This window comes from Sciurus carolinensis, chromosome 7 (assembly GCF_902686445.1).
Source record: "Sciurus carolinensis chromosome 7, mSciCar1.2, whole genome shotgun sequence".
Classification (NCBI taxonomy): domain Eukaryota; kingdom Metazoa; phylum Chordata; class Mammalia; order Rodentia; family Sciuridae; genus Sciurus; species Sciurus carolinensis.
In genome coordinates, this window is record NC_062219.1 from 79,394,552 (window position 1) to 79,538,730 (window position 144,179).

Consider the following 144,179-nt stretch of genomic DNA (forward strand, 5'->3'; position numbering starts at 1 on the left):
CCATCCAAGGTGCTGCATTTATTGGCCTCTCACAGTATGTCAGCAATCATTTCCTGGCACCAGTGGAAAGGAATATAAACGCTGTGTTCTGTCTGGGTCCGAATTTCTGATCTTTCCTTTTTGTTCCTCCTTCTCTTACACTCCCCTTCCACCCTCTACTGAGTGTTTTTTGAACCAAGTGATCTTTTCTATCTGAAGAGTATAAAGCAAGGATAGAAACGGGTAGAGCAAAATATAGGAGTAAAATTCACATTTCTGAAAGTCTCCTGTTCTGTTTGACCTTGTAATATCCCTCATTTAAAATAATGCACATTTGTCATTGATATTTAGTGTTGAGAAATGAGACTCTTTTCCCCTTCCTCTCCTCTCAGGTACATTTTTCATCATGGTTTTATCATGGTTGCTGCAAAATTTTTCCTACACTGATTACTTTTTAAGCTGTTCTAGAGCACATAGGCCCAAAGAAAGCAAACATCCCCACTCTTACTTCCATTGGGCGTTCATGAACATGGTCTTAGGTTTCTGGAAACCAAAAATGGAGTAAGAAGAAAGGGGAATGCTGAGCAAAGTGTCTGAAGGAAATACTGTGGCTGCCAGTCATGTGGAGCAGCTGTCAAGGACAAGTGAAACAAAGGCATAAAACACACTGAGAGCTGCTCTGGAACGAAGGACTCCTTAACAAGTGTGAACATCAGGGAATTAAGGTTGTGGAGAGACAGGAAAAGCCAGAACTGGGATTCCTGTACCAAAGACTTTAAAAGCTGGCTGTTTGAGCAGATCTAGAAAGAATAACAGACAATGACATAAGAAAAGAGATCCTTACTGGCACAACAGGGAGAACTGAACCTTAAAAAAACAAAGAATTATAAGGGTGATCTGGAGTGGCTCAGGAAGGCTGACAAACTCTGGTAAGTTAAAAACATAGGTTATTATCTGAACTGACTCAGAATGGTTAGGTTTTTGAACAGGGAACAAAGGAGTCAAGGAGAATATATGTGTTTCCTTAATTTTTTTTTATGGTTTGCTGATTCATTGACTGAGCTTTAGGGTCAGAGAAGACCTTAGATGTCATCTAGAAAAACTGCTTTCTTGTCATTCTCTGTTTAAGAAAGTTGAAAGCCTTGTTCCACAAACCTTTCCCTCAATCCTTGAATAGACTGGCAACACTCCAAATCTTACTGTATGGGATATTGACTGTTTCTCTGCCATCACACCCTGAAGAAGGCAGAATTATACACTCTTTGGAAGAAACCAGTTTATTTCCCAAGTCTGTACAAACCCATCACCTCGGCTTTAGAGCTTTCATTTCACATTTGAATCAGAGGATGGCCTAAACATGGAACACAGCCCTTCCCTTCTTTTTTTTTCCCCCTGTCAAAGTGAAAAATGTCTGGGTGGGAGCTCTAATTATGTGGAACATACTAGGCACTGTTTTCATGTCCAAGAAAGTTGTTGTAACTGCTGCCCTTGAAGCAAATGATGTGATGCTATGGTGACCAGAGAAATGGACTGGTTGGCTCAGTGATGGCAGCACAACATAGTATTTGCAACATAGTATTTGTTTTATAATTTTAAAAATACTTAAATCTGTCATCTCTTTGGAATCTTGTTTCAATTCAGTACACTTGACTCAATTATTATAGATTCCCATTTTTTTCTGATTAATAAACTGAGGCTTAGAGAGGTTGAGTAAATTGACTTAAGATAGTAATCAAGATCTTGAGCCTAGATTTGTTTCTCAACTCTCCATTCAGTGTTGTTTTTACTACAATGGGAAAATTTTTTCTGAATAGTTTACTTTATGACTTTTGTTGGGTAACTTGCTTTCTGTAAAAAATCCCCATGCCAAATAAATCAATGTCATTGGTCTTTGCCTTTTTTTTTTTTTAAGGAAACTGGACAGACTCCAAAGATTTGTACCATAAAGTCAGCTATAATTTTGCCTTTGTGAGTACTATAAGGACCTTTCTATCCACTATGATCCATTTAGGAATTTTAAGATGTACAAAATAGATCTAGGAGAGGGAAAAATAACATTTTAATATTTTAAAATTTAAGCAATTTTTCTTCCTTTCTACTCTAAAAATATGGTCTATTACTTGTTAATGCTGACAACATCCCAGTAAGGTAAGGAGGCCAGGAACACTATTATCTCTCTGTTTTTAAAATTGGGTACATAGAGAGGAAATAACTTGCCCAAGGACATGGTGACTCAGTCAGTGGAGGAGCCAGGATGAAAACAGCCTTCATATTTTGACTTTCAATACACACCAGGACCATGATCCAGATGGGTTACGGGATTATGGCCCTTCACAAACAAGCGCATATTAGTCAGACATGGAAATAATTATGTCCCTTTCACATTTTGAACAGAAAGTGAACTCTCAAAGATATTGGCAAAAGGGACAGATTCCCTAAGATTATTTTTTTTTTAACTTTTTATTTTTAAGTCATAGATGACTAGTCTGAAAATGGGAAAAAAGTCTTTCTTGTCTTTTCTCTCAAGCCTGGCCTCAATAACACCCCCTACCACACCCCTGTGGGAAGAAGGATTACACTTTCCACTATTCCCTAGAGTAGATTTTGTTCTTTTAAAATAAACAAACACTTGAAAACCTTTTTTCTTCTAATATTAGCTTTGGTCTTGAACCAGAATTGATTTGGCATTGAGTAACAAAAAATGGACAAACAGTATTCTTGATGACCAGTAGAGAGATTCTCTTTTGACAGAGCATTTTAGAATTATTATTAAATATAGTGAAGCCAAAGTGGGATATTTTTGACCAAGAGAAATAATAACATGAGAAAACTACTCATTGCCCCACTAGGCCAGAGTTACCTAATGATGCTAAAGGAGTCAGATGCCTAAATTCCTATTTTCTCCAAACTGGATTGACCATGTGCCTGGGTTTGGTTATGCAATCATAAATTAACATTTAAATTTTTTTGAACTTGAGGAAGAGTTGCCTTTTTTGATTCATACAAGATTCTGTACAGTGCCCAGGGTAAGCCCTGATCCAATCCTTCTTACTACTATTCAACTGTCTGCTTTTTAAAGTTTCACTATTTTAGGTTTTTCTGCTCCCCAATTAAATCTGCCTTCTCCTATATTGCTGGAAAAGTTGGATTCCATGGCAGGTGTCTGTTGATGAAATGACTCTTTATTATTTGATCTTTTTTGTAGCATGTATACTTTTTCTTACTGATAATATTTTATCAAAATACACTTATATACAAAAATACATTTATTGACCCAGGAAGTATAATTATTATGAGATATTATGAAGAGAGAAATTGTGAATAGTCTTGTCTTAGTTGACTGCTTGAAACACAATATAGTGTAAAAATTGAATATCATGTCCTGGAGAATATTCACATGAATATGAATACAAATTATTTTACCTGCATATTTTAAAGGGAGCAAGTTTGCATAATTTTGAGCATTAAATCTCCTCTTATAAGGCATTATTAAAAACCCATATTTTTGAATTATTTTCACAGTGCATCCTATTTACTTAAAGGGCTTGGTCCCCTCCCTTCTAAAAAGCAACATGTCAGGCACTCAGTGGTAGAGTGCTTGCCTAGCATGTGTGAGGCTCTGGGTTCAATTTTTAGCACCACATATAAATTAATAACATAAAGGTCCATCAACAACTAATATATATATATATATATATATATATATAAATGATTTTTTAAAAAACCAACAACATATCAATACTTTCATTACATAGAGGCTGCATGTTTTCTGGTTAATTTCTTTTTATTGCTGTATAATTGACATTTTGATTACTCTCCATATTTGATGTATACATCCTGATGAGTTTGGGGATAAGTATACATCCAAGAAACCATAATCTCTATCAAGGTCATTAACATATCCATCACCTCCCAAAATTTCCTCCTGTTTTAATTGGTATTGTTACATTTTAGAAAGAAACAACATCTGACCTACTGTCTTAGGAATTTTTAAGGATGCAATACAATACTTAGCGATGGACAATATGATGTATATTAAATCTCCATAACTGATTTACCTTGCATTGAAACTTTGCACCCTTTAACTGTCACTTCCATATTTCCTTCTCCGTTATCCCCTGACAACTACCATTCTACTCTCTGCTTCTGTAAGTTTGGCAATTTTAGTTTCTGCATCAAAATGAAATCATGCAGTATTTTCTTTCTGTGTCTACCATATTTCATTTAAGATAATGACCTCCTATTTGTTTATTTGTTATTACAAATGGCAGGATTTCTTTCTTCTAAAAAGCTGAATCATATTGTGTTGCATTTATATATCCTGATTTGTCTATTCATTCACTGATGAACATTAAAGTGGTGGCCATGTGTTGGCTATTGTAAATAATGCTGATGGATGTCTGTTCAAGATCCTAATTGTGCTTCCTTTGGACACATAACCAGCAGTGGAATTGTTGGAACATGTGTTAGTTCTATTTTAAATCTTTGTAGAACCTCTGTATGTTTTCCATAGTAGCTGCATTAATTTATATTCCCATCAACGGTATACAAGGGTTCCCTTTTCTACACATCCTCGCTATTTTTTCTTTTATAAATTAATAACTATTCTAAGACATATGGGATGACATCACATTGTGGTTTCGATTTGTGTTTTCCTGATAATTGGTTATATTGAGATCCTTTTCATATACCTGTTGACTTTGCATGTCTTCTTTTCAAAATGTCTTCTCAGGCCCTTTATGTAGTTTTTAATCAGGTTATTTATTATTATTTATTTATTTTCTATTCAGGGATATGGAATGTTCTGTATATGTCTATGAGGTCCAGTTGTTCTACAGTATTGTTTAAGTTTACTATTTCCTTACTAATTTTCTATCTGGATCTAACCAATGTTGAAAGTGGGGTATTGCAGTTTCTTACTAATTTTCCTACATTTCCTATTATTTTAAATACTAACTTCTTATTAGATATTGATTTGAAAAGATTTCTCCCATTCCATAGGTTTCTTTTTCATTTTTTTGATTATTTCCTTGATGTACAGAATATTCTTAGTTTGATGTAATCCCAATTTTTAAATTTTTGCTTTTATTGCCTGTGCTTTTGATGTTATATAAAAAGAATCATAGCAAGATCAATATCAAGGAGTTTTTGTATATTCTCCAGGAGTTTTGCATTAAAATCTTTAATCCATTTTGAGTTGATTTTGTGTACAAGAATCTAATTTCTTAATTTTGCATGTTTATATCCAGTTTTCCATCACCATTTATTTAAAAAAATATTCTTTCCTCATTGTGCATTCTCAATGTCCTTGTCAAAACTTAGTTGAATGTGAAAGAATGGGATAATTTCTGGGATTTCTATTCTACATTGTTCTATGTTTCTGTTCTATGCCTGTATCATACTGTCTTGGTTACTGTAGCTTTGTTTATAATTTGAAATCAGAAATTATGATGCCTTTAGTTTTGCTCTTGATCAAGATTCCTATAACTCTTCAGGATTTATTTTTGTGGATCTATACCAACTTTAGAATTTTTATTTTCAATTTTTGTGAAAGGACTTTGGGATTTTTGATAGGTATTGCATTAAATTTGTACTTCACATGGGTGGATGGACAGTTAAACAATGTTTTTTTTTTTTTTTATCCCTAAGCATGGGATATCATTCATTTATTTGTGTTTAATTTCTTTCACCGAAGTTCTATAGTTTTCAACATATAGATCTTTCTGTTAAGTTTTTGTTTTTTTGTTTCTGATGACATTACAGATAGGATTTTTTCCTTAATTTCTTTTTTGGAGAGTTTGTTGTTAGTGTATAGAAACACAATTGATTTTTGTGTCTTGATTTTGTACCCTGTAACATTACTGATTTCATTTATTTCAACAGGTTTTATTTTTATTTTTTATTTTTTTGGTGAAGTCTTCAGGTGTCTTCATATATAAGATAATGTCAGGAGCAGAGACAATCTTATTTCTTCCTTTCCAATTAGGATGCTTTTTGTTTCTTTTTCTTGGGCAATTGCTCTGGCTAGGACTTTCAGGCGTCTGTTTAATGAAAGTATGAGAGTGAGTACTATTTTCTTGTTTCTTAGTAGTGTCTTATGGTCTATGTATTTCTGTGGCATCAGTTGTAACGTCTTCCCTTTCACTTACATTTTTATTTGTATTTATTTTTAAGGTTAGCTAAATTTTTTGTCAATTTTGTTTACCTTTTGTTTTAAATTTATTTTTTATTTTTGGGCACTGGGGATTGAACTCAGGGCCACTCGACCACTCAGCCACATCCCAAGCCCTATTTTGTATTTTATTTTATTTAGAGACGGGGTCTCACTGAGTTGCTTAGCACCTCTCTTTTGCTGAGGCTAGCTTTGAACTCATGGTTCTCCTGCCTCTGCCTCCCGAGATACTGGGATTGCAGGCATGGGCCATTGAGTCCAGCTTGTTTACTTTTTTAAAGTGAAAACTTTCAGCTTTTCTCCATTGAGTGTGATGTTAACTTTGGACTTGTCATATAGATGATCTTTATTACATCAATGTACATTCCTTCTATACCTAATTTTTGATAGTTTTTTAAACATGATAGAATATTGAATTTTGACAAATGCTTTTTCTAAATCTATCCCAACGTATGATTTTTATCCTTTATTCTGTTATGGTTGTGTTTGTGTTTGTTGGTTTGTGTATGTTGAACTATCCTTGCATCCCAGGGACAAATCCCATTGATCATTCCATATGATCCTTTTAATGTGCTGTTGAATTTGATGTATTTAAATAATCTTTGTAAAGAATTTTCATATCTATATTCATCAAGAATATGGGTCTGCCATTTTCTTTTTCTTTAGTGTCTTTGTCTGGCTTTTGTAGGTAGCATATTGATGAATTTTGTGTCTTCATCCATTTAGTTGTGCTGTGTTCTTTTGATTGGAGAATGTAATTCACTTATATTTAAAGTACTTATTAACAGGGAAAGATTTATTATTGCCATTTTATTCATTGTTTTCTATAGTTCCTTTCTCCCTTTCTTGCTGTCTTCCTTTGTTAATTGATTTTTTTATAAGTATGCTTTGATTCTCTTTTCTTTATCTTTTGTGCATCTACTACAGGTTTCTGCTTTTTGATTATCATAAAACTTGCATAAAACATGGTTATAAAAATACAAACTGCTCTCTCTCCCTTGCTTTCACTCTCTCTATATCTTTCATTTTCTCTCTCTCTCTCTTTCTCTCACTCTGCAGGGAGACATTGTGCCTGCTCACTTAATAAAATCTCTTGCATGAAAAAAAAATACAAACTGATAATTTTGATTTCACACAAAATGTCACACTTTTACTCCTATCCCATTTTGTTATTGATATCATAACTTACATCTTTTTATATTGTGTATCCATTAGAAAATTACTAGCTATAGTTATTTTTAATACTTTTGTCCTTGTAATGGTTAATTTGAATTGTCAACTTGATTGAATTAAGAGATACAGATGATTAAGAGGCTTCTGGGTGTGTCAATGAGGGCATGTCTAGGAATGCTTAGAATGTGGGATAGTGATCTGAAGTGGGGAGCCTCCCTAAGCATGGGCAGCACTGCCAAATAGGATGATGGCTTGGATGGAATAAAAGTTGAAATAACCAGGAAACAGATGTAGATGCAAGCTCAACACTTCTTGAATAGGTTCTTGATTGCTGCTTCAATCATCTGAGGATATTGAACTCTTGTTCACTCCTCCAAAGTGGACTCTGCCAGTGATTCTCCAGGTAGTTTTCAGAAGCCTTGGTCTCAGACTAGGGTAGCACTGTTGATTCTCCTTGTTCTGGGTTTCTGCCTCTTGGATGGTGCAGCTGATGGTTCTTTTAGTTCTCCAACTGCAGATGGCCATTGTGGACTATCCAGCATCTTGTTGTGTAAGTCAATCTAATAATCACACTTTTTATAATTGTACTCCCTATTGATTCTGTTCCTCTAGAGAACCCTGACTAATAGTTTTTAACATATATTCTTGAGTTAAAAGTGATTTGACCACCTGTATCACATCATTAAAGTATTCTCAATTTGTCTGTATACTTCTCTTTACCAGTGAGTTTTATACATTCATATGTTTTCATGTTTCAGGTGTGTGTCCTTTTATTTTAATTTGAAGAACTTCCCTTAGCACTTTTTTGTAAAGTAGATCTATTGGTATAAATTCCTTTAACTTTTGTTTATCTGAAGAAGTCTTTAACACTTCTTCATTTCTGACAAACAATTTTACTGTGTGCAGTATTCTTAGCAGTTTTTTCATTGCACTTTTAATATGTTATCCCATTCTCTCCTCTCTGTCAGGTCTCTATTGGGAAATTTACTGATGGTCTTATGAGTCTTCTCTTGTATGTGATGAGTTGTTTTTCTCTTGTTTCTTTCACATTTTTTTTTTTTTCAGTTCTGAGTACTAAACCTAGGGATGTTCTACATGTTGATCTACATCCCCAACTCTTTTTACTTTTTATTTGAGACAGGGTCTTGCTAAATTGCCAAGGCTGTCCTCAAACGTGCAATCCTTCTGACTTTGCCTCTCAAATTGCTGGGATTACAGGTGTGCACCACCATACCCAGACTTTCTTTGTCTTTGACTTTTAATGATTTGATTAAAATGTGTCTTGACAAAGACCTAATCTTAACCTATTTATAGTTGTTTAATTTTTATGCATTTGGATGTTCATTTCCCACTCCAGATTTGGAAAATTTTCTCATTTCTTCAAATAATCTTTTTTGCCTCTTTTCTTCTTTGCTCCTTCTTGGAATCCCATAATGTGTATACTGATTTGAGTGACAATGTCCCATAAGTCCTTTAGACTTTCTTAACCTTTTTCATTCTTTTTGTTTGTCTGACTGGATAATTTCAAATATCTGTCTTCAAGTTTGATAATTCTTTCTTCTTGATTAATCTTATATAGAAGCTTCTTATTGAGTTTGTCAGTTCAGACATTGTCTTCTTCAGATTCAGAATTTTTATTTGTTTTCTTTTTTGGTATGGTTTCTCTTCGTCAAACTTTTGATTCTGTGCATATATTGTTTTTCTGATTTTCTTTAGTTTTATGTGTTCTCATGTAGCTCACTGGGCTTTGACATGTAGTTCTTAGATCTACATTTCTTTAGGATTAGTTATGAGAACTTTATTAGTTACTTTGATGGTTTCATGTTTTATGGGTTCTTCATATTCCTTGAAGTCTTGTGTTGCTGTCTTTGAATCTGAAGATGTCAGTCTTTATTTTACTGACTGACTTTTTAAAAGATTGATCTTCACCAGTGAGACTTCCTAGAGATTCTGGGATTCTCTTTGACTCTTTCTACGGATGTACCAACTCTATTCTTCTTTTACCCTCTGAGGGGGAAATCTTAGGGATTTTGTGTTCCTTCTCTTTATCACACAAAGCCAAGGTGCTGTGAGCCTTCCATTCATTTTCCCCAAGACAGTGCCCTGAGATGTTCAAGTTTGTTAACCTTCTCCCAAACCAGAAGAGTTAAGGTGGCCACTGAGATCAAAACCTTCTGTTTAAATCTATATTCTGTCTATGAGAGCTCATGTGAGCTGTGTACAAGAATGCACAGATTACAATCCATGGAGGGAATGTGGAGTGCTCTAGTTATTCATCAGCTGATTGTGGGGGTCTTCAGGTGAGTAATCTTCTGGGTTCATGGGCAAGACTCTTGGATGGATGAGAATGGGTTAGTATTAATGTATGGCCAAACTCTTTTATATGTCCATGCTTGGATTTTGTGTTCTATTGGGGTACTTAAACCTCAACTAGATTCTGAGGCTCTAACAAAGATATTCTTGTCTGTGGGATATTGCTAAAATCAGTGTTTCTGTGGGTTATGAGAACTAGAAACTCCTATTCTACCATCTTGCTGATGGTTCTCCTCATTTTAATTTACAAGATGTCCTATAGATATAACCTTAATGCATAGTTGGTAATGCCAAAGTCAACAGTTAGTCTGTTTGGTTATTTAAGATTCATCAGTTATCCATTCTGGATAGTTTTGCTTATATGTTAGGAGAAAAATCAATATGACTTAATCTGAATGTAAATTCAAAATAGCAGAAGATGTTGCCATATTGTGGCTCCAAATACTAATGTTTTCTTGTTGCTTTTTTTTTTGGCTGAAGTTGATTTTTGTTGCTCTTCTTTATAGGATTTCTACAGTGAGTGTATGCAACATTTTATGACTTGAATTATGTCTTCCTAAAATGTATTGAACCGTTTAGTCCCAATACATTTGAATGTAACTGTATTTGAAAATAGTCATTGTAAATGATCTAGTTCAGATGAAGCTTGTGTCATTATAAAAAGGTGGAGGTTTGACTACAGATACACATTTGTATAAGGATAATTCCTTATACAGATTGGAGTTATGCTACCACAATCCAAGGAACTACCAGAAGACAGGAGACAGGCCTGAGACTCATCTTTCTCTAGTTTGAGGGAGCATGACCAGCTGACACCTTGATCTTAAACTTCTGTTCTCCAGAACTCTGGCACAAAAACGTTTTGCTATTTAAATCACTCAGTTTGAGGTATTTAATTACAGTAGCTCCAGAAAACTAATACAAGGCCATTAGTAACATATTGATACTTTTCATAGTTGTCCCTGCATTGGTTTGAATATCTCCCCCCAGAATTCATATGTTGGATAATGAAGCTCCAAAACAGCACTATTGAAATTATGTCACAGAGGCATCCATCTCCCAAAATAGATTAGTGCCTTTCTAGTGGGAGTGTGTTCTCACAAGAGAGGATTGCTAGACAGCTAAGCGGCCCCTGATGCCTCCGCTCTTGGTCACACACCTGCTCACACTTCCACTTGTTCCATCATGTCATGACACAGCACAATGCGCTCCTCTAATGCGGCAATCCAATCTCAGACTTCTAGCCTCCAGAACTGTGAGCTAAATATACTTTTTGTAAATTTCTTAGTCTCAGCAATTCCATTATCTGCAGAAAACAGACTAAAACATCTCCCTTGAACACTCTGTATTGAAGGTTCTATATTAGAAGATTTTAAAAGGAAACTTGAAGAGAGCGTGAACTGTCTAAGCCATACACCTGGAAGAGTTTATTCCAGAAAGAGAAATTAAAGAGATTTGGGATGGGAAAAGTTTGTGTGTCTGGCCTGTGGCAATTACATGTAATTTAAGAGATTAAAACTCCGTTGGACTCAGATATGGCCAGAAGGTACCCATTATTCATTCATTTCTTTTAATTAAGTCTTAGTGTATTAAATGTGCCAGTATTCAGAGTAATAAGGATGGAGGTATGACTAAAAGTCTACTGGGAAATTGATAATGAATATACTCTTGTGGGTGATAAAACAGTTTTACTTCTTCACATCTGACTGAAGAGTCCTTCGAGACCAGATAACCCAAAGGCCGTGCTGTTTGACACGTACATGTTTCCCTTTCCATCATAATTGCCCTGCTGGCCAGTGTGTGGGTACTATTTTTTTTTTTTTTTTTTTTGCTTTGGTTTTCCCTCTGGGAGTAAGTTTTCCAAAGAAAGAAAGAGGAAGGACAGCAAAGTTGTTATTTTCTGGAGTGTAGAAATGTTGTCATGAAGAAAGAAAAAAAAAAAAAGTCCTCCTATTTCTGGTGTGCAGCATAGTTGCAATTCCACAGCACAGCTTAGTCTAACATAGCTAGAAGCAGCCTGATTAAATTATATATTAGAGTGAAAATGCCCCTGGCCATTGAGATACAGTTGGAAAGGCATTTTATGGCAGAATTGAAGTTAATCTGAAAAGTGAGGAAAACTGACTAAACCCTCTTTCATCATGCCATTAAAATCAGTTTGGCGTTTCTAAACCAGTAAGATATGAGTCATGATTAAAAAAAAAAAAAGCCTCAAGGATATATGCTTGCCAAATTGTGTACACCAATTCCATTTTTTTTTCTTTGGTCCTAGGGATTGAATCTAGGTATGCTTTACCACTGAGCTACCTCCCCAGCCCTTGCTGTCTTTTTTATTTTGAGACAGGGTCTCACTAAGTTGCTGAGGGTCTTGCTAAGTTGCTGAGCCTGGCCTCAAACAATCCTTCTACCTCAGTCTCCCAAGTGTCTGGGACTACAGTTGTGTGCTACTGCATCTGGCACCAGTTCCCTTTAATGGAAAAAATTAATTGGTATGGGCTGGGGTTATGGCTCAGTGGTAGAGCACTTGCCTAGCACACGTGAGGCACTGGGTTTGATCCTCAGCACTGCATATAAATAAATAAATAAATAAATAAATAAATAAATAAATAAATAAAATAAAGGTCTGTCCAGAGCTAAGAAAAAATTTTAAAAAATTAATTGGCATGCATTTCAGACTTATAAATAGTGTGCAAGGTCAAACATTAGTGCATACCTGCTATTTAAAAAGACTTTGTGAGAAAAATAAGGAAGGATAAGTTAGGTTTCTGCTCCTGAGAAACTAAATATTTAAGAAACCAGGATGCATGTACTAAAAAATGCTAACAAAAGACTGGGTAACATATAATTGGAGCAAAATAAATTACACAGTAGATGATAAATTCTATAAGAATTCAAAACAAGTAAAAGTTGCATTAGTCAAACACTTGTCACTTCATTCTTTCAATCAGTCAACAAAGATTTACTACTACATGCTGCAACCAGTGCGATCACACTCTTGATTCTGGTGAGGAGTGAATGGGGAATTGGAAAAATAAAGATTCACAAACACAGATTTTGAAAATTAGGCTGAGATGAGATGGTGCTCTGCCTTCTGATTGAGATGCAGATCTAAAGAGATACACCAGCAATCTTTATATATGTCTCATTATCAGGTTAAAGACTATGCAACCATTGTTCTTTGTATTCAGGAAAATTACAGAAACTAAGACATCTATGTAGCTTTTCTGTGGTTGTAACACACAGTTGTAAAGTGCAATGTTAGGAGCTTTGTGTAGCTCTCAAGAAAGTCCACTGTTGAAAGTTACTGTAAAGTGGGCAGAAACAGGAGAAGCAGAGCTGGTGAAACATCATGGTTGCCTAGCATAAGAATACCTTCCTTCCCAGAAGCTATGTGCTTGAGATTAAGGTCAGAGCTCATAGGGATCTTGTACAGCACCTCCTCATGCAGATCACTGCCACAGCAGTTAAGCATCCAGTGCCGTTGCACAGAAACATTTCCAGGCACCAGGCATGCCACAGTCACAAGGTCATCAGAGACTCCCAATCTCAGTCATTGCTCTCCCATCCTCTGTCACGGCTGTCTACAATTATATGACAGGCACTGGCCTGCACAGGAGAAGCAAATTAATATGAATATGGCACCTGATACGCACATAGCATTCTAAGTGTACAGGTTATATTCACATCCATGATCTCAATTTCATTTGTGCTTTGCTTGCACCACATTTTACATGTGAAGAATTCAACACTCAACATTCAAATAAACAAGCTACCAAATTCAAAAGAGGATTGGAGCTAGATCTGAAGGTTTTAGAGATGACTCAAAGGCATGAGATCTGGGTGCTCAAAAGGTCTAATGTGCCAAAATACAATCAGGTGAATGAGTACATGTTTAGGGAAGGTAAAGGATGTTATTTTCAGTTGAGTTAGAATCAGTGGTGGGATGTCCATATGCACCATCCACTAAAAGCCTTTGGAGATATGGGCTTACATCTTTGATAGCCAAAGACTTGGGGATTGTCCTTTTAGGAATGATGGCTGAAGTATTAAGAGAAGTGGATGAGTTCTTCAAAAGTAGAAGTGTAAATGTTCTAGAGCAAGGGCAAACCTTGTGAAAAACCTAGTTTGTTGGTGGGGGAGGGGGAGAAAGATTGACAAGAGCGGTCACGAAAGGAGGGGAAGAGCATAAAATAATATTGCTTCAATCCAGAGGTTCACAGAATATTGTAAGAAAAAACATACTAAAAAGCCACAAGGAGAAAGGGACCCAAACCTGGGTCTTTGAGGATGGCAATGAGGAGCTGCCTTGTGGTTGTAGAGAATACAGGTTCATGAGGGAGGAGGACCAGGGGGGCAGAAGAGAGTTATGGTAAGAGATGGAGGTACAGTGAAGAATTGAAGACCCTGGAGGTCTTCAATTGAGGACATTTAAAAAGCTTGAGTGCAGAATTTTTAAAGTGAAAAAAAAAAATACAATGTTGATTTTGCATATTGTCCAAGGAATCTACTAGGATTAATACTACTCTGATAATGGAATGAAATCAGCATTCTACTTCCCTGACTCCTATAATTGCTCTCACTGCAAGGTTGGCAGACTGCTTTGGGGAATTATCTGAAATCTGATTCCCTTTTGATTCAGAATTTAGTCATTATTAAGGTTCAGAGAGCAAGGCATGGAAGAACAAGATCAAATAAACATCACCCTGGTGCCAATCCGGGAGGAGACAAGAGCTCCACAGAACCCTTCAACCTCCAGGCGGTGCCCTTGTTAGTCTCCTCAGTCCCACTGCCTAGCAAGTCTTAGTGCAGATGCTTAATGGCAGTCACTGACTGGAACATGGATGTGTTCATGTGGAGCTACTGTTGCATTGTACATGTTTTTATTTTTGAACTTGCTAAACAAGCCTTACCTGTTGACATCCAGCATTGAAGGCATGAATGTGATGCTTTCAGCAAGAAGGCCAACATTAGGACATTAAGCTGACTACAAAAATAACAACTTTATGAATATAATGACTTTTTGCCAGTATCCATTTTGTCCCCCATTTTGAGGACTTTGAGAGCTTAGATGCAGAAATATTTCAGGTGGACAGAGTTCAGATGATTCTGTGATGCATCAACATGACTCAAAGCAGATGAGACGTTTTCTGTTATTCTTCCTAATTACATTTTATTTATTTATGACTTATACTTCACCTCTTTCTAAAGGGATTTGATGTGTCATACAAAGTTACGTTAATATAAAAGTTTTGATTAGAATTCAAAGACAGAATAGAGCAGCAGTCATTTAAAAGGGACAGGAGAATGTGCTTCCTGATGGCCAAAGGGAACCCTTTTCTGTAACAGGACCTTGATTTTGCTTCTACTTTGTATTTCCCATGTCAAGGCAGAGCTGAAACCATTTGGATATAATTTTTATTTTTGGTTAAAAAAAAACACTCACATTTATCTGGAGTCAAAACTATCCCAGGAATCAACATCTAGGAGGAATTTGTCATAGACATTCTTACATAAGTGGTTTGGAGAACCAGAGCAGATGATGATTGAAGGTCCATGTCACACAATGCTCAACCAAGCCCCTTTCTGTTGCTTTCCGTAAGATTGAAGACATTGAACTGAACCAGGGAAGGTATTTTCACTTGGTATAGGAGAGGGCAATTGCCAGATAGCTGTTTTCTTTAAAAATGTTTATACCTTTCTTTTAAAATATAAAGGAATTCATTAGGATAAATTTAAAATAAATTATAATAAAATAAAATCCATTTGAATATTTTGATATTTTGCCCACAATGAATAAATACTTGAGTCTAAACATATGAATTTAAACTGTTATGTGACACACATAAATAATGCATGAATATAATAAGCATATAAAGTATATATAAACTTTTAGAATTGAGATATACTTTAATTTATATAGTTATTGACTTTCTATTAGGCTTCCATTTGGTAGTAAATCATGACCATTTTCCCATGAAAATTACCTTATTGGCTAATAATTCTTCATGTGAATAAGTCATAATTCAACTCTTTTTCTTGGTTGTTGGGAAATTTATATAGTAGTTTATTTATTGTAAATATTTTCATTTTTTATGATTTACTCTATAATTTTAATCTCTTGGTATTGGAAGTTTTAGTGTGTACTTAATCAGTTTTTTCCATTGTGATTTTGCCCCTTGATTTTTGCTTATAATATTTTTCTCCTCAGATTCAGTTAGTTTTGCAGGTTTGAAAAGTTGGAATTTGCTAGAATGTTCATTGTTCCTTCTAAAGCCAAGATTTAAGCAGTAAATATACTTAGAAAAAATATAATAGTCCAGTTAGAAGGATATGACTTAAAATAGTGAGGAGAAAAAATAAGCAAAAGGATAAAGTACCATGTACTAGTGATACCTTCTAATCATGACACATTTGTCAATAAGGATTCATAGAGCACAGAAGCATCTTCTTCTTGGCATTTGAAGGATCTCACTTATAAATGTCAGTTTCAGAGGCTGCCTGGATGGCCACCCCTCAAGATTAAAAAGTAATGTCCATAGCTATGTACCTATTAAGATATTCCACTTCTATTGAGTCTATCTTGATTTAAATGGCTTGTTATTTATTTTCTAATAAATAATATTATATTTTATATTTATATTTTAATAGAAAGGTATAAACATTTTTAAAAAGCATCATTATAGATGACATTTATAATTTTATTATTTTATAATAATTATTTAAAATTTTATGTGGGATCTTTGTATCAAGTGTTCTCTTATAAAGTTAAGTGTTTCTGTTTATAGTTACATATGAATTGTCATTAATAATTATGTTTGTGTTTTTTTCTCTTCTGCTAAATTTATCAAATGGTATTAAAAAAAGAACTAACTTCTGAAATTTTAAAATCAATTCCTAATATTTTAAAATTTGTTCAAATATTTTAATGATTCTATTTTCTTTCTTCTGATTTTTCCTTAAGTTATGTCTGGACTTTTAAATTTAAATAAGACTTTGAAAACTCCAGTATGAATAAGTTTGGCCATATAGCTGAAGTTTCTATTTTTGTTTTGACCCTAATTATTTATAAAAAAAAATCAGTGTTTCTCAAGTGGTATGTCTTGACACATTGAAAAACATTGACATTTAACTGTGGCACATGAACTGTGTTAATTTCAGAAATTTATTTAAAGTCCTTTCATCTTTTATTCAGTAGAGTAATAGTTATAAAATGGGATTTAGCTGATCTTTATAACTTGGATATATCTTTTTTAAAAGGTAATTTTTTGTACTTTTGTTTTCATTTATGTTAGTTTTGTAAGAAGTTTCTAATTGCATTTGAAATACTTTAAATCTTTGTCTTTAAAATAGAGGCTTAAACTTTATTTTCATAGGTGTTAGGTGATATATGTCATGTTTCCTGTTTCAAGTAGAGGTTTTTGTTTCATGTTGTTTTATTGTTCCCTAGTTTGCTTTTTCATACCAAATTCTTCTTTCCTGATTTTCTATTTATTTATTTATTTATTTATTTTTTATTAAAATCTTTTTTATTTTTACAGACTTCATTTGATTCATTGTACACAAACGGGGTACATCTTTTCATTTCTGTGGTTGTACACAATGTAGATTCACGCCATTCATGTAATCATACACATACCTAGGGTAATACTGTTTCATTCTACTATTTTTCTGTTCCCCACCCCCTCCCACCCCATTTTCCTCTATACTATTCAAAGTTCCTTCATTCTTCTTTTCTCCCTGCCACCCCACCTCATTATATATTGTCATGCACTTATCATTAGAAAACGTTCAACCTTTGGTTTTTTGGGCTTGACCTGTTTCACTTAGCATATTTTCCAACTTCATCCATTTACCAGCAAATGCCATGATTTTATTCTTTATGGATGAGTAATATTCCATTGTGTATATATATCACAGTTTCTTTATCCATTCCTCAATTGAAGGACATCTAGGTTGGTTCCACAATCTAGTTATTGCGAATTGAGCAGCTATGAACATTGATGTGGCTGCATCATTGTGGAATGTTGATTTTGTTAAGTCGTTTGGGTATAAACCGAGGAGTGGGATAGCTGGGTCAAATGAACCCAAATTTTCTGAGGAATCTCCTTACTGCTTTCCAGAGTGGCTGCGCTAATTTGCAACTCCACCAGCAATGTATGAGTGTGCCTTTTTCCCCGCATACACGCCAACGTCTGTCATTGCTTGTGTTCTTGATAATAGCCATTCTAATTGGAGTTAGATGAAATCTTAGGGTGGTTTTAATTTGTATTTCTCTAATAACTAGGGATGATGAGTACTTTTTCATAAATTCGTTCATCATCTGTATATCTTCTTCTGTGAAATGTCTGCCCATTTCCTTAGCTCATTTATTGATTGGATTCTTTGTATTTTGGGTGTAAAGTTTTAAGTTCTTTATAAACTTTGGAGATAGTGCTCTGTCTGAAGTGTGTGTGGAAAAGATTTTCTCCCACTCTGTAGGCTCTCTTCACATTATTGATTGTTTCCTGTGCTGAGAAAACACTTTTTAGTTTGAATCTATCCCACTTATTGATTCTTGCTTTTATTTCTTGCACTGTGGGGGTCTTGTTAAGGAAGTCTAGTCCTAAGCCAACATGATGGAGATTCGGGCCTACTTTTTCTTCTATTTGGTGAAGGGTCTCAGGCCTAATTCCTAGATCCTTGATCCATTTTGAGTTGAGTTTTGTACAGGGTGAGAGATAGGGATTTAATTTCATCTTACTACATATGGATTTCCAGTTTTGACAGCACCATTTGTTGAAGAGGCTATCTTTTCTCCATTGTAAGTCGTTGGCACCTTTGTCTAGGATGAGATAACTATACTTATGTGGGTATGTCTCTCTGTCTTCTAGCCTGTACTATTGGTCTACCTGTCTATTTTCTATTTAAACTATTTTTGATATTGTTCCAAATTTTAAAATACAGCAATATTTGAAAATTGAAAATGTAGTTTATATTTTCAGCTAGTTATATTTATTTAAGTATATTCCTCAATTATTTTTTCCCACTCTAATCATCACTATCTAGTTGAATCAGTTTTTGTTTGTGAGATGAGGTCTCACTGTGTTTCCCAGAAAGGCCCTGAACTCCTGGACTCGGGATCCTTGTGTCTTAGCTGGAACTGTAGGTGTGTGCCATCATGCTCAGTTAGATGCTTAGAATCATTCTTTCTCTGTGTTAGAAGAGAAATCTAACTGACCTTTAAATATAATATGCATTCTCTGAGCATTGTGATTTCATTATTTTTAATATATATATTCTTTCAGGAAATGTTTTTCTTACTTTGTGTCAAGTTTTATCTTATTTTTAATATTCATTTAAATGTAAATCTGTTTTTGATTGCTTTCAGGATCAACTATTAATCTTTTTTTAATCATAATCTTCCCATTCTTGATTTTTAAATTAGAATTTATTCCATGGTAAAAGCAAGTAATTTCCTTTTCAATATTATGGATGTTATATTTTTCTCAGTATGTCCGCATTTACAATAACATTTTACTTCCTTGTGTCTTAAGCTTACAAGTACTTTCTTTAAAATTCTGTGACTGCTTTTTAAAAATTATCTCTTGGTACTTTGCACTGCAAAAGAGAGAGGAGAAAGAGAGAGAGAGAGAGAGAGAGAGAGAGAGAGAGAGGAGAGAGAGAGAGAGAACGATCTGAGACCAGCATCATCTTGATTTTCCTGTTAGTGATGTGTTTTCTGGAGATCACTTGTTAGGTGGTTTTATTCTTATTTTTTAAAAATTTATTTGTTCTAATTAGTTGTACATGAAAATAGAATATATTTATCCTTTTGATAGATCATACTAAATAGGTAATCTTTCATTTTTCTGATTATACATATTGCAGGATCACATTGGTCATGCAGTCATACATGTACATGAGGTAATAATGTCTGTTTCTCTCTACTATCATTCCTTCCCCCATACCTCTTGTCCTCCCTTCACTCCCCTCTACCTAATCTGAAGTAACTCTATTCTTCCCTATCCTGCCCTACCTTATTGTGAATTAGTATCCACATATCAGAGAAAACATTTGAACTTTGGGTGTTTTGGGTTTGGCTTATTCATTTAGCATGATATTCTCTAACTTCATTGTTAGATGGTTTTGCTAATTCTTAGAAGCCTGGTATTTTAATCTCTCAGGGTTCTTTTCAATAATTTATGTTAGGCCCTTTTCAACTGAAAGTCATCTTTGACATTTGTGTTCCTATTTACCTTATAAAAAAATTCTGCTGTTTTTACCTGTGATCTCTGCAATCTATCTACTTCTTGCTCTCTTCTGCTACTATCCAAGGTCCAGCCATTGTTAGCTTTTATCTAAATTCTTACTATAAAAACCTCTTACTTGTTTATTTATAGATTTATACATCATAGACACGGAGATTATTTCCTCTACAAATTCAATTTGTTCATCTCATGTATCTATTTAAGTTTCTCAATAGACTTTAGATAAAGAGCAAAATTGTAACATGAATTTGCCACTGATTTTTGCCATGATTTTTCAAACTGCAGGTAGGGATCCATTGATGAGTCATAAAATCAACTTGCTAAGTCATAAGAGTATTAAAGAAACACACACATAATATAAATAAACCTACACAAAATAATTGATGAACTGCTGCCTAGTCTATGAGAAAAAATACTCTGACATTTTTTCTTAATTCTGCTCATTCACACTTTGAGTTTCTTTACTGATACATAGAAAGAAAAAATTGTATATATTAATAAGGGGCACCATACATCACATGATGTTTAAGTATATTTATCTCATCAAACATTTATCATTTCTTTTTATAATTTCTTTCAAAATCCTTTCTTCTACTTTTTGTGATGTACACACATTAATTACTGTTATATATAGTTACTGTACTGTGCAATAATAGCACACACTTCTTGTTGCAATGTAACTGTGACTTGGTACCCAATGTCCAACCTTTCTCCATCCCTCTCCCAACCCTCCTCTCCTTGGTCTATGGTTAACCACCACTCTACTTTCAACCTCTAGGAGATCTGCTTTTTTAGATTCCACCTGTGAGTGAGACATGTGGTATTTGTCTTTCTGTGCCTGCTTTATTCCTTTAATGATCTCCAGTTCCATTTCACATTGTTGCCAATGTCAGGATTTCATTCCTTTTATGGCTGAATAATATTCCATCATGTGTATGTACCACATTTTATTTATCCATTTATCAATTGTTTGGGATTCAAGTTGTTTCTGTTACTTGGCGATTGTAAATGGTGCTACAGTTAACATGGGAATGCAGCTGTCTCTTTGATATACTGATTTCATTTCCTTTGGAAATATACTCAGGAGTGGAATTGCTGAATCCTGCGTTGCCTTTATATTTAATTATTTGGAGAACCCTCCATGTAAGTTGTTCCATAGTGGCTGTACTAATTTACATTCCACCAGCATATGCAAGTGTCCCACATTTCCACCAATGCTTGTTACCTTTAGTTTTTTTATAAATGGCCTTTTCAATGAGATGAGGTGATACCTCATTGTGGTTTCAATTTGAAATTCTCTGATGATGAGCATTTTTAATAATGTTGAACATTTTTTAATATACTTGTTAGTTATTTGTATGTCTTATTTTGAGAAATGTCTATTTAGATGTATTGTTCATTTTTTTATTTGGGGTTTTTTTTTTGCTATTGAGTTTTGGTATTTCCTTATATATCATGCTTTTTATTAATACTCTCATGATCTACCAAATTTATTTCTGTATACATACATATGAGCATGAGGGCTATGAAGTAGAAAGCATTTCTTACTGTAGATCATTGTGTGTGAGTATGTATATATGTTTTTGTAAATGGTTATGTCTCTGATCAACAGTGCCTGGTAAGGTCTGTCTCCTTCTTGCTTACCTCTACATTATCATGTCATGGATGTTCCTCTTGGATCCAGTTCACTTGTTCCCCAGTCTTAGTTCCTCTTGGATCCAGCCCTCTTGTTCTCCAGTCTTGCTGGCATTCTGTTCTTCAACCTTGTTCCTCAATCTACTGTTCCTTAACTATGCTATGCTCACTTTTGCTGAAGGTTTTTGCACATGCTGTTTTCTCTCTACTTGAACTCTGGGTTCTAGTTGAACCCCACTGTCCCCCAAACCTTATATGAAACATAACCTTCTTGGAGAAACCTCTGACCTCCAACAAGGGTCAAATTCCCCAGCACATTTTCTCTAAACATCACATACTCTATTGTCCTGATTGTAGGTACACATTAGTGGGGTGATTATCTATCTTCCCTCATCACCCAGAAGGGCAAACAATAACAGGTGTTGCTCCTTGTTTCATTTATCCGTTTTGTAAAATGGGACCCCAATAATTACTTGTACATGTATGTAATAAGTGAGGCATATTCACACACTATTTTGTCTTAGTTTGGGGAAATTGTTTCTCATTGTATTTTTGGTTTCTGCTTTGTTTCTTCCTGAATCTTCCTACTCCTGTATCTGAACATTGAGATTTTTCATGATAGATGCCATTTTTCCTTTCTTATTGATTCAATATTTCAATATTCCCACTTTTCCTCTACATCCTGAAATAGCTTACCAAATCTATTATTCTCGCAATTATTGTGTTTAAAAACTGTATAAATTCTGGTTTTTTTGATGCTTCTACTTTTTATTTACTGCATATTAAATTTTCTTGCTTGAGAATCTTATATTTTAGTTTTAGCATGTTATCTTTATTTTGTTAATTAATTGGGGATTGAACCCAGGACCTTGCACATGAAAGGCAAGCACTCTACCAACTGAGCTATATCCACAGTCCAGGATGTTATCTTTAAATCTCAATCTATTTCATACTTATTGTTTTCTGTTCCTTTATCATATAAACCATGTCTCTTTCTAAGGACTACAAGTGGTTTTCTCAGACTTTCTTCTGGTTTCATCATAATTAGTTTTCAAAGTTTATTTATTGTTTTAAGGTCCAGGAGGATAACATTGCCTTCATTTAAGTTTTGAGGTCCTCTATTTTTGTTTTAACTTTTCCCTCCAGCAGGCTTTCTATTCAGTTGGTAGCCATAGGTTTTCAGATCTTTAGCTATAGGATAACATGTGCTTACCCCAATGCAATTATCCAATGAGGCTCTTTGGCACAACATGGAAACTTCTCCTTCACCATTTATTTATTTGATGGTCATTATAATTGATCAGTATTTTAATAGACCTTTATTGAATGAGAATCTGATGATGGATAAGAATTCATATTTTGGTGATTTAGAAATTTGGTGGAACATTAATAGAGAAATATGGCTTATTTCTCTGGCTAACGGAGAATATGCCTTTCTGAATTGGAACAGGCAGTGGCGAGACAGCAGTGAGTGTGTCAGAATCCCTTTCTGCCTTCTTTCTACTTGGCAGGCTCATCCTGTCCAGTAAAACATGGATAGGTGAACATTTGTTCTGAAACCAGTATCACTGTGTTTGTAGTTGGTCAAAATCCCTCATGTATGAAGGCAATAGATTAACCAATGATCTTAGGTTTATTAGACATGTGTGTTTCCTGCTTTCTATATATTTATATATATTGTGATGAAATTAAAATTGTCACATTGAATTTCAAAGTAAAATTCACAGGTGACTATTCTTACGTTTGAGAAGATAAAGGAGTTCATGTTTTGATGTCAGGTAGAAATTATACTTAGAATCTCTTTAAGAACTGTTTAAGCTAAGTTAGGAATGCTTCATTTGCCCATCTTGGGAAGTTGCCAAATAGTCTATTGCAAAGGATCTTATCTTGGTGGAAATTTTATTTTATGGAATTGATCATATTTTGTATTTGTAGATACCACTTTAGCTGGATGGATTCCTGGAATCTGCAAAATATAAAGAATTTATCTTCTTCTATGAAGCAATAGAAATGCTGGCAAGTCCCTTGATAACTTATTTACCTGAATTCGCCAATGTAATTACATTTTTGATATATAATTTCCAGATTGGCATATTTCTACTAGTATTCTTTGGGATATCTAAAATAATGAGAGTTTTGTTGTTTGACATTTATTTTTACATAAGCTCACAGGTTCATCACCTAGCCAATAACTACTGGGTATGTGACAGTTTTTTCTGTTTGGGTTTCCTTGTTGGTTGTCATGTTGTCATCCTGATGCTCAGGCTGTGACATCTCTGGTTAGCTAGTTTTCAGTGAATATTTATGCTTTTATGATTTAGAAAAAAAATCATACCACAGGCTAACACTTCCCAAAATATCTTACTTACTGTTGTCACTTGTAATGGAGTCTTCCATTCAGAGCTATCTTTTAGAACAGATATGAGTTTTATGAGTCATGAGTGATTTAAGTCAAATGGAATTGATTAGCTTCTGGGGTGACTATTCAATGGGAAAGCAGAAACTGTTTTTCCTCACAGGTTTTATAAGTCAGGACATAGGGTACCTAACCAATAGCTATGGTCAAGATTGGTTTCAGCCTATCTCCTATCTGTACATGTATTTCCTCCATAAACAATTTTGAATAAAGAGTGTCAATTCTTTTCTTGTTATTAATCTATAGTGGTAGTGGTAGAAATTGGCTATTTCACCCTAAATAGCTTAGGCCTGTTATATTTTTTACTCTATAAATAGGTGGTACTGTAGTTTCAGTGGTATCAGTGAAGTTCATATTTGAATGTGGGATATCTAAAGAAATTACTGTACATGTCAGCATTCACAGGTGAAAATATATATGGGACTGAGTTTGAATGTTTAATAATATTCATTCCTAAAAAACATATATGAAACAAATTGATCATAGGGTTTAAATTTAATATTGTGAAGTTATGAGAGTAAATGATTTTAAAAAATATGTTTCTTTTTTATCTACTTGCAGAGAAATCCTGGAAAGAATACATACAGAATGATCTAATAGATTTAGATTTCCTATAGATGAAAACTTGAATGGAGCTCTGATATACCCATTACCTGCTGACATTATGCTTTTATTAAATTAATATTGGGAGGATATAATGTTCTATTGCCTATTACATTGGTTTCTCATTGAAAGGCATTATATCTTGCCAACTAACAGATACACATTCAGCCCTATTGCACTAAAGTCCTAGAAACTGGACCAGTGCTGAGAAGAGTACGGCCTTATTGTTGAATTCAGCAGATGGTGAATTCAGCAGCAAGTTAGGTGAAACTTGCTGAGCATTAATTAGTTATCCTGGGTCTTAAAGGGACCTGAGAATTTGGATATGGAAAAATTGTTTTCACGGATGCTTCAGAGATTAAAAATATTTTCTTTTGCTTTCCATGTTGTCACGTCCTGAAGAACAATAGTTAGTCACTGACAAAGTGATCAAGAACATAGTCAGCAAAATTTTATTTATTCCTTGGATTATAAAGTTCTATGGTTTATTGGTCATTGATCATAGCGCTAGTAATTCCTGGAATTTGAGAGGCCCACTTGATGTAGACTAATGGGCTTCATATTTCATTGCATTTGAGAAAGAGGAGGATTGAAAAGAAATGAACTGAGACATCAATTGATTATCATCTATACTGGGAGAGCAGGTTTGATGAAAGTCTACATGAAATAGAGAAGACCAACCTGGAAAAAACTCAATGAAAAAAAATACAGGAACAGATTACCTTTGAAATGTTGTTGCATCAGAGTTCACAAATGGAACAAAATTCTCAGTCCAGTGTTATCTCAAAGTAAAAATGGACAGAATCTTATAGTGATTAGAAAATTTAGGGAAGCAATAAAAACATAACTCACATTACTGACTTAGGGCCTACATATTGGTCAGTTTTTTAAAGATTTTAACAATTTTATTCATTTATTTAAAGATTTACTTATGTATTTATATGTTAGTATTCTAGAAAGATGCAAAAGAGATTCAGAATATACTTCTGTTTGATGTCCTTCTTAGATATGGCCTAGAATGAGGATTTGCATTTATGGAGACCTCAAAAAGTTATTGAATGTATAACTCCATGTTAGTTGTCATAGGGTATGTCAGACTCCTCCAGATGGGGATTGGGATAATTCCACAGATTTAGAGCAGGCTTCATCCCAAGAACCCCAGGACCATGCTGAGGTTCTAGCCAATTCTTTTTTTTTTTTTTTTCTAGCCAATTCTAAGCAACATCTTTTTATTTACAGGAGAATGCATAGAAGAAAAGTGAGGGGAAAAGTCAGTAAGAGATTTCTTTAGAAGAACTACCCAGTTGAAAACAAGATAAAATTTCCTCCATACATTTTGAAATTGGACAATTTTCTTTCCGGTTTATCCCCAAAGTTGACAACTATAAAAAGGATTCTAATCAGATAATTAAAGCTCCTGTATAGTCCCTCATTTCCAGATCTCACAGTTTCAGAATGACCTTTCTGTTTTTCTCTTTTAAGATCAAACTTGAGGGTTGTCCTTAGCCATCGCTTCTTATCCACTTCTTTTGGATTGAATGAGAAGGTTTACAGATGGAAAAAAAAAATAAGGAAAAAGATTTAGCACACTGAGAGGCAAATGAAACTTGATACTTGGCCAAAAGGAGACAAAATGCCAAGGAGATTATGAGGCAGATACCCTCAGGCAACTTCAGAAATTAATATGAAATTTCCAGGAAGTCTCAAAGGGCAGAATTTCTAAACAAACAAGTGGGATATCAGTAACTAGAATAAACTAGAAAACCTACTGGTAGGAGGAGGTAGTTAGAACTTTGGCCTTTATTTCTTTATCCAAAATGTAAGTGATCATTGATCCAGAGTCTAGAGCTTTCTTATTTCAGAACTGCAGGAAGCCAGAACCTTGAACACCAACAGCTCTGGCAACTTTCTATTTCCTTTCTCAGTAGTGTTGAACTCAGAACTCCAAATGATACAGATTTATGTGTTAAGTTTTTCAATCCATCAAAGTCATGGCAACTGAGGATCAAATGCTCCTGAACAGTGGTACAATTGGGCTTTGTTTTTTCCTACTTGAAATAAAAAGTTAAGTCTCCTCTCAATTCACCTTCATTCTTCAACTAGTCTTTCTTGAAAAATGCATTTCACCAATGTGGGACGTACTGGACATCCAAATGAAAATTTTAGGGCCTCTCTTGCCACAGTCCCACTGGCCTATGGCTTAGGGTGTGGGGCTGGTTTAGAGGTGGTAATCTTCCCCAATAGATACAGAAAACAACTACCCTGGCATTTTCATTTGAGTTGTACAATGATTTGCTTTGCTTTCTCTGAAAGTATGTCAGTACCCCAGGTTTTCAGCTCATGGCATGGGGGCAGTACCCGCAGGGACAACACCGACATTTTCACCCCGTTGAAGAGTGCAGACATTGCTTCAAGACCACAAGCATCATGCCAGTTTTACAAAAGCTCAGCAGGGTTTCAGGGCACTGAAATGCCATGGAATTGGAGCGGATTCTCAGGGCATGGTGCCCATTCATTTCCGTAGTGGATTCAGCAATGTACATTTCTTTGGCCCTATGGGTCTTATTATGGAGCACTGCTTACTGCAGAGACTCACAGTGCTTATTTAGTCAATTTTACCTTTGGAGGTTTATTGGGTGCCAAGTTGGAATTCTTGCTTTTTTCCAACTAATATTGTAAAAACTCACATATAGGCATAGACTGATGGGGAATTTCAGTGTTTCCCAAAGGTTTTCAAAACAGTCTAGCTAAAACAGGAAAAGAAACTGACAAATCTTTTTAGAGGTACCCATCTTAATTACCATTGTTTCCTCATATCTTGAGGCATAATCAATGTTACTTATGAATTCATGTTAAAAGTTATATTTAAAAAAGTAAACAAATTCAGCAAAGTAGCAGGATATAAACTTAACACTCATAAATCAATTGCATTTCTATACACCAATGATAAATCAGCCAAAAGAAAAATTAGGAAAACTTTCCTATCCACAATAGTGTCAATAAAACAAAAACAAAAACAAACAATGATGACAATAACAACCTGGGAATCAGTCTAACCAAAGAGGTAAAAGACCTCTTCAATGAAAACTACATCATCCACTTATCAGGGAAAACATTTGGCCTTTGCTTTTTGGGGATTGACTTATTTCACTTAGCATGATATTCTCCAATTCCATCCATTTCTCTGCAAATGCCATAATATTATTCTTCTTTATGGCTGAATAATATCCCATTGTGTATATATACCACAGTTTCTTTATCTATTCATCTGTTGAAGGGCATTTAGGTTGGTTCCACAATCTAGCTATTTTCCCTGATAAGTGGATGATGATATATAATGGGGGTGGTGGGGAGAGGGTGAGAGAAGAATGGAGGAACTTAGATTATGTAGAAGGAAAGGAAATGAGGTGGGGATGAAAAATGTTGGAATGAGACAGGACATCATTACCCTATGTACATGTATGATTATATGAATGGTATGAATACATTGTGTACAACCATAGAAAAGAAATGATGTACCCCATTTGTGTACAATGCAATCAAAATGCAGTCTGTACAAAATAAAAATAAATAAATTTAAACAAGAAGAATATAACCAAGATATGAAAAGCAATAAATTAGGTTGTCCTAAAAAACAAACAAACAAACAAACAAATAAAAAAAAACCCTACAGAACACTAAAAAAAATTGAAGAAGACCCCTAGAAGAGATGGAAAGATATCCCATGTTTCTTAGATAGGCAGAATTAATATTATCAAATGGTCATTTTACCCAATAATCACTATGCAGATTAATATTAATTCCTATTAAAATTCTAATGACAATTTTTCTTAGAAAGAGGAAAAAGTAATCATGAAATTCATTGGAAAAATAAGAGGTCCAGAGTAGCCAAAGCAATCCTTAGTGAGAATAGTAAAGCTATACACACACAATACCAGACCTTAAATTATATTACAGAGCAATAGTAACAAAAAACAGCATAGTATTGGAACCATAACAGACATGAAGACCAAAGGAACAGAATAGAAGACACAAGACACAACCCACATAAATACAGTTATCTCATCTAGACCCAAGGTGCTATAAACATACTTTGGAGAAAAGATAGCCTCTTCAACAAAAGGAGGTGGGAAAACTGGAAATCCATATGTAGTGGAATGAAATTGAAACCCTATCTCTCACCTTCACAAAACCACTCAAAATGGATCAAGAGACATAGTCCTTAGATCAGAAACCCTACATCTACTAGAAGAAAATGCAGGCCCAATTGGTCTCTCATGTTGGCTTAGAAACCTGACTTCTTAAACATGACTACTAAAGCACAAGAAGTAAATCAAGAACCAATAAATGGGATAGTATCAAGCCAAAAGTTTCTTCATAGCAAAGGGATCAATCAAGAGTGTAGCCAAGACTTAGGATTCTCCCAACACAAGAGTGTGAAGAGAGAGCCTACAGAATGGGAGAAAAATCTTTGCCACCTGCACCTCAGATAAAGCATTAATCTCCAGGGTATATAAAGAACTCAAAAAACTTAACATGGAAAAAACCTAATAATCTGATTAATAAATGGTCAAATGTACTTTACAAAAGAAGAAATATGAATGGTCAACAATATATGAAAAATGTTCACATCTCTAGCAATTAGAGAAATGCAAATTAAAGTTATGGTGAGATTCCATCTCACTCCAGTCAGAATGGCAGTTATCAAGAATACAAACAATAATAGATGTTGGTGAGGATGAAGGGGAAAAGGTACACTCATACATTGCTGATGAAACTGCAAATTGGTGCAACCACTCTGGAAAGCAATATGGAGATTCCTAAGAAAACTTGGAATGGAACCATATTTGACCCATTTATCTCACTCTTTGATATATACCCAAAGGACTTACAAACAGAACACTACAGTGACACAGTCACATCAACGTTCGTAACAGCTTAATTTACAGTAGCTGAACTATGGACTCAATCTAGGTGCCCTTCAACAGATGAATGGATAAAGAAAATAAAGTATATTACACAATGGAATGTTAGCCATAAAAAAGAATGACTTTGTGACATTTGCCAGAAAGTGGATGGATCTGGAGACTATTATGCTAAGCAAAATAAGCCAATGCCCAAAACCAAAAGTTGAATATTCTCTGTGATATGTGGATGCTAACACACAACAAGGGTGGAGAGGGGAAACATAGAAGTTCAGTAGAGTAGACAAAGGGGAATGAAGGGAAGGGAGGGAGGACAGGAAATAGGAAAGACAGTGAAATGAATCTGACTTTACTTTCCTATGTACTTATGTAAATACACCACAGTGAATCTCCACATCATGTATAAGACTGGGATCCTAATTATTAGAATAAGATGTACTCCATGATTGTATAAATATGTTAAAATATACTATGCTGTCATGTATAACTAAAAAGAACAAATTAAAAAATAGTCATTGGCGAAGTACCCTTTATCAAGTAAATAGACCAAAGAATGCACTTTGGTCCTGTTACTAATTGGTTCAAATACAGGTTGGTGTCAAAAAGTTCAGGCTGCATGAATTATGGGGAAAACTATTTTCCTTAGCTTCACCACCACTACCATCAACAACAATGACAACAATAAAAAAAAATGAAAAGTTTTAGTAGGAAACAAATTTATTTTAGAGTACCAATAACATTGCTGGTGCTTGTTTTTACAACTGCAGTGAAAGGAGAACAAGAAGAACAGGATGGCTCCTAATATCAGGAATGTGGCCCAGTGATTTTCCAACCGTTTTTCACCTTTGATACAGCATTTACATATAATGAAACACATCAATCTTAAGTGGAATTTATGTGTTTCAATACACATATATACTTGTGTGACGCATGCTACTTTATCATTACCACCAGAAGTTCTGGAATGCTCCATCCCAGATAATCCCCTGATCACCCTTAGAAGCAACAGTATCTGATTTTTTTTCCACATAGAATAGTTTTTCCTATTGCAGAATTTCATACAACTGGAATCATCTGGTACATATTCTTTTGTGTAAGACTAGTGAAATATCACAGATCAAGTGACTAAAGCAACAAATTTATTTTCTCATAGTTCTGGAGGCTGGAAGTCACAGATCAAGATGCTGGCAGAGTTGGTTTCTTCTGAGCCCCTCTCTCTTGGTTCTTTGTGGCCTTAGCAGTTGTCCCTTGATCTCCATGTTATATATGTGCTAATCTCTTTTTCAAAGGATACCAGGATTGAGTTAGGTCCCAATATTTTACCTAACAAAATCTTTCAGGCCCTATTTTCAAATATGGTCACATTCTGAGGTATGAAGAGTTAGAAATTTATGAATTTGAGAGTGAACATGATTCAGCCTCTAATACTTTGTTTCAACAATCAAAATGTTTCTGAGATTCATCTGTTATTTTTATGAACAATTTGTTCTTTTTATTGCTGAGTGGTGTGTCATATAAATATACCATACTATATTTGTTATATTAACAGCTTACCAGGGCTATTTCTGTTTTGTTGTTGTTATGTATGAAGTAACTAGGGCATTATCATATCAATCTTTCTGCTATTTTATGTTTTCATTTATTTTGGCTAAATATCTAGGAGTGGAATTGCTGGTCATAGGAGATACATGATTTCATTCTAAATGTCCCCCAAATTTCCATTGTGGTTGTACCATTTACATTCCTATCATCAACTTATGAGAATTTCAGTTGCTCCAAATTCTCACCAACATTTAGTGTTGTAGGTCTTTGCAGTTTTACCTAATCTGGTGGGTGTGTAGAAGTAGATAATTTTGGTTTTTATTTTCATTTTCCTGCAATGAGTAATAATACAGATTATCTTTTCATATGCTTTTTGCTATTTGCTACAGGAAATATTTATGTGAAGCCAATGTTCTTGGTGGATTCATCACCTAAGTCTTCTGAACACAAACAATCAATCACCTGATATTTTTGATCTGTTTGATTTTCCCAAGTGAAACTTGAATAAATACAGGTATAAATTATATAAGGGTGTAACATAAACTTTGAAAAGAAAGAAGGATTGAGTATTTGTTTGACTTCACATTTCTGGTTTTTTTTTTTTTTTTTTTTTTTGGTTCTTCTTCAAATTATAATTATGTGAGAAGACAAGAACTTTAATTAAAATTGGCCTAGATAACAACTGGACAGGCAGTTGGAAAACTGTGATGTTAGATCTCTATCTCACCCTACTCACCAATATAAATTCCAGATGGATAAAAAAATCTATTTTAATTACTTTTAATCTAACACATATTCCTTTTATAAAGTCAAATGTTTCTGAAAAGTTTGTAATGGAAAGATTAGTTCTTTATTCCATTTCTCTTACACCCTTCTCCAAGTTTTGTTGCCTACAGGCGTTTATCTTCAAGAATTTCAACTATGCCTGGTTTTTAGCTTTAGATAATATGGCTGGCTATAAAGTTATTTCTTTGTTTATCCATTTTAGGTATTATCATTCCAAAACACCTTTCATTCCTTTCAGCCCCATCTCTCCTCAGCATAGTAAAGTCATAATTTTGGTTAGTGCAAGTTAGTGTTTAAATTTTTTTAAATGCTTTTTTTAAACGTGTTTTTTTTAGTTTTAGATGGACACAATACCTTTATTTTTATGTGGTGGGGAGGATCAAACCCAGTGCCTCACACGTGCTAGGTGAGTGCTCTACCAGTGAGCCACAGCCACAGCCACAGTGTTTAAATATTTATATCATGCAAATACTGCTCAGCCCAAAGGTGTACTCAAATACTGTAATATTTTCACATACATTTCCTTATTCAGTAGGTTTATTTGCTCGGATCTCTTCTTGAATTTCAGTGAGGCTATTATCTAAAAATAAGAAGTAAAAGAAGAGATAATATAAGGGGTGTCTATCAAAGGATTAAATTGGAAAAGGATGAGTAGAGCATCAAGGGGAACTGGCATTGGTTCAGAAGACAGAAAGACTTGGAATGGAATCCTAGCTTGCCTTTTGCTAGCCATGTTAACTAGGGGAAATTATTTAACTTGCTAACATATTTTCAGTTTCTTCGTTTAAAAAGTAAGAATGATAGTAAATATAATTTTCCAGGTATCTATCATGTACTAGGCATAATATGTACATACTTTCATTAATTTTCATATCAGAATTATTTTATCTTTGTTTGCAGAGGAAGAATCTGAAACTCAGAGAGGTAAACTGACTTACTACTTTCACAGATGGAAAGTTGAATGAGGCTGGTATTTAAACAACATGACAAAAAATGTATTTATAACCCTGTCTCTTACAAGCTTGCATTGGCATTTAATTTGAGATAGTACATATAAAGTACTTTGCATATGAATTCACTTGTAGTAGGAGTTCAATTGATGATACTAGTTATTACTAATTTGCTTTGCATAGGAATTGACATGTAGTAGATGTTCCATTGTTGACACTAGTTATTATTCATTTTATGCAATAGTTATCCTCTTGGTATTGAGAAAAGCATGATTTGAATTTTTAAGTTGAATTACTCATTCAATTTTTTTCATTCACTTTTCCAATGATATAATAATGTTTCAGTTTCATAAGTCATATAGAATTAAAAGGAATAAATACAAGCACACTGTCAATTACAATTAATATTCGAGACAAAAACAGGTGCTATGAAGGCTTATGAATGTAACCAAGGCAATTTTGAGAGAATTAGGAAAGTCTTCAAAAGCAATTTCTTTACTGAATTTGGAAGGAAAAGAAAGAAGTATATAACCAAAGAGATAAGGGATGGGAGAGAAAGTGGGAAAGTTCCAGGCACAGGGTACAAAAAGAAAGACCAAGAAAATCTAGAAATTAAAAGGTATTTTATTCAGCTAAATTTTATATGAGTGCTTATTCTAGTTCTTTGTTGCTAAGTAACAAGTTATCCTGCAACCTCATGGCTTAAGTTTTAAGACTTACAGACTATTTATTTTGCCCATGAATCTGCAGTATAGTTAGGGCTTGGTGAGAATGTTTGTATATGTTCTAATTAGATTATATCATCAAGGCAAAGCCACATTTTGAAGAGAAATAGCATAATTAAATTAAAGGTTTATCACAAGTATGTGAACTGTGGAGTGGAAGAGGCAAAAGAGGAAGCAGGACCTACTGTTGTGTTAATATAGTCAAGAAATGACACTGCCATAAACTACATAATCTGGACAAGGGTGGAAGGCAGTTCTGAGATATTTTGGAGGTAGAATCATTAGTATTTGGAGATTGAGACCAGAGTGATAGGAAACTTCTGTCTTAGGTCACCATGACAAGACATGTTGGGGAAGGTGAGGTGGCACCATTTACTAAGAAATGGGTACACAGGAGGAGGGAAGGTATGAGATAAGATAGAAAATGAGATAATTTAGTTTCATATATGCTAAGTGGGGGGTAATGGTGTATGTCCTGTTGGGATATCTTATTGGTTATTACTAAAGGACAGGTAACAAAATAAAATAAAATTTAATAGGCATTAGTTTATACAGTTGAATTAAAAGTACAGAATTAGTTGAGGTCACTTGAAGACATTTTTGGAAAAGTAAAAAGAGGAGAGTTCTAGAATAGGACAATGAATGCTATAGTTTGGATTCTGAATGTACTCCAAAGACCCATGTTTTAAAGCCTTATTCCCCAGTACATGGCGCTATTAGAAGGAGGTGAAACCTTTGGAGGGTGGAGCCTTGTAGGAGTTCTTTAGATCATTTGGGGTGTTCCCTTGAGGAGATGTGGAACCATGGCCACTTCTTCCTTTATTCCTTGGCTTTTGTTGCAAATGGTTTTGCTATACAAACCCAAAGCAATAGGACCAACTGATTGTTGATTGGAAGCTCCAGAATTGTAAGACAAAATACAGTTTTTATCTTTATAAGTTGATTATTTTGGGAAAAGAAATAAAAATATGATAGTCATCAGCCTGTAACATTTAAGTGAAGGAACACTAAACTAAAACTTACAAAAAGCAAAATGAGTTCCAGAATAGGACCCTGAGGAACATTACAAATAAAGAAAATGACAGGTACCCAAATTCCAAACTCTACATACATCTTCCACAAACTATACAGATAAGGAGATCCAGGAAAAACTCAAAGACCAATGCCCACAACATAGAAGATGAAGAATATCATAAATTTCATTTACATAGAAGAATGGAAATACATGTTTAAAAGAGCAAAGTCAATTCTGAAGCACATAACAAAATAGAAAATCAAGTGGAAACTTCATGGAAAAGAGAAGACAATGGGCCTAGTGGTGATGGAAAATAGATGTTTAAAAACAGATTACCTTGTATACCAGAATGCTGGTTCCTGGAAGTCAAAAGGAAGTGACTTGAATGTGCAGAGAACTGAAGATGGAAATCTTGGGAGTGACCCACTTGTAGGAATTGAAAGGTAAAAGGGAAAACCAGCAAAAACTAAAGATCAAAATAAACAACAGAGAATCACTAAATAAAAATACAAAGCAACTGCTCTCTTCATAAATCATGTCTTTTAATTAAAAATTTTACTTCATTTCAACAAAAAAGGTACTCTTAATCTAAAAAAATGAACAGATCACCGAATATTGCATATCAGTCAATATAGAATTATTTCATTTTGACAATTCAGTAAAATATAAGACATTTAGAATACTTCAATGTTAGAAATAACTGAAACAAAGTTACTGCATGAAGAATATAGAAAATATGAAATAAAACGTTTATTGATGAAAAATCTTCTAAAGACTTCATGAAGAATAAGAAAACTAAATATTATTAAATAAATGCTTGTGCATATTTAAAATAATCAATTCCAATCAGGTACTCGTACTCAGAAATTCAGAAGAAAGGCTAAAAGAATATAAGAACTAAGCAAACTCCAGAGAGAAACAGCAGAGAAAAACAAAATTAGGAATAAAGACTAAACTACAAGGTGAACAAAAGAGAACAGAATCAATGGAGATTATAATGAAGGACGCTGAGGAAGGAAATTAAAAAAAAAAAAAACAAGGGAATGAAAATAAAGAGAAAGGAAAACAATCAGGGAGAAAGTGATAGCTATGAACGATACGCAAAGGTTATCTCACATACATACAGTTGGGGTCCTTGAATAAGAAAAAGAATGGAACATAAATTTTATTAAAAGTTATAATTCAGGGAAACTTTTCAGAAATAAAAGAACATGAATCTATATTTGGGAATTGACCTAGTAAAAGTGACCAAGAATGGTCACTCAGAAATATATCCTAGTAAAACTTTTAGACTTTAATCATAAAGAAAACAATCTCTGGGTTTCCCAGGCCAATAGGTCAAATAACTTACACGGGAAAAAACTCAAGCTGAAGTCAGAAAGATTCAAAGCAAGACAACTTTTAAATGAAAATTTTTAAAACGTAAGAACAGAAAGTGTAATTCAACAATTTCATATCTAAAAAAGTTATGCCTTGATTACCAAGGCTGTATAAAAACAATTTTGAAAATATGAGAACTCAAGGAATGCTGTAGTTATATATATATAACTCTGATGAAAGGACAGAATACATTGAATCTACTTCAATATTCTTAAAATTAAAACAAAGTGTGGGGGAAGAATATATAAATTTTATATATTTGCCAAGTAGAAATAAACCAGACCCCCAGAATGATAGGGGAAGGTAGAGAGAAGGCTCAGCCAGAGTAGCATAAACTCATTGGTTTATAGGTAATATATGTAGACAAAGTATATCACTTAGAGTTGACAAATCAATTAGTCAAAGCCTCAGAAAGGGAAAAGTAGATTAAGGACATAACAAAAGGAAAAAAATAAACCCTAGAAGAAAAGCAAAAACCTTCCTAAATACCATATGTAGGACAATATGCAAAGAAATATCACATAGAGAAACAGAGTAAATATAACTAATATACAATATATCACAAAACTATAGACTTTAACTAAGATGGTGAAAAGCAAGGAATAAAAAGCATATGGTATTGTTGTGAAAGTATATGGGTCAAAAATATAAATATACAATTTTTACAGAAAAGAAATGCAGGAAAGATATACCAGAACAGATTCTACATTGGGAGGAGGTGGGAGTGAGACATTTTTGTATCCACATTTATATGCATATATTTAAATCATGTTAAAGTTTGTACTTAAACATAAAATAAATATGTAAATATGAAGCAAACAAACTCTAAAATTGAATACAAGTAGAAATTAATGATTCTTTCTGGCAAAGTGATAAAACAAACTATGCACATACAAAAAGTGATTCAAGTAACTGACTATACACTTAACTCAGCACTTTGTAGAGATTAAATTAGATATACTATAAAACAAAGAGTAACAAAGAAATATTGAGTTTTACATGGTAGATTTGCTTTTGTTAATGAGATTGTAGTAATCTAAAATACTTTATTATTGTAAAATAATGCAAATGATTAAGTATATTGCAGTTCTGTTTTTGGGAATCAGATTTGGCCTCACAAGTACAGAATGGGAAAAGAAGACTCCTATGGTATTGGATAAAATTGGAGGGATGAAGAAAAAATTCTCAGTCATGAAAGACTTAGGCTTGCTGATAGGAAGAAACCAAGTGATGAGGAAGATTAAAATAAAAGAGAAAGGAAAAAATGGATAGATTAAATTTCTAAGGGTATAAGAAGGATGGGATCCTGCACTCAGGTAGTGATATAAGCCTTAAACGGAATATGGAAACCTCCTCTCTTGAGGCAGAAGGGGAGGTGAAAAGGACAAGAACAAACACAAAGGAATCTATGACTTTTGAGCAAGAAGCTCAAGGACTTCTTGAACAAAGGCTTTTGTTTTCTCTGTGAAGTGGGAGATGAGACAGTCTTCTAAGAGCAATGGGGGTGATGTAGAGACTTCAGGAGAACCAAGAAGGTTAGAAATTCACTATGGAAAGTAGGAGACTTGATTGGAGTAGTGTGGAAGGACTGACTGTCAAGCAGCCCTGTGGATCAGGTTGTGGTTTAAGTCAATTAACTTGCAGTAGACCAATGGATGTGTTTTCATGATGATGATTATTATGTTTGGCTATGTTTTGCAGCCTTAAAATATAGATAAGGATAGACACATGGGTTGTCCAGGATTGGGTTTTTCTGGTCCAGAGCAATTGGGAGAATAGTAGGTTAAGGTTATTGAGAGTACTGCCCAGAAAATGTTTATTAATGAACTATGAATTCCTACATGGGTAGCAAAGGGAGATAGGTGGCACAGATAAGAAGAAAGTCAAGTCATCAAGTGGTTGGAGAACTCAGTGATATGAAGTGAGTGATATTAAGGAATACATGCTAAGGTGTGGTGAATGTGGGGCAATTGTCCATGGAATCCACACCTACCCTGGGTATTAGGTAGGGTAGACTATGATATGACTGATAAACATGAGCCTCCAAAGAAAGAGGAGATTTCACATGAGGACCGATGGTAATGAGGATTGTTTTGAAGCACTACTGGGTGTAATGACCTGGGCTCTGCTTTCTTATTCTGAGATACCAATGACATTTAAGAGCCACATTCTCCAGTGAGATTTCTAGGGAAGTAGTATCCAGAGAGAATGAGGTTTAATTAAGGCAAGAAGATGGAATGAATTTAGAGGTTTGGCCATGGAGTGAGAGCTCCAGAAAACATAATGAAAGTATTGGGAATAGTCAGACAGTTGGAAGTTAAGGTCAGGAGAAGAAAGTCATGGAACACTGTTATAATGCACACTTCTAATTTGGTTCCTTTGAAGGGAAATCATGACAGGCTAGTTCATGTTCTGCAACCACACATATCTACATAAAAACTGTTATAGAATCAAAGGCAAACTAAAGCCTCAAAATTTATAGTACCATGTTCAGTCACTTCATATCAACATGCACCCTTTATAAGTTTATGGCAAAACAAAATTTCATTTTCACACTAAAAGCACTTTTAAAGAAGCAAATATGCTAAACCCCACAATTAAAATAAAAATCAATGTAAAACCCAATTCAATAATGGTTTTAAAGTACCATCTATGGGCATATATGAATTTATTCAAAATTCAGTGAAATTAAATGGTACTGACTTTAGAAAACTGATTTCCAGAAAGTGAGTCATAAAGTTGAAACCCAATTTTATAGTAACAAAATGCCACAGAACTCCCAATAATCTATAATAGAACAACTGGGAAACTTAGAAGTAAAAAAGTCCCTTAAGAAATGTGTCTATATAGAGTTTTAAAATATAGAAAAGGTAATGAAGTCATTGAAGTAAATATTGAGGCAAAATAAGCATTCAAATGATCTATTGTACTGCATAGGTCAGATTGGAAAAACAAACTATTTCCTATTAAATACATACTTGGTGAAAGATATATACATACATACATGTCCAGGTATATTCATATGTGCATATATGCTTTATGTAAAATAATTATACACATATATATGTAGTGTACAATTTTGTTAGAAGCACATGAATCCTCTCAGAGATTAGAAAAGAAACAGTGTCTCTGACAAAAAGATTATTTAAAAGGCCTTTACAAATATTTACCTTAAGTAAAAACTCTGCATCATAAAAATATCAGAGAACTGGTGTTTGTAAATCGAAAGTTTTTTTAAAAAATGCTATAGTATCATATAGAAACTTTCTGTTTAAAGAAAACAGTTTCTTGAAAGGATAAGCCTCATTCTACCCTATGAACCCTACGAAATATTTATGACTTTCATATGCACATATAAAGATAAAAAAGGTTCTTCAACTCTGAACTGGTTTGTAGTTTAGCATTGATAGGTTCTTTTATCAATCATATTATCATTAAATGCCCTCTTTTTTTTTTTCCCACCTTCATTCATCCAACATAATTTTGTCAAATCCAGTCTGCATCAAACATTGTTCTCTGAACTGGGTGGGAGAGCCTCTTGAACACTTTAGGAAGGCAATACATGGCTTTTGTGGAAGACTTCTCTGCCTAATTACAGACCTACATACATTGTCCTCATCACCATGGCCTTCTGGAGAATCTCCAGTTCCTCATTCTCAACCTGTTTAAAATGAACTGTGTCCATTCTACCTGGGAAGCCTGATTGTCTTCTCACATTCTTCTCTTACCTGTGAAAAAGCTTTCCAAAATGTAAACTGGACCACAATGCACCTTTGCTGAAGCACTCTGGCTCTCAGGCCTAAACCAGTATTCCAAAAGAATACCTTTGCATGCATTAAACAATGTGATGAATAAGCCTGGAGAAAAAGAACACAGTGAAATGTTGACCAAAATCTTGTCATTTTTTCAAAATCTCCAGATTTATCTTTATAATTTATTAAAATATTACATATTAATCTATAGTGTATCTTTCTTTCTCCTATGAGATCTTTAATTTTTTTTCACCTACTTGAGTAGAATTTCCCCTCATAGGTCTGAATATAATTGACTTGCTAGGCAAATGGCCACATACACCTTCTAACTTCATGTGTCCCTAATACACATGCTGCAGGGGAGGAGAACTGACTAGAGGATAAAGCTCAGACCTTGCTGTGCAGCATTCCTGGGGAGGTCATATAGCTCAGTGCTTAGAAACCAGGGCTCTGAAACTTAATTGCTTATTTAAATCTCAACCTGTTGCTTGTTAGTTGTGTGATCTTGGGCAAATTATTTAATCACTCTGAGTTTCCAGAATAAGGACTGTAATAGCATCTAATTTGGGATTGTTATTAGGACTATGAAATGTTACAAGTAAAGGACTTGGCCTGAAGGGGACCCATACTAAGTGCTGCATGTATTTGTTCATTTATCTTTATTCATTTGTTCATCTCTTATTGGAGCTCCAAGAAACAATTTGCAGTTTCTTATAGATGCCAGGATAATGCATGTAGGTTTGCTTTTAGTCTAGAATAGTCTATTCTCATAATATTGCCAACGGAGGAATGGAAACAAAATCATGTACCCCTAACTTTCCCAAAGGGGAAAAGAAAATTCAACAGTCCCATATGCAGTGAAAACATGACAGATAGAACATACATAAAATTTACTCTGAGTATAGTAAAATGTATATCATCTATTTTTTAAGGTAATAGTGAAAAAGTCATCAACTTTTTTTAATCAGAAAAGAATAATAAAAACATCCATGAGCAGAAATTTTTGGGAATGATAGTATTTGATGACAGAATGGAGGAGGATGACAGCTACAAGCTCTTCGATCCACCCAACTTGTGTTCTTCCCTACCTCCTCCAATCTTATTTAGTTGTTGAAAGTCTGTTCTGCTCTTTCCTTTCCGTTTCTTTTAAATCTTTTTTATCTGTTGAGTACATACCTTGCACTTACACACACACACACACACACACAGATAAATGATTCATGAATCACATCCTTATCCTTGGAGCCTTCAATGACATTACAAGATACTATTAAATTGATGTAGTGAATTAGAACCTCTCAGCCTGAGGAAAGGTGTGTGTTTTAGTCAGCTTTTTTGTTGCAGTGACTAAAGGACCTGACCAGAACAATTGTAGAGGAAGAAAGGTTTATTTAAGTACTCTCTGTTTCAGAGGTCTTAGTCCATGAAGGCCAGTTCCATTCCTTGGGGCTTGAGGTGAGGCAGAACATCATGGTGGAAGAGTGTGGCAGAGGGAAGCAACTCACGTGATGATCAGGAAGCAGAGAGAGAGAGAGAGAGAGAGAGAGAGAGAGAGGTCTCCACTTGTTAGCTACAAATGTATACCACAAAGCCATGCCCCTAATTCCTACCTCCTCCGGTCACACCCTACCACTTCAGTTACCACTCAGTTAATCCCTAATAAGGGCTTAATTCACTGATTGGGTTAAGACTCTCACAACCCAATCATTTGTCTTTTGAACCTTCTGGCAATGTTTCACACATGAGCTTTTGAGGGACACCTCACATCCAAAACATCATAACATTGTGCTAACTAAATGTAGGTATTTCTGTACTTGAACCTCAGTATACTGTATACAATGCAGTAATAGAGCCTGCCATCCAAATGTGTACTGTAGATTTTGGGGCATGATGTGGCCCAATATCTAGAATCATAGGCAAAGTAGCATGGCATGGCAGTGCCAAACATGAATCCAAAATACATTCTAATTTTACTTTCATCTCCCAAAAAAGCAGAAGGGATTCAACTTCTCTTCAGGACAATTCTTATCACGATTGTTTTCTATTCTTTTGCTCTTGTGCACTGCCTTTTAAACATATTTCAGAGTTGCTTATATACCAGCTTCCAAAATGTTCTCTTCAGTTTTAGTCATGTGATTTTTCTTTTTATCTTACAACTTCATTCTCTCTCTGTAAGTAGTTTGAGTTAGCCTCTTCATTCTTTCATCTCCCTGGTATCTTTTCCAGCCCTCTATTTCTCCCAGTTTTCCAATTTTGTATCTCAAAGTTTAAGCAATCTAGTAAGAAAATGCCCTCTTCTAGTTCTAGGGAAGATTGCTGTGATTAATCAATTATAAGTTGATTAGGGATTAAAAAGTTGACCCTACCAGCACATTTATTTAATTGTTTGCGCCTTCACTTGACTGGGTACTTCCTTGAGAGCATGTCATATTTACCTTTGAGTATGTAATACCCAGTATAAGTCCTGGCACAGAATGACACTCATTAATCATTGACTAAATGATGAAAAATTTTATTTTCTATTCAGAACTACTTAAACAGAAATGCATGAAAAAGTGAGCTTTGTTTATCTATAATACAACTAAGAGTACAAATAAACTTTAAGTAACCTGTATCTATAATACAACCAAGAGTACAAATAAACTTTAAAAACAAATAAACTTTAATGGAGACTTTTAGTCTCCATTTCCATAGATTATCTGTTGTAACAGTAATTGGCCAGAGTAGTCTTACCACTTAGAGAGTTTCTTTCTTCTCTCTGTCTAGAAACCACCTTTGTCTCTGGGATGTTCATTCACAGGTCACCATATGAAGACCCCAAGGAACCATTTTAGTTGAAAATTTGCACAAACTTTGTGAAAAGTTTGTATGATGAATTCAACTCTCACCACTTTTGGATTACGAGTTTGGTCAAGGTCATAAAAGTCAAAAAACTTATTATGAAGTGGGGCCATCCAAGATTAACAAGACTACCCCACCCCAGATGTTGACATCAAAGGTCATGGTCAACTCATGGCTGGCTTCTCTGACCCTTTCTTCGCCTCCAGTATAGCTTGGATGGAGCTTTCCCCTCCCCTTCCTCTCTAGTCTTTGTAGCCACCATTCCTGCAATGTTTGCTCTTGGACACTCAGAAGAAACATTAATATGAGGTTTGAAGGTTAGGATATCATTGAAGCACTTGATTACTTAACTAGGCCAGAGTCTCTCAGCATCTTTAATCATTATCTAGCAATTTATTTTAATTCAGTAAATGTATAAACAATGTATGTAATGGGGAATAGAAATAAAAGTGGCTTCCTTAAGGAGATGGACACTACTTATCTCTCTATCTCCAACCGATAGTGTAGTGCTTGGCTCATAGCTGCCAGTCAGTAACTGTTTCTTGAATGAAATAGCAAACTAAATTTATTCTTACCCAAATGGAGCATTGGTATATACAAGGAGAGAGGTGGAGTTACAGTGTGATGGGAGGGAGCAAGACAGGGGAGATTAATGGATGGTATGAAAAATGTTTCTGAAATTTCCCATATTATATGCCAAATTTCAACAGCAGCACTCATAAAATGAAAAATCCTATAATATATTTACATGCCAAAATTTTGATTGAAGGTTACTGGTCAGAGAGGGAAACTAAAATTAGAAAGAAACTGCATGGGTTTTGATATGAAGGAAGAATATAGTTCTTAACAACATACTTACGGGAAAAACCAAACCCAAAAGACAGAAGCCACCTCCATTCTCCTACGGCACTGGGTGGAGGATGTTTAACTAAATGAGGTTCTCAGGCAGATTATAATGGAGTACAGAAAAAAAAAACAACATCAGGGCAGAGCAAGATGACATATGAAAGGAAGAAAAATGATCAATCCTAACAACTCTTTTATCTAGAAGAAATGCCTTTACTTTTCATTCCCAGGTCCACAAATGACCTTCGCAGAAGGTATTCAACCATATTTAGTGCAGTGAAATAAAGGAGGCATTACTGTTTCAAATTCTTTTTGTTTAAAAACCATTTCTTTGATGATTACTCATGTCTTCCTTTATTCAGAACCTCCGACATATGGGACTGTGTCCTAGTAAGTTCATATATGGCAGGACCTTTGGACCTTAGGACAGGTCTCTGAGAGATGTGGAACCCATACCAGTCCAATTGGGTGAATTGAAGCAGATTTCCTGTGTCCTGCTAATCAATACATTTTAGTGTTAGAAACATTGTTTCACACTTTTATGATTTTGATATGGCCCATGCTGAATTGTAGTGACAGATATAGTGTTGACTTCTCTTTACTGTGGGTAACTCTTTATGTTCAGTAATAGGCAACAGTGGTTGAGGTTTCTTTGTCTACTTTTTAATAGCCCATACAATTAATCAAGCAATTTAAAAAATTAACTTAAGCTTAAAAACAGCATTTAATTTTTAAAATATATCACATAACAGAGAAGAAATGGAGGTTTTAATAATTTGTGAAAGCATCTTGAGCCAAGAATTAAGACTCCTCCCCAGGTTAGGCTAGATGTGCTGGCTCAGGGATATTCTGGCACCAGTTCTTCTTGCTTTAACCTTTTCATGTTGAAATCTGCTTTCAGACTTGATAGAAGGAGGTTGCATGGTTATTGCTTACTGTCTTTAAGACATGATTCTCTAGTTCTTGGGCAAAATTCTTACCTTTAAATTCATTATTAAATTGAATAAACCATGTGAAATCAGGTGGGAATGGGAAAATGAATATTTTGGGTAATTACAGTCTACAGAATAACCAAGTCTGAAATATGTGGGCTGTCAAGTTCCAAGGAAGTAGAAAATAATATTTCTTTGGGATCTTTTGATGATCACAGCTCAGGTTTACCTCTATCAAGTCCTCACCAAACTGCCATCCCTTGCACATACCCTGTGGTCTCATGCCTCTTTCCTTGGTATATGACTTTTTGTTTGTCCAGAAATATTTTCCCCTTCTTCCTGTTTAGGTGTCGCCTCTTCTGTGATTTCCTTAGTTCCCTCCCTAGAATCTCTCCAAACTCATCTGCTTTCTCCTTCTCTCTTATTACATTAATTTGAAGTTATTTTCATTGTAGTACAATATACAAAACATGAAATTTACCATTATAATTAAGTGTGCAATTGAGTAGCATCAAATATAGTTACACTTGTATATTTTGCAAAAGCCTCCAATATCCATCTCCAATACATTTTCCATCTAGCATATGCCAGCAGCTGGCATATGCTAAATATTTAAGTTTCACTTCCTAAATTTTTATTTGACAAATATTTTTGAGTGCCCTCTATGCTTCAGGAAATTGTTCCAGGTTCTGGGTACACAATGATGAAAAAAAAGCATATGTGGTCCCTACCTTCATGCATCTTTTAATCTTAAAAGAGGAGAAATAATACAGGAATAGACCAGAAAATAACTAATAACTACCCATTTTATAACATGACATGTACAATAACCAGATTGCTTGAACAATTCTCTTGGTGAAGAGAAAAACCTGAGGGGGGTTGGGGAGCAAGTGTGAGGCTCCTACAAATGAAGGGAAGAAAAAAATGATTATGCAAAAGGCCAGGGAAGAGCCAGACAAGGGGAGCAATATGTGCAAAGGCCTTGAGGCAAATGACCACAGCCTCTGTGAGGGGCTAAGTGAGGCCCTTGTGGTTGGGATAGAGGAGAGTAGGCCAGTGGGGCAAGATTATACCTGGCCTTGGTGTTACTGTTGGGAGTAAAATGGGAGTTTACTCAAAGTGAAATGAAAAGCCATATGAAGGTTTTAAGAAGAAAGCAAGATTACTTAGATTTTTTAATGGATTTTTTTTCTGGCTGTGTGTATAGAGTAGGTTAGTTGAAAGCAGCTGATAAGTGGGAGTGTAGCATATGTAGATTTTGATGTGCTATAGGTAAGATAGACGTGGGAAGTTCGAGACTGCCTTTTAAAGGTAAAACAGAGATGATTTGATGATGGATTGCATGTCAGGAGTTAGGGGATCAAACTGTCCTTCAGTAAATAACTTTGGGAAAAGAAAGCTATAAAATTCAGGGTTTGTTATTTTTAAGGTGTGTGCCAGCAAGCTTTGAACTTGGCACTTTGATATACAAAATATAGGAGTTGCCATCTTTGTACATAGAAATTCACACTGGAGGGGCACCAAGACTTACACATCATAATAGAGTATACAAGGGTATAAACTAATGCTTTATTTGGGGTTGAGAGGATATATGTAAAAAGATTTCTAAGAGCAAAGATCCTAGTGATATTTTAGGGGCGAAAGTTTCAGATGGGCAGTTGAAGTCTCTGAAAGTAGTGCAAGACACAGATGAACAGGCAGAAAGAACACAAGAACACATATGGGCAGCTGGAAGACAACAGAACCTGGCTGAGTGGTTGCATGAGAGGTAGACAGGAAGGTGGCCTACCCAACTGCAAAGCTGCTGATCTAGATTGGTGGAGAGCCAGCAGGAACTGGCATGGGGATACTAAGAGTTTTCAGTTGCTTTATAATTTGTAAAGTACATTTCCTTGATTTATTTCATTCAGTTCTTATCATGAAATAGGTAAGGCACCAGGGCTATTTCCTTTTTATAGACTGGAAATGGGCTATTGCAATGCTGAGGTGTTATACCTGTTTACCTAGTCAGGGGTTGAGTTAGAATCAGAATCCAAACCTTATTTTCACAGCTATTCTTTCTCACTGTAAAACTTGTTTTGTTGGGGAGAATCAAAATTAGTGATTTGGGAGTGTATTTTTTTGAGCAGGTAGGGCATGGATGATTTAAAAGGAAAAGGACTATATTGCCTTCACTTAAAACAGAAAGCCATGCCAAAGTTGAGCTTGAGGGGATGGTCATGTTTATTTTTAGAGCCATGTGGATATGTCATTTACCCCAGCACTGCTTGGATACCAGTAAATCAGAGACCAGAATTTCTAAGTGAAGAGAGCTTTAATGCTCATCCCCATCTGGACCCAGTGTTCAAATTAGTACAAACCACTACTAAGGAAACAAAACAAACCTTGTCATGATGGTTTCCTTCTGAATTAGCTACATGATTCAGTAAAGCTCAAAGACACTGGCTACTATGTCCATTGTCAATAGACTTAACTAAAATTACCAAATAGCCAAAATATGATTTTTATGATTTATTGATGATTTCAGGTTTTGAAGGTACTTGTGTCTACATGGTGGTTTTCCTGGATTCTGGAAGTATTTTTCAGATATGAGTCTTCTCAAGAAGATACTAGTTAACAACCAAATTTCAGAGGGCTGGAAACTACATTTTATATGATGATCAAGGCTCATTATATTTGAATCTCTGTACCTTCTCAACAGAGATTTAGTGTATTACCAATTTTTTCTGAATCTGAATTTCTTAATTGGAAATGATATTCTATTATACAACAGTTGTTTTATAAAACAGGTATTATAAAACAGTTCATATGTGTGCATATCTATCATTTTAAATTCAACAAACCATTTACTGAAGGCTTACTAGGAGTCAGTCATATGATGATGGATGCAGAGAACTTGATGCAGCATAGACTCTTATGATAGTACTCTAAGCATGAGATATAGAGAGCTATGGAAAATCAGAGAGATGAGGAACCCTGACTGTGAAAAGAATCATGGAACACTTTAGACTCTTAAGGTGTATCTATAAGAATGGGTAGGATTTTGTCAGGTAGAGATTAAGTTTGGGCATACCCAGTAGAGAATAGTGGGGACTAAGGACCAGAAGTGAGAAAATGGTTAAGATATCAGAAAATCAATAACTGTAAAAGTATGCAGATTCCTTGGTTACACGTTAAGTGGTAGAAAGTAATGCTGTGAAAATGTTAAGGATAGAATTAGACCTGAGAGTTTAATTTGGTAGGGAACCATTGAAATATGTACAGCATAGAAGAGTGAGAGAAATCAGTGATTTTGCATAATTGGATTTTGTTTTGGAAAAATCAATTGTTATGAGATTGACTTGGCGAGAACTCTAAAAATCCAACTTAATGATAACCCGGACTCATCAAGCATAGAGCAATTGGAAAGAAGAGGGGATAGGAGATAGATCATTTTTAATGACACTGATACATAACTAATTTATAGTCAACTATGGTTATTTGTGCCCTAAGTACATTAACTCAGGAATTATTTGCCTTTTATCAATGCAATGCATTTCTCCTCAACTGCACTTTTCAAATCTGACTTCCACCCTATATGAGATTAACAATGTGAAAAGCAGAGGCAGAGAAACTTTGGCATTTTTCTCTGCTCACTGATATAATTTTGCTGAACATTTGCTTCCTCTTTGGTGAGGGCCTTCTGAAGCTGAGCAAAAGATTGGCCTTAACCTGTAAAGGGCCATCCCTTAGTTATGAGTGTGTAAATAGGAAGGGCTAATTTATGTAGTAAGCAAAGCCCTGAGGACAGGACAGAAAGGTCTGATAGGTATCACAAGATTGGAGAAAGCTTCAGAAGTCAATTTCGAGTCTCTTTTCTCTCCTTCCTTGGCAAATATTGTATCAACCTACTAGAAGGTTTGGTACACTCTTTTCCAGCATCTTCATGAGCAATTTAGACCAACATTAAGTGACTCATATCTAAACAGTCGCCCAGTACTGACCCAGGTTCAACTTGATAACCTAATCTTACCTTGACGATCGTTATTTTCAAGGCTCTATTCCAGCTACTTTTCTGCTACTCCCATTTCCCCTTGAAATGAAACCATGCCTACTTATCTATTCTTTTGACTCTCTGACTTCTGACTCTGAATGTGAATCCATATCCCTGACACATTCTTTTAATTTTTTTAAAAAAATTTTATTTAGCTTTTAATTTTTTATAGACTGCATTTTGATTCATTGTACACAAATGGGGTACATCATTTCATTTCTATGGTTGTACACAATGTAGATTCATACCATTCATATAATCATACATGTACATATAGGGTAATGATGTCTGTCTCATTCCACCATTTTTTGTACCCCGCTCCCTCTCATTTCCTTCTACATATTCTAAAGTTCCCCCATTCTCTCATTCCCCACCCCAACCCCTATTATATATCATTCTCCACTTATCAGGGAAAACATTCAGTCTTTGGGTTTTTGGGCTTGGCTTATTTCACTTAGCATGATATTCTCCAATTCCATCCATTTATTTGCAAATGCCATAATATTCTTCTTCTTTATGGCTAAATAGTATTCCATTGTGTATGTATAACAGAGTTTCTTTATCCATTCATTTGTTGAACGGCATCTAGGTTGGTTCCACAATCTAGCTATTGTGAACTGAGCTGCTATAAACATTGATGTGGCTGTGTTACTGTAGTTTGCTGATTTTAGGTCCTTTGGGTATAAACAGAGGAGTGGGATAACTGGGTCAAAAGGTGGGTCCATTCCAAGTTTTCTGAGGATTCTCCATACTGCTTCCAGAATGGCTGTACCAATTTTACATTGCTCCACCAGCCTTTTTCCCCACAGCCACACCAACATCTATTATTGTTTGTGTTCTTGATAATAGCCATTCTAATTGGAGTAAGATAAAATCTTAGAGTTGTTTTAAGTTGCATTTCTCTAATTACTAGAGATGTTGAACACTTTTTCATATATTTATTAATTGCCTGTGTGTCTTCTTCTGTAAAATGTCTGTCCAGTTCCTTGGCCCATTTATTGATTGGGTTCTTTGTATTTTTGGTGTAAAGTTTTGTAAGTTCTTTTTAAATTTTGGAGATAATGCTCTATCTGAAGTGTGTGTGGAAAAGATTTTCTCCCACTCTGTAGGCTCTCTCTTCATGTTCTTGATTGTATCCTTTGCTGAAAAAAAGCTTTTTAGTTTGAGTCCATCCCATTTATTGATTCTTGCTTTGATTTCTTGTGCTTTGGGAGTCTTGTTGAGGAAGTCTTATCCTAAGTCAATATGATGAAGATTCAGGCCTACTTTGTCTTCTATTAGGTGTGGGGTCTCTGGTCTAATTCCTGTGTCTCCATTTTGAGTTGAGTTTTGTGCAGGGTGAGAGATAGAGGTTTAATTTCATTTTAGTGCATATGGATTTGTAATTTCCTTATTTTTCTTAACACAGAAAGCTCAACCTTCAGTTACTTCTGGGAGAACCAAACTCCAAGTAATTTTTATTCTTTTCCTTTATTATAGGTGTATTTTCATAATAATATAATTTATAACACAATATTTAATCTGACAAAAGACATTTTCTGGACCTAAGAATGTAAAAGGAGATTCTTTCACTGATGTGAGATGGATGGGGTGGGAAGTGGTGGAGGATATCATTTGTATTACAGTAAAGTGAATACCATGAGTCTATGCAAATGTAACCTGATTCTACTTGATCACATAGATAAGTGTGTTTTCATTATTTATATTGGTTATGCAAATTTACCACATAATATATAGAGGTAATGACTTTGATATATGTAGGTATAGAAAAAAGTTCTATTTGCAGTGGAATAATCAAATACTTTTTCTTTGAAAGCATTTGTACCCTTCAACCCTGGAACTTCTGATCTCCAAAGATTTTAATTGGGGTATAATAATTATATAGTATACTTCCTTCTTACTCACCCTGATCCTTTATCTTTACTCTACTGGTTTTCCTTCTATTTTCATATCCTTTAAAAAAGTTTCTTTCTAGATTTACACATGAGAGAAATCATCTAAGCCTTGACTTCCTGAGTCTGGCTCATTTCACTTAACATGATGCTCTGCAGTTCCATTCATTTTCTTGAAAATGACAAAAATTTTTCTTTATTATGATTGAAAAAACTCTATTGTACATGTATACCACATTTTCTTTATCTGTTGGCTCATTCCATGACTTGGCTATTGTGAGTTGTGCTGCTATAAAGATGAAGAAGCCATCCATTCTGGTCCAGTGCTGAAGCAGATCATCCCTCAAATACCCTTCTAGTTACATGTTTTGATTTCCTCCAAAAGTTGTCTAGGTGAGAATATATGAATGTGTCTTCTCCCTTTTGCTTTCCTCTCTGAGGAAAGTAGAAACAACTGTATTTCTATTGTGTGGGCAGGGATAATTTCTGTGTAGTTGGAGAATGTAGTAGTCAACTTGCTGTTACTATAACAAGTATCTGAGATAATCAACTTACAAAGAGAAAAGGTTTATTTTGGCTCACAGTTTTGGAGGTTTTAGTCAATGGTTTGTTGTTCCCATTGCTGTTAGACCTGTTGCAGCACAATATATCATGACAGGGAGTGCATGGTGGAATAAGCTGCTCACTTCATGGCTGGGATGAAAACAGAGGGTAGAAATGGATAGGGTTCTAATATTCCATTCAAGCGCATGCCCCCAATGACTGGAATATCCCTCCAAGTCCCCATATCTCGAAGTTTCCATCACTTTCCAATCACCAAGCTGGGATTAAGCATTTAACTCATGAGCCTTTAAGGGGCATTATAGATCCAAACTATGGCAAGAAATAATGTATTTCAAGGAGACTAGATATGACTGGAGTTCAAAAATGCTAATCTGACAACATTACTCAATAAACTAAGAAATATTTGTACAATAATTGAAAAGGAAAAATTCTTTTTTAGATTGATTTTTAATTGGTACATTATAATTATATGTAAAAATAGGATATATTGTTGACATATCTGTGCTTGCACATAACATATTTTCCCACCAAAACTCATGTTGAATTTTAATCTTCATTGCAAATATTAAGAGAAGGGACCAAGTGGAATCTTCAAGCAGTGATTAGGTCAAGGGGATTGTACCTTTATGAATGGACTAATCTATGCATGCATTTCTGGATTTATGAGTTAATGGATTATCTCAAGAGTGGGTCCATTATAAAAGCCGGTTTGGCTCTGCCTCTTGTTTGTGTTCTTCTCTCCATGTGATAGCCTGTATTGCCTCTGGACTTTGCAAAGTGTTCCTACCAACCAAAAAGTCTTTCCCAGATGTGGCCCCTCACCTCTGGACCTTCTGACCTTCCAAAGCTGTGAACTGATTAAACCCTTATTATGTTTAAGTTACCCAGTCTTATTATGTTTAAGTTACCCAGTTATAACAACTGAAAATGAACTAAGATGTTCTATTATAGGCAAAGCTATCAATATTACCAGTAATAATTATTCCATACCAAGTAAGGAGGTTTTCCCTTTGAGTTATTGTGATTTTAAAAATGTGAAAATACTTAACATTCTTATTAGAAATTTTAATTTTAACGTTCTCTTAACCACTATGTCAAGGACAGTGTCTTGTACTAAGTTATTTCAAAATTTGTTTTGGTTCAATAAATGTCTTTTGAGCATCTAATGTGCATCATATCTGCTATTAGTGGTGAGTATACAATAGTGAACAGGACAAATTCTCTTCTCTCATGAATTTCCCTGCAATGACTCTAACTGTCCATGTACTTGTGATCATAAATTTTAATGGAACAGTATTATAGGAGCTTAATTTATTCATCCAGTGAGCAAATGATTATTGACAACTGAGATGCAGGCAGTGTACTTAAGGATTCAGTATGAACAAAGTGAACAGAGTCCCTGCCCTTAGCAAACTCACTGCCTATTAGTAGAGAAATAGGGAGTAAGAACTAGAAGTAGGAAAAAGGCTCTAAAAAATACACTCTTTTAAGTGTTAAATGAGGAAAGCACCTGATGTTGTGTAGAAACTCGGAGGAGCATTTAGCTATGACTTTCAGAGTCAGCAAAGGCTTCCCAGAAAGGAAAAGGTCCAAACTGAGTTCCAAAAGATACATATGGATTAACCAGAGCTTTAGGTATAGAACATCTGTGTGAAAGCCTGGAAACAGGAACATGGGGAGACCTACAGTATTAAGTGGTGCAGAGAACATTTCGGGCAGGGGACTGGAAATGAAGCAGGAGGCAGGAAGAGTGGGATCATTAGGGCTTTGCACGTAATAATGAGGCACTGGACTTGAGCCTAGGGTGGTAACAGGGGACAACTGAAGTGTGTTAAACACAGAAGAAACATGATTAGGAATAGGTCTGTGTAAAGAATATGTTCACGTTTCCATGCCATTTTGGAAAGCTTCGCAACCCCAAAGGATGGATTATATGTGTTTTAATTTGGCATGGGATTCAGGCTCAGATGTTTTAACTTATCTGAAGTCAAATGTCAATTTAAAATTACTGTTTACAAAGTAAGCTGCCTTTTTAGTTTGGATGTTTTTCCTTGCTGCTTTGCCCTAGTAAGCACCATAATCTTGGGTCTCTATTTAGACGTCCCATAGTGGATACTCTCCTCATTTAGAATGTGACCGGGTGGGTCCTAGTGATCCCACAGAAGACAAGTGCTTGGAATGTTTGTTCCTGTCATAAATGTCACAAATCTGTTCCAGAAATTTTGGAATGCACAATTCCTGTCCAAAATTATTTTCTAATTTCTTCTATTAACATCTGGGCAAGACCCTCATTGAAATTTAACATTTCTGTAATACCTGCTGTTCTCCCCTTGAACAGAAAAGAATTAGGTACTATATGGCATCTTTTGTCAGGCAGCTGAGCTGAAGGAGGTGAATCTGAGACACATAGGCCCTGGCAGGGTGTAAGTAGCCCAAAACCTGGGAAGTTGTAAATATGAGGAAATTTGATCATTAAGTTGAGTCCACTGCAAAGTTAGATCCCTATGTCTGTCTCTTGCATTTATATGCTAGGGATTCAGCTCTCCTTTGGATTTCCTGGTTAAGGTGATTTATTGCCATGCCTCTGTGGTTAGAGAAAGTTTCTAGTTTTCCTGAAATAGGAGATGAATTTCTATGCTCACATATAATAAAGTCTTACCCTGAGTGTGTTTGATGGATCACTGGACTTGCAGTGTGTGATTTTGGTGTGGAACAATATTTTCATCTTCAGTGATGTCTGCCTTTAGAAGAAATCTTTTCATGGAAGAAAATTAGATAACATGCAAACCAAGATTTTACTAATATGCTTGCCCCTTCTTTCTCCATGTTGACCTACAAGTGCTTCCAAAGGCAGTATACTAAGGCCCAGGCTCACCCTAGGGCCTGAATTGAAGATGCTTAAAAAAAAGGCTAATCAAATTCATGATTTTACAAGATGAATTTAAACTTCTCAAGGATTATACTGCTGATCCAGTACAGAAAATGGAAACTTTTAAAAGCTGAAATCTTTTAATTACTTAATAAATGACAAAAAGAGATATACCTCAAAACCCAATAAAACAAAAATAGCTGCCACAATCCCTGTCTACCATCTTGAAGGTTGAGCTTATACTTATACTTTGGTAATTATTTAAGTTTTGGAATGTATGTTCTGTTTTTTAAAAATTTTCATCTGTCAAAATGGTATATTTTAAAATCAAGTAGTAAATGGATACATTATGATTATTCTGAGCCCAGAACATTCTTTAATATTAACATGTAGCCCTGAATTGATATTTGTCTTTAATCTAGTAAATTCCTCTGAGGAGCTTACAATTAGGAGTGTTATATATGCATTAAATCCCTGTACAATACTAAGACCATAGCTTTACAATACAAATAAATGAATAAATGAATATCTGTCAAATTTCAAAATCATTTGCAAAGAAAATTAATATTTAAATGGTAACTACAGACTCCACTAATAACGGAATATACTTTTGGTGGTGCAGAATGTCCTCTCATTCTGATAGAGAATAGTGAGTTTGCTCAGTGTTTATGATATATTTAATTCTACATCTATCTTTTGGATGATCTAAATCTATCTTTATGGCATACTGGTAAATGAGTAACAACAGAATTTCTAAAAATGTTAAGAACAAAAGGAAGGAAGGAAGAAAGCAGGAAGGAAAACCAACAGAAAAATCCCTGTTTTGTAGTGTTTGCCAATTCCCATGGACTAAATATTCACAAGGATGGCATATTTCAGGTAAATGGTGAGATGTCATTGCATGCAGAATTTGGGAAAGTCACACACACTAGACTCTTTGTGAGACAGTCTGATCTGGCCCCAGTACAACTTTGGCTATTACCTCCTAATCAGGTTGTATGGCTCAATGCTGTAGGCCTGATTTTCCTGAAGTAAATCTATGAGATAATTTTACACTCTCTCTCTCTGCCATAGACTTAGAGTTTAATTGTCGTTATATAGTACCTAAAAGGGGAAAAAATTCTCCTAGGTACTGTGGATAATAGAAAAAAAAATGGAGGATAGTGTTTGATGTCAAAGGATTTACTGTCTGATTTGGGATACTGAACATAAATCCATGACATCATAAACCACAAAATATTGAAGAAATAGTCTAAGATTTTGGGTGGCAAACTTAAAATAGGTAATAGAGAATTGACTATTGAATTATGTGTGTAGTCAATAGTTATCTGATGAGAAGGGAGTTTGAAAAAGTTCTAAAAAGGCTTAATGAGGAGGATTTTTGGGGAGATTGGATGCATGCGTGGCAGGTGAATGTGTGACGTCCTCTGAGAAGGCATGGAAATGAGACAGAAGACATCTGAGAAAACAATGAGTGAACAAGTGGGTGAGAGCAGAGCATTTATGTGAACACGTTTTAATACCAATGGCTGATACTACTGAACAGTTACTCCATGCCAAATACCGTACACATCTTCATATCTGGGATTTTCACTGGCTCCATCAGCCAGGTTGCTGGAAGTTTGAAATGAGACAATATACATTCTTTAACGAGAACCCTAAAGCTTAGAGGCCTTAAGCAGGAGGCTGCAGTCAATTGATTCATAGATCTTGAAGCTGAGGCTTGAGTTCCGGTTTGTCTGGTTCCAAAGCACATGTATGGCCCTAAGCACATTGTTAATTTGGGGAAGCAAGGTCAGAGATTCTATTCTTAGGATAAAGTCTTCAAAACAGAGAAAGGAATTTGAATGTTGTTGTGCAGGGCAATATTACATAGAAAACCAACAATCCTTAAAAACTTGATAAAAAAGTGAACACTCAACCTTCCTTTTCCTTCTGTGATTATCTTTACTCTTTTGATTTGGGAGTTCACTTATGGCTAATGGGGACATGATGTGTGCAAGGGTCAAATAGAACAAAAGTTTGAGATAATGTCCCAAGAGTTAGGCAAGTCTGTAGTTAACTTTTAAAACTTGACCACAGTTAATCAGAATATACATAAAGATAACAATTCAATATCAGGAGTCTATGTCTCCCTTAAAACGTATCTTGAGTTGTGTTTATATAAATAGAATAGGTTGAAAAAACTGTTAATGAACCACACTTTCCTTTCATCTGCATGATATGAGTTGGTATCACTTGAGAACTTATTCCTAATATGTGCTGACCAACTCTGCCTTGTACAGATAACTTTGGATTGTCCGTCAGCATTGTACAAACTTTCTTTTTAGTTCCCCATAGTCAGGAAGTTTTTAGATGAATAGGAGTCTGGAAAAGAAAAATACATTATTTTGGATAAACAAAAAATCCTGGCCTTTGCTCATTTCTCCCAGACAGTAAAGAAGAGAAGCTATTAAAATTTTGATGAGATTCTTCTGGAAATGAAAAATTGCTTATTTATTTAAGTAAAGAATGTCTCTACAGTTTAAAGATAACTATTTAGAATCCAAATCATTAAACATGTTGCCAAACAACTTTATAATGTATTTAAAGTGCCTATGAATACCTTAAAAATGAAGGAGAGTAAAGTTTCCTCTCTCTTTTTGAAAGAGAGTGAACTGAATGAAACTGCTTTGCCATTTATAGTTAGTAAAACATGGCATTATATATGCATTTTGATTTTGATTTTCAAATAAATACACCAAGGGTTTTAATCTACTTTTATTTAAATAGTCTTTATTCTATTAGGTGCTTCTTTATTTTCTGCACAGAAAAGAAATGATAAAAAGGAATTTGCATTTTGCAATGAGTGCATAGACCAAATATTACAAAAGATTGAGATAATGCCTTACTAGTTGAGCAAGCATAACTAACAACTTTAAGTTGGAAAAACCATTTTAAAAAAAGCAAGGCATTATTGGTTACTGGAAAAAAAAAAAAAAAAAACACTTGAATTGAGTAAGACATGTCCTTTGAGTCAGTGGTTTTAAGCTTTCCTTATGTGTGGTGGACCCATTTCAGAATCCAATGGAGGACAGTTTCACACAGACCCACATTTTCCCCGGCTATTTTAGAGCATATGCTAATTGGCTGAAGTTCATCTTCTGGGGTCCAATCAGAATATTTTTACTTGGCACACCAGTGTATATCTAATTGCTAACTAATATCCATCTATATTTAATTTTTAATTTATTTAAAAACAAAACTTCATATTTAGTACATGTTTTTCTTCAAATTTAGGTTTTTAAAATATTTCATTATGGAATATTTTTTTAAAAGTACAGCAGAACCAAATGTTTAAAAAACATGATTTTTTTTCATTGCCTTTTCGCCTGTATCTTTGTTGACCGATTCTAGGATCATTTGAAACTTAATTTTATATTTGTACTACATAAAAGTTTACACTGGTATCTAGTTCATGGAAAAAAAACCTATTTAATTTTAGTGTTTCTGGTCATATAGTTTTATGATCTTTGGAGTTAGCTTTGTACTGGATCCTGGAAGAACTGTGGAGAGGCATTTTACTGTACAGGCAGAAGGGAGGCAGGGCAATTTTTAGAATGATATCTAGGCATTAAGGTTTTAAAAGGCATAACAATTAAAGAATTTTCTCAAAGTTGATGTCTTAATCATCATCATAGCTACAAGCTCTGGGGCTTAAAACAAGCAAACCAAAAGCTGTTTTTAACATAGTGAGGAGCCAGACTGGCTTTCAGTATAACAGTGTTATAACTGTAGCTCATTTTGCATTCACTACTATTTATGTGCTTTCTAGTGGCTAGAGCAAGACAGACCTCCTTTGATAAAGGCTACCCAACTTCTACCGTGGGCCACCAGGGGCCTAGCATGTGGGCTGATCATGTGTTCTGCCACCTCCTGTATGAACTTCAGTCGATAATCTTTGCGATAAGAAACTCATGAGTGTGTGTGTGTGTGTGTGTGTGTGTGTGTGTGTGTGTGTGTAATTGATTCAGTCACACATACCAGGACAAGGAGACTACTCTCTACATAAAATAAAATAATCAAATGGTGTAAGACACCAGTAGCCCACCCTCCTTAAGCTCTTCTACCAAGTCTTTTTCTTTTCCTTCTTCTCATCCCCCTTCCACCTCCCAGCCCTGACATGTACCCATTGTTATATGTGAGCTATTTGGAAAGAAGTTGAAGGTAGTATCTAGCACAGCCTTTTTGTTTTTTATTTTTCATATAAAAAAAATTCATACATGTATATGGGGTAATAATGTCTGTATCATTCTACTGTCCTTCACCTAAACTACATAGCACAGCCTTTATCAGCTAAGTTTCCTGGTGTCTGCCTCTTTGGCCTTTCTCTTTGTTGGTGTCACAACACATCAGTGCTCTTAGTGGTAACAGATAATAGATTACAATCCCACTGGTTTGCCACTTCCTTCATGCTCAAGACAATGAGGCCTGTAAAAAAGCCGACGGTTACTTAGGCAATTAAGTGGTTAGGCATTGCTAACAATCTTTACTTTTTATGCCAGTGACTGTACTGGTGAGCTTATGAAAGGGAATGAGTAACTGTTGGTCTTCCCAGAACTTTAGCACAACAGCTCACTGCCTTTGATATCAGTGCAAGAGTATTGGAGGTTGTCAGTAACTGCCTAGTTTCAAACAGTAGTGCATATTTATTTCTACTTTCATCTTTGACTTGGTTCTTGCTCTATTGACTTCTCATTCTTTTATATGGTCTCATACGTGTGCTCCATATGCTTGTTTTCGCAGGAACAGCAAACACAGATTGTCTTCTGAGATGAGCATCTTCTACTGAAAGGATACAGGTTAATTTGGTTGGTAGAGAATTGCAAACAAAGAAAAAACTTTCTCCTTGGAGATATGATGCCAGTCCCACCTCTATTATTAGTTTGTTGAATGGTAAGCTTCTTAAGCATTCTGCTTCTGTTTCCTTTACTTTAAAATCAGGACGACAACTTGCAGGTGAGAAAAATGTTATAGAATATTCCTAAAACATTCTAGTATAATGAAAGCAGCAACACTGACCACTGATGTGCTAGTTCCAGAGAATCCTTATGGTACATTAATTACCACAATCAACTATGCACAATTTGGATCAAAGAATGTTCAGAATTTTTTGGAAAAATTCAATGATGGTTAAGTAATTAAAATATAGAGGAAAAGTTAAAAATTAAATCAATCTCACAAAGGAGTTTTTAAAAAATCTGTCGACAATTTAAAGCCTGGTATAAATAAAAGGCAGATCTTATAGAAGATGAAATTTAATTTATTCACATCTTTTTACTCATGGGACTATGTGCTTGCCAGTAGAGGATAATGGTTTAAATATATGATCTAATATAAATAAATATGTGGTATGGGATCATAAATAAGAATCTTATTAAAATATACACTAGAATTTATTGTTATGCTTTTTAAAAATTGGATTTTAAATATTTTAGCACTCAGGATATTAAACTGTTGATGCTAAACTCTTGACAGTGGGACCTCCTCCACATTCATAATTTCTACTCTGTAAGGGAAGCCAGGAAGGAAAAAGTCTTAATTTGCAAAGTAGGAGTTTGTCAGGTTAAGGCAGTCCTTGATTCTAGCCACCTTGGCTCTTCATGGAAGGGTGTTATTTCTGGGTGTCTGAAGTGTAAATTTGGGAACTCTTTAGCTATAGTCTTAAAGCTGATTTCTAAGGTAACCAGGATCCAAAACACAGACGGTTTTATAAATCAGAATTAACACCCTGAAATTGTTTCTGGAAGCCAAATGGAAGTCCTGATACTTCTGGAGCCCAGTTGATGTCACCCTGTTACCAGCCTCTGGGACGTAGGCAGCTCCAGCATTCTCACTAGTTCAAGTTTCCTTTTGGTAGCCTCAAGTGGTTACTCAGAGCAGTTGTATGTAGGGCACCTCTCTATATCCAGCTGAGACATTAGACTGCCAGAGATCCCAGTGGCCATGGTGAAACCAATTTATTTTCTCTCAAACCAGACAACGCTACCTTTTTCGGTCATTCACATGTTTCTGGCCTCTTTCTGAAAGAGAGCCAAAATCCAAACTGTCGGCCACACACTTAAGCTCTTACCAAATAACCCCACACCAAGTTGGCTTGATTGACCCTGATCCAGTCATTGATTAGGTTTTAGCATCAAGGTCTGAAGTGGCAGGGCAAGGATGACATTCTTTTTTTTTTTTTCTTTTTAATCTTGATACCTTTCAAGAGAAGGGAAAAGGTCATAAATAGAATGACAGTGGGTAAATTAAGACGGCTTGGGCAAAATAAGTTTAAATATTCAGTGTCATTTGTCCCTGCATAATCAGGTTGTGTGTGTGTGTGTGTGTGTGTGTGTGTGTGTTTGTAAATATGTGGACGTAATTATGCAAGTAGCAAAATGGGTTAACAGTTCTGCTCATTTATCTTTTTCTCTCATACGAGAATATAGTAGGGTAACACAAAAGAAGGAGGTTTCAAGGAAACCAGTTTGGCAGGGTTACATTAATATTTAAGAGTTGATTAGCACAATATCCTGCTTTAAGTTTAGTCTGCAGTAACTTGGAAAACTTTCAAATTGATTAAATAAATACAAAATAAATAGTCAGCTGCAATCTTTTGGCCACAAATTTCAAATTATGTCATGGGATAACCTAAAGAACTTCACCCCTTCTGGATGAGTTTCCCAAGTTTATCATGAATTCCAAATTTAAAGGAATCATCCTTGCTTGTTTTGTGGGCTTACTGTCATTGCTGCCACTTGCCAAGGGTAGTCAAATCAGTGAGTTGATTAGTTGAACCACAAATATGTAGTATGAACCATATTCTCAAAATTTAGAAAGTTAAAGGAGATAAGGGACTTACCGTAAAAACTTGGTCATTTTCCTATGATGTGAGAGCTAAAAAAGCCACTATTCTAAGAGGGAAAAAACAAAAAACAAAAAAACAAAAACCTTGAGACTTTACCCTTGTTGGCAGCATGAATTCTTTTTCTGACTTCCTTTATGAGGGAGGGAACTCTAGCATGGCACATTCTGTAAACTGTCATGGTGTTTTCAGGCCTTTGCACTCATCCTGAGCACTCAGAGAGCTTTGCTCAGTACCCACGTCCTTTGGGATAGCCAGACAGGAAGAGGATCATTATGAACAAAGCCAAGTTCTCAAAATCGCTGAGGTAATTTAACATCTTACATGGCCAAACCCACATAAGATGAAGTCATTTGCATGCATTTTCCATAATTCCTAGCACTGACTCATTGTGTTCCGTTATAAACATTCTTTGGACCTCAATGTCCCCACCTGTGGAAAACGGATAATAGTATCAGTCACATGATCAATGATGAGATGAAACAGGTTTTAAAAGGCTTTGACCTTGCCAGTAAACAAAGTATTTTATTAGCAGTGTTTTATTAAAAAAAACACATGGGCCAGCAACTATCTGAATTGTTTTCAGAGTGTCTCTGGTATTATATGCATAGTAAATATTTTATTTAAATTGGATAAAAAAATGTGACTGGTTTTTTTTTACATGTTGTCATCAAATTCATGTTACAAAATGGTTTCCTTTTACTTTTGTGATTCTTAATGTGTTCTGGTGAATTACTGATATTTAAGTAATCCTCCTGTTACGACTATACCATTTAAACTAAAGCTTCTACTCTGGAACTTACAATCCTCCTTATTCTGATTTTTAATTCTTCTATAGCATTTCTCTTTCTCTTTCAATATACTTTATAATTTAATTAATTAATTACATTGATTTTCATATCTTTCTCCACTGGAAATCATCTCTAAGAGTTCACAGAGTTCTATTTTTCTCAGTGCTATATTCTCAGTGTCTCTTGACATAGAGTATTGGTTAAATGGCTCCATTGAATAAATGAAGTGCCTTTGGATTCCAGCCTCCACTTACCACAGATTAGAGTTGAATCTTGACTCAGGCTCTTAGCTCATCTGACCTAAATCCAACCACTTGATCCCCTCGCTGTCCTTCTGTCCTTCCTCCCTTCCTCCCTCTTGTCTGCTCTCAGTTTCCAGTCTGTCTAGGCATTGTTCTTCTCACTGTCACCTGAAACTTGATTTTGATACATTCTTCTACCTATTACTTGTGATTCTCTAACTAAATGCTTCCATAATCTGGTGAATCATTTACCTGAAGAATTATGGAGGCACAAACAGAGAGTCCAACGTGGCTGCCAACATCTTGCATGAAGCCGTATGTGTGAATGCTGGAGCTGACAGTTCCTGAGACAGTATGTTACGAAGGACCTTTCTGGCGTCTGACCACCTTTCAAGTAAGAATAGCATGCATACTGACTGATGTTACTGTGTAGCCTTTTAATCTCCCAATTCATTTCAGATGTGGCTTAAAGTACTGTGTCATCCAGAGTTCTTTCCCCTGTTGGATGATTCATTCATTGATCTTCCAAACAAACAGATGGTGGGTGAGGAGAAGACAGGGGAAAGGGAGGGAAAGAAGTGAGAGGGGAAACAATTTTGACATTAAGATGTCTGTGTTGTGATTTTATCTCTTATAAAGTTGAAATGAACTTTTTGGTTTCCTATGTGAAAACTCAAACTAGTATTGCCATGAACTTGATGGAAGTTTCATGGTGTAACTGAAGCATCTGTCATTTTGCTTGTTTTTTGGTTGTTGTATCATTTAAATGAGGAGGGTATTTATAAAGGAGAGAGATTAGAGTATGGATAATACATTGGAACTGATAGTTCCTCATTGAACATTTCGGGTAGAAAAGGATCACATCATGAGTGATTCTTTACTTTGTATTCATAAGAGTCAGGCCATAAAATTTATTGCATGCTGTATAGAAAGCCAAAAATAGCGTGACTGTCTTTTTGCCAAGACACTTCTTTGTGATTCATTCAACAAACATGTCTAAATGCCTTCCAAGTGCAAGGCACTGTGCCTAGTGCTACAGCAGGAGAGGGTGACGGATCCACCAGGCTACCGTTTCCATGACAACATTAAGTGTCTGTTTCTTTCAAAAATTACCTTTAAGCTTCATAAGATCCTTCAATGCAGATATTATGCTGTTTGCTTTCCAAGTTAAGAAAAAAATCCTGAGAATTCAGGAAAGTTAAGTAATGATTCCAAAGTCACACACTTTCTTGTGGCAGAACCAGTATTCAAACCAGTGACACCGTACCTATGCTAACTTGACTAAGCCACCATCAAGGTGTTCATAATGCAGAAGGGACAACCTCATGGAATGAGATTGACATCATTTTTCCAGGTACTTGTATGATGTATGAATGGAATGACTCTACAGCACATACAATCCGAGAAATGAATAGTTGTGTGCCATTCATGTACAATGAATCGAAATGCATTCTGCTGTCATTTATAACTAATTAGAACAAATAAAAATAATAAATTTTAAAAAAGGACAATCTCATTTGCTCCACTTCTGTCTGTTCCCCTCTCTCTTTCATCCACACACACACACCCCTAGAATATGAGGAGTAATGTGATGTATAAGTATATAAGAGAGACAAATCCTTATTTAATGACTATGTGCATGTAGATTTGGAGGGCTCCCTTGGGTGCTGGACCCCTATAAATACATCACATTGTAGTAAACACATTCAGTGATACATAGGTATTGACATCTGTCCATATACACCTAAATAGTACAGATACTCACACACCTAAGACCTACTCTTACTCTCAAGCTGTGGTTTTGTGTTGGAAAGTGCTATGTCCAAAACTGCTGTAGTACTGGTCAATACCCAGAACTTTTGAAAATATACAAGGCAATGACATGAACTGCCACTAGCAATAGAATAAAGAGGGTAGTTATTGGCTAAAATGCTATAAATCTGTGCTGAAAGGAAAACAGGGCGTCAGTAGTAAAATGAGGTTTTCTTGAGGAGAAATATATTCCATTCTCTTTTTCCATTCTTCCCTTTCAAAACATTTCTTTGAGGCTCTGTCTCCTTCATAAGGTTCACATTTTGTATCCTCTAGGAAGGAAATGTATTTTCTCCAAGCTTACAGATGGCAATTGAATGAGAAGGTTATGGAAAGCAATTATTTAAAACTGCATGGAGCTCTGTGATCCTTGGAGAGGCATCGCATGCTACACAAATCATGGATGGTGGTTATACTATAGTTGGTTGGCTCCGTATAGCAAACTGTTGCATGCTCTAAATTAAGAAGTGGTTGGGGGGATGTTGAAAACTCTTTCAAATATTAGAAACAAACATTTCATTTGAAACAATGTCAATTTAAATACCTTATGACTTTGGAGAAATGTGAAGAAAAAGTACATGTTAGAGTTGGCATTAGAATGAGTATTAAGCAAGATTCTCCAGGAAAACAACCAACAGGATGCATGTATACAGACAGAAAGATTTATTTTAAGGAATTGATCCGTGCAATCATGGAGGCCAGCAGTGCTAAACTCTGCAGGGGAAGCCAGCAAATCAGAGACCCTGGGAAGAGTTGCAGTTCAAGTCCAACTGTAGTTTTCAGGCAGAATTCCCTCTTCCTCCAAGGATGTCAGTATTTCCACTGAGGCATTGTTCAACTGATTGAATGAGGCCCACCCACATTATGGAGGATAATCTGCTTTACTCAAAGTCTCCTGAATAAAGTGTTAATCTCCTCTAAAACACCCTCCCCACCCCAGGATCATTTAAAATAATGTTTGTCCAAATATCTGGATTCTGAGGTCAGCTGTTGACATCCTGGAGTGACAGTAAGAGGTATGGGGAGATTCTGTGTATTGTCTGAAATGCTAGTACTGGAAACCAACGCTATACAAAGTTCAGAGATGAGCAGGCCAAGTGGCACTTTGCTCTGTCTCCTAGGACTCCCATGAGGGTTGTGTTTCATTGCCTGTGATCCCTTCGGTTCCTGCCTTCAGAGAGAAACATTCCCAATACACCAAACTCACTCCCTAGCACCTATCTATGCTGTCCTGAGGGGAAAGTCCCTGTCCTTTTCCTTGTATGACCAAAAGTTTATATTTTTCTGCTTTTTTTTTTTTCTTAGCTGTATAGAGATCAGACACCCAAGGGTAGGACGGGAGGAAGAGAGAAAAATCACCTATGCTTGAAATTTAGGAAATACCTGCGTAGTATTTTTTTCCCTGAGTTTCAATTTACTTGTTCTTATCTGGAACCTGGGTAGATGGCTGGATGAAGAGTAGAAGAGGAGGGAAGGAAAGCCACTGTGTTGGAGGAGCAGCCCAGTCTCAGTGCTACCTCCTTCCACCCTCTTTATCAGACCGTACTCCACCCTTAACCACAGACCTCCCTTGCCCACCACCAAGCCCCTGTTAAGATCCTCTGGATTCACTGTTCTCACCCTGTCTCTAATGCTCTCAGGGTCTGTCTTTGCAGACAACATTCCCTGTGAATCATTAACCATCTTCAATATCTTTCCCTCCACCCTGTTGCACAATCCTCCAACCACTGACTCACTCTTGCTTTATCCTAAGTGTATATGTACATTTTGGTTAAAATCATGGACTTTGGAGTCATGGAATCTCTGCTTCAGCACTTGTGTGACTCTGGCCTTAGTTCTCTCATCTGTAAAACTGGGGTAAGGACAGTACTTACTAATAGTTTCCTGGGAAAAGTGAGTGAAGTGAGGGAAGCCCTTGGTGTAGGGTCTGGCAGCATAGGAGAACCCTGTGGTTGGGTGTCATTATCCACACTCACCAGCCTGGTCTCCTCTGTGGGATCGTGCTGCCCATTATTTGCAAACAGAAGACAAAGACAAAATAGGTGACCAGCTCTGGGGAAACTGCAGCAACATTGTGATACCATTCTGTTGGTTTTCAGCCAAGCTAACAGTGGGAAAGAGGGTTGATTTCACTCAGCCAGGTGTGAGAGAATGAGAATAACCATCCATGTGGTGGGATCAGACCAAGCGATGATCTTATGGCCTCTTGGTTTAATGTGGCTCATGGACAGTGTTTATTTGGCCACACAGAGTTTGGGGTTTTTTTCTTGTTTTCTTTGAAGTAGCCTTTAGACAGGGCCTGTGAGTTCTTCCTGGCCACATAAAATCACCTGTTTGTCTGCCCCATTGTCCTTGAAGTTGTGACCTCTACTATATTTTATAGGGAAATAGTAAAACTTTCCAAACCGTGAAAACAAGACAGTGAAATGTCCTTCACTATTACCTGATCAACTTCCTAAGAAGCATTCTCAAATGTGCATACATATGCCTAATTTTAAGGGACCATGGACATCCTTAGGCCAAGGAAATCCAGTGTAAAGTGATGGGAGCCTTTGGACAGTGAGAATTTGAGTTTCACCTCACTCTCATTGAGGGTCTCCCTCCAGGTTTTCCTGGAGTGTCTCACATGTACTCCAGCACAGATTCTGGAAGATATACAATAGCATTGCTGTTTTCTCCCATCCTGCTCCAGTCCCCCTAAGTGAAGGACATACAGCAAAGCTGTGTGAAAAACTTCCATTTGGCCTCCCCATGAGTTTTGTTTTCTAGGTGCAGTGCCTCTTTCTGCTGGCATCAGCATCTCTAATGAATGGCAGTACCTGAGCGGAGGACATTGAAACCTAGTCACGCTGGTACCACAGTACTACTCTTCTCCGTCAGGCACACCACCTCCATCTGTACACTTCCTTGCACTGCAGCCTGTGTGCTGGTTCACCAAGGGGCTCAAGTCATCCAGGCACTGAATCTTCACCATATGTCTTACAGAACTGGGGTAATCACCACCCGCCACCACCACTACTTTAATGTTACATGCCGGCACACACACACTCATTGGAACATTTCCTAAGCTTCAGTTGATTACGGAGCTCTTGTTACCTATTGAGGCCTTCAGTTTTTGTCAAAATATCTCTGACCCCCAGTTTTTGTGTGTAATGTCAGATCCAAGAGTTCGACGCCATGCAGCATGAGAACTGCATGACCCTTAGATACCTACAGTTTAGTTTTGGGATCAGGTTCATCTGCCTGGATCCTTTCTCCCCCAGGATGAGTTCTTCCTTTACAGAACTCCTCTTTGAATTAACTAGAGTTCTTGAGGGCCCATTTCGCCAGACCTCAAATCCTTACTGCCTACATACATGTAACAAAGTACCCAAAAGAAATCAGATATAAATTATTTTATAGACTGAAAAAAATAATTTTAATTAAGCTCTACATTTGATACCTTGAAGAGAAGCCATCCATTCTCCTTTGGGTGCACTCTCTTGATCTGGAAACAACCACTTGAATGGTATGTTATTCTTACATATCAATGAATGTAAAACAATCATTCAAGTTCTAGATGAATGTCATGAGGCTTCTTGATTGAGCTGGGCCCTGGCTCCAGTTTTGCAGGCAGATTGAGCACCCATTTCTCTCTGTGCAACTCAGTGCTCTGCAGACTTTGAATATTATAACACACACATTCTAGAAAACTGCTTGCTACTCAGGGGCTCAAGAGATAGAAACAGTTCAGATAAAAGTTCTTTCACTTTGTGACTCACTGTTTTAAAACAGATTAAAGGGACTGGCAGTACTGGTGAGACAGGAAGAAAAACCTAATGAGCTTCTCTGAAACTAAAGTTGCTAAGAGATAGCCCAGGGAAGGTGGAAAGAAGTAGATTCAGATTTACTTCTTAGATTCTACTGAGGGCATGGGTTGTGAGAGGAGAGGCAGGATCCTGGCATGTCCTGAGGAATACTGGGATCCCCTCTAATTCACCCACTGGGTGCATCACAGCCTTTGGGGGATATGGTTATCTCTGAGTGACAGGAAATGGCTAACATGAGGCACTGTATACTTCACAGTTGGGCTAATTTTGAATGTAAACTAACACTGGAGTGGTTATGTCCTCTCCCACTGAGGAATTCTGTGTTTTGCTAAAGTAGCACCACAATGGGGAATAGATTTTGCAGTGGAGTTTCTTGTTTTGAGCAGTGATGCTGTCCTTCAGCAACAATAGAGTCAAATGGGACATTAGACTTCCCCCAACAGCTCCATTATGCATGCACATGGTGACAGCTTCTGCTGAAGGTGTCAAGACTGCTCAGTTTCACAACAAGGTAAAGATAGCTTTCCAAAGCTTTATACCCAGTAACATGAAAGAGTAAGGTTTTACAGCAAAATTTGTCACCATCAGGCAAAGATACAAACAACCTAAATGTTCATCAACCGATGAATGAAAATATAAACATACACAGAGTAGTATTCAGCCTTAAAAAAGAATGAAATTCTGATATGAGTTACAATGTGAATGAACATTGAAAATATGTAAAGTGAAGTGAGCCAGTCACAAAAAGACAAATACTGTACGATTGAGTCTACTTACCTGAGGCATTTAAAGTAGTCAAAGCTATAGAAACAGAAAACCAAGCAGTAGTTATCAGGTACTGTGGGGAGGGGAAAATAGAAAATGACTGTTAAGTGGGTGCAGAGGTTCTGCTGGTGATACTGACAAAAGTCTGGCACAGAGATAGTGATGTTTGGAAACAGTGTGAACTTAATGCCATTGAACTGTTCACTTAAAGATGGTTAAAATTATGTATTTTATGTTACCCAAAATTTACCACAGTAGAATAAAAGAGAGTAAGGTATTAGAAATTGGGCTGATGGATAAACTGTATTTATTATTATTTAGAACATACGAGAGCTAGAAATGTATGCAATTTGAATATTAAAACAAATCTGACCTCAGTTTTACTTGTTAGGAGAATTGTGGATTATATTAATAAGAGTGATATACAAAAATACAAAAATAAATGGGGCATCCTTTGAGAGATTTTGTAAAGACTTTAATTTTTTATTTTAAATGTTCCTTATCCATCTACTTTGTTCAGCTATCCTCACACTCAGATACACATTTGGAAAGTATATAGGTATACATTCCAGGTATACATTCCAAATAAACATTTGGAAAAGACTGTAAATTAGGTTTCCTGAAATAGTTCTGCTAATGCTACCATGTGGAACTTTTTTTTTGGACACAATTTATTCTGCTTTAATGTGTATTTTGAAAACATTTGATACAGAATGATCAGAATGCTATATTAGGGAATGATTTTGAGGATCATATTTTTTTCCACACTCAATTCCCATTTAATGCCAACACCATTGCCCAATTCTTATTCTGTAATGGGCATACCAATCATCTGGGATTTTGTTAAAATGTGGTTTCTCATTCAACAGGACTGGGGATGAACCTCAGATTCTGCAGTTCCAATCTGAGGACTACCGTTTGAGCAGCAGGGCCCCAATCATTCTCACCCTGGACAGTTGTGGGGGTCTTTTCCGCTCATTAGAATGCAAACTCTCTCTGAGGGCTGAAACAGGACTCCTAACTGAGTCTCTTCCAGCCTCAAGCAGAATGCCTTATGCAAAAATTCAAGCACAGCGATATTGGTTATAATGATTAAATTCAAATTATAAAATGTAAACAGCAAATAAAGAAGAAAATGGGAGAGAAAATGTTAATTAGAAAATAAAGATGGAAAAATTACAGTCTTTGATATCCCAGACGAACGGATTTTGTCAACTAAAAGAAATGAATTTTACATTTGAGTACCCAGATAATCTTGAGAAGAGGTTAACACTTAGAAAATACATAGAGAAAGGTACTGATGATGACTCTATTAGGTTGACAAGTTACATCTTTTAGAGGAATTTCATCTTCCAAATTTCATTTCAGTATCTCACTGCATACAGGAAAATGGAACTAATTCTGACCTGACTAAATTCATTTCTAAGGACTCTGTATGTGGCTGCCAAATGATAATTTCTCTTTATTTAGCATAATGCTTTGCCCTTAAGCAACTATAAACAATTCCCCAGTATTGCTGTTCTTTAGAATGAAACTGAAAAATAGGCCTCAGGAAATAAATTCTATCTCAGAATGCAAGAAAATAAGTTAATACGATGAAAACTAATCACGAGTAGAACTGATCCTTGTTGATGTATGAAATGAATTTTATGCCAAATAGTAGCAGGGTGGTCAATGAGAAATAATATATTGGAGTAGGTTGTGAATTTTACATTTGAACAAATTCTCTTTTCAAGTACAGAATGACGTTTCATCCTGTGGTCTTCCTGTGATATTAATTTTTCTGCAGTTACAACTTTTTATTCTATTATTAAGTGGGCAGACTAATTTCAAGGTGAGACTACACTTGAGATACTTGGACTTTTCCTTGCTCTGATCCCTTTCAATTTCTGTAGCACAAAAAGTGAAGGAAGACATTCCTTCTGGGCAGACAGACATGTGGCTTCTGATGCAGCTTCCTCCACAGGCCTTCCTGACAAATGAAAACAAAATGGAAGCCCTCATTCAACTCTGTGGTTACAGTACAGAGAATGTTCAGTCTGTTCCATCTACTGAAAGCAGATCTGATGAGCAGAAAGCCGTCTCTTGACAGTTTATTATGCATTGGTCTTGAACCTATGAATTTGATGGCAGCATTACAGCTTCTGAATTAAATGTATAATTTAATTTATAATCTCATGCTTTCCATTTCAAGAATTGTGACTAACCAAGTGTGTGTTGCTTTTCTAATATGAATTTTTTTTTAGTTAGTTTGAGAATTGATGTGACTTGAGCCTTTAATACATATGAATTCTTAAACACCGGTTTCTTTAATCTTCTAGCTCTCATCTCCCTCTCTCACTATTTTTGTTGAAAGGCTTTGAAGTTTCTTATTCCAAATTACATGAAACATTGATTAACCTCATAGATTTATTTAAGTGCTTTTTGTTATTAGATGTTTTAGAGAGACTCATAGAGGCAGAAGGGCAGAAATTCTGTAATTAATCAGGATTGCCTGGTTCTGTTGTTACAGTGTCAGTGAATTGGTTCCCAGTAGGAGATTTAATAGAAAAACATTCAATTTCAAAATGGCCTGGATGCATCAAAGGGATTAAGCTGTAATGCTTTTAATCCTTGTAACTCAAACAAAGAGAAAATTTTTCTAAGCAATGAACTGCATAATGTGTTTGTGGGCCAGCAAATGATAATTATGGAACATCAGTTAAACGACCAACTCTATAGCTGAACCATTTGGCATGGGATGGCCAGAGAGACAGCCCTGGGGAGTTAGCAGCTTTTAGGCTCTAGGGTTTGAGTAAAACAATTATGGGTGCCATTTTGGAAAGTTCTATCAGAGATAGAACCTTTAGGTTAAAACTCAAAAATGGCAATCATGTGGCATATAGGCCACAGTTTCCCTACCCCAAGGCCCATAGCACACATTACTCTTCCAAATCAGCACTTCTTTCAATCAAGAATGTATCTGAATTTGCTCTATTTGCCATCCCTGTTCTAGGTCTTTTTATTTGAAATAAATTATTTGATATTTATAATAAAATTTCTGAGTTTCCAAATATCTGGTAGAAAACAGTCAAATAACATAGATGGAACTTAGTGTTTATTTATTTTGGTGGTTTCTGGATATTATTTTTTGATTAAGCTCTTTGTTTTGAGAAAATTGTAGGTTCACATGCAATAATAAGAAATAATACAGAGATATTCCATGTATCTGTTTCCCAGTTTCCTCCAATGGTACCATCTTGCAGAATGAGAGTACCAACAAGTTTTTGATGTCAATACAATCAAGATATAGAACATTTCCAACACCACAAAGATCTCTCATGTTGCCTTTACAGCCATAACCATATCTCACCTTTCCCATTCCCATTTAACTCATGGCAACCAATAATCTGTTCTTCATTCCTATATTTTTGTCACTCCAAGAATATTATACATTAGTACCCTCGATTATGATTTTGCTTTCCCTGGTTTCAGTTACCCATGGTCAACCATGGTTCGAAAACATTAAATAAAATTTTTACAATAAACTTTTAATTATATGCCATTAATAATGTGATAAAATATTGTGCCATCCTGTTCCCTACCATACAGGACATAAATCATTCTTTATCCAGTGTATTCATGCTGTATACACTGCTTGCCTATTAGGTGCTTAAATAGCCATCTTGATTATCAGGTCAACTGTAGAGGAATGATAATGCTCCTATTCCAGTAATCCTTAGTTTACTTAATAATGCCCTAAAGAGGAAGAGTGATAGATGTTGGTGATTTCAGATATGCTGAAGAGAAGCCATAAAGGGTTTCCTTTAAGTGAAAAGATAAATTTTTTCTACTTACTAAGGAGAGAAAAAAATCATATTCTATGTACAGTTCCTAAGATTTATTATGAGTGAATCTTGTGTCTTTGAAATCATGCAGAAAAAAAAATTCATGCTTGTTTTGCTGTCACACTTCAAAATGCTAAAGCTATGACCAGAATGTGAGATAAGTGCTTGCTTAAGATGGAAAAGGTATTAAGTTGTACGCCTTGCCATATGCCTACAATCCCAGCAACTTTGGAGGCTGAGGCAGGAGGATTGCAAGTTCAAAGCCTGGCTTGGCAACTTAGTGAGACCCTGTCTTAAAATGAAAATTAAAAGGTTGGGTATTAGTTCAGTGGAAGAGGTCTCCTGGGTTCTATCCTCAGTAACACAAAGAAAAAAAAAATGGAAGAGGCATTAAATTTGTGGGTAGGAGACATGAACAGAAAACATATTCCAACAGATGGCAATGTATTGTGGCGAAAGCATTAAGACTAAATGAAGACTTTAGCAAGGGGTCCCCTGAAACAAATGACTCCAGGCCATTTCCTGCCAGTCAGGGATGGTTACATAGATTCAGGAATAGGTTTGAACCAAAAAGTATAAAGTTTACTAGAGAGGCAGTTGTTTGCCTATGAAGAAGCTGTGCCCAGCATAGCTGGAAAACTTCCTTTTCCAGCAAAACACTTTTTTTTTAAGGATATTTGACCATGGAAATGATAGGGATCAATGATCCACATTCATATAACTTTTATTAATACATACTATTTTAATTGTTCTATTTTATTATTATTATTATTAGCTTCTTACGGTGCCTAATTTATAAATAAAACTTTATTGTAGATATTAATGTATGTACAGGAAAAAATAATATATAGGGGTTGGCATCTGCACTGTCGGGCCTCCACTGGGGGTCTTGGCGAATATCCTCTATGGATGAGGGTAGACTGTGGTATTAATGGATTCCTGCAGTGTATACTCTGATTGGATTTTTTTCAATGGGCATGATTCTCTGGATAGTTCATCTAGATTGTTTTGTATAGTAATGGTTTGTTGGTTTTTATTGCTAAGTAATATTCCATGACATGGATGTACCACAGTTTGTTTAATCCGAGTTGCTTCCAGTTTGGGATTATGATTAATAAAATCTGAATAAAATTTTGTGCATGAGATTTTTTTGTAAGCCTATCATAACTCTGTTTTTCTGGGGGAAAATATACCCAGGAGTACAGTTTCTTGGGCATAGGGTAGGTAATTGCATGTTTAATATTTCAGGAAACTACCAAACTGTTTTGTAGAGTGGTTGTAGCATTTTACAATCTCAGAAACAATATGTAAGTGACCCAATTTTTCTGTATCCTTGCCAGCATTTGATGATGTTGCTATTTTTTAATTTAAGCCATTCTGAGAGATGTGCAGTGATATTTCATTGTGGTTTTAATTCTTATTTCTCTAATGACTAATGATGGTGATTTTTTTCATATACATATTTTCCATCTGTATATATTCCTCAATAGAGTATGTCTTCATGCCTTTTGCTCATTCTAATTGACTTTTTGCTGCTGCTAAGTTTTGAGAGTTATATTCGTCCTTTTTCAGATAAGTGATATGCAGATGTTTCTCCCCAGTCTGTAGCTTGTCTTTTAATTCTCTTACCAGAGTCTTACATGGATCGAAAATTTAAAATTTTGATTAATCCAATTTAGTAATTTCTTTTTACAAATTGTATATGTAATGTCAAGTCTGAGAATTTTCAGTCTAGCCCACATCATGAAGATTTTTTCTTATGTTTATTCCTAAAAGCCTTATACTTCTATCTATGCTTTACATTTAAACCCCTGATCCAATTTCATTTTATTTTTTGCATAAAGTGTGATGCTAAGATCTACTTCTCCTTCCTCCTTCTTCTCTTCTTCTAATTCCTCTTCCTTCTCCCCATCCACCTCCTCCTCCTTATACATCAATGCCCAAATGTTCCAGTATAATTTATTTGAAAAGACTATCTTCTATTAAAATTTTTATACCTTTGTAGAAAATCAGTTGGACATGTTTGTGTGAATCTTTTTCTGGGTTCTGTGCTAATGATCAGTGTGTCTATCCCTACACACCATAGGATTGATGACTGTGGCTATGTAAAAACTGTGGCATGAGGTAAATTCTTTCCTTCCCTTTATTATTATTTTTCAAAATTGTTTTAGCTTTTCTGTTTCCTTTGCCTTTCCATATCAATTTTATCACTTCTGTGATTTTGAAAAGAATGATGTTAGACATATATTAAATTGGGGAAAAACTGACATCTTTACTATTGAATTTTCCAATTGATGAACATATATGTCTCTCCATTTATTTAAATTTCCTTCATTAGTGCTGTGTAGTTTTCAGCATGTTTGCACATAGCGTTATATTTGTACCTGAATATTCTTGAGCAGTTCTAAGCGGTACTGTGCCTTTACCTTAGGTGTCCATGTGTTCTTTGCCAGCATATAGAAACACCATTAATTTTTTAAAATTTTATTCTAATCTTTTTTAAAATTATTTTTTATTTTTACAGACTGCATTTTGATTCATCATACACAAATGGGGTACATCTTTTGTTTCTATTGTTGTGCACGATGTAGATTCATATCATTTGTGTTTCTATGTTTATCTGATTATTAGCTTACTTGTTAGTTCTTATAGTCTCTATAGACTCATTGAGATTTTTTTATGTATACCATCACATCCTCTGTAAGTTAAAATAGTTTTATTTCTTCCTTCATGATATATATAAATTTTATCCCCCCCCCAACTTTTTTGGCTTATGGCATTGACAAGAACAACTTCCAGCACAGTGTTGAAGAGTGGTGAGGGTGGATATCCTTGTGTTGTTCATGCTATTAGGGAGAAAGCAGTCTTTCACCAGTTAGTACAATATTAACTATAGGATTTTCTATAAATGTTCTTGATCAAGCTGAGGTAGTTCCCCTTTGTAAATTTTTTTCTGAGTTCTTTATTTTATCACGAATGGTTATTCAAGTTTGTCTAACAATTTTTCTACATCAATTAGTAAAACTTTGTGATATTTTGGGGTACTGAGAATTGAACCTAGGGGTACTCTACCACTGAGCTATATCCCCATGTTTTTCATTCTTTTAAAAAATATTTTGAGATAGGGTCTCACTAAGTTGCTTAGGATCTAGATAAGTTGCCTCAGCCTTCTGAGTCACTGGGATTTCAGGAGTGTGCCGCCATATCTGGCTTGATTATGTGATTTTTATTCTTAGCCTATTAATATAGTGGATTATACTAATTGGTTTTTAAATATCGAATTAGACTTGCATCTCTGGAATAAATTCCACATGGTCATAGTCTATAATTATTCTTATAAATTGATGTGCTTTATTTCCTGATATTTTGTAAAGTAATTTAAAAACAAATTACATGAATGAGCAATACTGATCTGTTTTCTTTTTTTGTACTATCTTTTTATGGATTTTGGTGTCAGGGTAACATTAACTTTATAAAATGTGTTGGGAAAGTCCCTTTTTTGCTGTTTTCTGGAAGACACTGTAGAACTGGCTTTAATCCATGTACATATTCTTGGAGTTATATTTTTTTGGAAATCTTTAAAGTATAAATTTTCTTTTTTTCTTTAGCTGATATGTTGATAATTAAAAGAATTGTTTTATTTTAGGACCTATGTATGCTATTTTCTTTTGGTTTGCTGTTTGTTATTTCTGTTTTTTTTTTTTTTTAATGTTTTTTTCCCTGCCTTCCTGTGAGTTGCATGTACAGTTTTTAGAATTCCATTTTTTTTTCATCTATAGTGTTTTTGATTGGAACTCTTTGCACAACTTAAAAAAAAAAGTTTTTCTTATGTTTCTAGGTATTCCATTGTATATGCACAATTTATCAGTATCACTGATGTCACCATTTTACCAGCTTGGGTGAAGCACAGAGTATTACCTTTCTTTACATTCTTTTATTCTTTCTATGGCAGCATAATTATTTTAAATATTTCTTCTGCACTCAGTTATAACTTTTGATTCAATCATTGAACTAGTTTAGAAAACTCAAAAGGAGGAAGAAAAGTTATTTTTTAATCTGTATTTTTGCTGATCATGTTCTTTCCTTCTTCCTGATGTTCCAGAACACTCTCTTTTATTGTTTACTTCTTTTTCCCTGACAACTCTTTAAGAGTTCTACATCCAGGGTTGTTCTGCTAGCAAAAAACTCTGTTTTCCTTTATTTGAAAAGATCTTGATTTCCCCTTCATTCCTGAAGGAATTTTCAATGAGTGTACAATTCTGGGTTGACAATTATTTCCTTTCAGCAAATTTTAAGTTGTGCTTCTTTCTGGTCTTTATGGTTTCTGATAAAAAGAATAAATAAATAAAGCCCACTGTCATTTAACTTGTTCTCCCTATAGATTGTTTTACTCGGGATTTTATCTTCATCTTTAGTTGTCAAAAGCTGGTTGTCACATGTCTTGAAGTGGCTTTCTTTGACTTTGCTTATGGTTTTTTAAATTCCTTGAATCTAAGTTTATACCTCTTGTCAGATTTGAGAACTTTTCAGCCATTATTATTTCAAGTACTTTTTCAACAGTACCCTCTTTCTCCTGTCCTTCTGCAATTCCAGTGACACAGGTTAGATATTTTGTTTAGTCCCATAGGCCCATAAAGCCTGTTCTGCTTTCTTTCTTTTAATTTTTCCCTTCTGGTTCCTTGTGCAGGGTGATTTCTATTATTCTGTCTTGCTGTGCACTGGTTCTTTCCTCTGTCCCCTCCTGTGCTTTTTGAGCCCATCTGCTAAGCTCATTTTAGCTACATTTTTCAATCCTTTCACATTTGGTTCTTCTTTATTTCTTTGCTGAGACTTTCTATTTCTTTACTTTGACTTTCTAGTTTTTCATTTGTTTGGAGCTTGTTTTTAGTTTTACAAAGGAGAATTTTATCATAGTTATTTGAAAGTCTTTTTCAGAAAATTCTAACATGTCTGTTTTCTTTGTGGCGGGATCTATTGATTGTCCCCCTTATTTCATTTGAGACCTTCTTGGTTATTGGTATGATGAATGGTTTTTATTGAAACCCAGTTGTTTTCAGAATTATGAGACTATTCTGGATCTTATATAAACCTGCTTTTGCTGTCTTTTTCTGACACTGCTCCAAGAGGGAAATCCCAGTTCATTACTGTCAGGTGGAAATAAACATTCAGGTTTCTCACTCACCTTTCTTGGCACTAGGGCTCCTCATTACTGCCAGATGAGATGGAGCTTGCTGCTCAGGAGTCCTCCACTGACACTGTGTGTTGGTGACCTTGTTAGCACTGGATGATGGTGAAAGACTTGTCTCTGCACCGTAGCTCCTCTGATGAGCCCTAATGGCTAGAGGAGCACTTCATTACTGCTATGGAGGTGGCAGTCCAGAACCCCATGAAGTCTTTATAGATACTACATGGGTTTTTGAGTCCATTACCTGCTGGAAGGGATGAAAGTACCAGTTCCCTATTTAGCCTTCCCTGACACCATGGAGATGTTAGGATGCCTTGTTTTAGCCTCAGGCAGGTAGAAGTCTGGGCTTCCACTTTGCATTTATGGACATGGATAGGGTGGTGCCACAGTTTTTTTTTCCCTCTGATGTTTGATATGGAATACAGCAGAAATTATATAAAAAATTTTCTTTCTCTAGAGATATCCTTTCCTGTTCTTCTGTTCTTCTGGCTAGAGAGAGCAAACACTATTTTTTTTCTGCACTCATTAGCATTTCTAGATTATTGACTTTTTCAGATTCTAGTGTGGCAAATGTTAAGCAAAAAGAAAGTTCAGGGTACTCGCTCCTGTGCTGCTTCTGGAGTTCTGATTTTGACAGCCAGTTCATCCTCTTTTCTCTACCTTCAGAAGTTTATGTTTGTTTATATATTATATGTCCATGTTTTCTAGCTGCACCTAGGGAGAGGAATAGAAAAAAGCGTACCTATTCCATATTCTCAGAAGTAGAAGTTCAGATCTACCCTTGTACTCAACAAAATTTGGAAAATATTCTGAGCTATCTTATTAGAAGCAAAATACTCATTAGGAATATACTCTGCAAATGATACTTTCACAAATGCCCAATAACCACGAATAACTTTTGGAATTAACGTAGATATCGAAATCACATTAGGAAAAGTGATTGCTATGTTAGAAAATAGAAATTTCTAGTTGTCTCCTAAAACAAAAGATGTATCATCACTGTGCTCTTGTTCATTGGCTCTGAGACAAATCCTACATGCATATTGGAATTTTTTGTCCCAGTTTTTGTAGAGGCCCATTGTGTATCTAGGCACCCCGAATAATTCTTGTCATATAGGAACTGAGGGTTATAACAAAACGAGTTACACAGAGTTGCTAATGACTCACTGTTACTGTTCCAGCAATATTTGCATTTTAATAGAGGGACACCATATAAAGGGGAATATTCAGCCGAAGAATGAATTTCATACAAATTTTTTTCTAATCTCCACATGAGAAATTTTATGAGAAAGTAAAATAGATTTACCACAGTTCTACAAATTGCAAGAAATTGGTAATCACCTTATAATCCACATTTAAGACTATTTCTATGTGGTGGATATACAGCTATCAGTAAATCTCTATTTCTGTATATACCGATGAGGACTTTCTACGTGAAAAGCATGTGTGTCCCGGGATGAGTGCATTACATTCTGCTTGATCCAAAACATCAGCCTAGAGCACAAGAAGAAAGGGTTGTTCAGGGTTTTGAAATGGTCTAGCTTTTTGGGTTGAAGTTTCTTCTATCTGTGGAAGCCCAGCACAGCAGTTAAATGTGTGGCTCTATGTTCAGCGAGGTCTTGGTCAAACCCCTGCCTGGCATTTTACCAGTGGTGTGGCTTCCATGACTTTCTAAATCTTGTTTTCCTCCAGTGTAAAGTAGACCTAGTAATATTAACCATATTATGTGAGATAGTTGATGTAAATTACTTACGTAAACATGGCACAGTTTCAGTAAGTGTCAGACATAGAGTTAAAATCTTTGAATTAATAAGGCAGGTTTCCCCTAACAAGAAGAGATGTGCCACTTTGCAGACAGGGCATCAATGGTGTGTTGCCTTCCTGGAAAAAAGTGCTCTGCAAGAGCTGAGGGTTAGGAACCTCAGGTGATGCGGGAGTCACTTGTGATCTCCTTGCTTGAGAACCAAGCCCACCAGCTCTCGCACACCTCTCGACCTCTCCAAAGGCTGAATTAGAAAACACACATTCATCTTGTTTTTGAAAGTTTTGGACTGCCAGAGATATTTTCAACCATTCCAAAATGAAAGATGTGTAGTGAAATCTGAATGAAAACCGACAGTGGGAGAAGAGTCTAAAATAGTTGGCAGAAAGTACCTTAATGGCAAGAGTTTTCCTTAAGATCGTGATTTTGTAATCATGAGCAAATTTGTCAAAATGCTAGTCATGTTTGAATTAATTAGAAGTAAATCAGGTTTATTGCTTTAGCCACACCTGGTACTTATAGGAAAAAGATGTGCTTGAATTTTAATGTCTCCATTGCCAAATTGTTGTTGTCAGATAAACTTAGTCATAGCCTCACCAAACTGGGTTAATCTGGGCTCTAAAGGCAGCAATGTTGCTATTTCATTCAAATCTAGAATTGTGATAAAACTAAAAACAGCATTCTGAACATATGTAGGGCCCTATCATGCCCCAAAGGAGGAAGGCTGGCACACATCCTCCCTGAACCTTGAGTTAAAAGTAAGGGCCACATGAGATACACCTATAAGAAACCCTCCAATTCTAACTGGCCTGAGTTGAATGTCTGAATCATTACGTGTTTGTCAATTCCATAATCCAGTAGTTTGTAACCTCAGAAGCTGAACCTAACCTAGCATAGCAGAGTATTCGGAAGACACCAAATATTTGTTGAGTAGAATATAATGAAGTTGAATTAAATGGAAAAGAAACTAAGCCCTATTTTTCTGAGAAGTGAAGAAAGGGAAGAGATCATAGTTTTTGAGAACATATCAGGTGTCAAGAAGCGGGTAGTACACAGGTAGCATGATAATGTGTTATGGCAAAGAACAGGGGTGCATAAGAATTTTGTGCTTATCATCCCCTCAAGTCTGGAATGCTTCCCTGGAGAATTTCCATGGTTCTATCAATATAATTATTTTGCTTTTTCTAGGAGGGAAAAGGGAACAAAAGGTAGGGCTTTGGATGGAGGAAGTAGACCTCTATTGAGTATCTGCTATGTGGCCAACTCATGCTCTTCAGTTTATACAGATTCTCATTTCATTTCCTTACATCCCCCATTCAAGCTTTGAATTTCAGTGCTACCCCACTAACACCCCTGATTCAAGAGATTATCGACGTCTGATGAAATAATGTCATTTTTAGAAGAATTTTCATTTTTATAGTGATTAAAGAGTGGTATACAGATGTGAGGCTATAAACTCTCACTGGGCAATGCAGGTATCTATCTATCTATCCATCTATATATCCTTCTATTGGGGGACAGAAACAAAGGGAGAGAAAAAGTTACTGTGTGTGTGTGTGTGTGTGTGTGTGTGTGTGTGTGTAGTAAAAGAGAAGAGAAGAGAGAGAGACCTCAGAGGGTACAGTGCCCTCAGTCAGTGGGGTTTAATTCTGCCTATGCACATTGTTGATGTAACCATCTTACCATAAGGATGATACTTGTGAAGAAAATGTTGTGTAATGGAAAAAAAAATACCTGTGACATAGTGTACTGACTCGAAGTAGATATTAGTTATATATACTGCACCCTGTCTTCATCACCCAGCCCACTTCTTACCCTTTTCCATTCTACATTCCCAGGTATTTTTTTTGCAATTGGTGCCGGCACAGTCTGAGTACTCCTCTTATGCTACATGACTGTGAAACCACAGTTGGGGCTGTTTTCCCTTTTGTACCTCACAAATGCTGTCATAAGGATGGTTGCCGGCCCTTTTGTCAGTGTAAACTGTATGAGCATCGAATAGAGATTCCATTTGTAGCACTATATGTCAGTTTCAACTTTCTATAACTTTTTATAAGGTCACCATCATTTAAATGCTTACCTTGATTATATATATGTTGACACTATCAGAGCTCAGGAGGACACCTAAGATTTCAGATCTGCAAACTTACCACTTTCAAACACACCCTCTTGAACCTGGGAGGCTCTCCCTTTCACAGGGTGCTGGCCTCTCAGGACTCCTGTGCAGTACCACTTTGGGGAGGGAGGGTAGGTGCACTGGTTCTGGTTCTTTCCTGTGCTCCTTCTCTGGAATTCCTTTTGAAGTCAAGCCTGTTGCTTTGGGTGTGTTCCTTATTTGTTGGCTTCCTTCCTGCCATCTTTTTTTAACAGTTGAAGTCTCCTCCAGAAGCTGAGATATTGCTTTCAGACATCATTTTATTCTCCCTGGTCTCCCCACAGTTCAATCAAAGGTAAGTAGGAAGGAAGGAAGCAAGGATGGGAGGAAGGAAGGAATTCAATTCTTTCAGTAAATAATAAGAATGTTTTCCAACCTCATCGACACATCTAGTGATGGGTCCTCACTGTACCATCTTCTTCCTTATTTACCATTTGAAAACAGTGAAGGCACGGGAAACTGTCAACTCATCTTTTCTTTTCTTTGTCCTTTCCTTACAGATGTGGTTTTTCAGACCTGCTATCATCGCCCGTGTCCCTCTTGATTGATCGTACCCTCATGTACATTGTAAGACTCAGGTCTGAATAGTTTTTAGACATGGTCCCACAAATGACCTGGATATTCTCACTGTCCACATTCATCAGCCATCCTGCTACTCACTCACTATTGAGGTACCCAGGAACTCAGCTCAAGTCGTTAACTCAGCCAAATAAACCTTCTTCCTTCTCTCATCATGCTTCTACCCTGAATCCCTTCCTCACTGATCTACTGTAAGAAGCTAATCAGAAGGGAACTCAGGGATACCCTTTCCCTGTCACCTGTGAAAAATATGTCCGCAAGGTTTCCACAAGTAGCCAGATTTACCTTCTGTTGTCTCCCAGGTCTCTATCCTGCTGAAGCTCTCTGCCTAAAGTCAACAATACTACCCCGAGCCCCAAAACACACTTCTCCAGTAGCGCCATCCCTAAGAGATGAGATGAAAGCAATAGTCATCTAACTACACCTTTTGACATCCCATTGTCCCATCCTACCATGTCTTATATTATCCTGATCAGGAAGAGGGCAAAAAGACTGCACTTTCCCAATCTTTGTGAATTTTCTCATTTCTGCCCCCATTGAACCATGTGATATCTTCTGATCTTGAGGAGGGATGTGGAAGAGGAGGGGAAGCAGACACCACACACAGTAAAGTAGAGGTGTTCCTGGCACTCATCAGGCATGTGATGACTGCTAGCCTAGACCAAGATTGCTTCTGTTTTGCTCTCCTCTTGAAGTGTAAATTCTCACTGAGCCTGGGTCATGAAAAGCCTCCTTCTTATGTTCATACAAGCTGCCACTTGAGGTACAAATTCAGGATAAAAAAACTATTTTTTAATCTAATATATTGTGTCAATAATTAAAATATTTAAAATTTTGGACTTAACTCTAGCAATAATTTGTATGTAGTTTGTAAATAAATTTTTATGTTCTTTTTTCTTTTATTGTAAACAAATGGGATACATGTTGTTTCTCTGTTTGTACATGGAGTAAAGGCATACCATTTGTGTAATCATAAATTTACATAGAGTAATGTTGTTTGATTCATTCTGTTATTCTTTCCCTTCCCCCCACCCCTCCCACCCTTCTTTTCCCTCTATACAGTCCTTCCTTCCTCCATTCTTGCCCCCCTCACACTCCCCATTATGTGTCATCATCCACTTATCAGCGAGATCATTTGTCATTTGGATTTTTGAGATTGGTTTATCTCACTTAGCATGATATTCTCCAGTTTCATCCATTTGCCTGCAAATGCCATAATTTTATTATTCTTTATGGCTTAGTAATATTCCATTGTATATATATATATATATATATATATATATATATATATATATATATCACAGTTTCTTTATCCATTCATCAATTGAAGGACATCTAGGTTGGTTCCACAATCTGGAAATTGTGAATTGAGCAGCTATGAACATTGATGTGGCTGCATCTCTGTAGTATGCTGATTTTAAGTCCTTTGGGTATAGGCTGAGGAGTGGGATAGCTGGGTCAAATGGTGATTCTATTCCAAGCTTTCTGAGGAATCTCCATACTGCTTTCCAGAGTGGCTGCACTAATTTGCAACCCCTCCAGCAATGTATGAGTGTACCTTTTTCCCCACATCCTCGCCAACACCTATTGTTGCTTGCGTTCTTGATAATCGCGATTCTAATTGGGGTGAGATGGAATCTTAGGGTAGTATTGATTTGCATTTCTCTTATTACTAGAGATGTAGAACATTTTTTCATATATCTGTTGATTGCTTGTAGATCTTCTGTGAAGTGTCTGTTCATTTCCTTAGCCCATTTGTCAATTGGACTATTTGCATTCTCGGTATAGAGTTTTTTGAGTTCTTTATAGATTTTGGAGATTAGTGCTCTATCTGAAGTATGATTGGCAAAGATTTTCTCCCACTCTGTACGCTTTCTCTTCACATTGCTGATAGTTTCCTTTGCTGAGAGAAAGCTTTTTAGTTTGAATCTATCCCAGTTGTTGAGTCTTGCTTTTATTTCTTGTGCTATGGGAGTCCTGTTAAGAAAGTCTGATCCTAGGCTGACATGTTGAAGATTGGGAACTACTTTTTCTTCTATAAGATGAAGGGTCTCTGGTCTGATTCCGAGGTCATTAATGTATTTTGAGTTGAGTTTTGTGCAGGATGAGAGCTAGGGGTTTAGTTTCACTCTGTTGCATATGAATTTCCAGTTTTCCCAGCACCATTTGTTGAAGAGGCTATCTTTTCTCCATTGCATATTTTTGGCCCCTTTGTCTAGTATGAGAGAATTGTATTTATTTGGGTTTGTGGCCATGTCCTTTATTCTGTACCATTGATCAACCTGTTTATTTTGGTACCAATATCATGCTGTTTTTGTTTCTATTGCTTTGTAGTATAGTTGAAGATCTGGTATTGAAATACCTCCTGCTTCACTCTTCCTGCTAAGGATTGCTTTAGCTATTCTGGGTTTCTTATTCTTCCAGATGAATTTCATGATTGCTTGCTCTATTTCTGTAAGGTATGTCATTGGGATTTTAATTGGAATTGCATTGAATCTGTATAGCACTTTTGGTAGTATGACCATTTTGACAATATTAATTCTGCCTATCCAAGAACATGGGATATCTTTCTATCTTCTAAGGTTTTATTTTATTTCTTTCTTTGGTGTTCTGTAGTTCTCATTGTAGAGGTCTTTCACCTCTTTTGTTAGATTGATTCCCAAGTATTTTATTTTTTTTGAGGCTATTGTGAATGGGTAGTTTTCCTAACTTCTCTTTCTGAAGATTCATCACTTATGTATAAAAATGCATTAGATTTATGAGCATTGATCTTGTAACGTGCTACTTTACTAATTCACTTATGAGTTCTAAAAGTTTTCTGGTGGAATTTCCCAGTTCCTCTAAATATATAATTATGTCATCAGCAAATAGGGATAGTTTGAGTTCTTCTTTTCCTATTCATATCCCTTTAATTTCTTTGGTCTGTCTAATTGCTTTGGCTAGAGTTTCGAGGACAATGTTGAATAGAAGTGGTGAAAGAGGGCATCCCTGCCTTGTTCCAGTTTTTAGGGGGAATGCTTTCAATTTTTCAACATTTAGAATGATATTAACCATGGGCTTAGCATAGATGGTCCTTACAATGTTAAGGAATGTTCCACTATCCCTATTTTTTCTATTATTTTGAGCATGAAGGGATGCTGTATTTTATCGAATGCTTTTTCTGCATCTATTGAAATAATCATGTGATTCTTGACTTTAAGTCTGTTGATATGGTGAATGACATTTTTTGATTTCTGGATGTTGAACCAAACTTGCATCTCTGGGATAAAACCCACTTGATCATGGTGCACTATCTTTTTAATATATTTTTGTATGCGATTTGCAAAAATTTTGTTGAGAATTTTTTTGTCAATGTTCATTAATAATATTGGTCTGAAATTTTCTTTCCTGATGTTTCTCTGTCTGGTTTAGGTATCAGGGTGATATTGACTTCATAGAATGAGTTTGGGAGGGTTCCCTCCTCTTCTATTTCATGGAATACTTTGAGGAGTAGTGAAATGAGCTCTTCTTTAAAGGTTTTGTAGAACCCGGCTGAGAACCCATCTGGTCTGGGACTTTTCTTTGTTGGTAGACTTTTGATGACTTCTTCTATTTCATTGCTTGAAATTGATCTATTTATATGTGTATGTCCTCCTGGTTCAGTTTAGGTAATTCATATGTCTCTAGAAACTTGTTGATGTCTTTGAGTTTTTCTATTTTGTTGGAGTATAGATTTTCAAAATAGCTTCTAATTATGTTTTGTATTTCAGTTGTGTCTGTTGTGATATTTCCTTGTTCATTCCAAATTTTAGTATTTTGAGTTTTCTCTCTCCTTCTCTTTGTTAGTGTGGCTAAGGGTTTATCAATTTTGTTTATTTTTCAAAGAACCAACTATTTATTTTGTTAATTTTTTCTAATGTTTCTTTTGTTTCAATTTCATTGATTTCAGCTCTGATTTTAACTATTTCCTATCTTCTACTACTTTTGGTGTTGGTCTGTTCTTCTTTTTCTAGGGCTTTGAGCTGTAGTGTTAAGTTGTTTATTTGTTGATTTCTACTTTTGTTGAATGCGCCTCATGAAATAATTCTTCCTCTAAGTACTGCTTGCATAGTGTCCCAGAGATTTTTATATGATGTGTCTTTGTTCTTGTTTACTTTTAAGAATTTTTAAATTTCCTTCCTGATGTCTTCTGTTGTCCTTTCATCATATAATAGCATGTTATTTAATCTCCAAGTGTTGGAATTTTCTGTTTTTTATTCTGTCATTTATTTCTAATTTCAATGCATTATGATCTGATAGAATACAATATAGTATCTCTATCTTATTGTATTTGCTAACATTAGCTTTGTGGCATAAAATATGATCTATTTTAGAGAAGGATCCATGTGCTGCTGAGAAGAAAGTGTATTCACTCTTTGTTGGATGGTATATTCTATATATGTCCGTTAGGCCTAAATTGTTGATTGTGTTATTGAGGTCTATGATTTCTTTATTCAATTTTTGTTTGGAAGATCTATCCAGTGGTGAGAGAGGTGTGTTAAAATTTCCTAGTATTATTGTGTTGTGGTCTGTTCGATTTCTGGAATTGAGAAGGATTTGTTTGATGTACATGGATGAGCCAATGTTCGGGGCATAGATATTTATGAGTGTTATGTCTTGCTGATCTGTGCTTCTCTGAAGCAGTATCTGATGTCCTTCTTTATCCCTTCTGACTAGTTTTGGCTTGAAGTCCACATTATCTGAAATGAGGATGAATACTCCAGTTTTTTTGCTGTGTCCGTGTGCTTGGTATGTTTTTTCTCATCCTTTCACCTTTAGTCTATGGGTATCTCTTTCTATGAGATGAGTCTCTTGCAGGCAGCAAATTGTTGGATTTTTCTTTTTAATCCAATCTGCCATTCTATGTCTTTTGATTGATGAGTTCAGGCCATTAACATTCAGGGTTATTATTGTGATATGATTTGTATTCGCAGTCATTTGACTCATTTTTGTTTTTTGACATGATTTAGTTTCTCCTTTATTTGGCTATTCCTTTAGGTTAATTCCTACCATTGCTGATTTGCATCATTGTTTTTCATCTCTTCCTCATGGAATATTTTGCTGAGAATGTTCTGTAATGCCAGCTTTTTTTTGTAAATTCTTTTAGCTTTTGTTTATCATGGAAGGATCTTATTTCATCGTCAAATTTGAAGGTAAGTTTTGCTGGGTATAAGATTCTTGGTTGGCATCCATTTTCTTTCAGGGCTTGGTAAATGTTGTTCCAGGCCCTTCTAGCTTTTAGGGTCTGGATTGAAAAATCTGCTGATATTCTTATTGGTTTCCCCCTAATGTAATTTGATGCTTTTCTCTCGCAGCCTTTAAAATTGTGTCTTTATTTTGTATGTTAGGTATTTTCATAATAATGTTCCTTGGTGTGGGTCTGTTGTAATTTTGTGTATTTGGAGTCCTATAAGCCTCTTGTACTTGATTTTCCATATCATTCTTCAGATTTGGGAAATTTTCTGATATTATTTCATTGAATAGATTATTCATTCCTTTGGTTTGTTTCTCTAAGCCTTCCTCAATCCCAATAAGTCTTAAATTTGACCTTTTCATGATATCCCATAATTCTTGTAAATTCTGTTCATGTTTTCTTACCATCTTCTCTGTTTGGTCAACTTTGTTTTCAAGATTAAATATTTTGTCTTCAATGTCTGAGGTTCTGTCTTCCAGGTGTTCTATCCTATTGGTTATACTTTCTATCAAGTTTTTAATTTGGTTTATTGTTTCCTTCATTTCAAGGATTTGTTTTTTTTTTTTTTTTTTCAGTATCTCTAACTCTTTATTGAAATGATATCTTGCTTCCCGTATTTGGTCTTTTAACTGTTGATTGGTGCGATCATTTAATGCCTGCATTTGCTCTTTCATCTCTTCCTTCAATGCCTGCATTTGCTCTTTCATCTCCTCCTTTGCTTCCCTGATTGTTTTAATTATGTACATCCTGAACTCCCTTTCTGACATTTCTTCTGCTGTGCTGTCATTGGGTTTTATTGATATAGTATCTAGGTTTGTTTGGGACATTTTCTTCCCTTGTTTTCTCTTATTGGTCAGATGTCAGTGGGACTCTGAGATATTGCAGATTTCCTCTATTGGCTTATGGTGTCCCTGTAGATTTCCAGTATATCATCTCCCAGCCTTCAGTAGCCTGAAGTCTTGGAGGAACTTGATAATGCAGTGCTTCTGAAGAAAGCTGCCCCTAGCCCGCTGCTGGGTCCAGGGTTGGGGGTTGGCTCTGAGGGGAAAAGCTCTCACTGGGCGGGCCTGCTCTGAAAAGCTGGCTGTGGACCGGGCCTGCCACTGGAGGGAGACGGGCTGCTGGAGGAAGTCTCTCGCTGCCCTCCCTGGTCTGAGAAGCTGCCTGCACGCGGGGGCCCGCCACTGGGTCCAGGGCTGGGGGCTAGCTCTGAGTGGGGACAATGTCTCACTGGGTGGGCCTGCTCCGAGAAGCTGGCTGTGGACCGGGCCTGCTGCCAGAGGGAGCTGGGCTGCTAGGGGAAGTCACTCGCTGCCCTGCCCTGCTCCAAGAAGCTGCCCACTGTCCCAGACTGCCGCCCGGGCAGAGTTTCACCCAGTGGGAGAGACTCACCCAGTGGCTCTGTGTTGGTCAGAGTCTCTCAATACCTCCCCTTCTTGAATCCTGAGCTCTGGAGTGACGGGAGATGCAGTCACCCTCTAGTCCGCCATCTTGGATCCCCCCCTTTGTGTTCTCTTTTGACAAGAGAAAAACTCTAACCTATTTAATTTTATTTATTTATACTTGATTAAAAATCTCATGTTTTTGCTTGTCATCATATTATATATAACTATTTCATTTTTGAAGTTTGTTTTCTTTTTGAATAGAATGACTTTTAAAAAGTTTTTATTGAGTGCTTGTGAAAGAATGATTTTTCTTTTTTTCTTTTTTTTTTTTTTGCTGAGTTTGATGTATACTTACTTAATCACATTATTTATTTATTTATTTACTTATTTATTGGTTTTAGTACCAGGGTGCCTAACCACTGAGTTATGTCCCCAGTCCTATTTTATATTTTATTTAAAGCCAGAGTCTTGCTAAATTGCTTAGGGCCCCCCCATAAATTGCTGAGGCTGACTTTGAACACCCCTCCTGCTTCAGCATCCCAAGCTGGTGGGATAACAGGCATGCAGCCTGAGGTCTGGCTCACATTACTTATTAATAAGCTTATTACAATCCATATCTTTGGTTTCAAGGGCTTGTTGTTGTTTACTCATTTGAACTATCAAATACAGAATTCTGTCATTCCAGTAATGTTATGTTTTTGTTGATTCTTCTTTGAATCTCTAATAGTCTTTAATTTATATATTTTGATCTCGACTCTTAAACTTGTAGTTTTGTGACTAGTCAATATTTCTTATGGATTGTTCCCTCATTGATACAAAATGTGCTTCTTTGTCTTTTTATTGTTTTTACTTACTTTTGCCTTTAATTCTCTAATTTCTCTTCCACCAATATTGAAATGTTATTTATTATTTGCCTTTAATGTACATTTTATTATTTTTTACCTTTAATAGATCCTATTTCTGATGACTATCTCCTGTAAAGTGCAATTCTTTTACATTTTTTTCTCACTTTGTTATTATTATTGCTGATAGGAAAGTTTAAACAATTTACCTTTTTTTCCCACTGGAACTGAAGTGCATTCTTTTATTTTTGCCACCTTTTTAGGTTATCAGTAGAAGTCTTATTGTTTCTTTTCTTCTTATCAAAGATTGATACTTTTGGCCAAATGAAAGATGTTAATATGACAAAAATCAAAGTACTTTAAGAAAAAAAAATTGATCAACTAGGAAAAATATTTTCAATATGTGTGCCAATAAAAGATTTATAAACTTAGTCTCTTAGGAGATCTTCCAAATCATTTGAAATTATGGGTAAAGACCAATTGAATTACGGGAAAAGTTTATGAACAGACCATCCTTTAAAATGAAAAAAATACCAGACATTTGAAAACATATAGAGACACTCAAATTCACAAGTCAGAAGGAAAGCATAAATCAAAGTTGTATTTATCAGCATTTTAACCCTATCAAATTGGTAATCCTTCTTATGATAGATAATAACTGGAATCTATGAATTTGAGTAAAACAAGTAGTCTCTTAAGCAAAATTGGTATGTTGAGGGATAATGTTGCAATAAATATCAAAATCTATGAACCTATCCATTCTGTTTTCTTCAACAAACTTAACATTTGTCATAGGAAACAAAATTATTTTAGAAAATATTAAAAATATACATGAAATTCTTTGCATAAAGGTGTCAATTACTTATATTTACAATTATAACATACTAAAGACAAAATTCCTGTTAAAAATTAGTTAAATCAAATATAATAAATTAATGATATAATATGAGGCAGCCATTATAAATTGTTTTAGAAAAACATTTCATAGTCATAAAATATTTACCTGAATGACATGTTATAAAAGTTTGCATATGATACCAACTTGTGGTTGTGCATATATTTGTGTGTGTACATACATTTATACAAACACACTTTCAGATTAAAAGAGAGAGAGGTTTGAAGGAAACAAACCTAATGCTAACATTGGGATTTGGAGTAATTTTAATTTCTTCCTTATGCTTTTTAAAGTTTTTCAAATTCTGAAGAATGAACATGTGTTATTTGTTGTCATAGAGTTTAATAATACATTTCTAAATCTTAAGCAGAGCTCTTGAAAGGCACTAGGAATGCACTATTAGATTGATATACAGCAATCTTCAGTAGGCGATTAGATAGCTGTGAGTCTCCTGTACTGTACAAAGTCCTACTGTCTTTTTTTTTTTTTTTTTTTTTTGATACTGGAGATTGAACTCAGAAACATTCCACCACTGAGCCACATCCCCAACCCTCTGTTGTATTTTATTTAGAGGTAGGGTCTCACTGAGCTATTTAGAACCTTGCTTTTGCTGAGACTGGCTTTGAACTCACGATCCTCCTGTCTCAGCCTCCTGAAACACTGGGATTACAAGCATGCACCCATGCACCACCGTGCCCTGCTCGAAGTCCTACTATCTTTATGCCCAAAGAATAATCACTGGAGACTGTGAAATTCTACGGAATTTCATTTACTTTGGTTACCAAAGAATAATTGAGGCCATTTAGTATGCATTCCTTTTAGTGAACTTGGGACTGATTGTCAGTGTCCATAAATTATTTAAATAGTAATAATCTCTTGAATACATAGGAACCTCCAACATAACATTAAGAACCATAATTCATCAAACCACTACTATGCACCTAATGTACATTTTCTCATATAATTTTCACAACCATCTGAACACTGGGTACTATCATCAGAATCTTAAATTTGAGAATACTGATGTCTAGCTTGATTAAGGGGCAGCCCAACATTACATAGTAAGTGTTAAAGACAAGACATAGAACCTTTTCCTGCCTTTCAGTTTGTATTCTTTCTACTATATTCATTTAATCAACCACAAGTTTGATTTAAATTTTTGTCCTGGGACTCCTAGATGGAACCAAAATATGAAATGAATTTCTTATCAAATGTCATCTAACTGTAGTTATTGCTACAGAATCCATCCAGGTCTTTATGTGGCTGGCAGGGATTCAGAAACAGCTTTGTGGAACCTTAGGAAGGGTTTCTGTGGCAAGGGAAGAGATGTTCTTGGTGAAATATCAGGTGGGGTCTTAGTTGAGTCTTTGGAAATTATGCCCCAAATGAATTTTGTTTCTTATATATCTCCAGGTTTTTTTCCCCCAACCACATTAAAAGATTCAGTTGTTTTAATCCTTGTGGTAAGTCTTTCTTGTAATAGACTGTCTTCACTCCTCCAGCTGCTGCCTGGACAATAACTTTGAGGAATGGGGAATCCATGCTTAATAAAAGAGAGTTATTGCCAGTCCAAAGTGAAATTCTCCACTATTTACTCCATTTCTGGTTATGGCCTGAAATCTAACTTCCTGGGTTGCACTTTTTTCTTCAATAAAATAGGAACAATACCTCAAAGTTTTCAGTGACTGCTAAGTGACATGACATATGTCAGGTGTGTGGATTAGCATTCATAACCCCTCCTGCCTGATGTTTTCTGTGTTCTAGACAGGCTAGACTTCGGTTTGTTTCATATTCATTTTTACTGAGATGCTGCCCTTTCTAAATTCACAAGTTTAAAACAGCCAGCATACGTACTGAAAAGGTTGGGTATTTAGTCACATACTCATATACAACAATACTCAGATATGTAGGATCCGAGAGGGTTCAACAGTCAATCATTTCTTAATAAGTTAACACAATGTATTACTAATTGTTTGTCACAGATCAGAGAACTGTAGAGTGGAAATGCAGGCCTTGAGTGTTTTTATTAGGCTGGGAGGGAGATCCAGTCACACATTCATAAATTTGTTCTACAGATATTCACTGAGTACCCACTTTGAGGTAAGTACAGTAGGAATGAGAGAAACGAGACACCATCTGTGTCGTAAATTTACAATGTATTGGAGATTGTGGTGAGGAGGGCACACAGATAATTATGATCCAAGGCAATCTGCGGTGCTGTGGGCAGAGGCAAGGCTGGGAGGGCTTGGCCAGCTGGAGGTGCCAGGCATCTGCAAGGCATCAGGGTGCCTCAGGGGAAGGTAGGTCTGAGGCAGTAAAGACCATGTCTGCCAGCTCCACAATTTTGCTTCTGACTGATTTATTACTCACATAGGCAAATCTGAGCCTCAGGATCTAGGTGGAAACTCACTCAGCTCCTTTGCAATATGCTGCTACTGTGAACATAGCCATTGGTGTCTCCAGGGAGATCTCAGAAATAGAGTATGATTTTAAAATATAGACCTACAGCAGTGATGCTGTGCAGTGCACTTATCTTAAGACCCTGGTGATCATGCAGAGATCTAGGGCACATTGTTTTATTTCTGTGAAATTTGGTCTCCTCTTACTTTGCATGAGGATAATAAGTATTTTAAAGTTTGTTGTGAGGGTCGAATGGGACCCTTTTTGAGAGTGCTCCTAGTTCATATTAATTCCTTGTTAATTGTTCTTCTTAATCCCTTGCTTGCTTGTTTCAGCACCTTCACTGCCTTCCCTTAACTTGGATGGAAGTTTTGCCTGTATACACCGTTTTCTATCTACTAAATTACAATAAAAAGCACTTTTAATAATGAAAAGATTAACTCTTCAATCTTCAAATAGAATAAACAAAGACTTTTTCTTAGAATAGGAAAATTAGAGAACTTTTTTTTAGCGGAAAGTGACTATTCCATATTCTTTGTCAGAAGGAATAGTTAGGATGACAAGAAGAAGAATCAGTTTATATTCTAAGTTTTTCTAAAAATTATTTTTGGTTATATTGTTCAGGATATAGTGTATCTATTTGTGAAAAATCTGATAATTTATGGTATTTTATCTACAGACTAGAGTATTTCATTTTTTGTCAAAATTCTTTTTCTTCTGTGGTGACTAGAAGAAAATTAGATTTGGTATCCAATTCTTGTCCTAGTGATTATTTCTTGCTTTGTTATTTTGATTCTTGGGATTTAGGGATTCCTGAAGTTGCTAAGGGATGAGCTGATCATTATATTTCTAGATTTAAAGATATATCTAATATGGGGATTGGGTGAAGTAGTCACTGCATTGGTTTGCAGTTTTCTCTTTCCTCAGAAAATGCTCACTTCTTCCCTGAAGTTAGGATCTGGTGGGCATTCCTGGGTTAACCCAAACTGAGAAAAAAACCATTGATTACCTGTGCTAATATCCAATAGTTGAAAAAGTATTTCACAAAATCAAATTGTGATATGAAGCTAAAACATTTTTTCATCTCATTCATAAATGGAGTGAGACTCTGTTTCACATGGTGGGACTGTAAGACATTGTAGATCTTTCTATTTCTTAAATAATTTCCTTTTTACATATATTAAAATTGTAGAAGCACATATTTGTAAAGACGAATTAGTCTGTGTTTTCAAAGAATTGCAAGGTGGTAAAATGCTGGTTGTCCTAATGATGATTTGGAATGTAACAGCTTACTTGTCCTAATGATGAATTTCTCTAAAATTTTTTTGGGGGTTGGCAAAAGTTGCTTCAAATTTAAAATACTATCCTGAGTTTGTAGATGGTCATTTTAGTATTTTAGTCTCCAAAGACAAAATACGTCTTGGAACCAACAAAGGAAATAATGGTTTAGTGGTCATCATTAGTTACAATGGGGCTTAGTGAATAACTAGTAACTGGCCTTTGCTGGTTACCAGTCAATGGAATTTGGAGTGATGTGTCAGGACATCAGGCACCTGAAGAGTAAAATCAGAGAACAGCTATCTCTGTTTATAGAATAGAATCTCCTAGCATTTTCTGCTTCCGTCTCTTACAGTTGGAATTTACCCTCTTTCAATAAGTCAACTAAACTATGACCCAGCATCTCTGATAAAAGACTCACATTCCTCAGAGTTTCTTACATATTTTGTATTGTTTTTACCTCTCCTCCCTCTTTATGTGGCCTGAGATTTTGAGCTACTGTGAAAAACGTTAGAAATACAACAGTGACAACGTGAATTTCATAATCTTGTAGAATCTGGTTCTAAATCAGTTTGGGACATACTAACAATTTTCTGGTTCTATTTTCATTTCTATTCCTTTGATTTTACAGTAATACAACCACTGATTGAGAGGTTGGATGGAAATGGAGATTCGATATTCCAGCTCTCTGCTCCTCATTCTTTGGGTATTTGGAGGATGTGGGTGGAACCCCATACTTCAACAAACCTCACAAATATTTTCACCAGAAATATTTAAGAGAAATAGGTTTGAACTACTGAAAATATAGTAAGCGCTACATGCCGTATTTATTATGTGCAAGGCAGCCCTGATCTCTGCCCTCATGGAATCTCCATTTCAGCAGCATCTTCACTGTCTACATGACCTGGCAATTCTTCCACAGGACTTAGCAGAGGGTGAGAGGACTCTAGGTGTCTCTAGCAGGAATAAAAATATCAAAATGGAAAGGAAAATAACATAAGGGGAGAAGGAGGGAATGGTGGGGAAATGGACGAAAAAGTAATGTATGCTTACTGAGAAGAGGGGTCCACAGGACACAGGCACCATAACTGTGTTAAGAGTTGCTCAGTGACCTGGAGCACCTACCCCGGCAGTAGGAGTTATCCATTGTTAGGGCATTTCACAGGATTTCAAAGGTAAGATCCTGTCCCTACCTCATATGCAATGTTATCAGTTTTGGCTAGTTACAAAACTTTCTTTCAGTTGCTGAAAGAAAGCAGGATTTCTGACTGCCAGCACAGACTATACTTCCCCTCCTTTATGGCTCATTGTAAAAACATTTGAGCTGAACTGTAAGTTGATAAATGCCAACTGGAGTCAACTCACTAGTCAGAAAAATTGTTTATGAATGCAATTTGACTATAAAGATTTTTTAGTATTTTTGCTACTTGGAATAAAAAATTGAAATTTGTAGGAGCAGAAATTGTATTTTCTCACTTGTGTAGAAAAGATATTCAGAAGCTTCACTGGATCACAGTAGATGCTTGTCCTCAGGATACACCCAAATGGCTGTGGCTTAGCTTTTTCCTAATCATACACTGCCTTTGCTGTCTAACTCATTCTCTCATGAAACACACTTCTTGACAAAATTTCCCTTTTCTTCAAAAAGCCTCTTCTGGTCTGTCTGGGTTATGTATTGACCTATTTATTTTGTGTGTGGGTGGTTTTTGTGACTCCACCTGGCTCAAAAATTTAATAACTAAGTCTAAATTTTCAACTATGAGTAAAATGGAAATCCTTACCAAAATACATGTGCACCTGTTTCAATTCCTCCTGAGTTTGCATATCTATGATTGTTTGCTGAGCAGAATGGATTGTGCTGTTGAGGTCTAGGTTATGGTTTTGATGTGTAAGTGCCAGGTAACATACATGTCCTGCAGAACAGACTAAGCTTTGAGCCCAGAGGGGATCCTGTACATGAATGGCCATGATCCTGGAGGGCCAGGCAAGAGAATGAAGGTGAATCTGAGTAAAACTGTCATGATTAAAACGTCTCAGTTGCAAGCCTTCTTTTTAAAGTATCTCCTCTAAGTAACAAGTTCTGTGCATATGAAAATGAGTGCATAAATATGTGGTGGATGCATCTGCAAGTTTTTAAAGTGAGAACTTGACAGGTTTGGGCTAGTCCCAGAAAGCAGAATAAGCAAAATTACCACCGTGCCAGTACAAGGGGTGGAGTTTCCATAAGAGTTAGGCCACTGCTGCTCAATTTCCTGCCTCTTTAGCCATGGAAAAAACCAGAATCTGCAATTTTCTTTATAAACCATTGTATAAAAGACTCTATGTGCTCTGGGGTGGTAAGACACAAAATCCTTTGCTGAAGGGTCTCTCCGGTCTTGGAAAAACCAATTGTTCAGCTGACATCATGGATTGAGCACATTCCTTATGGCCAGTTTCTCTGTGGAAAGAAAGGAAACAAATTGGAGACCTTTAGGTATCAGAAGAAAGAACTCCAAAACATGTGAAAAATACACAACTAAGTCAACATTGGAAACATGAGGAAATACAGTAGTCACCCATGATGCAGGTTTCACTTTCTATGGTTTCAGTTACCCACAGTCAGAAAACATTAAATGGAAAATTCCAGAAACGAACAATTCACAAATTTTAAATTGTGTGCTATTCTAAATAGTGTGATGAACTCTGACACATCTGTACCCACTTCACTTTGGCCAGTGTATCCACGCTCTATATACTACCTGTCCATTAGTTATTTACTAATCACTTGGATTATCAGATTGATGGTCACAATATTGCAGAGGCTGTACTCAAGCAATCCTTACTTCATAGTCTAATGCTGTGTCACAATGTCTACATCATTCACTTCACTTCATCTCATTATGTAGGCATTGCATTATCTCACATTATCACAAGAAGGATAAGTATAGTACACTAAGTTATTTTCAGAGATACCACATTTATATAATTTTATTACTGTTTATTGTTTATTTTATTAGCTATTGTTGTTAATCTCTTACTATGCCTAAGTTACAGATTAAACTCTATCAGAGACATGTATGTGTGGGAAAAAATGGAATAGGATTCAGTACTATCCACATTTCAGGCATGACTTGGGGGTCTTGGAAAATACCCTCTTCACATTTAGGAGGACTAGTCTATACTTACCTAAATATAATTGGATTCAAGTAGGCAAATAGTGTCATCCAGGGACAGCATCATTCACAAAGTGTTTCATGAGCAGAGTAATATGTGCCCTACATTGGGAAGGATATTCTGATAGGATGTTAGACCTGAATGATGTTGACTGGGTGCATTGCACAAGTGAACACAGTGTGAGCTGTGGAGCATGATGACAAATGTATGTCACCAGGGCTATTGTTTTTAAGAACTAAAGAAACAAAATCTTTGCTCAAACTTGAAAGCATTTTTTGCTAATTTCCTAACCACTCCACTCACGAGAACTGTGTGCAAACATCCAGGTTCTCCTCTTTCTGGACACATGGTGGCATTGGCACTTCTCTGCCTTGTGTGACCATGTGACTTGCCTGAGTCAGTAAAGTGAGGGTGAATTGGTATATATTGTGAGGTATAGCATTTTTTTCTCTCTCTTTTTGCTGTCATAGCAATGGTAAATTGCTTGTGTTGAGATGGAGCCTTCATTGGCCTGGGCTTTTGCATGAATATAATAAGCAGAGCTTCCCTATTGACCTGCAATAGACATGCAGCACAATGAAAAATAAATCTTTGTTGTGTTAAGCCACTAGAATTTGAGAGTTGCTGGTTCCCATGGCACAAGCAAGTTCATCTTAGATAATAAAAATATTATACTCCCATGCTCTTCATGCCTGGTCATGCATTCACTCCTCAACTCCCCATACTCTGACTTCTGTCCTAACACTAATGAAACTGTTATGAAAGGTCACAGAACTGTGATACAAAATCAGGTTTCAGGCCTTATCTTACTGGACACCTTTCCTGAAGTTGATATAACACAGAGCATGAATGGGTGGGTTCTTTGTCTCACAAATTTGAAGAATAAAGTTCATGGACACAAGAGTGAGAGCAAAGTAACAGGATTTATTAAAGTAATAAAAAGAAAGAAAGTCAGAGCTCCCAAAGGGCGAGGGGTCCCAAGAAAAGTTTGCCAATAGAAGTCCACACTATAGGGGTTTTTAAAGGCATATCTGATGACCCGGTGCAGTGATTGGTGGGGCGAAGGATGCTAAAATTGAATTATCAAGCTCTTTAAGCTCTGAATTTAATAAGCCAATCAGAATTGCATAAATTTAATATTTCATTTACATAGTTAAGAGGACCGGTCCAACTTTGTGGTTTGGCACATCTATTGGGGAGAAGAAGTGCTCCAGGTAAGGGTAGATTTGGTGGTCAGCTGTTGCTAGGGGTAGGGGTAATGGTAGTTAAGGAAGAACAATTGTGGTTGAAGTTGTTAGGAGCAGTAACAGGTGTTAAGGAGTCCTTGTGGTTAAAGCTGTCAGAGGCAGCAATTAAGAAAATGTTCTCTAGAACCTATGTCTCCTTCCAGGATGGCATGATACACTGCTCTCTTCCTTCCCCTCTCCACCCTAATCTTGTCTGTCTCTGAGATAAGATAAGGTCTACTTTCTGCCTCATCCCCTGTTGACCGTATTTTTCTTAAAACTCCTTTCTATGACATCCTTTTTTGATTAATCTGCCAGATTATTGACCATGTGTTTCAGGCGGAAAGACCAAATAATCTTGTTCATTTTGCTGTTTAATGAATATGTATGTAACCAAGATGCTGATGACCCTTCAGTAGTGCCTTTTGCCCCACCCAGTACCTGCTCTGCAGCGTGGACTTGTACAGAGATGGGTCATTCAAAAGAAGCAACCCATCTCCAAGTAAGCTTCGCTGTCTCCCTCAAACTCATGATTCTTCAAAGTCACAAAGTCATCAGGAGTCAAAGTCAATTTCTGCTCTTCCTCAGTCATGGCTCCCTAATTCATTTGTAATCAGATACTACAATTTTGTTTCTGAATTTCATCTTCCTATATCTTTCCTTCCACATTGTCTTCTTTCCCAAGGATAACAATCATTCAAGTTCTCATATTTGCCTTCCAGTTTCCTCTAAGAATCTCTGAATTGGTTTTTTTTTTTTTTTTTTTTTTTTTTTTTTTTTTGTGCTAGGGATTGAACCCAGGGCCTTGTGCTTACAAGGCAAGCACTTTACTGACTGAGCTATCTCCCCAGGCCCTGAATGGTCTTCCTATATCAATCCATTCTGCACGGAACTTTTGAAAAAGAATCTTCATGACAAAGAAAATTTGTCATGTTTCTATCCTTTTACTCAAAATCTTAGATGTAACCTCCTTACATTAGAATTAAAATCTAAACTCTTTGCAGGGCTCTTAGTGAACTCTTTATCCTAACAGTCTGGTCTTGTCACCTATCACACATCTGATACTAGTTCTCATGTGCTTTTCTGCCATTATCTTTGTCTTTGTACATTCTGTCCCCTGGACCTAGACTTTACTCATCTGGTTAATGTCTACTTTTAATTTAAAAATCAACCTAATCATCACCTCTTTCATAAAACTTTCCAAACTCTTCATTTTGTGTGTTAGAGGTCTTGTCTCTGAGGTCCATAGTACTAATGACACTGATTGCTGGAAGGCCATTTATGTATTAGTTTCTCCTCCAAAACTGTGTTTTGCTCAGTCCTGTAAATCCGTCTTTCATCTCTTTATTTCCCATATCTAGCAAGTGCCTGACACACATTAGCTAAGAAATGACTGTTGAATGAATATAAAGCTGATAGGCCTAGAAAGTGGATTATGAACTTTGTTTTTAACTTAAGAACTTTTGGAAACCATTATAGACCTTTAATAAGGTAATGGTATACAAAGGTATCTGCAGAGGGTAATTAGAATGGAAGGGAGTGGGCATTTCTGATTTCTCAGAGATAGTGTGAAATCTGTTGCTAATGGCAAGAATGGGGAGAGAATGAGAAATTATAAGACTGTGACTTTTGATTCTCCAGAATTCTGTTTCTTATAATTCTCTCTGTAACTTACTTCTGCTATGTTTAAAGTTGGTATAGCATGGAGAAGGCAAAGTTGCTAAATAATTTCTAAATTCAATGAAAGAGAAGTCAACATATTTGAAGAGGTACACATCTAAATTTTATGTTTTAATCTTAATGAAATCTTTCAAGTTTTACATTATTGGTCACCTTAAATTTAACATTTATGAAACAATCTAAGAGTCTTTGGCTTTTGTTTTCACTCTCTTTCATGGAAAGCCTTACTACTATTTTTTATTCTCTCAATTGACCTCAACTTTATTCTTGCACTTTTCCTTTTCTCTTTTTCCCACCTCCTTGGATTGTCTGGAGACCACAGGAATGAAGAAAAGGAGATTGAGAGGGGTTGGCTCATATGAGAATTGTACAAGTACGTGAGGATACGCCTCCCAACATTTCTTGGGCTCTTGAATCCTGTGTCCTCCCAATTTTTTCAGGGCTGGCAGCTTGCTTATCTTTAGCAAAAGTTAGGCAGGATTTGAAATGTCACACTGCAAAGAAATCATTTTCCTTGTCACCAGAAAAGAGACGGCTTCTTATATCTGGAATCTGGCACTGTCAACCTTTTGGAACTCGCCTCTCAGGCTCTGTCTTGGCCTTGGCTTGAAGAAGGCAGGGTTGCTGTGTAGCACAAGGAGGTGCAAAAACAAACATGGGCACAACACCAGATACTTGACTGTGAGAAATGTTCTGAAAGTTATAAAAGTGAAATACTGCTTTCAGCTGTCACTTCATGCAAGGATTAAGTTGAACTTAAGGGGCTGCAGACACTAAATGATAAAGGGTATCATCCATTACAGTACCTATGCAAGTTGCAGAAGTATCTTAGGTTTTTTGCTGATGAATCCTTCTTGATCCCTTTGTCTACTCATCTACTTTCTTATTCTCTTACTTGATGCTCTGCTGCTAAGGTGGATTGCAACATTTTGTAATTTTTCTTCTTATAGCTAAGAGATCCCTGCCCACCAGTCACCCTTCATTTTTAGGATATGTTGTCACTTGTGATGCCTTCTTCTTAGCCTATGGTCTACATAAACCATTGTTGTTTAGATAAACATTGAATCCAAGGATCAGAGTGTAACATAGAAATAAGCACACAGTAAGTTCACATTAAGACTTTCTGGCTGATAGTCTGTCTTTAGACAGATGTGTTTTCTACTCATTGATTTCTAGGATGCACAGCTCTTCATCATATTGTTTGGTTCAACTTATACCTCTGTGATTCAAGATGCATAAACTGCTTAGATGACACATCATTATCCATGCTCACACATGACCATTCTTCAGACACCTGGATACAACCCCTCAGTCCCTGGAAGGCCTTTCCATTGCTTGATTTTGCCCCATTTCAAGGTCAGTGGCAGCTTGAGAACATAGCAGAGACCCAGAAGGTGATGTAGTCACATTTTGTGCATACCCACATCCTATATCTAATTTTCATTTTTACTATGGCAGTTGCTGAGCTATTGCCTAAAACTCATATATATGTTTAATAGGTTTCAGATGATTGGGACAGGGAGGGTTTATTTTCAAACATTGTTAAAATAGAAGAACCCAAGTCTTTCTCCCTATCATCAAGTTTGTTAAAATGAGATCCCATCTGAAATTCAGCATCTCTCAAATGAACTGCCTTTATTAAACTTTGATTATTTCTGACTGGAGGAACTCCTGAAGTATAGACTTCACTGCTGCGACTCTCAGAGAACCATTTCCACATGTGGACTCAGGAGTCAGGCACTTGGAGGAAAATAGGCTAATCTGATTATACACCATGGAGCCCTCCTAAAACTGTGTCAACACTGGCAGAGGTATTTCTCAAAGCTCCTGCCAGAAGGAAGGCAATATTTTTGTGAAGTCTGTGAACCTTCGTTCAAATTCAAAACCTTCATTCAGCCTTAGGAATTCATACTAAACAGACTGTCTCATCCTGTGCCAGCTGACACCCAGAGTAATATTCTGCAAAATTAAATATTTTTGCTAATGGTGCTGTTCCTTAGCTATTTGAAAATATTTTCTAATAAAGGAAAATGTCAAAGCATATTAAGAGTAATATTTTATGCCATTCAATCATTAAAATCTTAAGCTTCATAATGAAACACAACCTTCTTCACCACAACTTTCATCATTCTAAGTTAGTCAATCAAATGGAACAAATTCCAAGAACTCCCCTTGTCCTATGTTAGATAAAAATGTAGCCAGTATTAATTTTAAGGTTCATTTCAGTGTTTGTCTTGTCAGTATTGTTTATCTTTAAAATTCTTTCAAGAAGACACTATCGAATAACATTTGAAGTCAAACCCTTTAGGAAGGAGAAATGCCATTATATTTTTATCTCAGAAAAGTATATTAAATAACTTCATACTCATGAGTCATGAGTGCCCTCGTTTTTGTGTAAATTGTGTGATTGTGTAAAAAAAAATCAAAGACTTTTAGGAGCAATTATCATTTCCATTTTACAGTTGCATGATGTTAGGCACAGAGAAATCTAAGTAACCAAAAATTATGGGCAAAATATAGGGATCGAGAGGAGCAGGTATCTCTTCCATTTTCATGAAATCTTCCCTTCACTTCCTGCCCCCCTCCCCCACATTTTACTCTAGCTTCTACATATGAGAAAAAACATTAGGCCCTTGACTTTCTGGGTCTGAACTTATTTCACTAACATGATAGTCTCCAGTTCCATCCATTTACCAGCAAATGCCATAGTTTCTTTCTTCTTTATAGTCTAGTGAAACTCCATTGTGTATTTTTACCTCATTTTCTTTATTTATTTATGTGTTGAAGGGCACCTAGCTTGGTTCCATAGCTCAGCTGTTGTGAATTGCACTGCTAAACACTGATGGCTACATCCCTACAGTATGGTGATTTGGGATCTTTTATGAATATACCACAGCGAATTTCATCTTTATGTATACCCATAATGTACTGATTTTAAAAACTATAAGTAGATAAATAGAAGGAAGATCAGTAAAGTAGAAAAAGAACAGGGGAGGGAGGCAGTGGGAGAAGCACTGGCAACCAACTTGAAGCGAATTTTCCTTAAGTGATTTATAATACTTATATAATTATGTCAAAATGAATCCTAATGTTATGTATAACTAAAATGAACTAATGAAAGAAAGAAGAGCAGGTTTTTATTTTGAGACTGTATCATTTATGTATCTTGATATTTTTATTGACTTTATAGATACATGTCATTTTAGAACTACTTCATTAGACAATTTGTCATTGTGTGAACCTGCAGCATGAACTTACACAAACCTACATGGTATAGGTCCATCATTTGATGTATCTTCTTGATGCAATCAAGAGACAGAGTAAACACCAGATTTAAGGCTGCTGCCAGTATTTGATCAACTTTTTACCACAAACTTAAAAAAATAAGGTAGAAGGAATTCATCCTGAAATTATGATGATAAGGTCAAGGTACTAAATACATAAACCAATAATATAGTTGTTTGTTTTCATTGAGTTTTATTTGTTGTACATAGTCGATCATATGCACTATACTTTCATAGAACTGGCAGCACAGTAGGTCTGTTTTCACCAGCATTATGGGAAACTTTTGAGTCACACATTATGCTTTGACAGCTCTGATGTCACTAGGCAATAGGAATTTTTCAGTACCATTATGGTCTTATGGGACCACCGTCATATAGGTGATTTGTTATCAACTGAAAAATGTTTTGTGGCACATGACTGTATTATAAATCACTTAAGGAAAAAAATGTAATTGTCACTACCAATTTGTGTATTCCTGCTTTTTAGACTCCCATAATATCTTAAGTGAGTTTTGGCTTGAAAAATTTATCAAAATACTCTAGGATAGGAAGTCACAATCTGTGTTCTATGAACCCCTGCTGGTCCCTGAGACACATTCAGGGTGTTTTTGAGGTCAAAACTATTTCATAAGAATGCTATGACACTATTTGCATTTTTTCCTGTGTTATATTTGCACTCACAAGGCAAAAGAGACATGAGTAAAACTGTTGGTGCCTTAAATAAGACAGTGGTTCCAAATTATACTAATAGTCTTTTAGTTTTTGCCATCTAATATTTACAGTAAAATACATAAATAACAAATTTTAAAAGGTACTCTCCCTTAAGCTCCTTGGTTAAGTAGCACAAAAATTACTGAATTTTTAATCTTTACTCTTGAGTACACATCTCTTTAGCGTGCGAAAGGGAAGTACACATGAATCACTCTGCTCTGTACCAGAGCACAGTGGTTATCTCCAGGGAAGTACTTGTGTGATTATTGGGGTTGCAAGCTGAAGCATTCACTTTTTTCATTGAACATCATTTTTAGCTGAAAAAATGTCTTCCATCAAGCCATGCTATTCACACTTGGTTACATGTTTTCTGAAAAATGAATGGAAGTGATTCTTTTCAGTTTATATGTGAAATGATTGGGTATTTATGTAGTTGTGTGAGATATGCCCCCCACTTAAACCTTGTTACAATGTTGGCAGATTACCAACATTGTAATAAAACATGTGAAAAAATAAATGAACAAAAGTGAGCCTGTCAGGGAAAATAACTGACAATATTTTTTGTCAATGATAAAATGCACTTTTAAAGAAAAATCCACAATTTTGAAAAAGCTGCACCCAACGTGTGCTTGAAAGCATACCAATACTTTAAGACTTTTCAATGAGACTGTGATCTCATTGAAATAAATGATCAATATACAGCCTATGGGCAAAAGATTCATTCAAATTATAAGATAGATCAATGGATTTTAGTGTAACAGAATTCAAAACTTTCATTGAAAGATTTTGAGATTCCATGTTGTGACTAAGAAATTCAAGAACTTACTGCTTATTGAGTTTTGTAGAATGGTAGACCAGTGTCTTCAATTCTCTGAGAAGATCATTAAAATACTTTCCCCTTTTCTTTCTATACTTCTGTGTGAGACTGGATGTTCTTCATATACTTCAATTAAAACAAACAACACATTGCAACAGATTTAATGGGGGATATAGATAGGAGGATCTTGTCTTCTTGTTAATCCTCATATTAAAGAGATTTGTAAATGTAAAAGAATGCCACTTTCCTTACCAAATTTTACTGTTTTGAAACATATTTTTATAAAAACATGTCTAATTTCCAGGGTAGTGAATACCAATAGCTGTAACACATGTAACAAAAGGTCTTTCTAGTCTGGATGATTTTTAAGTGGGTAAAAAGGGTCCAAAAGACAAAATGTCTGCAAACCTCTGTTCTCAGAGAAACAAAGTGCCATCAGAAAGAGAGGAGTTTATCTGCTCAGGAGCCTGCTTGAGGGAAGACTTTCGTGTGGGATGTCAGTGAAATGAAGGTAATAACATGGCACAACAGGGCGGATCAGGGCCAGCCAGCAAAATGGATTAGATTGTCTACGTTTTATTTTAGTTTAGTAAGGAAACTTTTCCTAAAGTGATTTTTAAAGCAATAGTACTAGCTTGTTCTCTCTCTAAAGACATTTTGTTTTTATAAAATTACAGCCTGGAAAACACACTATGTGTTTAGTCTGAGTAGGTAGCCTGAGTTGTTTGTTAAATACTAGATCTCAGATTTGTGGCTGTTCCTCAAAAATAACTACACGACACCAGCAATTAAATTTATGTATCATTTTGATTATTTATACTTTAGTGAATCAAAGGAGGTAAATAATGGTCTGCAGCCGAGTACTTCATCAGCATTTCATTGCGAGCCCTTCGGATTCCCTCCATCATGAAGGTGGACACAACACATAATCTTCCCATTAACCAGTCTGGAGGGAACCATCATCTAGGCCTGATTCCATCCCAGCATCTTGCCATTTCTAGGGTTGGGTGTTCTTATGTCACAAAAGTGCCTTTTGAACCATGTAATGCAAGTATGTTTAGTCTCAACTATTTTCATATTTCTCCTTCCTTTCACTCACCCCAATTTAGGGATTTGTTAGCTCTGCGTCCCAGAGTGCTACAATATTTGACACAAATGAATATTGCACTGAATTATACTGCCAGTCAATGGCTTCCCTGTGGAAGACTCCTGAACAGGTGGTTCTCACTCTTTCATGGATATGGTTGTTCCAACCACCTTCGCTTTAGTTCATGTGATGAACATGCCTTTAATTGATGAACAAAGGAGTTAGGCAACTTTCATTCTACCTCAGGAGCTGGGCATCAGTGACAGGAAGCCATACTTCAGATGGGAGAATGGACTAAATCACCTATAAGCACTCTTTTCTCATTTAACATTTGGGAGCTCCTAGACTTACTCTGCCCATTGAGTGAAAACTAGCTAAATGGTGGAGGGAAGTGAATGTCTGTGGTCTCAGTCTCCTCATCTGAAAGGAAGTCTGAAGTGGGGGAAGCTCAGTTTGCAGTCATTCCATGCAAGAGAGTTAGTGGCCTTTCACCTCATGAAATGCCATACAACAATCTTAAACCAGTCTGCTGCTTGTCATCCCTCAGGATGAAAACATGAATTGTATTTTGAAACCAACTTTACAAGAACAATCAGGAATTGAGGAGATTTTAACTAATGGGGATGATCCAGTGGGGTTTGGAGAGCATGAATCAAATGAAAGAATAATTTAAGGTTCTGAAAAGAGTTATGAACTTTTAAAACCAGTAGTTTTTAAAAAACTACAAAAATACAGTACAAAAATCCTGTTGATATTCTGAAAAAGTTTATCTATTGAATCTTGCTGAGAATTCTGTTTGATTAGGAATGGTTGGCTACCTGAGGTTTTTTGGGATCTGGGCCTCAGTCTGGATCGCAGAGGAAGAGCAGCACAGCTGATTGATGATTGTATTTAATTTTCTTAATAGTCTATGCTGAGGAGTGTTACCCCTATTTCATTTATGTGCTGAGTGCAGAAGTAAAATAACTTTCCACAAATATATGGTGGATGTTCTGGGGATATAGCTCAGTTGGTAGAGTGCTTGCCTTATAAGCACAAGGCCCTGGGTTCAATCCCCAGCACTGGAAAAAAAAATGTATATATATATATATATATATATATATATATATATATATATTTATATATGTATATTATGGAATGAAATACTAAATACCTTTGAGGTCTATTAGGCACTCTGATACCATATGATACCATAGATGAACCACAACTTCTCAGGACCTTCATTTCCTCATTTCTAAAAATCCGGAGACTACAATTACTTTGTGAATGCTGTTCAGCTCAAATGTACTTTCCTCTCTGAATAGTTCAATTAAGCACCTCACACCCTGGTGATCTTACCCTTTCAACCCTTAGAACATTTATCATCATTTGACCCTTGGTTGCAAAGCTGGTGTCTGCACTGTTTGCTATCCTTATATGTGATTAGATTCCGTTTTATAAATTCATGGGAAATGCATTGAGAGGTGGGATGCTCTTATATCCTCCCGAAGACAAGTCTAGTACCTTGCACATGGGTAGATATTTAATAAATCTTGGTTGCTTGCTTGATATGACCTACCACCCTGTGTTAGATTAAAAACTGCTGAACCTGGTATTTGCCACAGATTGAGGGGGCAATCAGATGATTGTTTCTGGGTCAGTACTACCTCGGTATGTGATTTAGAATTACAAGTGTTCTGTACCCCACAGTCTCTCTCCCAGCCCTTCTGACCATTCTGAATGCCTGTTTATCTTCTTGCCTTCATCAACAGCAGCTGTTTATTTAGCAGCCTGACTTAAGACATTCCATATATATACTCAATGAAGGCTTTCTTTCACTATTATTTTTCTGCGGAGGGTGAAATGCTGTCTTGTTTTTCCAGTTCTCCTCCTAAGTGTGATGATTTAGATGTTCCTGCTGTTAACTGGCAGCTTTTCCATTTCCTTCTACCATCAAGTACCCTAGACTTCTCCACAGAAGCCACTAATGAGCTTCTTGCCTTTCAAGCCCCTGGTTCATTAATAACAGAATTTCAGTAATGCCTGAAGTTCTGGACCTTATTTTTCTCTCTTTCCTTCCCTTAGAAAACAAACAAACAAATAAGCAAAGAAAATATGTTATTTGCTGCACCCACTCATGCAATCTTGCCTGTTTTGTGACCTAAAACAGAGAAGCAGTGCAAAAATCAGACTCAACTTTCCAAATGAACTGAAAGCTCACAGATTTGAAAGGGAGTATACCTCCCTTTGCCTTTTTTTTTTTTTTTTTTTTTTTTTTTTTTTTTGCTCTCTCTACCCACATTTAGTCTTCTCCAGCAATACTTCATGTTTCTAAGTGTGCTTCTTTCCATCTTCCTAATACTGACCAAGTTCCCAAGAGTATGGGGAACAATTCTAGGGACTGTGTGGATAGAACACAGAAATGAAAATGTTCCTGCCCCATCCCTTCTGCTTGACTTCTGGCTCTAAATGATGCCATTCATTCTGCCCGCCTGCTGGCCCCGAACACAGCTTTCTCTCATTCAGACAGTGCCAAGAGAGCATCAATGCCCTTTTGTGCTGCCTCCCTTAAGCCTTGCAGTAGCACAGAGTACACCAGAGCTGTCAGCAGCAAAAATGCCAATCCCGTCAAACCTGCTGTTCCTTCTGTCCTCTGCTGACCCAGCAGTCTTTGCGACTGTGTCTTCTCAGAGTGGGTCTCTGAGCAGAAGACCTAAAGTCTTCCCTTCCAGGATCTGCCTGGGTGCTTGTTAGAGTGGGTGTGCTGGGCAGAGAAAAAAGCCTGCTCCTCTCAGTGGATAGTTTGTCCCCCTGGTTTCTTCCCCTTCAGAGTCTCACTTATCCCACCTCAGGGGAGAATGGGGTACTTTTACTTTCCTTTCGCTATCTTTTTTCTTTTGTCCTTCATTTGGTTTCTGTGTCAGGGCTCACACATTCCTGTATTTCAAAAATACACAGAGATAATTGCAAAGAAATATAAATGCATTTCTGCCTTCTCCAAACATGCATAAGTCATCATTCCCTGTGTTCATAAACACACGTTGAGTCTGCCTCTGCATTCTTGCCCAGACATGGATGATGTTTTATTTTCCCTTCTGTGAAAAATTCTAGGTTTCATCTCTTGTGAAATTGTCTTGTGAAATTGTGTCTCTAGACTCAAGTTCAACTTGTGTGAAGTCATACAGAGGAGACAGATCTGTTCCAGAAACTGTGGGGTAACAGTCAGCTTTTCCCAGTCCCCTGGTTGGTTCCCCACCTTGTCAGCTCTGGGAAGCTAGAAGTGGTCGTTCTTTATATCATTACATTAATTATGCAGGGTGGAAGCATATGCAAGCCTTCTTTAAAAAGACAGAGAACTAGAGATTACAAATCTCTTATGTTTGTGAGGTATTCATCATTGCTCCACTTAAAGTTGCTGCTTTTTTTCCTTTCCAAATGTTCCATTCCTGAAACTTGAAGTTTTGCATTAACCCAGAATCTACTAACCAGGATTCGTCCTTATCTGAGACTTCAGACAGTAAACGTTTTCTTCTCTTGGCAAAGACATGTTCAGGAGTGGTTCCCTGACCTTTTATTCTTCTAAACAATTATGAAAAATTCTTTCCTTTATGCTCAATAAAATAGTTTTCAAAATTTCACACCACAAGCACACAACTTACTTACCACTTAGGTATCATTTAATGTACTACAAAGAGTTGAGAACCATACTCCCTACCCATGGACTTTTGTGAATTTTTTTGCCAGATCCCTGGTATCTTCACCTTCATCTTTAACTTCCCTTCAGTCGCTAGTCTCAGCTGAAATGCTTCAGTGTGTACTGGTCACTTATAATGTGTAAGACCTATACTAGTGACATAAGGATGCCTGAGAAATGGCTTCTGACACCACTAAACTTGAGTTCTGGGAGTCTGTGGGGAGAAAACCTGGGGAGAGGCATCATCTGTATATGTACTTATAATATAATGGCATGAACTCTCTAGGAGAAAAAAAGTCAATTTTGTACAACCTCCCATCCCTCACAAAAAAATTCACAACTCTGTTTAGGGGTGTCTGTTGTAAACAAGCATCACAAATCACAAGGACACTTGAGTTGGCTTGGAAGAATGGGTATGAGAACAGCACCCCAGAGAGGAGAAGGCACTTGGAACAGAGGATGTGCTGTGCTTGCAAACATTTAATGACTTGGTGGCCATGAACAGGCTGGGCTGGTATAAAGAAAGTGAGAAATTTGGCATGGCTGTGTTGTACATATGTGAAAAGGGAGACTTAAATATTTGACTAGCTTCCCATTGCCATTTAAATAATAAATAAAAAATAAAGATTATCCTACTTTACTGAATGTATAGGCATAGCTTGAAGATTGTTAAAATGTATCTATCTACCGTCCTTGTCACTCTGTTTTGCTTAAGAGTAATGCTGTCAAAACAGTTAAGGTCAGTTAACTGATGTTAACTGATGTTTCCCTTCTCAAACACTGACTCTAGTTAATCTTCTCCCCAGCCCTTTATCCGGATGTAGATAACCCAGACCTTCCTCTTACTGTCAGTTAAGTGACTAAGTAACAGACTAGCGGTGTCTTCCATTTTTATATCAGTTCCTTGCCTTATTGTCAGGAATCACTAGCTGCCAGTTTGCAGATAGAGTTGGTTGTACATCAATTTTAAATATCAGTTTAGATATCTTTATTTATTTTACTTCCAAAAAGAAAAGATACTTTTTGCGAAAGTGGACTCTTGGTTCTGACATGTACTATATAATCACGTACTATAGAATTCTCCCTTCATAGTTGAAAATTACACTTTTACAAGTCATCCAATCAATCATTGAATGAGTGACCATGAGATGCTGGAATCTGAGAGAAGTCTCATAGATATTTAAGGGCTGGAGATCTGTACATGGTAGCTCTATATGCCTCAGTGTAGATGTTTATCTGGGGCCTTCTTAGAGAGTGGGTCACTGATAACTTCTAAACAAAATAGATCTCCTCTGGTAACATGGAAACAAAAAGAATAGTTTATACATTTTGCTTTGGTTTTATTCCCTTCCCAAAGTGTGTGAGAATTGCTGGGTTATATATTGTAGTGGAGGGGTTACATTGAGAAAGAAGGTGAATGAGAGGGAAGAGGAGGGTTGAAGAGAAGAGGGCGGGGTGGGGTGAGGACGTGCTGTTGTTCCCACTGAGGGAGTCTGCATGCAGGTGCCCTGTGCTCTGGTGTTAATATTAACGGTCAGGAGAAAGCAGATCTGGAGGTGGAGAGCCAGGGAGGAGCAGAGCAGGATTCCTTTCTGCTGAAAGCAGAGTGCAGTGGTGGGCTCTTGTGAAAATTTCCCTTAGGATTGCAGCCTTCTCTTTCATGAACTTCTCACTCCTGTTATTTCCAGTTCCGGACCATCTGATCAGAGACTACTGGAATTTCCAGCTCTCTAGGCACTAATTTCAGGGGCTGAAACAGCAGCCCCTTGCTGCTCCTCCCACAACCACTGCTGCCCTGCTGGGCTGTGGGGTCCTGCCAGCCCAGGCACTCTTGCCCAGGAAATAGAAGGTGGCATTTAAGTAGTACTTAGGTCTCTTCTGACCAATCCTAAAGACTCTGAATCAGGCCAATTCTAAATTAAGCTTTCTTGAGTAAATGAATAAGGACTCAAGAAACCTCAGAGTTGGGGGGGCGGAGATATGAAAACTTGAACTTCCAAATGTATTTCTACTAACCTCCAGGTTTGACAGGTATTACCACCATTCAGTTTTTCTAAGTCTTATTTTTATGTTTTAGGTATTTCCCATGTTTAACTTTGAAAATGTCTCTCAATCACATCTCGATATTTAATGATGTTATCATAGAATTGGAAAAAATCTTTACTTTTTTTTTTTAATTTATAAGGAAACTGAATCTTACGAAAAGCAAGTAGCTTGATCAATGTCTCACAACTGGTAGAGGAGAAAAACCTGGTTCCCCTGGTACAGGATAAAATGGGCTTTCCATCATCAAATCATATCAAATCAGATTCCTGGGACATGTAACAAAGTGATAAAGAAATGGGTATATTTTTATTTCATAGGGAAAAAAATTTAAATTCCTTCAAAGAGTAACCTTGGAGTGGTTACATGCAGTTTCTCATGTTGTTCATCCAGAGGGTGAGTTGCTTGATGTCTCCAGAAACTCTCACTCAGAACCAGGGCCTTAGAAGTCTATGGCTAAGATGCTCGCTTTTGACCTCAGAGCAAATACTTTCTCTGAACAAAAAGCACACTACAGGATGCCAGTGCCTACTGTTCTGGAAAAGGGCAATACTGCCTTAGGATTCAAACTCAGATTTCCACAGTGCTCTGAAACTCGGCACTGGGTCACTGGGCTGAAGCTCTGTGCTGAAGCCAAGTGGTGTTTAAACCACCAGACTGAATGCTTGTGCTGCACGGCCATAGCCAAGCTTGCAAATGGGACTCGACTGTGGTTTCAGATTCGTCTGTGTGGGGTTCTGGAAAGAATGCTGGTTTGGTCCAGGCACACTAAATTCTAGTTCCAGCTCTGATCAGGTGGCCCAGAGTGAAGTCCTGTCAGCTCCCTGGGCTTGGGCTACTCATCTTACAATGCCTCTGTTAGGCATGATCTTGCTCATAGAGAGTTCTTCCCACTAACAAATGAGCTGGCAGAAATGAAGAGTATTTGTAAATGTAATAGGCTAAAAATAAATGTATATCACTATTAATGTTTTTAAATCTTAATATTTAGAAAATATTGAAACAATTAAGTCTTTGTTAGGTCAAATGTCTCCTAACAGACCTGTGTGCTAAAATACAAAGGTAAGCATTTAAGCCAAATCTCTATCAACACACATCATACTGCAGAGGATGATCATCTGGTCCAGTCTGTGCCTTTTAGATTAATTATACTCAATAACATGCATTGTTGTAACAACCAGGGAAAATATGTCAATGAACTAATGGCTTTGGCATGTATGATTCACACCCTGTGTATTTTTGTTTCAAAAATCCTTTCCTTTTGGACACATTCCCTATACCAGATCTTCATTTGTGAACAAGTTCCATAACATTGCCATTTAAAATTAAAGCTAAAATAATATTTTCTTTTTCTGGATCCTTTTTTCTACTAATTTTGCTCCTTTACTTGGATATGCCTGCCAAGTGTTATCAATACATTCAATCATCCATTCAACATCCATTTTCTGAAACCCACTGTGCACCACCACTGCTTTGGAGATAGATTAAAACAAACAAACACAGTTTCCTGCCAGCATCATGGTATTTTGGATTTAAATAATATTTCTAACCATCTCAATTTATATTGAAGGATTTTCTATACATTCAAGACTAAAAGTGAACAACCTATGTTGGTCAACGTTCTTTTTTGTTCACCTCCATTTTCTTCCTGGATCTCTACTCTTTCCAGCTTTACTCAACCACTCTTCTTCTCCCCTTAAAATCAGATTTTGACCTTTACTCCAGTTGGAAGCTTTTAGATAATCCATCTTTGATTGCAGAAAAGCAAATGTAGGCAACTCCGGTGTAATTATTTATCTATGAGGATCGTAACCTTTCACTCTGTCATTCTAATCCCAAGCCTCAGGCCCTGCTCAGTCTTAATCCTTTTTGGTCACTTAGCATTGCCGGATAAAGTGTTTTTCCTACATTGTGTAATTGATGCATTATTCTTGTACATTTTGATAGGATTCGTTGTTACATATTTGTACATATACTATAATAACATAATTTGGCCAATATCAATCCCCAGCACTTCCCACCTCCCACCCCTTGGTTCCCTTCCTTTACTAATCAATTTCCCTTTGGTATTCATGAGATCCACCCCCATCTTTGTTTTACTTTTTCCTCTTTAGATTCTACATATGAGAGAAGACAAATGACCCTTCATATTCTGAATTTGACTTATTTTGATCAACACTATGATTTGTAGTTCCATCCATTTTCCTGCAAATACTGCAATTTCATTTTTCTTTATGACTGAATAAAACTCCATTGTGTATATGCACCACATTTTCTTTATCTATTCATCTATTGATAGAACTATAGGTTGGTTCCATAGTTTGGCTATTGTGCATTGTGCTGCTATAAATATGGGAATGCATGTATCACTCTAGAAATATGAATTTAATACTTCAGGATAAATACTGAAGAGTTGTATAGCTGGGTCAAATGGTGGTTCTGAGCGTAGTCATTTGAGGAGCCTCCATTTTGATTTCCATAGCAGTGGTACTAATTTACAGTTGCACTAACGGTGAAAAAGTGTTCTTTTCTCCACATCCTGTCCTATATTTGTTATTATATGTATTCTTGATGACTATCATTCTGACTGATGTGAGATGAAATGTCAGTGTAGTTTTGATTTGCATTTCCCTAATTGCTAATGACGTTGAACCTTTTTCATGTATTTTTTTGCCATTCATATTTCTTGCTTTGAGAGGTGTCTGTTTAGTTCATTTGCCCATTTATTAATTGGGTTATTTTATTATTTTGGTGTAAAGTTTTTGAGCTGTTTATATATTCTAGATAGTAATCCTCTGTCAGAAGAATAGCTAGCAAAGATTTTCTCCTATTTTGTGTTTTCCCTTCACATTCCTAGTTGTTTCCTTTGTTGTGCAGAAGTTTTTTAATTTGATGCTGTCCCATTTATTTATTCTTGGCTTTATTTCCTGAGCTTCAGGGGTCTTATTAAGAAAGTTGTTCCTGGTGCCTAAAAGTTGGGTTGTTGACCCTACATTTTCTTCTAGGAGTTTCATAGTTTCTGGACTAATTTTGAAGTCTTGATCCATTTTGAGTTGATTTTTGTGGAGTAAGGAGTGAAAGAAAAAGGTCTAGTTTTATTCTTCTACATATGGATAAACAACTATCCCAGCACCATTTGTTAAAAAAGCTGTCTTTTCCCCAATGTATATTTTTGGCACCTTTGTCAAGAATCAGATGACTATATCTGTGTGGGTTTGTCTCTGTGTCTTCTGTTCTGTATCAGTGGTCTATGTGTCTATTTTTATGTCAGTACCATGTAGTTTTTGTTACTGTAGTTCCATAGTATAATTTTAGGTAAGGTATTGTCATGTCTCCAGCATTTCTTTTCTTTCTTTCTTTCTTTCTTTTTAATTTTTTTTGGCTTAAAATTGCTTTAGATATTCTGAGTCTTTTATTATTCCAAATGAATTTTAGGACTAATTTTTCTAATTCTGTGAAGAATGCCAGTGGTATTTAGATGGGGATTGCATTGAATGTGTATATTGCTTTTGATAGTATGACCATTATAACAATATTAATTTTGCCTATCCATGAACATGGGAGGTTTTTCTATCTTCTAAATTCTTCTTCAATTTCTTTCTTCAGTTTTCTTAGTTTTCATTCTAGAGACATTTCACCTTCCTATTTAGATTTATCCCTAGGTATTTTATTTTATTTTTTATTGAGGCATGTGAATGAGGTTGTTTTCCTTATTTCTTTCTTAGCAGACTGTTGCTGATATAGAAATACTATTGATTTTGATTTTTGTGTGTTGATTTTGTAACCTGATACGTTGCCAAATTTGTTCATTAGTTCTAGCAGTCTTTTGTGTAGTTTTTTAAAATCTTCTGGGTATAAGATTGTCATCCGCAAACAGTGATAATTTGACTTCTTCCTTTCCTATTTTTATCCCTTTTTTCCCTTCTCTTGATTAATTGCTTTGTCTAGAATTCCTAGCACTATATATAAATAGGAGTGGTGAGAGAGAGGAGCCTTGTCTTATCCAAGATTTTAAAGGAAAAGCTTTCAGTTTTTCCTCATTTACTAGAGTTTGGCTTTGGGGTTTTCATTTATAGCTTTTATGATGTTGCTCTAGGTTCCTTCAATTTGGTTTATTCAGTGTTTTTATCATGATTGGGTGCTGAATTTTGTTGAAAGCCTTCTCCTGTATCTATTGAGATTACTAAGTAATTTTGGTCCTTAATTCTATTTATGTGGTGAATTACATTTACTGATTTGCATATATTAAACTATCCTTGCATCTCTAGAATAAAATCTGCTTGGTTGTGATGTACAATCTTAACATTTAAGTTCATCAGGGATATTGGTCAGTAGTTTTCTTTCCTTAAAGTATCCTTATTGGGTTTTGATGGGAGAATGATACTGACTTCATATTATGAATTTGGAAGTGTTCCATCCATTTCTATTTCATGGAATAATTTGAGAAGTGTTGGCATTAGTTCTTCTTTAAAGGTTTGTTAGAATTCAGCTGAAAATTCTTCTGGTCCTGGGCATTTCTTTGTTGGAATGATTTTTACTACTGCTTGTGTCTCATTACAAGTTATTGGGCTGTTATGGTTTGGATGTGAGGTGTCCTCCAAAAGCTCACATATGAGACAATGCAAGAAGGTTCAGAGAAGAAATTATTGGGTTTCGAGAGTCTTAACCCAATCAGTGATTTAATTCCCTAATAGGGATTAACTATTAGGGAATAGTTAGTAATAATAATTAGTGGTAACTGAAGTGGAAGGGTGTGGCTGGAGGAGGTGGCAATTGGGGGCATGGCTTTGGGGTATATATTTGATTCTGGCAAATGGAGACCTCTCTCAGTGCTTCTTGATCATCATGTAAGCTGTTTCCCTGTACCACATTCTTCCACCATGATGTCCCCCGCTATCTCGAGCCTGGAGAAATAGATCCTGCTGTCTATGTATTGAGACTTCTGGAACCATGAGCCTCCAAATGAACTTTTCCTTCTCTACAATTGTTCTAGTCAGGAACTTTTAGTCATGGCAGTAAAAAAGCTTACTAAAGCATGGGCTGTTTAGGTTTTCTATGTCTTCTTCATTTAGTTTTGACATATTTTATTTTCTAGAAATGTATCCATTTATTCTAGAAATAATTATATCCATTTATTCTCTAATTTATTGGAGTATTAGTTTTCAATAGTCCCTAATAATCTGCTGTATTTCTGAAATATATGTGGCAATTTCTCCTTTTTCATCTCTAATTTTATTAATTTTGTTTTTCACCTTTTTCTTTGGGGTAGTTTGGATAAGGACTTATCAATCTTGTTTATCTTTTTAAAGAACCAACTCTTTGTTTCATTGATCTTTTGTATTTTTTTAATCTCAAGTTCATTGATTTCAGCTCTGATATTATTTCTTTCCTTATGTTAGTTTGGGAACTTTTTTCCTTCATTTTCAAGGGCCTTGAGATGCATCATTAGGTTGTTTATTTGGGATATTTCTGAATTCTTATGCAGATTTTAATAGCTATAAACTTTCCTCTTCAAACTGCCTTCATAGTGTCCCAGAGGTTCTGGTATATTGTCTTATTATTCTTGTTTGAGTCTAAGAATTTAAAAATTTTTCTCTTGATTTCTCCATCATCCATTCATCATTCAAAAGTTTATTGTTGAATCTCCATGTGTTGTTGATTTCTAATTTCATTCCATTATGATCTGATAAGACACAAGGAATTCTATCAATTTTTTTGCATGTTTACTAAGAGTCACTTTGTGGCTTAAACCATGCTCTATTTTGGAGAAAGTTCCATGAGCTTCTGAGAAGAAAGTATATTCAGCTATTATTGAATGAAATATTCTATAGCTGTCTGTTAAGTTCATTTGATTTATAATATTTTCCAGGTTCAAAGAGTCTTTACTGAGCTTATATCTGAATGACCTATTTAATGGTGAGAGATGTGGGTTGAAATCACCTGTCTTGTAATTGGAGACTTGAGACCATTTACATTCAATGTTATTATAGAGTGATGTTTACTGATTCCTGCCATTTTGATTAGTTTGGTCCTGTTTCTCATTTAGTTACTCTTCAAATGAGATTTGTTCTTTTGTGAGCTCTGAGGTTTGTTTTTTTGTTTCTTCTGTGTAAAATATTTAAGTAAGTTGTGTAGTGACAGTTTAATAGTTAAGAATATTTTTAGTTTATGCTTATCTTGAAAGGTTTTTTATTTCATCTTTGATTTTGAATGATACCTTTCCCAGTTGATAGTAATTTTCTTTTAGGACTTGAAACACATTATTCTAAGCCCTTTTGGCTTGTAGAATTTGAGCTAAGAAACTAGAAGTGATCCTGATTGACTTGCCTCTAAATTTGACTTGATGTTTTTCTCTTAAACCTTTTAAAATTCTATACTTGTTCTGTATGTTAGACCTTTAATTATAATGTGTTCTTGAGAGGTTCTTTTTTGATCTTGTCTATTTGGAGTTCTGAATGCCTTCTTTATCTGAATGTCTTTCTCATTCTGAAGGTTTGGAAAATTTTCTATTATTATTTCTCTGAAGGTGTATCCATTCCCTTAGCATATATTCCACAACCCTCCTCAATTCCAAGAATTCTTAAATTTAGTCACTTCCTGTTGTCCCAGCATTCTGATCATGGTTACTTATTAGTTTTTCTCTAACACTGTCTCAATGTTCAAGGCTGACCACTTTGTCCTCCGGCTCTGAGATTCTGTCTTTAGCATGGTCTATTCTATTAGAAAGACTTTCAACTGAACATTTTATTTTATTTATTGTGTCTTTCATTACTAAGATTTCTGTTTAGTTTTTTTTAAATGTTTCTATCTCCTTATTGAATTCTCATTCAAATACTGTACTACTTCCTTAATTATTCTGTTGTCTTTGTCTTTCTGTGTTCTCTTGGAATATATTGCTCAATTTTATCATGATTCTTTTGAATTCCTTCTCTGATATTTTATCCACTTTATAATTTTGGGGTCATTTGATGGTGAATTATGACCTTTAGAAAATAATGTGTTAGGCTTGTTTTTTCATATTTCTTGTATTCGTGCATTAGGTTTTATGCATCTATGGAAGGTATTTTTCTTCCAAACTTATGTGTGGGCCTTTTTAGGGCACAGTTTTCATTTGCCAAAATGTTCTAGAGTGATCTGGATTGAGACCCCCTCATAGGTGTGGTTCTACAGCCTTTGTATTATTTCTCTCTGTTTTTGCAATAGTAGTGGATGCCCCTACATGGGATTTGGGGACCCATCCCTAGCCATTTCTACGTGGGAACTTTTTGTTAGTTTGGGGTTCTGTCTCTTCTATTCTTCATATTAAAGTATAGCTGAAGATTGAGTGTCATTAATTTGTCTGGAGCAAGATATTGTGCCTTTTGGTTGACTTCAGTTTCTACCCTGTAAACTTGTAGTGTCCCTGTAAGTTCCCAGTACCACACAGAATAGGGGGAAACAAATAGCATCAACAAATAAAAGCAATATACAGAATTAAACTAAATACTTAGTTCCAACTATGATATCTACAATGTTCATTGCCACCAAAACAGAAATGGTAGCATCTACAATTGCCAATAGCAAGAACAATAAGTAATTATGAACTATATCTAGAATAAAAACAATCAAGAGGTGTCAAGTATGTTATCTTCAGCAGTAATAGATGCAATAGCATTAATAGTGGGGCAGGAGTTATAGAAACCAATTAGTTCTAAAAAATGGTAAGAATACAGTTAATTAGATGAAAGAAAATATGATAGGAAGGTGGAAAAGAGTTTAAAATTTCAAAAAGTAAACAGAGAGACTGTAGAAGACATGTAGATTGTGATGGTTATAATGAAGAAGTAGAAAAAATAGAAATAACCAAGTAAAGGGAGAGTGAAAGAGACAATAGAATTTGACTGTTAGCAGAAGAAAAGAGAAAGAAAAAGAAAAATGAAAAACAAATACAAACAAAATCAAAATATACAAATCAAAAACCCTAACCATTAAGACAAGACAAGGAAAAATAACTTCACTTAAAAATCCTAAAACAAGAGAAAAACACCAAATGTATATGTGTATATATGTGCATGAATCAATCAGTGTGCACATGTGTGCATGTGCGTGCATGCATACACACACACATACACACACACACAAAGAAAAAAGTAAAAGTTAAAGAAAAAATTATTGATGAAAAATAAATTGAGCAATGGTTTCCACTGAAGTGGTCAAAATAATCAATGAGAAGAGATGGTCAGTGTCTATGCCTGTTTTTCCATTTCTTCTTGAGCTATGTACTGAGCATTAGAGCAAGGGCTGGGGGTGGTTAAACCTTTCTTCAGTCTGTGTTTCTCACAAAGCTGCCAGTGTGAATGGCTTAAGACTGAAGCTGGTTAAAATAATTCTCAGCTTATTTTCTTCCCAGTATAACGTAGAATGGAATGGGAAGTACTGTCAGTTGGAGTTTTGTCTGAACATTGATGCACTCCCAGGCTAGGGCCACTGTAGAGTTCTATGAGTAGAGTTTCAGCATGTGGGGCTTAGGAATAATCAGGCATCAGGAGTTGTGTTGTGTGGTGTCTGCTCTGGAGAAATTAGATGCACACACTCCTAGGACCTGGCGGTTGCTGATCTCTTCTGGGAGTCTGGATCTCAGGAACCTCCCTAGGATTCTATTCATGGGGCGGGCTTGGTTTCTGAGTGTATTCACACCCATCTTTTCAGATTCCCAACCTAATTAGCTAATCTCATGAGCCACCAGATTCAAACACAGAAGTGAGTTGGGCTTCCCTTTGCTTTTCAAACTTGAATCCCCCCACTAGGTTAAATATTCTCTGTGCCTGTTTCATTTCCATTCTGCTAGGTACCTCTTAGGTCATGCAATGAGCACTTGCCAGGAGAGTGTAGCCAAGTTTGCTTAGATCTCCTGGCTCCACAGCAGCAGTAGCTGCAATGTAACCACCTCAAGATGGTTCCTGTCTCAGCTCTCTGTGGGAAACGTGAGCACATTTATGCACAAGTGCACAGTGCAACCTCTGGATCAACTAAAGGCAAGTTGCTTTTCTGATCTCAGATTTTTCAGTACTAAACTTGTCCCTGTTGTTTCCTTGTATTCCCCTCCTTCTGTCTACCACTGTTGTTGCTGCTGTTGTAACCAGCTTGGCTCAAATGTAGTCTTTCTTTTTTATTTAATGTCCACAAATTTCTGAGTCTCTAGGGTATTCCAACTGTCTAATATTGAGTTTTAGCAAAATCCCTCTTTCAACCACCTCTCAGAGAAGAGGTACTTTTGATGCTTGAATCCTGAGCTACAGATAGACTAGGAATGCAGCCTTCCTCTAGATCTTAGGCAAAGTTTTGTAGCGCTTGATAATTTAGTCCATTGTTCATTCAGTTAAACTAATGTCGTTGGGCTTTTAGCAAGCAGAGAAAAATCCATGTTAATCTTTGTTGGTGACATAATGATCTACCCACCATTACTATTTGGATTTTTAGTCTTTGGGGCACACACTTCTATTGTCTATTCAAACCTGATATTCCCTGCCTCCCATCTTACTCCTTTGTATAACTTTTGGCACACTAAATCCAGAATAATATTTCTGAAACTAAAGTTCAATTGTGGAAATCTTTTCTTTCAAATGACTCCTCAGTAGTCTTCTAATAAAGTAGTTGAAAATTCTTAACTTGTTCACAGGGCCCTGCATAGTCTGACCCTCACTAATGTCCTTCATTTCTTTGCTCTAGTCTAATCATGTCCTTTCATGTCTTTGTGTCTTTGAGTGTATTTTCCTCTTTCTAGATTACTTTTTTCTCTCTTTCATCAACATCTCACTCAAATAATTATGATTTATCCTTCAAATATGACTCGTGAATTATTTTCACCAGAAAACAACAGCATAATGATAGATCACATAACACTAAAAACTTCCCGGCCTTCCAGTGAGCTTTCATGGTGTGGACCTTGCTCTGTCTCAACCATCACTTATCATCTTATGTTCTAATCACACAGTTACTTGTCTCTTTCATTTGTCTAGAGATATCTGAAGTTAGTAACCTCTCTTTTGTTCTATTTTAAGTATCCAGTACATTGTCTGGTACTTAGTAAATGCTTAATAAATACTTATGAAATGGATGAATGCAATTCAAGTTTCTGTGTATAATTCTCAAGATTGCCAGCAGACTTTTAATCTACAATCTGTCCAGGGCTTTTTCTCTTTCACCTCTACTTCATAATCATCACAGGGTTGATTATTTCTTTAAAACTTTTTGTTTTTTTTTTTCTGTTGTTATAGATGAAACTGCCTTCTTATGGTTTTCTCTCTGCTTCCATCCTGTCTTTTAAGTCCTCATCATATGTACCCACTTTGTTGCAAAATTTTCCTTAAATTCTCTCTGCTGTATCTTATATTTTCATTATTAAAACAAACTTCTATGTCTCGATCACTCTAAAATTCCTTTTCAACCTGTAACTGTCACTTGAACTCAAGTTCTTCCTTATATCTATTGAACATTTTTCTCCTGGAATGTAACAGCTCTGAATTTGTGCTTCTCTTCTTTTGTTCCCAGTTTTCTATCTACATAGGCCCTTATCAATAACTCAAAAACATCTTAAATTTCTTTCCCATTTTAATTGACATTAAGTAGACCACTCTATGAATTCTTATCTGATACGTTACTTGATTTTTTCAATTACCTCCGTGTTTGAATTCCTCCATCATAATTGAGACCCCATGCTTCCTTACCTGCTTCCCTTAAATATCTCAAAACTTCATACTGGTCAATGTACATGCCTTAGGGGTTTCTATATATGCATCTTCATTCTAGGATACCCTCCTGTTTATCTGAATTCTATTCCTCTCTCAAACCTCATCCCAAAATACTTTTTATTGTAAATATTTCCAAGTTGCACCAATCCACAGGAATCTCTCTCATAAAATGAGATAGTACTTCTTTATTTTTGTCATTTAATATATACTGCAGTGAATATTTGTTATTTGTTTATTTTCTTTTTAGTCATCTGATCCAATTCAGTACCTAAGATGAGGAAAGTAGAATAGCAATATGAAACCCTTGGATTCTAGAATAGCAAGTTTGTATTTGAATCAGGACCGTTGTAAGAATGTGAATCTAGGGGTGGTGTGTCCATAGAGTGTATGAGCAAGTAGGAGGAGTGAAAGGAGAAAGAAAAGCCTGAGTAGAAAGGGAGAATAGACACCAGGAGCCAGGTGAAGGGACTGTATGGTAGTCTGCATTAGACAACAAAAATCTGAATTAGAATGAACACAGAAGGCCAAAACCAAGATACAAAAGTGAATGGCATTATAAAAGTAGAATTAACAGATTTTGACCATTGAGTTGCTAAAAATAAGGGAGAAAAAGGATGATCATGAGCCATTCAGTCATTCAGCAAATGTTTGTTGAGCTCCCAGTGTGAGGTTACAAGAGTTGACACAGCAGGCATGCTCCCAGCTCACATTCTAGTGGATGATACCAAGATGCAATCTGAGTGACTGGAAGCTAATGAAGTTATTCAAGTAGATAGTAAATATAGTAATTGCACAGTTCTGAGAGAAGTTAATAGTTTTGTATATAATTACCATGGGCTTACTCTTAACAGCTTAGTCCTCATTGCAATTTTGTAAGTTACTATTATTCTCACTTAAAAAAAGTGAGGAATCAACTGAGCATGGTAGCACATGCCTGTAATCCCAGCAGCTCAGGAGGCTGAGACAGGAGGATCGAGAGTTCAAATCCAGCCTCAGCAAAAAGTGAAGTGCTAAACCACTCAGTGAGACCCTTTCTCTAAATAAAATATAAAATAGGGCTTGAGATATGGCTCAGTGGTCGAGTGCCCCTGAATTCAATCCCTGATACAAAAAAAAAAAAAGGTGGGAACCAAGGCATAGGAAATCTAGGTAACTTGACTGTATTCTATTCAATATACTACTAAGTGAAGGATCAAACAGAGACAGCCTGGCTTGTGAATCTACAGACTTAGTATATATGAATGTGAGTCTACAGACTTAGTATATACAGACTTAAAATATTTGGTTTTCAAAGGACAAATGATCTTGCTGATAAGCGGATGATGACACATAATGGGGGGTGGGAGGGGTTAGTGTTAGGGTTAGGGTTAGGTTTAGGGTTAGGGTTAAGGAGCGTGGCAAGAATGGAGGAAGGAAGGAATGTATAGAGGGAAAAGAGGGGTGGGAGGGGTGGGGGGAAAGGGAAAAAATAACAGAATGAATCAAACAACATTACCCTTTGTAAATTTATGATTACACAAGCGGTATGCCTTTACTCCATGTACAAACAGAGAAACAACATGTATCCCATTTGTTTACAATAAAAAAATATGGTTTTATAGATACTTGGGGACTAATAGGAAAATTTTAGAAGATAATTGGAATGCATAATAGAGATTTAGGAAATAGACTGTGTATATAAGCACTTGGGAGTCATCTATACAAGTAATACTTAGGTCTCTGAAACTAAATGATATTACTCAGAGAAATCATATGAAGAGACAAATTTACATCTTAATTTATCTTGTAATATATCAATGATACATCCTAAAACTTTCTCATTGGATTTGTGTCATTATTGGTTTCTGATTCTTTTCATTCGCACTTGTCTCCACTTTTTAGTCTCTTTTTCTGTAGTCACTCAAGTTGGTTTCTCAGAACACATTTCTAAGATATACATTATTTGCATTCAACATATTCCTCAAGAATGTTAATCTAGGGGCACTATGTCCATGGAGACACACTCTTCCCGAGTGGTCTTATATTAACCAATGGTTTCTGTTACAATTCATATGGTGACAAATATCAATGTCCAATCCTTTCTAGAGCTCCAGAGCCAAATAGTCAAAGGCCTACTGGATATATTGCATTAGGTAGACAAATCATCTGAAACCCAATATGACCATAGAATTTATTTCCTTACCTTCAAGCTTACTCTTCTTATATGCTTTAATATCATGAATGGAACCATTATTTCCAGGACAGAAATCTCAGAGTCATTTTGACCCCATCTGTTTTATTAGTCTTTCCATCTCTCCCACCCAAGAGGTCATCACCAGTTTTAAATTTTTCTCATATTCATCATGGTTGACCTACTTTACTTTTCATTCAGTTCTCATCTCCTTTGAGATGGAATTATGCAATTGCTACCATTTAGCATTTCTACAATGTTTTCAGGATAACTAGTATTAAAGGATTCTGTTATGCCCCTGCTTAAATTTCTTCATTGGCTCACCATGACTTTCAAAATAATTTTTAAATCCTTAGCAGAGTTTCCCTGTCTACCTATTAACCTCATCTACTGCCCCTTCTTGTCATGTGCACACAGTCTTTAGTAGTTTCCCAGACACATCTGTCGCTTCGTTTCTGCTCCCAAACCTGTCCCATCACTGAGAATACCATTCTCTTTCATTTGGCAGAAACTTACTTGCTCTTCAAGACTTCCAGTCATCCAGATTCCTCCATGGACTCCTCCTGACCCCTGAGCCTGGTGGATGACCCTTGTCTGTGTTCCTACCCAGTCTCGCATGTTCCTCTTTTAGAGCACACATCTTCCATTTTGGACATGTTGATTTATTCATCTGTATTTCCCCAAAGCTGTAAGTTATTTGAGAGTAAGAACTGCCTCTACTTCACCTTTATTGTGTTAGCATAGTATAGAGTATATGCTCAATGTATTTGTTAAAAGGATGACTAATCAAGAAACAGGAACCATTCCTTCAAAAATATCTAAGAACCGCATTTTGGAACCCTGTGATGTGAGAATTATAATAGTTCCAATGAATAATGGAAATAATTATAGAAGTATGGGAAAATGTATTGGGGTTATTTATTAGTGTTGGAGAGGCAAATAGATGATTCTATAGCATCTATGATTATTATGAAATGCTTTTATCATGTAAGTATCAAATCTAAACTGTAAGCTGCATGAGAGAGTGGTACACATCTATATTTTTCATATTGATCTCCCTAGCTCTTTTCCCATGTTAGGTATTCAATAAATATTTTTTGAACTTTCTTGAATGAGCACACTCACTGGTATTTAAATCAGGTGGAATATGTCCTGCTCGTATTGACAGAAAAAAAGTGTTTCGTACTGATTTCTTGGAGGTCTTTCCATATTATCTCCTAACCCTTTAATTGTATATTGCTAGTTCCCCCTGTCCCAGTTTGTTTCCATTTTTTAAACTGTATTTGAGGTGCCTTTGTTTTTCAGACATTGTTAATTGTTTGATTTTTTTTTTTGGTCAAACTTTTCATTCTTTTTCTTTATTGTTTCTGGGTTTTGTACTCGCATTGTACAATGCACCCACTAATCATTATTTGTGTTAATAATATGCTCACAGAGGCTTACCCTACTACCTCCTATTTGGAAAAACATTCCTCTATATTTTACTATGTTATGGTTTTGTTTACCTTGTCAAGATCTTCAATATAATGATTTTTATCTGCATACCATACATCTTTATTTAATGCTCAATGTTCATTCTTTGTTGCATATTACTTTAGGCTTTTGTTCTGTTCTATTTTGCCCTTGTTTGATTTTAAAAGACAGGAAATGTGTATTGAAATCAATGATGATGATCTTATTCATAAAATTATCATAGGTAGTGAGTCTTTCAACGGGAGTCCTTCAGTCACCAGCTCTCTGTCGAACCCTGGGATATGTCTTATTGGTCTTCTCATAATTTTGGCTGCTCAATCCCTTTATCCAGAAATCACTAGGATGGGTTTTTTAAAAACTAGGAAAAAATCTGTGCGCCACAAATATTTGTGTTTACTTTTCTGTATTGCTGATGCCTAAAACCATGCCTTGCATACAGTAGACATTTGACAAGTACATGTTGGTTCTATAAAAAGAATCATGCTACTTCTCTGCTTAAAAATTTTCAAGTACTTTCCATTTCCATCATAAGAAAATGTAATTCCACTCAAAGTCTTGTATGGTCCCATCTATGCCCACATTTTGTACTATATATAATCCTACTCTCTCTGGTCCAGCAACCCACTGTGACCTTACATCACAATTATCATCTCTCCATTGCACAGACGGAGTTCTTTCCCCTCTCAGGGCCTTTGCGCGCCTCGCCCTGTTCCCACTTTGAGAACCATCTTCTACTAGATGGCAGCTTAAATGTGACTGCCTCAGGGAAGTGTTTCCAGACTTAGTCATTGAGAATATAGGTACCTCAAGTTGTTTTTATTTATTTTTCTCTAACCATATTTTTGTGACTCACAATCTTTTTCATTTTTTATGAGTCCTTTTTATTTATACATAATATACAAAGCATTAAGATTCCCTTCTCACTCTCCTTGTTTTTTCCATCCTTCCCTCTACTGCTCTTTCTGCTGTTCATGTTTAGTTTCTTGTTTTAAGTTAGCGTCTTGTGTCTTATGTACGTACACAATGATGATGTACACAATGTTCACTGTGGTATATTCATATACAGGAAAGTTATGTCTCTGTTCTTCCCTTATCCCATTCCATCTCCCTCCCCATCTCCCCTTCATCTAGTTCACTGGCCTTTCTTCTATTTTGATGGAATGCCCCTCCTTTTCCCTTTTTCTCTCTTCTCTTTTTTCCCCCTTATTTTAAACTAGCTTACACATGACTCATAATCTTTAATAATCCTTTTTGCTTGTTTATATTTTCCTTCTTCCTGGCCAGAATATAAGCTGTATAAAGGTATGCATTTTGTTTGAATTTTTCTCTGATGTGATCCCAGTACCTAACATAATGCCTGGGGCCTACCAGGTATCCAATAAATACTTATTAAAAAATTTTAAAAGACTTACTTTTAGGACAATCATTATCACGCCAATGCCAGGCTGTCCAGTAATAAATTTGACAATTTTTAAGGAAGTAACTCAATGGATGGAAAGAAATTTATCATATTATTGACAACTTTCATTTTAATGACTCAAATATAAACATAATAACGACAAAACAACTTATGTTCAAGTAGATTTGATTCCTTCATCATTTTTTTTCAAAGTCCTTAAAAGTATTAACATGTGAATTCATATAAAGGGACATAATTTAATTATGACATTACGTTCATTAATATAATCATACGGAAGTTAAATGGAAACTGTAGAAAAGACATAAGGAACAGAGTGTTAAAGGCAGTTTCCATAACTGGAAAAAAATTTTAAGTGAGCATAGATTGGAACTGAGGACAAAGGCCTGAAGCTACCACCTGACAAGTCTGAAGTATGTGTTGGTACTCAGAACAATGTTAGGGATGTTGGGGCCACAAGGAGGTCAGTTAAAGCTGTAAAGTGAAAACATCTGGACAGCTGAGAACAAAGAAACAATTACGAAAAACAAAACAGCATATAAACACCAGATTGGACGTTATTTTAAAAGGTAAAAATTATATAGCAGGGACAAGTTGAAGAAATGGAAAACGGCAAAATAAGGAAGAGAAAATATGAAAAAGGCTAAAAAATTTTAAAAATACATAAAGACAGAGGAAGAAATCTGGTAAGAACTCATGCAAAATTATAACTGTCCTAGAAACTGAAAATAAGCATGTGTTAAAAAGTACACAATGGCCAAATCGTATAAAATCATGATGCCTGACTGGTAGCAGCTCTGCTTTATGGTATGTGTCAGCTTCCAATAATTTTAAAGTGTTTTTTTTCTTTCCAAATTGAAAGGCAAGCCTAGAAAAATTAAAGTAAATAAAACTCTGGAAAATGCTTTACCTGTTTTAGAGATATTTTACCTCTTCTACTATCAAAGGGTGAAAATACAATTAACTAGATAAAATGGAAAACTATGAATGGAAATTGTTCTGATTACCCAACACATATTAGTAGCAGAGCATTTACTGCAAGCCCTATGTTTGGGATGATAGCTATAACAAGTGTGGGATTCTTTTGTTTATAATGTAATTGAGGAGTTCAGAGATAATCATATGACTGGGTTCATGAAAAAAACATATCATACCTATATTCAGTTTGTCTGCTGATCTCTCATTAGACAGAGTTTATTATACAGGATGCAAAGATGAAGATGGCAGCTTCACCCCTGTTAGTAGAACATTGACGGCTCCCAGGTTTGGGCAGAGAGTTTAGCATTTGGATTACAGATCTGCTGTCCTTAGCTAAGGAGTTATGGAAATGTTTCAGTTTCTGTATCTATGAAACAAAGATAACGTTCACTCTATAGAACGTGGCAAAGACTTTTACTGCTCATTAAATGTCCATGTACTTCACAGTTCCCAGTTCCCTTGTGGTTATTGCCAGACATAAGAGTAATTCCAGCCAAAGAACTGGGAGTAAAACTGGTGTGTGTGTTTACTCCAAAGAATTTGAGACCTGCTGTGCAAGTTTTAGCTATTCCCTCTTGAAGTGACCCCAAAAATGAGGAAGACACCCTTCTGGAAATTTATCTGAACCACATTGTGTTAGAATAAAATTTGTGGGCCAGAAATACACTTTCATGCTGTTAAATGTGTTGCAGTTCCTGGGTATATTTGTCATGGCTGCAGAACATGTTGACCAATGTATGGAATTATTGTGAGAACCATAGAAGATGATGCATGTAAAATTCTTAGTATAATGCCTTGTGCAGAGTAAGCAAGCAATAAGTTAAAGTCGTCGTTTACAGACCTTCCTACATAAAATTAGTTATTACAAGATTTTCCTATTTTTTGTTCTAGAAATAACTCAGTATTGGAAAGGAAACTCTAGAATGTGTTGCCAGAATATTTTCAAGCTACTTTTATGCTTTGGTTCTTCTGACGCTTCTTTTCTTAATTAACTACACTTGATCTTTTGTGATAGGAGTGGTTACTCAATAAACTTGTACTTTTTCTAAGCACAGTATATGTTTTTGGTCAGAGGTCTCTATGGTTTTTATTTATGGATAATTCATTGCTCCAAACCAATAGTGAAAACTAGTGATCTTTCAAATGTGGAAACACCCTATAATTTTCTCCTGGCACTGCAACAACTTTGATGTTCATCTTTCTCTTTTCTGGCTGAACCTATATGTACTTAAGTACAGGATCACATTAAGAAAATGCTCAGACCACATGTAAACAACCTGTGGCTAGACAATTCCCAAACCCTATGCAATGTCCACTTTCAAAGAATGTAAGCTTCTGTGTTTCTTTCTTTACCATAGTTTTTCCAGAAAAATATGACTTATTGCTTTATCATTAACCAATGCAATAAGGCATAAGTCTAAACATGCTGTGATTTTTAATGAAGTAGATACGCCCTTTGTCCCTGGAGGTAGGAATTTGGGCATCTCTTGTGCCTTGGGACATTCTCTGGATATGTCTAGATTGCACATTCTGATTTAAAGGATTCGGGAAAAGATTTGGATGGATGTGTGAAGGAATTAGGACACATTTGACTCATCTACAGATGAAACAAAGATGACCAATGAGAAATAAAGAGCAAAGGGAAACGAGTTATACTCATTGAATTGTTGGTCAATTTCATTTCTCAATAAGTAAAGTTTCCACTTTCAAGGAAAGAAAAAAAATCTATGAATATATTTGATAAATTGGATGACTCTATATCCTTGTAGTATCAATTGATAGAAAAACAAATCCAGAACTTGTATTCATTTAGTCAGTGGATTTTATAAACTAAATCAGGAACCTGTTTCCCTCAGCTTTTCTTCCCTCCTCTTTCTCTCAGTAGTTAAGATATGACTCATCAGGATTGATTATACAGCTGACAAAAACAACCATGAGAAGACAGGCTGAGTGCTGAGGATGTGGGTGAGCAGCGCTCATTTAAATACTGCAGAAGCATCGCCATTTATAGCTCCTGGGCGATTCTCTCACTCTCTAATCAGAGCTCAGAGGTGAGCAACACAGCCACTATGGCAAGTCCAGGACGAAGAAGACAAGTGGGAGCAGAGTTGCCAGAATGGGCAGGATCTCAGCTGGAGGCCACGGAATCTGAACTGGACAGGCCATGCACTGCACATGTGACCAGAAACGTGAATGAGGAACAAAGCAGCTGCACTTCCGGAGGGATGCAAGCACCGGGCTAGGAGGTGTGGAGGGAGTGAATGGTGGCATCCTGAAACAGCCTGGTGGAGTGGCTGGAAGGAGAAGAACAAGGCTAACAAGGATCAATACAAGAAGCACAGAGAGGGAAGGGGGGAGAGAGAATAAACAAGCTGTCCTTGCAATTTATTGCTAAGAAATATTCGTACTCTCAGCTCTGCATGAACCTATAAAAAATAGGTTTGGAGAAGTTTGAAATAACAGAATACAAATGCCTTGTAAGTCTATAAAATAATGTTAGATTTCACATATATTTACATAAGTGTAAACTAAATTAAAAATAAGATTGTGTTTTCACTTCTCAATGGACAAAGAAAAACAGTTTCATAGTAGGCTGTTAGCTCTTGGGTGGGCAAACAAATATTTTAATATCCTATTTCTGTTGTTCAAAGTACTTGCTAGAGGAATTTGGAAATTCTTGCAAAATTTTAAAATAAAAGAACTCTTTAACGCAGCAATTTCTAGCTCTGTTTTCACATGTTCAAAGACACATGCATGTACATACACAAATACACACAAACCACAATCTTGAGAGCCTTTTTTTTGTAGTTATACAAATAGTGGATGTAACTAATACCCTTCCACCAGGTTGGTTAAGTAGATTATGTTATGTGATCCAATGGAAAACTTTGTAGTATGTTAAAAATACATCAATATATGTTGATGTAGAGTCATAGACTATGGAATAATCTCCAATATGTATTGTTAAACGACAGAAACAATTTGTAATATTTTATATATAGTTTTCTCTAATAATAAAGAAAAGATAAAGGAAACAGACTTCAGGGGTAAACAGGACTGCACTGTGGGGAAAGACAAGAACTTGAAGTGTCTGGAAGAGAGTGTGCAATTGATGTAAATGTGAAAGAGCTTGGAGGTCCAGGAAAGAGGGAAGAGTCTACTTAGGATGCACACCAAAGCACCACATTGCTAATTTTACATTATCGTTTCCTTCTCTTAAATCCTGGTGTGCGTGCCACTGTAAATGTGTATGATATCCAAAGAAGAAAACAATTCCAGGTTACCTAGAGAAACGACTAACATGGTTAGACATGATTTGAACAAACACACTGAGAGGACCTGTGCCCACAGAGAACACCCAGCTCTCAGGAAAAGGAGCCTTTTACTCCTCCCCAGAGCAGAGATAGGAGGCTCTCAGGTACAGCCCAAAGTCAACTTCAACCATCTCCCATGGCAACAAGGGTATCCAGCCTTTTAAGTAAACAGGTACCTATACTGTTAAAGTACCGGACATCAGTTGGCCAAGAAGGCAAATATTTACCCTCTGAGCTGGTAAATATGGCAATTTAAATTTCCTTCTGTGGAATTTCGAGTTAATTCTGGGAACATTATTTGCCTGTGTGTGTGTGTGTGTGTGTGTGTGTGTGTGTGTAACTGGTAGCTTTTTACTTGATTAGTATATTTATCCAAATTTGCAGATCCCAGCTCTGAGGTAGACCTTCTTGGATGAAGTTGATTTTAGAATCATAGTCTTAACTTCTTAAGTCTTTGGTGAGTCTATGGTACCATGCTTCTGTTGGATCTTACACCAGGAGCCAGAGTGTGAAGTTGACAAATCTCTCTTTTTGTGCTCTTCCAGCTTTTTCTTAAAGGGTCCTATCTTGATTCTTGTTTTTCCTCAAGTCATCATTTTATAGGTCTCTTGGTGAATCTGACTCCTTGGAAGTCACCAAGAAACGGAGACCAGAAACACGTTAGTCAAAATTGTTCTTAAATAGAACAGATGTCCCAGTAGAAAATGAATTTCTATGCCATTTAGTGACTTTTTATCTACTTCATTGTTTAGATCCTTGTAGACATAAATAAAGGGAATATAATAACAAATCTCATTTTTAAAAATATTTTTGCAAAATACTCTTGGTTCTTGGTTGTCTTCCTCTACTAGAATCTTGATGCTCTTCCCCATTTGCCATTGTCAGTGTATTGGTGAATGTGTCACTTGAATTTTATTCTGGTATGGACCAGAAATCAAAAGGTTTCTAGTGGCATTATCTGTGATTATTTTTAACAAATTTTTTTCCCCCTGCAACTGACTTTGTGGTCTTGGATGCTTTCTTGAAACCATCAGTATAAACAATTGTGAAAAAAAAATTTCAGGGAATTTTTTTTTCTGTCATAGGACTACCTAACTCTATAATCCTGTGATTCTTGTCAGCTAATGATATTTTTGGTGACTTGGAAGTTAGTGTCAGCAGTCAGACTCCCCTGCCTGTTTGGCATCAATGGCCTGTTCACTCTGTGGACCTCCTTCTCACATAGGAATTTCTTTGATCTCAAAGACAGCTCTGTAAGGTGCAGAGCAAAAACAAATACCAGACTACTCCCCTCTATGTCTCCACGACAACATGAATTGTCCAAGAGAACAAGAAAGCTTAAACAACCATCATACTCTCCTTGAAGCACTTTTCACAAGTGCCAAATTTATTTCTATCAACACAAACATTATTCTTAAGAAGAAATTTCCCCAAAATAAAAGGAACAGAATGAGTGACATTTCAAGATGGCTTTGATTATCCATTTTCCTAAATGTAACAGTACCCTAGGGAAACAAGTACTGTTTTTACCATTGACTGAATTCTCCAGAGCTTTGAGAGTGATTTTTATATCAATCCTTTCTTTATTATTAAATTATATTGCAGCATACATGTAATTTGCCAATGAACTGACCTGCTTTGAAATATTCTTTTTCTTAAAAATAATGAGAATCAAGCATGGTTATACATAAATTAAATTAATTTGATATTGAACACGTAGGAGCAAGAACTCTTTAATAAAATACAACCCTGGTTGCCTTCCAAGTAAGAAAAGTAAGGACGTCTAATACCGAACACTAGCAGAACATTGAATGCTGCTAAATTTAAAACCTGAGATGAACAAGAATCACGAGGCCTGAGTTAAGACGTCGTGCTACTTTCACGTGAGGCATTTCTGTAGGAATAGTATTTCATGGGAAAACACTGATGAGTACTAAACCAAGGTATACATGATTTATATTTAGGAGAGACAACTCTACAATAGCACAGAGCTCCATTTATATGTGTAATTGGAATTTCACTTAAAATTATTTATGAGAATAATGAATTTCATTCCCTTTATGATAAAAAAAGGAAAATCTTAACCCTAAAAAAAAAACAAAACAAAACATTTTTTTTAACAGCCAGAGAAAATATCTGTGTGTTTCTACCTCCTACTTCTATAAGAACACAGTGTTTGGAGTTAGAACTATTTTGCACACTTGCTAGGTGACTGAGAAAAAATTACTTGAGAAAACTCTCTAAACATCATATCTTCATTTCTAGTCTGGAGATAATAAAATAAAATCCTGTGTATGAAAACATATATTAGGGACCGATGCATGGTCAGATAAATTGTTATGACTTATTTTCCTGAGCTTGTTGGTCTTCTGTAGCTGATGGACATGCACAGACATCTGTTTCTGACTGTTGTGTAGGTGTCTCTGGAACTGAAAGGAAGACGTTGGAGCAGTTCTCCTCTATCCTGATCATGTGTGAGGTCTGGCCATGTGACTTGAAGTTGCAAGGATTTGAGAGTCATTTAGGAGTTTGAGAGATAGGCAAATGGTAAGAAGGAAGAAAAAATGTATTGTGGGGAAGACAGAGATGTTAGATATTTATCACTTTATAAACAAAATTTCATCCAGGCCTGACATGGCCTCAGAATCTTTCTCAATAGAGAACATCAATCAATTGGAGTTAACCCAAGAGATGAAATTTATTTGTCATTGGTTAAAATGATCAATGACACATAAAGTGTTTCCTTGGACCAATAGCATCAACATCATCTGGGTTCCAGGTGGAAGTACCAATTTTGCTGTCTACCCATAGATCCATTGAACCAGAATTTCTGGGGGTGGGACCTAGAAATCTGTGCTTAGCAGACCCTCCAGGTGATTCTGATGCATGCCAAAGTGTGAGATGCCCACTTAGATGAATTAAACCAAGAAACTATTGGGGAACCTATAGCATTCCAGACACTGCCCATCTGAGGGGCTCCTCTGAGTTTTGAGTAAATAAATATTAAAGTACTCAGATAAGTAGATGGGGAAAGGGGGGAGTGAGGTGGAGAGAGAGAGAGAGAGAGAGAAAGAGAGCAACAAATAAGAGATGGTACATTCTACTGTCTTGTATAACTAATTAGAACAAATACAAAAAGTTTTTAAAAAGAGATAGTTAGAATTCAATTCTCAATTCCAATATGTAAAACCTAGCTTTTTCTTTTTCTCCTATTCCATCTCCTCCTCCTCCTCCTTTTACTTCATCTCCTTCTTATTCCACTCTATCACACTAAGCAATATAGGTAAGAAACAAATGTTTCTGTGGTTCCAACAAAATTTAATTAGTTTTTTGAGCCAGAAAAAAATGTCAGTAGAAAAATTAGATCTCAGTTCACTGCTCTTTTCACAGAATAATATCATTTCTCACAAAATCATTAGGAACCAAAAAGTCATCCAGTTTCTAAAATCTTGGAATAACTTTATCCACCATGAAATCTAGAGAGATTGTGGAAAGAAAAGCATGTGTCAATGCAGAATTTGGCTGTTAGAGCTTGAAGAGAAAGCTTTGGTCAGAGTTTGGGGATTGATAATAAAAATTCCCACTTTTAAAATTTTTAGCAGATTATGTGTTATGTTTTCTAAAATGGCTAGCCAGATAAAGTTTCAGGAAGAGGTCTGAATAAAATGTTCCAGCAACTGTTTCTTTTTCTTCCATGTTTTCTTTTGGAATACTTCTCTTTTTGGCCAGAAAGAATTTTTCTTGTGCCTGGCAAAACAAGCAAAATGCAAACTAGACAAAGAATAATGTACTTTCAAAAATACTGTATGAATGTATTTATTTTGGCTAATATTTCTATAAGATCCAAAGTCTCCCTATCAGCCACTTTAATTGGAACCTCAGTGTTTGATCAGGTGGGTGCCTTTGCACAAGAAGCAGAATATGAAGGTCACATGGTTGCCTCTCGACTGGATGATACTGGAAGCTTGTTACTGATAACAATGCCACTGATGGTCATAGGTTGCAAGTGCTGGCATGGCCTGGGGGCTGGTGTCTTGCCAAAGGCACCTCATCACTGCAAGATGAAGACTGGTCTTTTGTTTTCACTTCTTGTTTGAGATACCAGCAATTATTTCAGCAACCAGAAGGTGAACTAACCAAGTTAGACATGTCAAGGACAAAAATGACTGGTTCTTAGCTGTCTGTCCTGCTGCAGATATGGCTTTAGTCCCAGGAGTTTCTTAATCGGAACCAACTGGCTAGGAAAAAGAATCATGACTTCTCTTTCCTCAGTAATACTTTGTCAGAACCTATTGATGGATTTTTGTGTGGCATGTTTGACTACATCTAATATTCTGTGTAAAAGTTTTCTTTTCTCCCCCTTGCTAGCTGTGGTTGTTAGGCAGGTTATCACATTTCTAGAGACTGTTTTGAAGCTTCCACTGTCTCTGTTCTCTGCAGAAAGTTGATCAAAGTATGTAATAAAGACAGAATGTATTACACTCTTATAACCACGTTCCCGAATGATCAAATTTCAATGTCAAAATTATTTCCAGGAGGTTTTCTATAGTGAGTGACAGAATTCCTCAATTTATAATATACTCTTTTTGTCAGTCACTCCTCTGGTTGCCCTCCTGTAGACCTCAACAAATTTCCAGGCAGTCTCTCTGTGTTTCAGCACCTGCATCAAGCAGAGGCTGCTGTGTTAAAATAGACACGGTGTTTCCAGCCCTAGAGGCCTTGATCTCTCCAGCCTTCTGAGGCTGACCCATGTGGTGCTCTACATGTCCTCATCCGGAGGGCTCAGCATTGTTCTCTTGAAATAGATGTGCGCGTAGCATTGTGAACAATCACCAGCATCATAGGTGGCAATTCTGACAGCTCAGATAGAGGGGCAATTTCCTAATCAAGGATGTGGCATGCCATCGGCAGCTGTGTCCTTGCTGGGAAAGGATGGGGTTTATGTGACTGACGGTTGGAACCCTAACTGTGTCCTCAACACCAAGACTTGTAAAACTTAACACACTTTATTAAAAATCCAGTTGAATTCAACAGATTTTTACTGCACACTATATTTGACATTCTGAATAAATAAAATGGCAATGGACTGTCTGCTCTTAGTTCTGTGAGCAATTGTGAAGGCAAGGCAAAGTTACATCCTGCTTACAACCCCAGAATGACAGCGTTTCCTCAGGATTCATGACAATAAGCCTAAGAGTAACTAGGAATGGAAGTCATGTACTGTGAAATTACTAGATTGTGCTAGATATGATGCTTGACTTTGTATTCACATCATTTCCTTTAAATAAAAGGGGAGAACTCCCTTTACACATTGCTATTTCTACATTACACTTGAGAAAACTGAAATTCAGAGAAGTTAGTAAACATACCCAGACCTACTGGTGTAGCTAAATCTTGACAAAGGGTCTGTGCTCTTTATTTATTTATTCTGAACTCTTATATTCCCCAAATTGGCAATTATAATGCTGGTCTTTTGAAAAAGAGAGTTATTTGGGGACTTTTTCTAGTTTGATCTTTTCTGAAGGACATAGGAGTTATGTACATGAATCAAAGGCACATCAGAAAGAGGAAACAAGCTTGACTTGGTGATGCACGCCTGCAATCCTAGCAATTTGGGAGGCTGAGGCAAGAAGATCGCAAGTTCAAAGCCAGCCTAAGCTGCTTAGTGAGACCCTGTCTCAAAATAAATAAATAAATAAATAAACAAATACATAAATAAAGAGCTGGGGATATGGTTCAGTGGTTAAGTAACCCTAGGTCTAATCCCCCAGTACCAGGAATAAAAAGAAAGAAAGAGAGAAAAAAAAAATAATGACATGGTTTTAATAATAACACCACATAAAGAGGCATATTTTATAAAGTGAATGTTTAGATTTCTACCATTTTGAGCATTTTATATGAATTAATTTTTAAATCCTATAGCAGTCCTATTAAGCAGGTAGTGATATTATCCACATTTTACATTAAGGAAACTGAAACACATGGATGCTAAATTGCCCAAAGGAATTCTACTAATGTGGTAGAAGATTTAGAGGTTACTATTCCTTTGAATTATTTCTAATTTTCCATTGATTTCAAGCCAAACAGTTAAATAATATACAGCATTATTTTTTTTTAAATTAAACTGCCTTAATTTAAATTACTTGAATGAACATTTGTGGAGCACCAACTGTAAGATACAGGCATTCATGTTAAGCACTAGGGATAAAGAAACTATGCATATTGGAGTTCTTCTTGTTCTTCTGTTAAGAAGCTCACCTTATTGGGGTTAAATTGTGTACAAAAAGAGAATTTAACATAGTAGATTGCCAGTAGATCTGCACATAGAGAGATATGGAAGTACTTGATACTCCGGAAATTCAGAGACAACTTTCTCAGAGGCGGTAATAACCACGTGTTTTGAAATAGAAGTAAGAATTACCCAAATGAAAAGATTAAAATAGGGTATATATGTCAAAATAGTTTAAAGATGATACAGTAACCAGAATTTCAACATGTTAGAGGTCAAAAGTAATTCAGTTTTATGTCTTCCCAGTTCTCATGTTGACATCAGGACAGTGCCTTTACTCAGGGCCTGAGGCTGATAGTTCCTCTGGAATACTGCTATTTGTCATGTCTGGAGGAAGGAAGACATAAAAATTACACATGTGCTCCTAAAATCTTCTATTATTTGGGTGTGTCATTCATAACTTTTACTTACTCTTCATGGGTCAAGACAAGTCATGGTCATTTTCAAGGGGCTGAGAAGTATTATCCTACCAGGTACCCAGAAAGAAGACATCTGGAAATAGTGATAAATTATCCTAATAAGTCCAAAAGGAAAAGATGAGAAGAGTATTCCAGACACAGTCAAACCTGAGGCTTGACAGAGTTCCATGTGGATAAGAAACTATAAATAATACGGCTCTTTTGAGTAGTGCAACAGGGACTATCAGGAATCTTTGACAATGTAGATGAAAGTCAGGTTAGGAAGGTCTTGTAGTCACTCTTACAAACTTGGACTTTATTCTATAAACTTCAGAGACAAAAAGAAAGAGAACAAGCCTCAGGTTTTGTTTTGGACAAGTGACCAAGGCAGAGTGAATGGATTTGAAGAAATCAAAATTAGAAGCAGGAAACTCAGTTAGAACATAATTAAAATCATGAGATGAAAACTACATTGGAGATAATGGATGCAGCAAAAAGATTAATTTTAAAAATATTTAGGCCAGTTGTGGTGGCACATGCCTTTAAACCTAGTGACTCAGGAGGTTGAGGAAGGAGGATCATGAGTTCAAAGTCAGCTTCAGCAATTTTGTGAGCCCCTAAACAACTCAGTGAGATGCTGTCTCTAAATCAAATATAAAAAAAAGGATTGGGGATGTGGCTCAGTGGTCAAGCACTCCTGGAATCAATCCCCAGAACAACAACAACAATGACAACAACAAAATTATAAGGTATTGGTTACTTGGATTTGTAGGGTGAAGACAAAGAGAAAACCAACAAAGTTCTTAGATTTAAAATTTGGTTGATGTCGATAGGGGATATAGTAGCCGCAGAATTGATGAGAAAAATGAATATTGGATATAACCTTTATTTCCCACATGATTAAAATTATCAAACTGGTATTTGTATATGTGAGTTGGAAATCTTAAGGAAAACTCATGGAGAGAGGTTGAGTTCTGGAAATCACTGGAATATAGAGGTAGTTAAAATCATGAAAATGGAAATGATAGTCCAAAGAGAAATTCTCCAGTGAAGAGCAGTGGACCAAGGATGGAATTCTGAAACTCCAACATTCAGGAAAGATACTAGCCAGGGGTAGCTCACAAAAGGGATTAAGAAAGACTGGACAGAAGAAAAAACAGTTGCAGGAGTAAGAACTCAATGGAGCAAATGTTTCAGTCATACGAAGGATGATAAAAAAGGTCTTGAAGTGCTCTTTGGACTTGGGAATTAGTGAGTCTATTCATAAACATTGACAGAACATATCAATTAATTGGTTGGGAGAGAAAGTAAATGTCAGTGGGGTTGAGGAGTCATTGAGGAGTGCCAGGATGAAGACAACAAACATAAATTATTTTGTCAAAAAAATGACAAAAAAGAGAAGTAATAATAAAGTGCATTAATGGGGACATATGGTCAGGAAATTTTATAAAACTGGAGATTTAGGGATATGTTTATGAGCTCTGGAGAAGGAGATGGCAATGCTGGGAACATGGGAGCTAAAAATAAATTGCATCTCTGTTTCTTAAATAGTTAACAATTGCATTTTGACAACTATACACTTTACTATGGGAAACTGAATTTTTTCCAGAAAAGAGTCAATAAATTAGAAAACAATAAAATTCTTATAAAAGGCAGAACAATTCAGGGAACTGAGCTGGAAAGAGACTGAGGGCTTAATTTTGACCAGATTTGCTGTATGATTTTAACCAAGTTATTGTGATTTTCAATGGATCAGTGGCATGCAAAGTTTAGTTAATTTGAGTTGAACTTATCTCTCTCTCATTTCCACCTATGCAATATAATGGTGATCTAGTTTGTGAGTAAGTGGGAAAGATAATTAGGATGTTTGAATGTTTGAAGGATAACTAGGATGTTTGCAATAAAAATAAAAGCACTGCACAAACATTTCTCAAAACCCTGTCATTTTCCATATAACTTCAAACTGCTTTATGCTATATCCTGTTTAATGTCTAGACTTGAAAAAAACATTTAATAGTGGAAGAATTTCAGAGTAGAGAAGCATGGATGTTATTTTATAAAAGAGTCAGATAGGGAAACAACAATCAAGAATTCTCTTGAAAAGATTTCAAATACCCCAGGTTATATATATCAACAACCCTATGAAAAAAATCTTGAAATAACTCCTTCATTGCCATCTGGTTCAAACTTGCTTTCTGATATAACTTATCTGTGTGGAGTGGAGCAGCTTTCTTGTTCTTGATCAGTTTGCAACTAGGTAAGCACTTCCTATATTATATATTGAGGTGATGATACATGCTGCTAAGTAGAGAGAAATTATTTTTTCTGCCTTCCATACTTGAATACACTTTCTAATTTAATGGTTATTGAACATTGTTCATTCATTCTTGCCTGGTGACTGGCCTGGAAATCTTCCTCTCAAAGCTCTGGTGTTGTAGCCACTCCTCCATTTTCAACTCTAGCCTAAGCTGAAGCAAGTGTTTCAAAACTGTAGTCCTTATTTCACATGAAAAGCATTTTCATTGGTTGTTAGAAGTGACTTTGAGCACCATGTTGAAAAGATGGTGAGGAAAAGCTGCAACTCATGGGACCCCCACTGGATTCTCACAGTCTGGGAGGTATTATCTATCATTGGGAGCACTGTGCCTGTACCTAATTGTCACCAATTTTCTGTCTTATTCCACGTTTGGGAACTTTATCTTCATGTTGTGCACTGTCTGAGTCAGTCTTAACAAATTCCATGAACTGGTGGGTCCTGAGATGTGACACACATATGTCATATAGAAGACTATGTGCTAATTATTGTAAAAGAAAACATGGAAAAGTTATGGTTCCTGTTCATATGCTTGAATCATTTCAAGTTGCTTTCTCCTTTGGTTTATTTGTTGTTGTAATTTTTCAATTTATTTTCTTGGGGTGGGTTTTTATGTGGTCAACATTTATTTAAAACATTTATTTTAAGTTCATTGGACAGAGAAAGAAAACGGCATTCAGATAAGCCACAGTCTTGATTTTTACCAAATACAAAATAATGTCTGCATTTGAACTGTATTTTTATTATAAAATAAAATATTCGAATCAGCTTGAAAACATCAGTGAAATGTTTGGAAGTCCTCTGTATTATGGGATAGGATAGAGCAAATGAGTAAATATGCTGATGTTATTGAGATTCAGTATTCACATTGTGGGAGAAACAATGCCTAAATATGGAATGGGGGAGATAAGGAGAATGTTGGATTTGATATAGAGATATCAACATGAACTCATGGTCTCAAACATATGTCCTTTCCTACTTCTGTCCCCTGAAGGAGCCCAGATCACTATTAATAATTCTCCATCATTAAAACATTGATTCCTATTGCATACAAAGCATGTCATTTGAGCTACTTGATTTAAAAAAAAATCGGCACCACAGGGAAGATGATCACAAATGTATACCTAAATTATTTCAATTGTCCAGTATTTTTTTTTGTCATTGTTTGGTAATGTATTTTTTAGCTGATTTTAAAAATCTGAACTCCAATCAAGGATCAGACACCTTGCCCTTAGTTGTGCTGTCTTTTTAAAGTTCTTTAACACAAATCAGTTTTTCACCTGTTTTGACTTTGATGGACCTGCCATTTTTTGAAGAGTAGAATGTCTCTGAATCCATCTGATTTTGATTAGATTCAGGTTAAACAATTTCAGAAGAATACTGCACAGGTGCTGTTGCATACATCCCACTTTATCAATTGGGGCATGGTGCTCAGTGTTAGTTTGTATGTGTGGTTTTGTCACCTAGTTAGGCTGGTGTGTGTCGACTTTTTTTATTCTCATTTTGAAAATATGCTTTTTACTTTATCTTTAATAGCTAATCTATAATATGACATTCTGATACTGTGTGAACATCATATTCCCCCATATACTTTCATCCACTCGTTTCAGCACACATTGATAGTCTTTGGATTACTTTGGAGATGGCAACATAGTCATTTCTAAATTAATTTTCTGGCACTTTTCAACAAATAAAAGAACCCCTCTTTTGGTACCACTGTAGAATCAAGAATTTTTTAAAAAATAATTAATGTGCTACAATCCATTATGTTTAACTTTTAAACCCCATATTGGCCCATATTTGACCCTTCATGCTTGCTGCTTTGTCTTTCTGATTCCCTGGACCCTTCCTTTGCTTTCTGACACAGGATGCTTGGCTCACCTTGTTTCTGATCTGAAATCAACAAATTATCCAGGAAACGTGGTTTCCATTCAGTGGAAAGTATTTCAAGACCAAGATCTTGGTACTATTTTTATGTTCATTGTCTCAAGGTGACATTGCTTCTGGGTCCCTTCAGGGGACAGAGCTAGGAAGGGACATATGTTTGAAATCATGACTTCATGTAAACTCTGTTTCAAATCCAAAGTTCAAAGATTCTCCTTTTCTTCCCTATTCCATATTTGTACATTGCTTCCCCATTATGTGGACCCTGAATCCAACAGTATCAGTATATTTATTCATTTACTTTATCATATAGTACACAAAAATAATTTTATTATCAACAAACCTGATAAGTAATGCTCACAACATTCCTATTGTTCTTTTTCCTGAGAAAATATCTTATTAAGGGTTATACTGATAAAAATGTTTAAGAATTATTTGAATAATTTTTTAAATGTGTGATTGTATTTTCCTTTTGACATATGACTGAGTTTGTTTCTGTTGGAGTTAGATTTTAGCTTTTGTTTTTCATCCCTATTGATATAATTTTATTTTTGAATACATGAAATATTTACATGACTCAAGTCCCTCAAAACTATAAAAAAAATTATATTCAGATTAGTTGTGTGTACCTTACAATTTCTAGTACAACCCCTTCTCTTTCCTTCTGACGCCAGATAGTGAACATCTGTATTCATTTCTGGTTTTCTTTTTCTATTTTTACCAAAATGAATGGTGTAATACCTATATAAATATAGATACAAACAAATGGTAGCATACTCTTTTGTGCTTCCCTTTTTTTCATTCCATATCCATTCTCAGAATTCGTCTTTTTTTTTTTTGAAATATAATTGGTTGTATTTATAGTTCTATGTTTTACCTTATCAATTTGAGAAAAGGTCCATATGCTTTTCCTGATTATCAATATGGTTCTTTATTTAAATTTGCTCTAATAAGTTATACATGTATAGCATAAATATACATGTATTTTGACACATTGTACAAAAATGGAGGGTAACTTCTCATTCCTCTGACTGTACATGGTGCAGAGTCAAATTTGTCTTGAATTATACATGTATATAGGGTAAATAATGCTGGTTTTATTCCACCATCCTTCCCACCCCCAGGCCCCTTCCCCTTCCCTCACTTCCCTCTGCCCAATCCAAAGTTTTCCATTTTTCCCTACCCCCCCACCAATTATGGATCAGCATCTGATAATCTGAGAAAACACTTGGCTTTTGGTTTTTTGGGTTTGGCTTAATATTCTCTAGCTCTAACCATTTACCTACAAATGCCATAATTTCATTCTTCTTTAAGGCTGAGTAATATTCCATAGTGTATATATACCACATTTTCTTTATCCATTCATCTGTTGAAGGGCATCTAGGTTGGTTCCACAATCTAGCTATTGTGAATTGAACTGTTATGAACATTGCTGTGACTGTGTCATTGTTGTATGCTAATTTTAAGTTCTTTGGGTATAAACCAAGGAGTGGGAGAACTAGGTCAAGTGGTGGTTCCATTCCAAGTTTTCTGAGGAATCTCCATGCTTTCCATAGTGCTTAACCCAATTTGCCATCCCACCAGCAATGTATGAGTGTACCTCTTCCCCCTCATCCTCACCAACATCTATTACTGCTTGTATTCTTGATAATTACCATTCTGACTGGAGTGAGATAGAATCTCAGCATAGCTTTAATTTGCATTTTTGTAATTGCTAGAGGTGTTGAACATTATTTCATATATTTGTTGATCAGTTGTATATCTTTTTCTGTGAAGTGTCTGTTCATTTCCTTAGCCCATTTATTGATTGGGTTATTTGGTTTTTTTTTTTTTTTTGGTGTTAAGTTTTTTGAATTCTTTATATAAGAAGACTTAGAAGATGGAAAGTTCTCCCATGCTCTGGATAGCCAGAGTTAATATTGTAAAAATGGGCATAGTACTAAAAGTGTTACACTGATTTAATGCAATTCCTATTAAAATCCCAATGACATTCTTCATAGAACTTGAATAAGCAATCATGAAATTCATTTGGAAAAATAAGAGAACCAGAAGAGCCAAAGCAATTCTTAGCAAGAAGAATGAAGTAGGAGGCATCACAATACCAGACCTTAAGCTGTACTACA

General features: G+C 36.0%; 2 non-coding genes and 1 pseudogene across 2 annotated transcripts; all 3 read left to right on the forward strand.

Moving 5' to 3' along the window:
• The first annotated feature begins 9,568 nt into the window (after positions 1 to 9,568).
• Positions 9,569 to 68,984, forward strand: LOC124989250 (mitochondrial nicotinamide adenine dinucleotide transporter SLC25A51-like; annotated as a pseudogene).
• A 34,875-nt stretch (positions 68,985 to 103,859) lies between these two features.
• On the forward strand, positions 103,860 to 103,967 carry LOC124989853 (small nucleolar RNA U13). The gene has a single exon (XR_007109666.1). It is a non-coding gene; the product is annotated as a small nucleolar RNA U13 (small nucleolar RNA).
• A 2,397-nt stretch (positions 103,968 to 106,364) lies between these two features.
• On the forward strand, positions 106,365 to 106,440 carry Trnai-uau (transfer RNA isoleucine (anticodon UAU)). The gene has a single exon. It is a non-coding gene; the product is annotated as a tRNA-Ile (tRNA).
• The last annotated feature ends 37,739 nt before the right edge of the window (positions 106,441 to 144,179 follow it).